At 40.8% G+C, this 144,179-nt stretch overlaps 4 protein-coding genes across 6 annotated transcripts in view; 2 read left to right on the top strand and 2 right to left on the bottom strand.

Annotated features, from left to right (window-relative positions):
• Positions 1-15,031, bottom strand: part of Fastkd2 (FAST kinase domains 2) — a 21,244-nt gene extending 6,213 nt beyond the window's left edge. The window contains exons 1-8 of one of the 3 annotated variants that reach the window (XM_021158647.3): positions 14,965-15,031; positions 13,443-14,231; positions 10,683-10,786; positions 9,941-10,049; positions 9,546-9,669; positions 8,579-8,718; positions 7,161-7,333; positions 390-553 (exon numbers count right to left, since the gene is read on the bottom strand). In XM_021158647.3, the coding sequence (XP_021014306.1) occupies positions 390-553; positions 7,161-7,333; positions 8,579-8,718; positions 9,546-9,669; positions 9,941-10,049; positions 10,683-10,786; positions 13,443-14,177 (1,549 nt within the window). In that variant the 5' untranslated portion in view covers positions 14,178-14,231; positions 14,965-15,031. Of the gene's footprint in view, positions 1-389; positions 554-7,160; positions 7,334-8,578; positions 8,719-9,545; positions 9,670-9,940; positions 10,050-10,682; positions 10,787-13,442; positions 14,269-14,964 lie in introns of all 3 variants that reach the window. The other 2 variants (XM_021158632.2, XM_021158639.2) reach the window with 2 other exon arrangements.
• A 275-nt stretch (positions 15,032-15,306) lies between these two features.
• On the top strand, positions 15,307-56,923 carry Mdh1b (malate dehydrogenase 1B). The gene is made up of 11 exons (XM_021165825.2): positions 15,307-15,385; positions 19,915-20,027; positions 23,692-23,826; positions 24,004-24,146; positions 25,601-26,097; positions 26,994-27,135; positions 30,336-30,499; positions 36,340-36,479; positions 36,765-36,816; positions 55,258-55,323; positions 56,703-56,923. Exons 1-11 carry the CDS (start codon positions 15,364-15,366, stop codon positions 56,729-56,731), a joined length of 1,503 nt encoding a protein of 500 aa, XP_021021484.1. The 5' UTR covers positions 15,307-15,363; the 3' UTR covers positions 56,732-56,923.
• A 10,561-nt stretch (positions 56,924-67,484) lies between these two features.
• Positions 67,485-135,991, top strand: Dytn (dystrotelin). Its single transcript, XM_021173354.3, has 15 exons — positions 67,485-67,503; positions 74,340-74,414; positions 75,876-76,077; positions 77,385-77,470; positions 78,233-78,333; positions 88,022-88,093; positions 88,282-88,445; positions 91,534-91,645; positions 93,760-93,905; positions 105,122-105,257; positions 109,286-109,356; positions 110,308-110,467; positions 117,806-118,283; positions 128,123-128,295; positions 135,784-135,991. The coding sequence occupies exons 1-14, from the start codon at positions 67,485-67,487 to the stop codon at positions 128,257-128,259; spliced, it is 1,959 nt and encodes a 652-aa protein (XP_021029013.1). The 3' UTR covers positions 128,260-128,295; positions 135,784-135,991.
• Fam237a (family with sequence similarity 237 member A) lies at positions 130,995-135,155 on the bottom strand. Its single transcript, XM_021173361.3, has 2 exons — positions 134,744-135,155; positions 130,995-131,128 (listed from the first exon to the last, which is right to left on the bottom strand). The coding sequence occupies exons 1-2, from the start codon at positions 135,153-135,155 to the stop codon at positions 130,995-130,997; spliced, it is 546 nt and encodes a 181-aa protein (XP_021029020.1).
• Positions 135,992-144,179: the final 8,188 nt, after the last annotated feature.

The following is a 144,179-nucleotide window of genomic DNA, read 5'->3' as shown; positions in this document are numbered from 1 at the left end:
AATAGACTAAATTGGTACTCACTTGGTCATTAGATCTAACAGGCTAGCTCGTCATTATAGAGCAGGACTGACTGTTTCTAGGTGACTTGGGTTGGCTTTAATAGTATACTTAAGGAGTGCAAGCATCTCTAATCAGGAACCCTGAGCTTTGAATATGTGGAGACTGTGAAGACTGTGTATACAGTGCAGGCTAAAAGAATAGCAATGGTGCAGACTATATTCCTTCCCCTGCAGTAGGGATCCCATGAAAGGCAGCTCTGTGGGTTTGTGGCTTGAAACACTAACCTTTGACTTCACCACTGTCAGTTGTACTCAGCATACATCTGCTCTGTATGCCTGAACTAATGCTGCTGTAAAGAACCCACTCAGAGTGACAAGTGACTACCTACCTGAAGTCAGCAGTTCGTTGATGATATTCTCTTTGATAAGCTGGTTAATAGGGGCCAGGGGAAAATAATTCATCATGCAAAATGAATGCACAGCATTCAACAGGCTTTCAGAAGAAATGTGGTGAAGACAGCCAGTCAGAGCACTCGCCAGAGCTTCTAGGAACCTTGTGGGGAACAAAGGAAAGTCAGATTTCAAATCAACCTATAAGACAAGGTCACAGAAGAGCTGACTCCATGCTACAGACCCAAGATCTTCAAGGAATTCAAAGAAATGAGATGAAACAATCAGATTTGCAAATAAGTAGCCATACCTAGTGCAAGATGTGGCTAGACCCCATAGTAAGTGTACATATCCAATAAATGACTCCTGTAGATGTACTGCATAAAAATGTTTTATAGGCTTTCAGTCATTCCACTCCTATTAAAACTCGATGGGGTAGCAGTATTATTATTCTCATAAATAAAGATGAGTGAACAGGCTCAGAAGTTGAGTAACTCATCCATGAACTAATTACAGTAGATGGGCAGGACATAGAGATGGTTTTAGAACCTAAGTGGTCAGGCACCAGAGCCTTTTACTCGTCACAGTTTCTACAAGGCCTAGACTGGCACTGCAGTTTTATAAGCAATTAAACATTCCTAGCTATCAAAATTCTTGGTAATGACTTATGAGCCTAAACCTACCAGTCACAGCTACTGTTGTGCGGTATAACCCAGCAGCTAAGCGCAGATGGAGTGGGAGGATAACACTTTGGGAAACTGACACTGCTAATGAATGGCAGATTTCTTCTGAATCCAGGTTAAGTGTGGCTTTCAGGGCATATGTTATCACAAGCATATCACAAGAAAAAAAGAAAGAAATACACACAGGGTACTATGAAAAGGGTAGAAGGGAGAGAGGAGTTTGGGGAGAATTTGAAGGGTTGATGCAATAGGAAATGGAAGATCATTTGAAAGGACCCCTGACAGCACAGACTGTATGACAGCAAGACAGCAGGATGAAGGCACGGAGCAGGGATGAGGAAAACAAGGGCAAGTGAGCCTGTCAGGACTGATAGGACTGTGCAGGCCAATGTCTGAGATCAAACTGGTCTCAGTGGCTACCAGGGCAACAAGAAGGCCTGCAAGGCCAGGAGAACTGAAGCACCACGGGATGCGATGGAGACTGGAGAAAGCAGGAAGGCCGTGGTGTGAAACTGGGAACTGACTGTGCCAGACTCACCCAGCAGACAGAGCAGTGTGTGAATCACTGTTAGTTCCAGTACAAAAGATAAAAGAAAACTGTACTAGTTATTTAGAAGTTAATAGCTATATAATCTTAAAGATATAAACTACAAAATCAATAACAAAGAGTGGGGGAGAATAAAGTTGTCCAGATATCCTAGAGTTTCGAGACTAAGCTAACTATCACAACAGACTTCCGGAACCACAAGTGAAATATCTACTGGAGATGCATAAAGGAGGGAAAGAAAGATACATCAACTTACAAAGGACAACACACAAAGAGAAAAACAGAAAAAAAATTATGACAGGAGACTAAGTAGCAATAGTCTCTCCCAATAAAAGCTTTAAATATGTCTGTACTGTGATCATTAATCTTCATTGTCAACTTGATAGAATGTACAGTCACCATGGAAACATACTTGTGAGTATGTCTATCAGGGTATTTTCAGAAAAGCTGAACTGAGAAGGGAAGACAGCCATCCCAATTTGGGCAACACTGTCCTATGACCTCAGACCCTGGACTAAATAAAAAATGAGAAAGCTACTACATGGTAGCATTCATCTCCCCTTCCTGAGTGTAGCTGACATATGACCAACCTCATGTCCCCACTACTATGACTTCCCAGTCTGGGATCAGCTGTACTCTCAAACTGGGAGTAAATTGTAAGTTATTATGTATTTTGCCACAGCAATAAGAAATGTAACTCATACATGTATTAAACTCCCCAATTAAAAGATATAAAGTAGCTCAACAGAACATAAGTAAGGTCTAATTATATACTGTATAGACGTTCACAATCTGAAAGTGAGAAAAATAGAAGATATGACAAGCAAATAGTGACCAAAGAATAACAGGGATGGTTGCATGTGTGTGTGTGTGTGTGTGTGTGTGAGTGTGTGAGTGAGTGTGTGAGTGTATGTGAGTGTGTGTGTGTGAGTGTGTGTGTGTGAGTGAGTGTGTGTATACATATAGTCAAAAACTGTCACAAAAGACAAAGACAGTCATGCTATTAGAAGAGTCAATTCAGCATGAAAGTGGAGCAGTTTACAAATGCATGAGGAAACGTAGCAAAATGGAGATCTTACAGACAGACAGACAGTAATACAGTAATGTACTGTTCTTACTTTTCATTCAAATAATCACCAATGCAGAAATGAAGACAGGAACCCTCAACAATACTATAGTCAAGATGATAGCGCAGAAAGAGAGAGAGAGAGAGAGAGAGAGAGAGAGCACCCACTTCACATAGTCAACTCTTCCTTAAGAACATGCAGGACAAACTGCATGTGAGGTCCCAACAAAGTTAACACATTTACGAAAGTATAAATCTTGCTAATATCAGTTCAGACTACAACAGAGGAAGTTAGAAACTTCCTACTAAAAAATGGGAAACTGGAAAATTCAGAAAGGTCAAATTATTCAATATGGTCTTGAACAACTAGTGGGTAACAGAAAAAAAAAAATCAAATAGAAAATTAGAAATTTCCACAAAGCCACAGCACACCTAAAGTGACAGTATTCTGAAAAAGCAACAGCTATAGTCAAGCTTCTGGTGATAAATGCGACCCTTAAAACAGAATATTCAAATCAACGTCAATTTATACTCAAGAAACTACAAAGTGAGGCTGGAGAGACGGCTCAGCAGCTACAAGCACTGGCTGCTCTTAGAGAAGATCTGAGTTCCATCCAGTACCCACATGGTGGCTCACAACTGTCCAACTCCAGTTCCAGGATTCAACTTCTTTTTCTGGCCTCCACAAGCAACAGGCACACATATAGCACACATACATATGCACAGGCAAAACATCCATATGCATAAAATGAAAATAAATAAATCTTTAAAAGAGAGAAAACTAGAAACAGCACAAAGCAAAGCCAGAGTTGCAGAGGAAGAAAGTAATGACAATTGAAACAGAAACAAATACGAACTGGAGGGAAAGATCAACCAAAGCAAGACTTGGTGAACCAGAAACTAAAACTAATGGGAAGCCGGGCATGGTGGAGCACGCCTTTAATCCCAGCACTCAGGAGGCAGAGGCAGGTGGATTTCTGAGTTCAAGGCCAGCCTGGTCTACAAAGTGAGTTCCAGAATAGCCAGGGCTATACAGAGAAACCCTGTCTCGAAAAACCAAAAAAACAAACAAACAAACAAACAAAAAAACCAAAACTAATGGGAAAAAGCTAGTAATCTGAAGAATAGAAATGAGAGCTGAGACAACAACACTAACAGCAGAGACAAAATGGAGGGAGCTCGGCACTTACTTGGTACAATGCTTAGCATGCATGAAGCCTCAGGTTTAGTTCCTGGTCCCACACAAACTAGGTATAGGAGGGCACCTCTATAATCCCTAATCCTGGGGAGGCTGAGGCAGGAGAATCAGAACTTCAAGGCCAGCATGCGCTACCTATATAGTGAGCTCAAGTTGCACATCATCTATAAATAATCATTACTTATAGTATCTAATACAATGCAAATTCTATAAAAATAGCTGTGATCTTCTTACAGAAAAATGACAGTAAACACTGTACATGTTCAGCTTCTCTCCCCTGGCACACACAAAATAATAAAAGAAACCTAATAAATATTATGGGAAAAGATGGTTTGCTAACAAATTGGTAACCAAGAAAAAATAAATTCATACACATTGAATCAGCAATAAAAACCTCACCAAAAAAAAAAAAAAAAAATCTGGTGCGGTAGCTTAGTAATACACATACATATATACATGTGGGCAACATATTCATACACCTCTCAACAACAAAGTCTAGACAGAGTACTTCCCTGGGGACCTCCGGTGAATTCTACCAAATGTCGAGAAGAATTAAATGACTACAACCCTCTTAAACTCATCTAAACATATACAAAAGAGAGAACTTACATTTCCTTCACACCAAAAGTAGGTAAACATGCTACACACAAACAAAACACTAACTAGCAAACCAAATTTAGTATTGCATGAGAAACAATACTACATAGACCACAAACAAATGAGACTCAGCCTCAGCAAATGCCACCAATTAGTGTTAAAGCCACATTAACAGAATAACGGACTAAAAGAAAATCATGCCACTACATTATTACACAAACAAAAAAAAAGCATTTGAGAAACCTCAAAACCTTTCTGGATAAGCATTCCCAATACATTTGGTATGGAAGGTATGCGCTTCAATATAATAAAGCATATGTAAAAAAGCATATATAGTCGGGAGCATGTGAAATGATGAAAACTCATAAATTAGACAAGAATGCCTCCTCTTGCCTACTTCTATTTAATATAGTACTAGAAGTTCTAGCTTAAAGTGAAATAAATAAATAAAAATAATTGGGTACGTAAATAATTAAGTAGAAAAAGGTAAAGGGAAAGGAAATAAATAAGATTGAATGCAGAAAAGTACTATCTGCTTTATTTCTCTACACTAAAAGGCTGTCCAATTTCCTTTATAATAATACCAAGAAGAGTAAGTCACAGAAACAAACATAACCAAGGAGGTGAGAGACTTATACCCTGCAGCCTATAAAGCACTGGCTAAGAAATTCATAAAACATGGAAAGACTTCTCTCACCTATAGACTGGAAGCCAATGTTTTTAAAATGTCCATATTATCTGCAGTGACTCAGTGATCCACTGAAATCTCTATCAAAGTCCCAATAGCGCATGTTTTACATAACAAAGAAAAATGTGATTCTGAAAGGCACATGGAAACCAAGTTGCCTGAAACCCCTTCGCTATCCTGGGAAGAAAGAACAGGGCTGGAACTATAACACCTTCCTACTTCAGCACATATTATGACGCTATGGTAATTTAAGATTACGCAGTTCTGCATGAAAGCAAACAAGGGCAGAATACACAATAGAGAAAGGACAGTTTCTTCAACAGTGCTGAGAAAACTCAGTATGTGCCCACAAAGAATAAAATTAAACCTTTGCCTTATATTTTACACACACAAAAAAAAATCAACTTAAGACTGATTAAGCCCAAGAACTTAACTCCTGAATGTCCTACTAGAAAAATATATGGGAAACCTTTATTTTATGACATCGTGTACAACAATGATTTTAGACTACCATATAAAGAGTACCATTAACAAAAGCTTCTGCTATGTAAGAGTCGACAGAATCAGAGAAGAGCAGAAAATATTGATGAATTGCATACCAACAGAGGATTACCATGCACAATACAGAAGGGGTGCCTACAGTTTAACAGCATGGACACAGTACTTGTTCCTCCAGAGCAGACACTCACTTCAGGGCTGTAAGGAAGGATGCTCTACACTAACAGTCAGGAAATACAAACCCAAACGACTAAGAGATGTGCCCTTGCACCTGTCTGGATGGCCAAAAAAGCAACACAAGACACAGAGCAGTCCAAGCCAGCCCACACCACATGGTGCACAGTGTTCAGGGAACAGACCTTCCACACCAAATGGTGCACAATGCTGGGGGTACAGCCATTCCACACTGTGCGTACTACTTGGAAAAAAACCTCCTTAGTCGGTGAATAGTCCTCAAAAAGTAAAAACCCAAATATTAAAGGGAGGTGGGGGGAGAGGGGAGGTGGACAGAGCTACACATTGGGTCCCTAGACCGACACTCAGGATAGTTCTCCTTTTTGCTGTTTTTGTTTTAGATTTTTTACACAAAAGTCTCAGTCTGTAGCCAGGGCTGGCCTCTAACTCACAGCAATCCTCCTGCCAAACCTTCCAAGTGCTGAGATTACAGGCATGGCTACCACAGCAAGTATATTTTGATTTATAAGAATTAAAATCAGGACCTCTACAGGATATATGCACTCTGGTGTTCAACACGAAAGTCAACATACATTAACAACCTAAATGTCCACCAACAGATGAATAAACATTACATGGTATAAACATACAACTGGGATATTAAATTTTTAATTATTTATGTTCCTTTAGAAAAGAAAAATTCTTTCATATGGTATAATACAGATGAACTTGGAAGACACTGTGTTATGTGAATAAGTTAGTCTAATGGGCATATAACACATACTCTGAATTCAGAAACAGTAGGATAGAGGTGAGAAGGGGAAGGGAGGGAAAGAGAGCAGAGATGCTGTTCAGCAGGGATGGGTCAAGTGTGATGGGGATGCAGCTTCAGATGGCTATGCTATGCCAGCAACACTATGTCAGCAACACTGGACTGCCCACTTGAAAGTGTACTCGGAGAGCATTATTCATGTTAAAAACCCTTACCACACTAACAAATAAAGAGACAATAAATAGGAAATAAATTTAAGGAAACATTTCCCAACTTTTTGATGAAGTTAAAAAGAATTAATTTAGGAGTTAATAGTGAAAACTGGACAAGCTCAAAATAAAAACTTCTGTGATGAATGAACTACTGACTAGAGCAACAAGAAAGACAAAGAATCACAAAGGTAAGAGTCTGCTCAACTCTATAAATAAATGCTGCTATTCTTCTAGGTGGGATGGTGGCTGTGGACACGGTCATGTGTACTAATGTGTTAAGCTGAGATCTGTGATCGTTACACTGTGTGACGTCATGTAAGGGAAACCATACGTACTCTCTGTTGTGGATTTTGTGAACATGATTGAGAGAAGAATACACGTGCAGGATAGAAACGATGTTCTTCACGTTTAGAGAGCCAGGCTCCTGTACTACTTTCTCCATAAGCTTGTCCATCAAACCAGGAGGTCGAAAACCAAGGGTTTCAAATAATAAGAGGAAAAAGATAACCTTGGAAACAGAGCAAAGAGGAGGTTATCAGCAGCTAAACTATGCTACTCTACGGTGTTAAATCTCAAAGAACTTACGCAACAAAACGTTACCCCAAAAGGAACAATTATATATTTTTTCTTTAATCAGATATCAACTTAATGAGCAATCTCTTTCTAAGCTGAGAACCAAGACAATGACCTCATTTAAAATCCTTTCTTACCTGTTTTTCATACGACACATCTGAAAATTACTTTCAATTGTGCCTTTCCTGAAGTCTGAAAGAGGACCCCTATCTTGAACTGCTTCCCCTTCCAAACTGCCTACATTCTTGTAGATGGTATTAATCTTTTTTTTTTCCTTTTCTTTTTCCTTTCCTTTTTTTCCCCCATAAGCTGGCCCCGAGCTTGCAATCTTCCAGCCTCGGTCTCCTAAGAAGCTGGAATCACAGGTATATGCCATCATGCCCCATTGGATTATCTGAATCTTAACCCTAATTTTATGGTGCAATTATTTTCCTCTCTTTTTATATCTTTTAATTTTTTTAATTAGTATGCACAGTATTAGATCCCATTATGGCATTTTCAAACAAAATTTGTTTTCGTAACACAAAACATTTCTGTATCTTATACCAATTTATAGAAGCAAAGTATCATGATTAATATAAACTTCACTTCCAGTTTCCCACTGGGTAATATTTACCACAAGAATTACTGTCTCTGAAATCAATTTTCATAATAAACTCAAAATTCAGCTTACTTTCTTAACAGACTGAACCCAGTAATCCATGTATTTCATTAGAAAAAGCAGGTTTCACAAACTGCTTCATTTAGACATGAGATTGTTAAACATGATTCCTGAGAGGCTGTTACTCCAAAGAAAACAACAGACAAGATCAGGAAGTAATAACATTTTATTTTTCCAAAACCATAAGCCTGTCACACTTCTTTAGATTCATCTTCATTATTCAAAAGCTAACAAGAAAACAGGAAACACTATGCTAAACAGTCAGCCCATCTACCATATACTCCTCTGACAACCAGACAGAGGAAGAATTTTAAACAATGTGTTTTTCTTTCAGATAGAAAACTGACCAAAGACTGACTACTCTATCAGTGAGTAGCCTGCAGAGAGATAAGGAGCTGATAAGCTAGCACTGGAATACTTTGACAACCTGACTTCTACAAAGCAGGGAGAAACATTTAACACAGGTGAATGAACAAGCTTCCTGACAGTCGCTCAGGGATAGCCCTGCCTGAAACTCACTTGTTTCAACTTCCAGATGTCAAAGGTTGTAGCCACATATTCTGCTATGCTTTTGAAGAGATCTTCATTTTGGTATCGGAGGTCTCTACAGGACTGCAGTATGCTGATCAATACTTTAAAAGGACACCCATGGACATTATCTTTAAGAATGAGTTAAATAAACAAGCATTAACAATTGTTTTGAACATAAGAGTCAAGATACTCAATACCTACTTTAGGGGAAACATAATGCCATATTTTGAAGGAAAACAAAACTACAGACAAAAATAAATTTATACATAACCAATCATCAAAAAAGAGCCAAGGTTTGAAAACAATAGGTCAGATGTGGAGGTCCTACAGGAAAGGCCCCTCTTACCTATGACAACTTTGCAGATGTGGAGGTCCTATAGGAAAGCCCCCCCCTACCTATGATAACCTTACAGATGTGGGGGTCCTATAGGAAAGGCCCTCCCTTACCTATGATAACCTTACAGATGTGGGGGTCCTATAGGAAAGGCACCACTTACCTATGACAACCTTACAGATGTGGAGGTCCTATAGGAAAGCCCCCCCCTTACCTATGATAACCTTACAGATGTGGGGGTCCTATAGGAAAGGCCCTCCCCCCTTACCTATGACAACCTTATAGATGTGGAGGTCCTATAGGAAAGGCCCCCCCTTACCTATGATAACCTTACAGATGTGGGGGTCCTATAGGAAAGGCCCTCCCTTACCTATGATAACCTTACAGATGTGGAGGTCCTATAGGAAAGGCACCACTTACCTATGACAACCTTACAGATGTGGAGGTCCTATAAGAAAGGCCCCACTTACCTATGACAACCTTACAGATGTGGAGATCTTATAAGAAAGGCCCCCCCTTACCTATGACAACTTTACAGATATGGAGATCCTATAGGAAAGGCCCCCCTTACCTATGACAACCTTACAGATGTGGAGGTCCTATAGGAAAGCCCCCTCTTACCTATGACAACCTTACTGCATTCATTCAGAAGGACAACAGAGCGGAGATCCATAGCAGCTAAGACTTCAAACATGTGCTGGCTATTCAAGACGGAAAATCTGCCTAACTCCTTCAAGGCTTTCATCTACAGAAAGACAAACTTGCATTTAATTATCACTTGTGAAAAATTTAATGTTGGTGAAACAAGGATGGAGCTTAAGAAAGACACATACAGAAACTATATACAGATATGTTTACACATACCGATAGATATATATGCCTTAATTCATTTCAGCAAAGGGAAACCCAAAAACATATCCATGTCGTCCTCAAAAAAATAACTCAAAAATTTAGGAAGTGACAGGTCAAAGACAGTTTTTTCAAATTCCACCCACCAGAGAAAAGTCAGGTGTTACCTCCAATTTCTTCTTAAGTGCAGATGGTGCGTCTTTCCCAATACATTTCATCACTGTTTGTAAGGTGAAGACATGTTTTATGTTCCAAACTTGCTGATCAACTAGGATTCTGTTATTAGACACAAGAAACAGGACAATCCTAGAATCTCCATACCAGAAATCTGACAACTTCATTAGGTACAGCATCTACTTAGAATAGGCCAAGAGTATGAAAACCACAGACATGGTCTACTTGCCCAAGATGGTGTAAGCACCTAAGAAGGATCTAAATCATTCTAGTACACTTTCCGCTTACATTATTGTACTGTCTTCATTAATGAACAAATCACATTAGATTAAATGTATCCTCATAACCCTCACTAACCTGTGACATGACATCAGTTGTATCAATTTTATATCTTCTTAAAATAAGCCAGTGTAATGCAATCCCATAGTACCCAAGAAGCTCTTCTGAACTGAGTATGCACGGCAGTTCTCCCGACCTTACATCAGTGCCAGTGTCTAAGAAAGACTAATTTCAAAAACACCCACAACGTTTTATAAACTAGATCTTGGAAAAAGTATTATCCTCAGCTTTATATCATTCAGAATTAGAATTTTAAGTTTAACAAAGTATTAACTACCACCAATGTGTACCTTACTGGTGCCTCCCAAAAACAAGAATTCAACTTTCATCAGTCCTTTTAATTCCCCATATCAGGGCCACAGAGAAAACCATGTGAAGAAAGCCTAAGGTTCTTACCGCAGCCCTGCTCGAAGCGCATTCACATTCATGCATGGCTCCATTGACACTAAAGCGGTTGACAAAATTGAAAGACATCTCTCATCACACTCATTGATGCGCTCCTATTAAAATATAATTACAAATAAAGTAAGGTGATGGCATGTATATTAGTTTCCAAAGCAAAACCTCTGAACTCATACTTTCAAAGGACTGAGTACCAGAGCAGTAATTCACAAACTCCACAATAAACATCTATTCTGGGAAATAAGATATGTCATTCAGTGACTTTTCCAAATAACTGACACATAATCCATTATACACCAACACTTTCTTAAGCATCACTAGAAATCAATTTGATAATGATTATATTCTTTTGATTGTGAAATACCTTGCATTAAATATCATTTTTACCCCTTCATGGGCACTCAAACCACCATGAGGACAGCATGGTAGAATAAAAGAAAAGCTACTAAAGTATGTAGGTCAATCACTCCCCTAAACGAACCCTAGAAGACTCTGTCCTTACAATTTCCACATAGCCTTTCCTGAGCGTCATGCACAACTGACCTGTGGATTGTCTTATTCACATGACCCACTGCAGTTTACTACCACTATCTGGGTCTCAGTTGGGGCACTAGTTTATTCCAGAAAAGGCTGTGGCATTCTGGAAAGAGAAGAGTAATGATACAGCTGCTCTCCAAGATAGATAGATCTCCCATTATATTTATACATTATAATATTTATAATATACATATATACATATATATTATCTATGTGCACCCCATAACATCTGCTGTGAAAGGTCAGGCTATTTGACTCAAATCCACAGCCCATCACTTAAGAGTAAGACCATATTCGAGGAAGCCTTTTTGCTCTTGGCTAAAGTAGTACAACTTAACACTACTTATAAAGCTTTGAGTCAGAACTAAATGATATCATAATGGTTTAAGGACTGGGAGAATGGTATCATTCCGATGAGAGTTTCCTTAGAAAGAAAGAAAGATAGATAGATAGATAGATAGATAGATAGATAGATCTCCCATTATATTTATACATTATAATATTTATAATATACATATATACATATATATTATCTATGTGCACCCCATAACATCTGCTGTGAAAGGTCAGGCTATTTGACTCAAATCCACTGACAGCACACCATCCTTTCACCTCTGGCTAAATGTCTTTACAACACCCACACACATTACCAAAGCACAATCCCATGCAGATTTTCTAGCTCCTACTATGCTCCCAGTGAGGATGCTACACAGATGTGAATGCCTGTCTAACGTCTCATACAGAACTGCATCACTGTCAGTGGAAAGTTGATCCAAACAATTTCTAAACTATCACATTAGAAAACAATACTGTGCCTACCAAACAAATAGCTATTCTATGGCTTTCAAAACCACAAAATTTAAAAGTTCTTGCTTGAGGACATATGAATCAAGTTTCCATAAAGAATTAAAAAGTTATATACCTACAACTCAATTCATGAATTCTAGTGAAACAAAGTATCACAGATTATCTCCAGGAAATTAATGTATTGTAAGATACTTAATTACTCAGTTTAAGAGTCACATGGCCAATCTTAAAAAGTAAATGATTACTTCTTCACATCTGGTGCCATATAAGTGACATCAAGCACGATTCTGACACTTCTGTTTGAAACTGAAAATGCAAACTTGAGTATGCCAATCTCTGTCTTAAAATTCTCCAATGGACTATTGTGCATACTAGGCAAATACAAACTCCCCTGGGCACAAAAATTAGTTTTAATGATTTTGCTACTACCTTTTCCAGGCTCAAATCCTTGTCCCTCAGCACATATACAACTACGTTCTAAGTCAACCCAACTCTAACACTCTCCCACCAGCCCCCATGTCACCAGCTTTCTTTACTTCAGATGCACCAACCTATTTCAGCTCCCTGAGCTAGCTACCTTTTCCACTGAATGTCAGCCATGTAATGTCTGCTGCAGACACCAACCCCTTCATAATCAATCCTCACAAAATGCCAGTTGCTTCTTGGACACTGACTTTAGTGTCCTTCTCAACATCTTATCTCGACGTTTTGAAGACCAAAACTAGGTTGGAAATCCCATTACACACTCTCATAAGACCCTATATTCTACCTCATTGCACTGAGAGATCTATGTGGGTTTGGATAGCTGCACTCTTGAGTATTCAGCACAGCGCCCTCAACATAGCATGAGTCATTAATGGAATGCGGCCACCACTCCTGTAACCGCCTACAAATACATCTTCCAGTTTGGATTGTAGGGGTCATGATTATAAGAAAATATGTGTTATATCTTTTATAACAACTGGTAAATGTGGTACCTTGTACATGGCTGACATTCAATATATATTCAGTATATAAATAAAGGAATCCACTAGCTGTTAACCATGCAGCTGATATCATTAAATCTGTTTCCTAGTCTAAATTCTATTAATAAGATTAAGGTTATGTAAAAAAACAAAAACAAACAAACAAAAAATCCGCTAGTTTACCTCCCATCCATTCTCCCTTTAACTACCTAACCTTTCTCTGCATCTCTCTTCATTTCCACTTAACCCTAGAGAAGGTTGGTGGGGCAGGCTTTCACAAATTTCCAAAGCCAAAGGAATGATCTAACTTAAGATCTCCTAGCCATTAAAACATACATTCTGCTGATAATCTTTTAAGGAAGCTATACACACCTACATCCCCTGAGCTCCTTCAAACCATGTTAAACACAGTACAGCCACACTTATTAAGTCTCTTTGGACTTACCTGAATCGTCCTCAGCAAAGTCTGTACCATAAGAGTGTTCTGAGGGATTCCGAGCTTCACTACAGCATTAAGGCTGAACAAGAGGTGGTCATAGTGCATAATCTTGGCTTCTCTCATCATCTGCTCACACAGCTGGTTAAAGGCAGGGTGACTGAACATCAACTGTCTCTCAAAGCGCCTCTTGTCTTCAGATATCCTTTTGGCAATTATCCACATTGCTAAGAAATAGTTACTACCAGGAAATGTAGGTGCTTTTGAAAATGTGTCCAGCACATCACTCAGAGAGTTACACTCCTGGGCCAGCTTTTTATAATTCACAGGGGTTGGTCTTACTTTCTTGGTGAACACATCTTCACTGGAGGTATGATGAAAATTTATTTTCTTTAAATCATGATCAGATGTCCCATCAGAGGCAAAAGAATGTTTTGCGTCAAAGGACAGTGTTCTAGGACAAAGTATCCTATCAGGTTTAAAAACGGCTGAATGGCTTATGCCTTTAGTTTGAATACAACCATGTACTGATTTAGAAATAAATATATCCTGAAAGAGGTATCTAACAGATGGTTGCAATCCCTCATCAAAAACATTTAGCCGATGGTTTCTTGGGTTCCATTTTGAATGAATAACCTCTGGTCTGCAAGATCCCAATGGATCTATCCTCAAAGCTCTGCTTCTTGGAAGTAACGTACTGAATCGTCGGATGGTCCATAACAACGAACGTGCTTTGCTATTCATTCTGCTATCTACTGGCACACTTTCAAATACCCAAGATGCAACGCAAGTTGCTGTCTTTCTAAAAAAAAAAAAGCACATGCTGTGGACTGTCCTGTAGAGGATAGGTAAATAAAAGAAATAGTGGTTTAAAACTGTTGCTTACATAAGGGAAATGCATCTAACAGGGGCTTGCATGGGCACCGAAGAGCTACTAGAGCTTTATATTAAAATGGGAACATGTCCTCAGTATGCTTCCTCCACGTTTATTTCATCTTTGTAAAAGTACCCAGGTCAATCACTTTAGCAGTTGTTCATAAAATAGTTTCAGTCAATCAATAAATGTGGATAAAGTAGCATAGATAGGTAGGTAGACAGAGAGATAGAAATAGACAGCTAGAAAGATAGATAAGACAGAAATATAAGAATGTCTTGTGTAGGTGTTCAATATCGGCTAAGGAGAACTTTGTTAACACTACTTTGGGGGCCTTCACTGAAAACTGTATCATTGATGAACATTTCAGATCATCTTGCATTGGCCAAAAGCGAACTGTTAAGAAAACCTACTCGGACAGGTCGGTCTTGGTTAAGGACGGAATTAAAAGAAAAAAAGCGATGTCCTTCCTGCCTGAGAATCTACAATCAGCCAGGTTCATCATGATCCCAGAACCGGAGTCAGTGTCTCCGCAAATGAGCCGCCCAGCACTGCCCTAAACTTAAGACCCAGGCCACTTCCCAAACTTTTCTCCCCTAAGTAAAAAGACTAGTACGATCCGGCCCACGATTCCGCTTCTGCTTGCCATCCACTCACCTTCGAACAGAACCCCGTGACTACACATAGGCGCAGCCATGACAGTTCCGCCTCAAGCGGCGCGTCTGGTGACGTACTACGGATTCTTTTAAAAGTCAAAAAGCACGGGTTCTCAGCGACCGTAGAGACCATGTGCAAATGGGGAGAAAAACCTGCCAGAAAGAATAGTTTCTATTCTCTGATGAAAAGATAGAGGCGAGAGCCTTAGGAAACCACGGAGCTTATAAAGTTCATCTATTGTTGTTTATGGAAACTCAATACATTCAAGTAGTGACTTAGAACTTTTAGCCTCTGGCGGTGCAGCCTCTTTTGAGCGCGCCTGCGCCAGTTTTAGTACCCGCCGCGGTTGCCAGGAAACCGTGACGCCACGGTCCCAGTTTCTAAGTCTTGCTAGAAATCATGGCCAAATTTGTGATCGCGGGTGAGTGCTTCTCTAGTAAGCCCACAGATCTCTTCCCATGGGTGGTCAGCCTTGTTAACAGGCTTCTGTTCTCAGCCCCATCCTTTAGGCACTTGATACACCGTGGCAATGTGTCAAGGTCAGATGAGCAATAGGGACACGTTGGGGAAAATTCTCACCTCTGCCCTTGGCCAGAGGTTTTAATTCCCACGGGGGTACAAAACGTATAAGGAATTCCTTTGATCTGCTGTGACTAATGTAATGATGGACAACTGCACAGGCTTCGGCGGGGTTGGCGGAAAAAGGAGCATAAGGAATGGATGGAGAGTAGGAAATAACTAAGCTGTTAAAGAAACCAACCTCCAGATAAAGTTTGCAAAGACCTAGAAGAGCTGTAGTCTAATGGAGGACCTGGATGTAGGAATGTCGCAGGGCCTGGGTTAGAATTTACAAAATATAAACTAGACATTTAGTTTAAACAAAAAAGTTTGTACTAAATCTTGAACAAAATTAACGAATTTAGGTAAAAATAATGTCAAAGTATCAATGAGTCTACTTTTTTTTTTTTTTTTTTTTTTTTTTTTTTTTTAGTTTTTCGAGACAGAGTTTCTCTGTATAACCCTGGCTGTCCTGGAACTCACTCTGTAGACCAGGCTGGCCTCGAACTCAGAAATCTGCCTGTAATGTAGACCATCTGGACAGCAGGAAGCAACACTTACTGGGACAGGCTGTTGACTGTATCTGCTTTCTCTTCTCTCACCAAGTATCTTAAAAGAGCTCCCTGCTGTTCTATCCTTCTTTCCACTCAGTCTGGCTTCTCCTTTGGCCTTCCTATACAAACTATTTCGACCACAATCACTTCTCTGTTACACAATTGGCATTTACCATCCCTTGGGAAGTACATCTTTTGCTTCTATATACATTTAGATAATTTTTATTTTTTGCACTAGAAAACGGGATGGTGGGAATACATACAGTAGAAACTTTCAGGACACTGTATATAACAGTAACAGGGCAGTGTTCTGGAGGAAACAGTGGTTGTGATGGTTTGTATTTTCTTGAGCCAGGGAGTGGCAGCATTTGGAGGTGTGACCTGATTGGAGTAGGTGTGCTACTGTGGGTGTGGGCTTAAGATCCTCACCCTAGTTGCCTAGGAGTCAGTCTTCCACTAGCAGCCTTTGGATGAAGATGTAGACCTCTCAGCTCTGGCTGCACCATGCCTGCCTGGATACTGCCTTGTTCCCACCTTGATGATAATGGGCTGAACCTCTGAACCTGTAAGCCAGCCCCAATTAAATGATGTTTTTATAAGACTTGCCTTGATCATGGTGTCTGTTCACAGCAGTAAAACTCTAAGACAGTGGTATAGGGTCTACGTAGCCAAGGGCTTCCCAGAGGGAAAGTGATTAAGCAGATGCCTGAACAACTACAGTTACCAAGCAGAGAAGACTCGGGAAGAAGCAGAACAATTTACCGTGGATAATAGGGAGTAGAGCTGGAGTGTGCGTATAAAGGTTATATATGGTTGTGAATGGAAACGCAGAGGACTCAGGTAGTATCTTTGAACCCCTAGCTCTTCTGAAAGAGCCTGAGCTGCCCTTGATGGGGCAGTTGCTGGGGAAGCATGAAGCCACGGTCCTAGTATCTAGGTCTTGCTAAAGATCTTGGCCAAATTTGATGATAATTGAGAGTGGTTGGTAAGCATACATTTGAAATGAGTTTAATTGGGCTGGAAGAAAGGATGTAAGGGAGAGAGCATCCTAGGCTGAGGACAAATGAGATGATTCGGATTCTTCTGAGCCATACTCAATATGTGAGACTTTAGCAAAAATACCTAGAAGGTAATTTATAAAGGGACAAGGCCATTAAATCTGTATCTTCCCTGAGAGTTATGGATACAACAAGAGGCTGGTTAGAAGGCTGGAGCTATATAATGCAAAAAGAGCTGCTTTGTGGGGAGAAAAGCAAATAGACTGAGGAATGATCCGAAAGATGAAATATGTTGGAGAAGATTGTAATTCACTGAATGACTATGAGAAATAAAGGAGAAGTTACACACCTAAGCTATGGGTAACTGGGTAGACTTGGACTCATTTGAAGAACTTTTATCAGAAGAATATGTTTAATAACCTACATCTCACAGTATTCTCTCTCTATCTCTCTCTCTCTCTCTCTCTCTCTCTCTCTCTCTCTCTCTCTCTCTCTCTCTCTCTCTCAAACAAAGTCTCACTATGTCCCCTAGGTGATTGAACCTGGCTATGTAGACCAGGCTGGGCCCAAATTCATAGGATCTGTCTCTTCCTCCTGAGCGATAGAATTAAAGCTATGCACCACTACACCTGTCTAATCTCAATATTCTTAAGTGAGGAGATAAATCTAACTACTATAGGAGATGCAAGAATCTCCTACATTTTCTGGTAGAAGACATAAAATAAAAATGATACGCATGAGATAGTTATTGGCAACCACAGTGATTAAGCTGATTAAAGTTTTCAGTCTTTTTATTAATGGCTAGACCAAGAGTGGGTTCTTGCCCCTGAACATCTCTTGATGCCCAAGAGCAGGGGTTCGGTGTTTTTAAAGGCAAAAGCCATAAAGAGTGTGATTTACATCAAAATTAGATGAGAATCAGCATACCCTTGAAACATTCACTGCTGGCAGAGCCATTGTTAATTATTTCAGACATAACATGACAATTATTTTTAACTTATATCTTCTTTAGTCATTTTAGTTTAATTATTTTGGTTAAAACATCTGGACTGTGGTCAAGGCCATGGAAATCTCAAATGGGTTGCCAAGAGAGAAACAACCATTGTGGGAAAGGGGCGAATCATTTAAGCAAACCCAAAGTGGAGCCGGAACAAGACGGCAGGACCTTGGTCATTTCAGAATAGAATCCAGCTTATCCCGCTGAGTGTCCATGATACATTCAGAAAAAGATGATAGAACACAGGAAAGTATGGGCATCTGGATAAGACGTACCTGAGCTAGGAACACAGACTGCCCCTGGAAACCAAGGAGCTTGGCCAGGAAAATACACAGATAAGGTATGAGAAATTATGTGCCTTGCAGAGCAATACAGTTTAATGAATAGATAAGGGAACAAAAACGTATAAAGTACAGAAAATGCCAGCCAGAGATGTACAATGGAAGCCTTCAGAGTATCCCACCATAGAGATGCATCCAGAATTTACTGTACTGGAAATGGAAATGGGAAACCATGATAGATGCTACCAGGGATAAAGAAGAAAGGACTAAAAAAAAAAAAAAAAAGTACTCATTGTATTAAGCACCTGGTGGTCCCTAGTCACCTTCTGGAAAATTATGTGGAGTGCTAGGTTATAGTGGAATAATAAGTGAATAAATGTAAATACCATGGATGACAAGGATATACGATGTATTTAACAGAAAGGAGCATCTAGGAAGCAATAGCTGAGGAGAAGAAACATAGACTTTTTGTTTCTTAGGAAGGAGAAGCTGGAGTTTAAGTGAAGTGCGTTTAAATATGCTTGAAAGCAGACACTAGAAACAGAAATAAGAGTCTAATGGGGCAGGGAGAATTTGTTCAGCAAGGTTTCCAAGAAGACAGGCGGTGTGGGCTTCAGAGCATAACTGGAATCCTCTTCCTTTGGAAATTCCTCTGTTCTTTATATCTACTTCACCATGATCTTCTCAGTGGTGTCTGGGCAGAAGGAACCTGGATCCAGAAAAGGCAGGTAATTGAGATCATCTCGGGTGCAGAGCTTTTACAAACTATTTCCCAATAAAATGGACAGGGTCATGAAACATGAGCCATAAAGTGAGTTTGAAGTGATTAACAATGGATTTGAACTAGATAGAGAGGCTTCTCCACAGAGAGGTTTTAAGAAGGATTGGTGCTGAGGACTCTGTGAGGCTGAGGAAGAGTGTTTCCACAGCAGGCACTACACTTAACTTGTCCTCCTGAACTGGCACCCATCCCACTTCTGGGGCAGGGGGATAACTTCCTGTTTGCTCTTCACTGCAAACAAAAGAAAAAAGAAAAGTGGGGGTGGGGGGGAGAAGTGCATCTGACATTCCCTTTAACATTAATTTATTTGTTTTACATGGAGGAGTTCAGAGGTTAGAGGATACTCTAACAGGAGTGTGTGTCCTAGAGATGAAACTCAGGTCTTCAGTCTTGATGGCAAGTGCCTGTGCCTTTATCAGTCAAGCTATCTCAGTGGACCCTTGAGTGGATGCTAATGAATAGCTCACCGTTAGTATCTCATGCTTAGATAGTATGCTATAACCTCATGTGCTCCAACAGAGTACTAGAGAAAGTAAATATTGAAAACATCCTTCTGTTCCACAAAATGTTATTGTTTAAGATTCTGATCTATGAAATGTATCTTATTTTTATTACTATAACAAAAATTAGATGTTTGCATTAAATAAGTTTATTCTGCAATTTTCTTATAAAATTATAGCCACAGTGCATTCTCGAAGTGTATGGTTATAATGATAACATCCTCATACTCATGGAAATGTGTGTGTTGAAAAGAAAGCACAGCTAATTTGAACTCTTCTAGGTAAAGCAAACTGCCCATATTATGCTAAGGCAGAACTTCTGGCAGACTATTTACAAAAGAATCTTCCTGACTTTCGGATTTTTAAGATCACGCAACATCCTGACAAGTGGGAGGTAAGAACTGTTAGAGCTGTTAAATGCATTTACCCAAGATAAAGTTCTACTTTGGTGAGATACTTACGAGTATATCGTGCCAGCTTCTGAAGATGACACATATTAATAATACAGGTAAAAATGAGTCCTTCCTTGTTCATCTTAAGACATGGGTTTGTTGTTGTTTGTTTGTTTGTTTGTTTGGGTTTTTTTTGTTTTGCTAATACTTAAGAGCACAAAGGAGTGTACAGTAAGTGGAAGAAATGTGCTGATTCCACACCCAAGCCTACTGAGAAAGCAAGTAGTTTGTATGTCAATCCTTCTGAAGGTGAGCCCTTACTGGAAAGTACTCTCTGAACACCCTGAGAAGGAATGAAGGTGAAGGTAGCAGTAATAGGTTGGGGGCTGGGGGAGTTGAGCTACAATCCAGTTGCAGCAGGAGGAGTCTGGAGATCATACAGGGAAAGCATGTTGGGGAATCCTTTCCAAGGTGTTCCATGCTGAAGAAAAGAAGCTAAGCCTTTGTATTCCTGCATCAACCAGTCACCTGATGTGGCCTGCCCCAAAGAAGAGAGCTTAATCTTAGTCAAGAGGAATCCCTTTAACTGAGGTCAGTCCTAGAGAGAGAGACTCAGCAGTTAATCCATTGGCTTCTACTATCTCTGGTGACTGAGGGCACAAGTGCCTTGCTTGTAAGAGGGAAGGGACCTGGACTATTCATGAGTATCGGCTACAGTCCAGCTACTGTGCCTCTGGATCCGTGTGCTCCATTAAGTAAATTCACACCATCTGGTAAGAGCTCTTCTGGGATTCATATCAAGATCTTTCCCTGGGAAAACTCTATTAGAGGAAGGTTTGTTAATGAACCGTATTTCCCACTGCACAAAGTTTCAGAGCCAAGCTGGCACTCATCTCTCCTCACTACCATCCATTACAGGTCCCCTTCTACTGCTCTAGACCACTTGTTAATTGTGATGACCCAGTTCTGTGTACTTAAGGGATGTGCACCTCAGTCCCTTTTCAACACATGGCTACTACACTTTCCCTTGTAAGTTCAAAATTGAGCCAGAGTCTCATGGACTGTGCCCAAATGATAACCTAGATGTTAAATGTTTTTACTCTGGGTAGTAGCTGTTGTACAGTCTCCTGATGAGCACACCCAGTTACCCTTTCCCCAGACATAGCTTCTTTGGCTGCCTGCTACTCGCTCGTCTTACCATGATCAATGTCAGCTGTAGCTAAAAGGTGAGACTCCTCTTACACCTTCTAGAATTGTTCCTCTCTGGAAATTTAAAGCCTTTCAACTCACATAGGCTAGAGCAGAGAATTTGAAAAACCATAAAATGCTCTGAGAGGGCTCCTGGGAATGATGGTGAACAGGGTCTTCTGCCCCTTAATTCCTAAATGCTAAGTAATGTATCTAATAGAGTAAAACACTACATGGAAATATAACACGTTTTACAACTTGAAAGAGGCAGACCATTCCTTCCATATGTCAGTCTTCCACCAGGTATCTGCAGCTTTGCTGGCCTGCCCTGCTGCTCTATAAAGCTCAGTCTTATATATAAGGGCAATATATACTCTACTGACATGCTCAGTACTGTGCCTCTTTTCCTGTATAGCAATCTCATTGGTTCAAAGATGTGTGCAAGACCTAAATTGTCAGTTTAAACATTTTGTAAGTGTGTAGGCAAGGCTTCTGGTGAAGGCAGTACAATCAGAAAGGGCCATTTCCCACCCAGCACAGGTTGAATTCAATCTAGACAAATCACTTTCCTTTACATTGTGGAGGGAGTGCAGTGTGTTATCAATTTTCAAGAGAGGCATGTTGATGTTCTCAAAGGATGGTGGCATTATAAAGTGCTAGCGCTGGTCTTCATTGACTGATATACTGACCATTCAGCAGCAGTAAGAACTATCTCAGCTTTTAGGACTAGAGGCCCATCCTCTTGAATTGCTGCCTGTCTCTTGTGAGGCCTATTTGCCTATTTGCCTATCCTATCTGTGGGGTTGGCTAGTATTTATTACTCTAAAACAGATGTTCTCTGATGGGCAGTTACCCCATCCTTTGCACTTGAGTGTCTTAACATTCCATGTGGTTCCACACACAGTTTTTTTTTTTTCTCCCTTTAGTGTGTTTCTTATAACTTTGGTGAATAAAGTGTAGCTCAGGCTCCTTGAGAAAATGTGGTTGAGTAGCAATTTATCCAGATTCCCATAGTTCTATGCCCACTACCTTTTTAAATTAATGTGTGTGTGTGTGTGTGTGTGTGTGTGTGTGTGTGTGTATTTACTAATGTAGTTAGTTGAATTGTTGGTTGGTTGCTTGTTTTGAGGTGGGGTCTGCAAGCAAATACCTTGCATAAATCGATTCTTTGCTTCAACAACGAGGGCCCAGAAATGGAACTCAGTTTGTGAGGCTTGGTAGCAAGCACTTTAACCCACTAAGTCATCTCACCAGCCCTCCACTGCCCTTTTGACCCCTTCTTCCACTATCTTCCTTGGCATATTTGTCATTTTTACATTATCTAAGTCATCACTTTCTCCAAACTTCTGACTGTCCGTCTAGTAATACAGTACCATTGTATTCTAGGGTCCCCACCAGAGTATGCCCTCCCAAATTGCAGAAGAGCGATTCACAGTGATGAAGTCCACATGTCCATCTTTATGTTCTACTCCTGGTTCAGGACTCAGAGAATTCAGTCCTACACACATTCTCCAAACTGCTGATAGACCATTAGCCTATTCTCCTTGTTATAGTCTTTTAGGGTAGATCACGTTCTTCCTCCAGCCAAGATATGCAGTGATTAGAGGGACCATGTTGGAAATCTCAGTCTTCTTGCTTTGGGATGGAATTAAAAACATGGACTTCTTCAACACCAGCAAGAAATAGAGTTTACTTGTGAGATGGCTTTAGTATACCTCCCTCCAATGGTATGACTTTAGCATTCCTCAACTGTACCTAACTAATAACAAAGTTGTCCCTCACCAATACTCAGCTGTTATCACTGGAAATCTTGGTCTACCCAAACCAAATGGTAACATAAACTTTTTCTTCTGGTATGTATGATGAGAATATCAGGTGGGTAACTTTTAGCTCATCAATTAAGTCTGAGTCATAGAAACCAGAACCATAGATTTGAAAAGCAGTATCAAAATTTATGTGGCCATAAAACTAAAGCAACTCATATATAATAAAAATGGGTGTTTTTCTTTAAAATCAGCCAACTTAGAAGACATGGCCTCTCCCTAGGTTAAACACAAGCACTCCAGCAAAGAAGCAAGTTCTCATACTTTATTTGGCCATTGGACCTGGAGAATATTTCTTATTTATTAATTTGTTATTTATCTCATCATTATCTTCTCTCTTTCTCTCATTTTTTTCCTTTGTTATTTCATTTCTCTTATTGAAACAGGCTCGCTGTGCAGCCCGGCTGGGCTGAAATGCACAGTGATCCCCCTCCCTCTGCGTCCACAGTGCTATAATTATGTATCATGAGTAATCATAACAGTCTCGCTGCTATTTTCTAGTTTATATTTTACCATTTGATGATATATGTATCATGAATATACTTTTAAATGCAAACTTTAAAAAGCCATTACTCTGTTGTTTAAATCCTACAAGATTGAACTGAATTCTTAGGCAGATTTAATAGGTGACGCTTATTGGAGGCTTTCCCCACAGGATTGGGTGGAAGATGTTTGTGAAAGGAATATGTGGGACCACAGAACCTCCCCCATTATCTGGAGAGAGTTGCTGGATCGTGGAGGCAGGGGCTTGCTTTTGGGAGGATACAATGAGTTTCTGGAACATGCCCAGGTACGGGATTGCATTGCTTATGTGTTCAAACATACCATTCCCTTAAAAGTATTCTATATTTCAAACTCTTGCTTTCCAAGCCATTCTGCTACCTTCCTCCTAGTCTATTTTCTATTCTGGCTTTGGTCTAATCATGATCTATTCTCTGAGGTTGAGTTTTCCTTTTCTGATATCTAGCTTTACTATGGTGTCACTTCCAACATGACGACAGAGTTGATGATGGTCATCGCTAAAGAGAACATGCAGACGCATACAGAACAACAGTTGGATAAAGAAACCATGAAAGATCTCATCAGCCCTTTGCAGGTCTGGATTGCCAGGTGGGATAGTCAAACCCCAGGATTTATGAGCCTGGAGGTTTATTTTTAGAAAAGACAATGGAATTGGATTAATTTCATGGTGGAAGAATACCTATGCAGGTTCAAAAGTGTGTGTGTGTGTGTGTGTGTGTGTGTGTATTCACACACACATCTGGCTTGTACATGGTTATGAGTGCTTCTGTGTATCTAGCCTCCAGCATCTATCCCCCTGTGATTTACATGCATACATGTCTTCATACACAATCTAAAGCAATGCTCCTGGGTTTGTCCCCTCTGGTCATTGTTCTCTCCCTCTCCTCCCCTCCCAGTCCCCTCCCACCTGCTGACTTTCCTTGGTTCTTCCTCCTGCATTCTCTGAGTGCAACCCAGATCCCCTCCCTTGGTTTCCTCCCTTTCTCCTTCTCAAGGGCGCTCCTCCTCCTCCTTGTCCTCACTTGTCACCGCCTCCCCTTGCATCTCCACCCCGCTCACTCTGTGGTTCTTTCTCTGCGCTTCCATCCCTTCCCTCCATCTCCCCACACTGTCCTCCTCACTGCATGTGTGTATCCTAACACATACCTGTTTTGAGAAAGTATATATAACTATGGATACTACAAACACTGAAAAGATTCAGAAGTTGTACTACACATACCCATGAGCCTGTCCAGAACTGGGCATCACCACAGTGCCCTTCCCAAACCCAGCAAGAGTAATAAAAGTTTACAAATGAGTTTTTTAATCCCCCATAGTTGATCATCACTGAAATAGAAGATCAAGGTACATTCAGTTTCAAACAGAGCATAAAACCTTTGCTTATCCTAACCACACCTGTAAAGGTTTTTCCTTGTAAGACTGTGAGAAAAGTAATCTGTCCAAAACTAAAGACATTCATTAGTAGATAAAGGTATTAAAGACAATGGGTAGCTGAAGCAAATGTCTTTGTCTTCTCACGAGAAAGCCTGAGTTTGTAAGCAGAACAATCTGATAAGGAGCTTTTGTTTGCTTATGTTTTGTTTTGTCTTCTGCACATGGGAAAGCTCTTTTATTTGAAAAATCTAATGCACTCGTACATTTTTATTTGGTGGTATCATCAGATGCTGAGATGGAGTGGGTAGTGAGACTTCCCTGTTCTGATTTGGATTCCTAGGCACATCTGTTCAAGTGTGAGGATGCTCATGTGAAACAATGAATCATCTTTCAGAGCACATGCAAAAGCATTGGTTAAGAATAGAATGCTTCCCCTTGGTATTGCAAACTTTATATGCCCCAGTACAGGGGAACGCCAGTGCCAAGAAGCGGGAGTGGGTGGGTAGGGGAGCAGGGCAGAGGGAGGGTATAGGGAACTTTCGGGATAGCATTTGAAATATATATAAAGAAAATCTAACACAAAATAAAGAAAGAAAGAATGAAAAAAATAGAATGCTTCACTGGGAAGGGCTCTAACTGTTTTCCATCCAACTTTTGCATTTAAACAGTGCAGGTACTTATGTGTGCTGCCACTTAATTCCCCTCTTGCTAAGTGGGGAAGTGTTTGGGATGCACTCAGAGATCAGCCTGACCCTGTTTGACCAGGAGCAAAGGGAGGACTGCCTCAGAAGCATAGTGATGGAAACCCAGGACTTGGCCTCGCCAGTCCTCCGCACTGTCTCCTTCTGCACCACGGTAAAGGAGGCCTTCCTTCAGGCCCAGGTCATCATCATCCTGGATGACAGCACAGAGGAAGAAGTGTACAGCCTGGAGAGCTGCCTGCGGAGCAGGGTGCCACTGTGCCGCCTCTACGGTTACCTGATAGAGAAAAATGCTCACAAGTCTGTCAAGGTCATCGTGGGAGGGAAAAACTTTGTAAATCTGAAAACAACTTTGCTCATGCAATATGCCCCTAACATCGCGAGCAACATTATCGCAGTGGCTCTGGGGGTAGAAGGCCAAGCCAAAGCAGTACTGGCCCGAAAGATGAAAACCACTTCAGCCAGTGAGTGTCTTGCTTGTGTTTTGACACATGGGTTCAAATAATGGAGAGAGAACGCTACATCCTCCAGGACCATCCTGGATGTGTAACATAGATTAGGAGGGATGGATGAACCCAGTGTGATTGGTCCTCCCTCATTCAGGGGATGCCACTTAGACTACCCTACCCTCCTTACCCAGCTTTTTCCTGTACACACATACTGTGACCCAGTTTAATTCATAAACTCAGGGCAGCAAGAAACTAGCAATAATAAAAAGTAATAACCTAATAAACCAATCATAGCAACATACAGTAATGAAAATGATCTATAAGTTACCCACTGATTATTTTTTGAAAAATTCCCTATGATATTTTAAAGTGCAGGTCTGGGATGGTAGGTCAGTGGTAGATCTCTTGCCTAGCATGCATGAGTGCCTAGGTTCCATCTCCAATGCTGCTGCACCTGCCCTAAAATGAAAAAGTGTGCAACGGTTAATTGAGCTATGGGATGGAATGTGAAGCTGTGGATAAGGGGGGGCAGCTGTGCCCACTTCTTTTAATATATTCTTATGACTCTGTGTGTGTGTGTGTGTGTGTGTGTGTGTGTGTGTGTGTGTGTGTGTATAAGGGGAATGAAGTTAAGAGAGGCACAAATGATACAATTTTCACTAACAATATCTTTCACGGCAGTTCCCTCAGTATTCCTTGACTTTCCCATCCAGTATACTGTTCACAAGGCATTATCCCATGACTGCCAAGCCCCGATAATTAGGGAGGTGAACACCAGCGCTTGCACAGGCTAAAGAGCTTGGACATCATTGGACCAACCCTAAAACAAATATACAGACAAAGCATTGGATCTGAATACATTTTATATTGGTGAACTTTATTTTAATCATTTCTGGTTCGGTTCTGCACAGACATCAAAGATGTGATAATCTGGGGCAATATCACTGGAAATAACTACGTTGACCTGAGGAAAGCAAAAGTTTACAACTATGAGAGTGCTGTCAAGGGGCCTCCTGGACACTATCACTCTGTGTTAAGCTTGATTTTTGACAGGTATAGTATATTTTCTAAGTGAAGAATACTAACATTAGATAAATGAAATAGATGTATAACAGTTGTAACAACCTGCAGAGCCCAGCGTGACCCTGTTGAGGACAAAGTGACTTGGTCCCTGTCCCTGGGGCATGGCCCCCATGTGAACCTCCACGAGAGATGATGGCTGCTGTGGATGTAAGGCTTGTTTGTGTAATAATGTATGTAAGCTCACGTTCCTCTAAGGAACATCCTCTGTGTTACTGTTAATGACTCTGTGATAATCATACAGCATGAGTCCAGGAGGTGAAGGTGTGGCTAATGTCTTAGCAAAATGGAGAACCCTGGGACCTTCAGGACTGACCTTAAAACTGTGAAAAAGAGCTTTAAAAACATGGATTCAAAATACATATAATTTCTCAATATGCAAAATATAAGGATGTAATATGAATTATGAGTGGCCTCATGAACCTCATGGAACAAGGCAGCTATGAGTCAGCTTGTCAGAAAGATACAAAGGCAGATTCTTTCATTCTTTTTGTTTGTTTGTTTGTTTTTGGTTTTTGTTTTGTTTTTTTTTTTTTTCAAGACAGGGTTTCTCTGTGTAGCCATGGCTGTCCTGGAACTCACTCTGTAGACCAGGCTGGCCTCGAATTCAGAAATCCACCTGCCTCTGCCTCCCAAGTGCTGGGATTAAAGGCGTGCACCACCAGATTATTGAGTTCACATTTAAGCCTTCAAAGATGAAATTAAGCATCAATGAGTTACTCCAGTTGTGGTGAGACAACTAGACAAGAATCGCCTCTTTTCATTGACAGACATAATACTGTCCAAAGAAAGGACACAATTACAGGTTTTTAGGACAGCTTAATTCTGACACCACCGAGTAGGCTAGTCCTTAATCTTCCTGTTTCTCTAGGTCTGTCAGATGACACTGGCCAGTAGGCTGTAGACTGATGCTCCAACATTTTGTAGTAAAGGACTGCCCAGGTGTTCAGCAGTCTGATCAATTGGATAAGTTTTGGAAGCTGTGTTAGGCTTCCTGTATATTTTCTGTTAATATCAGTTGTTCTTGGGTTCCTGATAGGTTTGAAAAAAACTGCATAGTCTCCTAGCCAACCCAGGCTTTTTACTTTGAGAGGATGGTTTTAAGATGACATACAATCCAAAGCCAAGACATAGTCAAGAGCAAAACTATAGTCTTTTAAGTTAGGATAAAGGACAGTGTTTAATTTTATTGATAAAAATGTTGGACTGGGTGTTAGACATATCTTATACCATATAATTTACAAAATGGTAATAGTTGTGTTCTATTTATATTTTGAGAGAAATTCAGGTTTTTTTTAATTAAATAGAAAGGATGAAATGTTGCAGGATTTTCTCTGTCCAATTACATTAGGACAGTGGCAGGCCTGTGATTGCACAGGAAAAGAGGCAGAGCTAGGAGTTTTGGGGAAAGATAGAGAAGTTTCAGGAGGGAGAAAGGGAGAAGCCACACAGAGGCAGACGAACAGGAAGATGACCCTGATCCCACGTGGTTTTAAACAGCCACAAGGAGCCAAGATCAACTCAGGTATTTATTCCAGGTTTCCTTTTGCTTATTCTATGAATCAGCATCCCATGATCTATAAATAAAAAAACTGGACTTTGGGTCTGCATGAGATAAAATAGCAGGAAAAAAAAAAAAAAGACAACAATTCTTTAGAATTTTTTTCTCTAGAGAGAGCTGAGCTGTCTGGAGATCTCTGGAGAACAACACAGCTCTTCAAGAATCTTTTCTTAACAGGATCTCTGACTTGGTCAGAAGATTCAATAATTTTTTATTGCAGTTTTTCTGACGTTGGTCTGAAAAGCCATGAGCTATCCAGATAGCTTTTAGAATTTTTTACTAGTAGAGAGTGCTGTCTCAACTGGAGAGTTTTTAAAAGAACAACAAAAGGTATCTAGAGCATAGTAGAACACACACAGAGAGAGACAGAGAAACAGAGAGAGACAGAGAGAAAGAGAGAAAGAGAGACAGACACAGAGAGAGAGAAAAAACAGGCTGGAAAGCCATCTCAGCAGAACCTAGGCCGCCAGCCTGAACCCACAATTTGACTTCACGTCCTTCTTTTCACTGCTCCCAGACACCCTTTCTCTCACAGCCCCTCTCCATGCTGAGGCTGGTCCTTAGCAAGCACCATTAAAACATTTTGTAAAATTTGCATGAAAATAACATACATTGTTTATATACACCTTTTTCTGTGCTTTCTATTGAAGAATCAGAAAGAAAAAAAAAATCCATGAATAATAGCTTGTTGGTCCCCAGCCCCATCTGATTTGTTTTAAAATTATGAACTTTTCTATTTCAGGCTATCCTCAAAGTACTTTGTAGATTGTTACGGTTATCTCTAAAGCAGGTATACATAAAGCAAATGTTAATGTAAAGACGGGTTCACGACAGGGGAACGGGAGGTGAAGTGTTCGTAGGAAGAGGCGTTAGAAAAGTAGTGCATGCTGGGAGCAAGAAGCCTCCAGGTAGAAATTCTGTCACCATTGTTAATTAGTTGTGTGACTTTAGCAAAGTTACATCAAATTTGAGCCCCACCTTCTCCAATAATAGAATGAAAATGGTGGCATGACCGGTTCCATATGAAATAAAAAGGAAAACAAACTGACTTCATCCAGGTAAACACTGGCATTCCGCGGAGGAGAAAGAGGATCCAGGCAGAGCCCCTCAGAAGCACTTCTGCATCCCCATTCCAGGTCCCAGGTTGCAGCTTTTCCTTTTCCTTTGTCTTTTATTTCCTCCCCCTCTCCAGGCCATTGGAATGTTGTTATCCATGCCTAGGCACACTCTGTGCTGGGCCCATCTCCTGAAGCCCATATTCAAATGTTCTGCTCACAGGGGGTCCAGGTTGCAGGGTCGTGAGGCATTCCTTCTCATCCAGATGCGCTCGTCCTTGAATTTATACTCCAGACCATAAAACATGTAGTCCCAAATCTCAGTGTGAACCATTTACTGTTTATTGAACATATTTGATTTTAAATGAAGGATATGACTGGTCCCAAGAAAGCATCTAAATATAATTATTTGTAATGAAAGAAATTGAGACTATAACCTTTGGGTCTCATTACTGTGTAGGTGATGGATAAAATTCCCTGTGTTGAGTTCTAGGGCTCAGAGGACCTCCTTTCCATCCCTCTCTCTATTGTGAAACTGTTTGTTTCCTTTCACGCAGAGAGTGGATCACAAAAGAATTTGTGCGGACACTTAAAATCTTGAGCAGCACTGGAAAACAATTTGGAGGCATCTTGGCTGCACACAGCATAGCCACCACCCTGAAGTACTGGTACCATGGCTCACCACCTGGAGAGATTGTTTCCTTGGGTGTAATGAGTGAAGGTACGGATTCCTATCTTGTAAAGCAGTATTTAGATCATAGCTTAATCTACAAGTTGTGTACTTTTCAACTGTGCCACAATGCGTGCATGCATCCATTCATTCGGTTGTCCATTCAAAAATTCAGTAAAAAAATATTTATTGTGAATGTACTAGAAAGACAGACAAGGGATTACACCTTGGCTTCACACTTCAGAAAATGTACAGCAGAGTGAAGGAGGGCCAGATCTCTACAAGTTGCCTTACAATGTTTTCTCACTGTGTCCAGCTAAGAAAGAGAAAACCAAATGCATTCAGTGCAGGGAGCAGGAGGAGTCAGAGTAGGCTTGGTGGAGAGAAGGCATTGCAAGCAGTCTCCAGGTGTTTGGTGTTGCCCTTGAGGGCCTGCGGGGGAGAGCGCTGCACACCAAGAGCAAAGACTCAGAGACAGGATCTGAACATGCAAGGAGACCAAGGGTTCAGGAGAACAGGTAGCATGGGCAATATAGGAAGACTGCTGCCTGTCAGCAAACACTGCAGAGATATGATATAAACTTAAAGAGTATGTACAAGTCTTTCAGTATCCTTATAAGCTAGGAAAAACACTGGCTGCTGTTACATCCTCTGTAAGTTCAACCACAAGAAATTCTTTGGCTTTTGTCGGTCTTGTTCACTCCCTGATCTTCAGCCTGGGACTCTCGGGTGAGTTCTATCTTGGTTGGATGGCAACATGGCAATGTGGATGGCGTACTGTCAACCTAATGTACAGCAGCCTGAACCAATCAGATACACCTTCAGCATCTCTTATTTAATAACAGTGTCACCATCTCCTCCTTCTTCCAATTTCAGTGCACCTCAGAGATATCTTCAAATAATCCACAATGTGAGACTTAACCTCTGTCTCTCTTCTGTGTTCACACAGCATTTTGTTCCTCTCTCAGACAGAATATTCTTAACGGGCCTTTTTAGATGCCTATGTTAGAATATGTGCACTGAGGACAGGCCTTCCTGAGTGTCATCTTCTACATCTTCACGGGAGAAGTATCTTATGTGACATTTGGCAAATACTGTACAGTTGAAGTAACAATTACTATTATTACAATTATAAAATACAATTAACAAAAATGTTATACAGTAATAACAATTATTAGATAAGTTCTCAAGCTCTCACACATTCTATCCCCATAAAGCAACACTCTCTGAGGTGAGATACAGGCAGTGTGAACAGTCTGGGAAGCTTGCTGATGGACAGTCTGTTAGTATGGCTTCTTCGGTGCACTAAGGTTTTTCTGGTAATGAAACAGGCTAGATAGACACAGGGCCAAAGGACAAGCTTTGCAGTGGTTGGAAGTGAAATTGCAGAGCTGTTACCACAAAACCACCCTAGACTGCTGGGATCAACATGTACTGTGGGAGACCATAGAACTACTGTCTTTCTTCTCCTTTGGCATTTCTATATCATTATCCTTGCGAAATCACCTGTTCCCACTATGCATTTGACACCAAGGCACATCCAATAAGCTATATCTAAAGACAAAAAAGGAAGGGAAACCTAATTCTGAGAAAGTTCTGGCATGTTCCTATAATTTTTCACATTTCTCTCTGCTTGAACTCATGAATAATAGCCCTCCCTTCAAAGTTTGTCTATTGTATTAGTTAGGGTTTTACTGCTGTGAACAGACACTATGACCAAGGCAAGTCTTATAAAAAAACAACATTTAATTGGGGCTGGCTTACAGGTTCAGAGGTTCAGTCCATTATCATCAAGGTGGGAGCATAACAGTATCCAGGCAGGCATGGCGCAGGAGGAGCTGAGAGTTCTATGTCTTCATCCAAAGGCTGCTAGTGGAAGACTGACTTCTAGGCAACTAGGGTGAGGATCTTATACCCACACCCACAGTGACACACCCATTCCAACCAGGTCACACCTATTCCAACAAGGCCACACCTTCAGATGGTGCCACTCCCTGGTCCAAGGATATACAAACCATCACATTCCACTCCCTGGTCCCCATAGACTTGTTCAAAAACATGAGTCTATGGGGACCATACTTAAACATAGCATAATGCAAAATGCATTTAGTGCAACTTTCAAAGTCCTCATAGTCTATAGCAGTTGCAACAATGTTAAAAGTCCAAAGTTCAAGGTCTCTTCTGAGATTCATTCAACTTAATTAGCTGTAATCCCCAAAGCAAGGCAGGAAACCAGCCGGGCAAACTCCAAACTCTGCATCTCTATGGCTGATGTCAAAGTGGTCTTCAGATCTCCACTCCTTTTTCATCTTTTTTGACTGCAACAAACTGCTTCCTCCTGGGCTGGTTCCACTCCCTGTTAGCAGCTTTCCTCAGCATGTGTCCCATGGCTCTGGCATCTTTAACATCTTTGAGTCTCCAATACACTGGGGTGTTCCACTCCAACTAGGCTTCACCAATAGCCTCTCATAGGCTCTCTTCAGGGTGCCAAGCCTCAAATCCTTTGCATGACCCCTTCAATCCTGGGCCATCAACTACAGCTGAGGCTTCACCTTCTCCAGTGGGCTTCCCTGGCCTCTCACAGTGCTAAGCCTCAGCTTCTCTCCATGATCCCTTCATTCCTTCACAAGCAGTACCACCTGAGTGACTCTTACACATTATCAAGTCCAGCCACAGCATGAGCTACAACCTTATCTATCTCTGGAACACAGCTTCTTTGTGCTCCCAGAAAACAATTTCCAGAAGATTTCACCTCAACGATGCTGGTCTCTTCTTAATCACCGCTAATTCCTTAGCTCCAGCTAACCAGCATCAATTTTCCCAGTAGTTCCTTCCATTCTTAACTCTAGAGCCAGAGGCACAATGGCTGAAGCTGCCGAGTTCTGCTGCTTACAGGAACTAGAATATGATCCCCTTGTATTATTACATTATCACTAGCTTTATGTTTTCTAAATCCTTCATTGCCTAAGCTTGGCTATCCTGGTTCTTGCTCTGTAGATTACCCTGAATGTAGAGATCAGCATGCTTGTCTCATGGGATTAAAGGTGTGTACCACCATGCCTGGATCTAATTTAGCTGGGTAGGATCTTGCCCCAAGGTCCCACTCCCTTAATCTTTATCTCCTAGAACACAAGATTTTGCTCCATTTCACTTCCTGGTACTCCTTTAATACTCAAACCATATATTTTATATTTTTCCTTTCTAAGCTTGCTATGCTTGTTCAAACTTCTCTTCATAAGACTTAACCAGAGAACAAAGTCTCTGCTGGGCTTTTTTGAAACTTCTTTTGTCAATGCAATTAATCCAAGTCTCTTCACCTTAGCCTCAGGCAAACTTTTCAGACAAGGGCAAAAAGTAGCCACATTCTTCACCAAAATACCACAAAAACAGTCTTTATGCCACATTCTGAAATTCTTCTCCTTTGAAATCTCTTGGGCCAGGTCAACACAGTTCAAATTACTCCCAGCAACAAAATCTTCCATATTCCTACTAGGATGACCCATTAAACCCCATTTAAAGCATTCCACTGCTTTCCAAATCCAAAATCCCAAAATCCACATTCTTTCAAATAAAAGCATGGTCAGGCCTATCACAGCAATACCCCACTCCCAGTACCAACTCTGTATTAGTTAGGGTTTTACTGCTGTGAACAGACACTATGACCAAGGCAAGTCTTATAAAAAAACAACATTTAATTGGGGCTGGCTTACAGGTTCAGAGGTTCAGTCCATTATCATCAAGGTGGGAGCATAACAGTATCCAGGCAGGCATGGCGCAGGAGGAGCTGAGAGTTCTATGTCTTCATCCAAAGGCTGCTAGTGGAAGACTGACTTCTAGGCAACTAGGGTGAGGATCTTATACCCACACCCACAGTGACACACCCATTCCAACCAGGTCACACCTATTCCAACAAGGCCACACCTTCAGATGGTGCCACTCCCTGGTCCAAGGATATACAAACCATCACATTTATAAAATGACTATACAAGATGGCAGCAGTGTGATTCTCTTGAAGAGCTTACATCCACCCTTAAAGTGTTACAGAAGCCCTCTACTTAATAAACCCTGCTTTAGAAAACTCCAGGTTTGCTCTATGCTGACTTGTCTTGAGGTTGTTTTCTTCAAGGTGATTCAGTATCTTTGTCTGTCTTATGGTGGGGTCTCTGAAAAGAACTCAGGCTGCATATGGGTCAGTGCTGAGCTGTGACTCCCATGGCTGCTGAAAGCCATGCTTCTGCTATGCAGAACAGCAGTATTTTGCAATTTACTAATTGAAAGCCATTCATAGGATGTAAATACAATAGGAAGATATTACAAATAGTTTTTCAAGTGCACAATAGAGAACTGGAAGTTCTAAGAAAATAACCAGGTCTCCTGTTCATTTGCTGTCCAGTCCTAGTCCAGCATACCTAGCCAACATGGCTGCTAAAGTATGCTGGCTAGTTTCAGATCAACTTGACACTAGCTAGAGTCACTGGCAGGCAGGGAGCCTCAATTGACAAATACCTCCATAAGATCAGGCTGTAGGCAATCAACATTTTCTTAACTAGTGATTGATGCAGGGGGCTCAGGAGGTGGGGCCTCTGCTGGGCTGGTGGTCCTAGGTGCTATAAGAAAGTGGGCTGAGTAAGCCAAATAGAGCAAGCCAGTATTACTCCTCCATCGCCTCTGCATCAGCTCCTGCCTCTAGGTTCCTCCTGTTTGAGTTCCTTTCCTGAATTCCTTCAATGGCAATGGTGATTGTTAGAGACAAAGAAGACTTCAGTTCCAAAACTCAAAAAGGCCGTTCAAATGGGCTCAACCCATTGAGAAATGGGCTTAACCTGGACGATAGGAGAATTCTGGTGGCTAGATAAAAGCCAGCATTCCTCAAGAATTCATGAAGCTGGTTCCTCTCTACCAAAGGAAGTCATTTTCTTACCTCTGGCAGAAGGGACTTATGGTGCCTAATTAGCATGCCACAGTGCATGCTGGCCTCCAGGCCCCTTCAGCATCACAAGCACCTGTTACACATTTCAAAATCTTTGCTGACATCCCAGCCCTCCTAACCTCCTCCCTCTTCCCTCAAGCTTAAAAGCTTCCTTCCCTCAGCTACTCATTCTCCTTGTAATCCCGGTATTTTGCTCTCTGTGTTTCCCCCACTCCCTTTCTCTCTCTTTATTTCTCTGTTCTGCTTCTATCATGGCCAGGTTCATTCTGCTGGTCAAGTTCAGATTCTCTCTCTCTCTCTCTCTCTCTCTCTCTCTCTCTCTCTCTCTCTCTCATCTTTCAGATGCCTCTAGCTGTCCTTTCTCTCATAATCTACAATAAAAATCATCCTTACTCAATCATACCACGGATGGATCATATTGTCAGTTTATACAATGATGACACATAAGCCAAATAAATCCTTTCCTCCCCGACTTGCTTTGGTCATGGTGTTTTATCACAGCAATGATAACCCTAACTAAAACAAATAGTAAGCTAAAATAGAAGGCCAGAAACATCAAGTGGTCCAGGCTCATGTGTTACATGCAGATTCATGGGACAGCTACGGAAACCAGGCACACATTACACATAAGGCTTGGGGAAAAGAGGCCGCATTAACTCCTGGATAGGGAGGCACGGAGGACAGTTAGAACTCAGACATATGTGTGCTCATTTCTTAATGTGTGCCCCAGTCCCAGTCAAATAGCAGTTCAGAAACTTAGCTCCACCACTATCCGAATCATGTGCTGGCTAACACCCTCTACTGGCCTCCGAATGTGTGCAAGGGTGCATGCACACACACACACACACACACACCCCACAAATAAACTCTTTAAATCATGTATTATGTGTGTCCTTTTCAGTTATTTTCCCGAATTCTCCTTTATTTTATTTGTGTTTTGCCTCGTGTGTGCTCCCTGCAGGCCAGTTTGACATTCCTGAAGGGATCGTCTTTTCTATGCCCGTGAAATTTGAGAATGGAACGTGGGAGGTTCTTACTGATCTTGAAGACATTTCGCTTAGCGAGAAGACACTAAGCAGACTCACAGGCGATCTGATTCAGGTAATGGCAGAAGGTCTGCAGAGGAACTGGCTTCCATAATGATCCTGAAATGATTCTGTAGACTAAGGTACTCGTGATTTTCTGAGCTTAATTTGCTTCGTACCCCTGAAAACCATACAGCAGCAAAGGTTTGGAGAATGTAGCAAAAGCACATTATGCATATAGTTGTATGATTTTCAGTATGCTAAAAGTATTTATTTTAAAACAAGACTTAAAGAAATTTCTATTAAAGAATGACTTAGTGGTTGCTGCCATTTAATTCTCTGATTGTAAATTTTTCCACAGGAGAAACTTGTTGCATGTGGAGATGTATTAACTTTTCAGCCGATTGAAGAAGGTAATCTCATAAATGTACTGTCCTGTTGGGTGATGTTAAAAGGTACCACATGGGGCTGGAAAGGTGGCCCAGTGGTTATGAGCACTGGCTCACCTGGTGTCTCATAGCCATTCACAACTCCAGTTTCAGGGTATCCAGTGTCCTTTTCTGACCCCCTGTGTCACCAAACATGTATATGCCATACAGACATATGCATAGGCAAAACTCTCTACCCATAAAATAAAAATTAATATCTGTTATTTTTTTAAAGGTACTATAGGGCTGGAAAGGTGACTCTGTGGGTAAGAGCACTGACTGCTCACATATGAAACTTGAATCCTTGCCCCTAATACATAAAGTAAGTGTGGCCATGCACACATGCCTATAAGGCAGGACTCTAGGCATGGAAGAGATGGAAAGGTCTCTGAGGCTTGCTGGCTGCCTACCCCCAAGCTCTACTGCAATGAGAAAGCCTGTCTTAGGAGAACAAAATAGTGGAGACTGACATGAAGAGATATGACCTCCTCTCTGTGCACACATGGGTGGCCCATGCACCTGCAGTCACATTCACACACACACACACACCACACACACACACACGTATAAAATATATCTTATAACTGAATTACCATTAATACTAACATAGATAACTAAAATATATGTTTTTAAACTAAATTATTAGTAAGAGCAAGATGCTAAGTTTAGCGTGTCTTTAGAAAAAAACATTAACATGCTAAAGAAATCTCCTTTTAGAATACAATGACCATATAGATTTTGTATATTCCACATTTACTAGTTTTCTAGAGCTAATCTAACAAATCACTGTACAGTAGGTTGTTTGAGACTAAGGTGTCAGTAGAGCCGTGTTCTTTTCAAGGTCTGGAGAAGAACCCTTCTTTTTGTGGTCTAACTTCTAGTAGAGATGCTTGACATTGTGGACTTGTAACCACACCGCACCATTCTCTGCCATCCTGTCTAATGTTTGTGTTTCCAAATGGCTCTCCAGTCACAAGGACATGTCCTAATAGAATATGACTTTATTTACCTTTGTCTTTGTATTTATTTATTATATGGATGTGCATGTGTAGATGAATTTATGCCTGAGGGAGTGTTGGGTCCTCTGGAATTGGCAGTGCTGGAAATCAAACTCTGGTCCTCCACATGAGTGGCAAGTGCTCTTAACTGCTGAGCTCTCTCTAACCCCCACAGGACTCCATTTTAAATGGATTATTTTTGCTAAGTCTCTGTTTACAAACAAGTACAGGTGCCAGTAGTTAGAACTGCAGTGTATCTTTTGGGAACCACAATCTAACCTGTTATTCCATATTTATTTTCAAATAACTTTATTTAAAATTCATTAAATATCAATAAATCCATTTTCTCATTGACATTTTCTCTAGTTATAAACTGGTGAGGAAGTACTGCCATCTCTCTCTCTTTTTTTCTTCTCTTTGTCATAAAAAAAACCAACCAACCAACCAACAAAACACCTTAATTAGACATGATGGTGTACACCTTTAATCTTAGTGCATTAATTCTAGGCAAAGGTAGGCAGATCTCTATGAGTTTGAGGCCTACCTGGTCTACATAGTGAGTTCCAGGACAGTCAGGACTCTGAAGAGAGAGACTCTGTCTTGAAAAACAGCACAAACAACAACAACAAATTCTCAATTTATATCTGGAAGAAGAGAAGAAGACACATAATACTTGTTTATGCAAAGATCATTAACCAAATATCTTTCAAACCTAAGATTCTTTCTTTCCAGTAATATCTGTGGAGGGACAATAGTGATCCAGCAGTAGAAACTGGAAATATAAGGTAGATAAGGTAAATGGTAGCCCTGCCCTACACGAAGAAAGTCTTTCTCAGAAATGAGAAGCAGGGGATTCTGAGAGATCTTATGCCTGGGGATATAAGACATGAACCTAGTCCAGGAACAGATAGGCTTGTTTGGAGAAACTACAGAAAATCTTGGGTAACCAAAGCCCCAGGAGAAATATCTGAGAAACAAAGGCATGAAGAATAGCTCTGTTAGGTAATGGAAGGCTTCTGTGTGTAGTATGCCAGGGCAACAAACCCGTGGCAGAGAGGCAACAAGAGAGGGACAGAAAAAACAGACACACAGGATGAGTCATGAGGTCAGGACGGTTGTGTAAATGGTTCAGAGGGCAAGACACAGAAGACAATGGGTATCCAGAGGGCAGCACATTAACATAAAGGAAGGGTGAATTTTCAAGACTTAATGATGGACTGACTCTGGAAAGAACTAGAGGACTCGGGTTCTTTCTGGTTAGATAACTGGGTAGATTGACTGACGGGGGGGAGGGATGGCAAAAAGATCATCATCATTCAGAGAAGGTGATATAGCCTATGAGGTATGTTAGTGAGTGGGTGTGAGAGGGACATGAGGAGTTGTAACATGAGCATAACCAAATAGTGAATTCAGGGTTTTACATCCTGACTGTGCAATAACCTGTGCAATGTCTAAAATGGAAATATCAGATAGAGAATGCCATACTTCTCAGAGTTCAAGACTGGGCTACAGTTGTCAAATTTGGAGCCATTGCTTCATAGATAGCAATGGATACATAGATACATGATTAGAGTGGATCTATCTAGAGAACAAGAGGATAAAGGGGGACCCAGCCTGTAATGGTTAAATAGCACAGAAGAGGTTGGCAAAGGTGCCCAAGGGAGGGATGGGATGAGCTGATCCTATGTCATGGGAGGAAGACTAAGTTGTATGATGGGAAGTAGGAAGAGGGCCAGTCACACAAAGCAAGGCCCCACAGCTACCCAGTGGATAGATGGCAGAGAAGCCACTAACAGCTGTGGTAAGAATAATCTTATGGAATGAAAAGGGAAGAAATAAGATCAGAAGGGAAAGGGGGACCTTAGGTTGTGAGGCTACAGAAAATAGGGCTGGACGAGAGGAGTATCATGAGGCAGGGATAGCAACTAGGAGCATTTTTAAACCAATGAGTGATCTGGGACAGGAGAGAGACAGATGTAAATTTTAATCATTTAAAATGATTGCTGTCCGTACTGTCTGAAATGGGAGAGTGATTCAAAAGAAAAATCAAGAAGGCCAGCTCTGTAGCAGGAGAAGAGATGCTAAGTGCCCAACAAAGCAGTGGCTGTGGTGGTATAGAGCTGCAGCTAGAACTGTAAAAGTTGGGCAATTTGAGAGGACAAAGGAAAGCCAAGGGAGTCTAGAATGTGCCAAGGGTTGAGGCTGGGGAAATGATTCAGTAGGTAAAGGGCTTGCTAGCAAGTATGAAGACTGGGAGGCAGACAGGAGTGTCGTTGGTGCTTGCTAGATAGACTAGCCAAATCAGTGAATTCTAAACTCAGTGAGACCATGCCTCAAATAGTAAGGTTGAGAGCAACTGAGGAGGACTGCTGACATTAACCTCTGGCCTACACATATACACATGTATGTATACACACACACACACACACACACACACACACACACACACACATACACATACACACACACACACACACACACACACACACACACACACACACACACTGCCCAGGGGTTTTGGCCTTAAGACATATTCCCTGGAATAGAACTCCTCTGCTAGTGGGACCCAAATGGGTTAGGAATGTGGAGCTATTTATGTCTGTCCTAAGAACAGCTTGGATAAGTTAGAGTCCCCATGATGAATGCCTCTACTGCCTTTGTCATTTACTATGTGTGCTAACTCTTAAGAATGACTGGCAGGGCTGGAGAAATGCCTTAGCAGTTAAAAGCACTGACTGCCCCTCCAGAGGTCCCCAGTTCAATTCCTAGCAACCACATAGTAGCTCACAACCATCTATAACAGGATCTGATACCCTCTTCTGGTGTGTCTGAAGACAGCTAAAGTGTACTCATATAAATAATAAATAAATGAATGACCAGCAAAGCATTTCTGAAGAATAGAAATGAAGATGAAGAAGGTTTTGAGGAATCCTGTAAGTGAGCATGTCTACTGAGCAATGAACACGTGTCTTTGAGCATAAGACAGATTGGGCAGAATATGAGGATATGCACTGATCACTAATCATTACTTCTTATTAGAAAATGGTAACTCTGGTGACCTTTAGGAAGAGGTCACAAGTGACTAGAGAAAGGACACTTCACCTGTAGTCTCTCATGCATTCAACTTGGTTTCAATAGACATTGCTTATATATTCAAACATAGAAAGAAATGCATGACTGTCTGGATAGGTGGGTGTCAATGTTGACCCACCACTGGAGAGGAAAGGGGTGCAGCTACAGGAGAGTAGGTAGATGAGTCCTCAGGACATAATACAGGGCCAGTCCTAAACTAGGAACATGTCTAGTGTTAAGTCTGGAGGAAGAGACAATGGTTGCAGATAGAGGTACCTGTGCAAGCAAAGACAGCGCAGAACAAAGCAGGAGACAAGGCCAGATCCCGAGACTCAGAGACCACAATGAAGAAGGGCAGAGTTTGAAATAGCTACTTTTTAAAAAGATAACCATTCAGAAAAGGTACGGGGAGTTCCTTGGAAGTCAGAGATCAAAACTTGTAGGGAGTCCAGTGTGTGGTTGTGGGATTCCCTAAAAACAATGCCCAGCTGCCTGGATGCAGAGGTTGAAGGTGCCCCCAAATATTAGCCTGGGCATCCATCCCAAATATTAGTGTGTACTTCCATCCCATTCTGTGAGAATGACAACATTCAATGCTGTGCTCCAAAACTTATTCTGAGGTTTCTCATGCTGACTTTATTTGGAGTAACGCATTGTCTCTGAAAAGTTTTGTTCTTTTTCTCGATATTCTACTCCTTTGCTTACTTAGGCTTTAAATAGTTGCTGAGGTGATTTTTCCCGTCAGCACTGAATGTGGGATGGAGAATGAACTCAGTCTTGTTGTTCACTTGGCATTTGAGGAGGAAGAGGGCTAAGGCAAGGAGGTGAAGATAACTGGGAGAAACATTGACTCTGGCGGGTTTATAGCGCATAAGGAAGAAAAGGCTAACTAGGAATCAAAGTCCAACCAGAGGTGATTTTTAAAAGATCTAAGACCCGATTGCTGCCGTTTCTAACCATCTAAGACAGTTGCTGTCTTTCAGAATGAACTAATAAAAAGAAACTGGCAGAAGGCTCTTGGTTCAGACCAAGGAGGATTTAGTGGAGGTGTGGGCAGAGTGTGAGGCTGGGGAATTCAGAGCTTGGCTGATGACCAAGTCCCTAGGATGGAGCCAAAACAAACACAGCCCAGGGGCAGAGTGGAGGCAGGGTGGGGGGAGGTTGGGCTCTACAAGTCCAAGGGGCATCTGGTTTTAACTGGAGTTCTTTTATTTTTAAAATTTACAGCTCCTCTGGGTGGCTACCTTCTTTTGGCAGACTAGAGCTATAATTTTCTTTCTTTAGAAAGGGTTACAAAACTGTATATGACTCACTAACTGGTAGCTGGTCCTAAATTTTCCAACTATTCTTGATTATAGAGTGTCTTGTGAAAGAATGTGGTGTAGTATAGACTGAATTTTTATTAACAAAAATCTAGATTACTTTGCTACCTTTGGACCTTGTATAGCTTCCAAAAAAACTAAATCCACTGCCCCAGATATTCCAAAACTCAGAAACTTAAAAATAATGAGAGACTGAATCTCTGAGCTTGGAGATCTCTGTTTTTTTTTTTTAATTAGGTATTTTCCTCATTTACATTTCCAATGCTATCCCAAAAGTCCCCCATACCCTCCCCCCCACCCACCTACCCACCCACTCCCACTTTTTGGCCCTAGCATTCCCCTGTACTGGGGCATATAAAGTTTGCAAGTCCAATGGGCCTCTCTTTCCAGTGATGGCCGACTAGGCCATCTTTTGATACATATGCAGCTAGAGTCAAGAGCTCAGGGGTACTGGTTAGTTCATAATGTTGTTCCACCTATAGGGTTGCAGATCTCTTTAGCTCCTTGGGAGATCTCTGTTTTTAACTCACTGTTGAGAAGATACATGTAGGAGGGTATGACATTTCATCAATTAACTTAATACTGTTCTAGAATTTAGACAATATACTAAGTTTTAAAATGTCAAAAGGCCTCTGGTCCCTCCATAGATCACAACCAGGAAGAGCCCAAGGCCATGAATGGTTGTAGACTGAGGTGGGAGGAAAAAAATGTTCCTTTTAATCTAAGAATGTACACCAAGTTTCAAAGAAAGAATTTTTTTATTTTATTTATTTACATGTCAAATGTTGCCCCTTCCCAGTCTCCCCTCTGCAACCCCCTATCCCACCCCCATCCCCTTTGCCTCTAAGAGGGTGGTCCCCCCACTCACCCACTCCCACCTCACTCCTCTAACATCCCCCCTTCACTACTGCAACGAGCCTCCACAGGACTAAGCGCCTCCCCTCCCATTGATGCCAGATAAGGCAGTCCTCTGTCACATATGTATTGGGAGCCATGGACCTAGCCATGTATACTTTTTGGTTGGTGGTTTAGTCCCTGGAAGCTCTGAGGGATCCGATTAGTTGGTGATATTGTTCTTCCTATGGAATTGCATCCCCTTCAGCTCCTTCAGTCTTTCCCTAACTCTTCCTTTTGGTTCCCCAGGCTCAGTCAAATGGTTGGCTGTGAGTGTCTGCATCTGTCTTAGTCGGGTTCTGGCAAAACCTCTCAGAGTACAGCCATACTAGGCTTGACTCAAGACTAGCCAGCACAGAGGTTCTAGTCACACACACTGTGCCAGAAAAGGACCTAAGAGCCTATGATACATCAAAACTCACAATTAATTAAGCAGTTTAAGAAATGGGTTTTGTAGGTCAAAATGAAGGAAACATGATTGGCAGTCTAAATACTCAGAGGGAGAGGAAAGATCAGTTAACATGAAAGAGAAAAGCCTCAACATGTCTTGAAAGTTGCTTGGGAACTGAGATAGCTGAAGAGCAATAAACAGACATGTTCAGTGCTGTGTTCAGGAACAGCACTGTACTGGTCATGTAGCATGAAGGGTTCTAGAGATCTGCCACCAAACAGAATGCATGTGTCTTAGTCAGGGTTGTACTGCTGTGAACAGACACCATGACCAAGACAACTCTTATAAGGACAACATTTAATTGGGGCTGGCTTACAGGTTCAAAGGTTCAGTCCATTATCAACAAGGTGAGAACATAGCAGCATCCAGGTAGGCATGGTGCAGGAGGAGCTGAGAGTTCCACATCTTCATCTGAAGGCTGCCAGAGAATACTGGCTTCCAGGAAGCTAGGAGGAGGGTCTTATAACCCACACCCACAGTGACACACCTACTCCCACAGTGCCATACCTTCTAATAGTGCCACTCCCTAGGCCAAGTAAATACAAACCATCACAGCATAGTTAATAATGTTGTATTGTGTATTTTTTTTTTTTTTGTCGAGGTAGTTTTCATGTCATATGTATTTTATGTCACATATGGATGGGAGGAGGGAGGGAGAAAGGAAGGAGCTCTGCTAGGTGCTGGTGCCTTAAAAACACATCAAACATACATATGCCTGTGGTGGATTGAATAGGTTTGGCCCCCAAAGACTCATGTAGTTGCATGCTTGGCACATGGGGAGTGGCACTATTAGGAGGTGTGGTCTTATTGGAGTAGGTGTGGCCTTATTGAAGAAGTATATCATGGTGAGGGTTGAGTTCTCTATGCTTGCCCAGTGTGAAATTCCAGTCCCTTCCTGGCTGCCTCCAGAAGACAGTCTCTTTACTACCTTTAGATCTAGATATAGAACTCTTGGCTTCTCCAGCACCAAGTCTACCTGCACACTGCCATCCTTCCTACCATGATGAAAATGGACTGAACCTCTGAAACCATAAGCCAACCCCAACTAAATGTTTGCCTTTAAAAGAGCTGCCTTGGTCATGGTGTCTCTTCACAGCAATAAAACCCAAACTAAGACACCTACCTTCAAAGTTAGCTTCTTTTTAACATGTGAAATATCAGTGCAAAGAGGAGAATTTCAGTTCCGAGAGATGACTGTGTTTATTCTAAACATTATTCTAAAAAACAACTGGAAGTTACTTTTACGGGTCAAGGGACATGTTGAGATGAAGATACTGGTGAGAGCCACACACTTATTTATCTGTCTTCACATGAAGAACAAGCACAAATGAATTCCCATGAGCCTGTTTTGGGAGAATCCATGAGGGGTCTATTCTCCTTTAACCACCTCCCGAAGTCTTTCAATATTATAAGAAGGTTTAGACTACAATATATGAGGGGTTGATATGGGTGCAGGACTCAAGCTGTTGGTTCCTATCACAGAGGCTCAGGATAGAATGGAAGCAACTGGGGCTACCCTGTGGTAACTGGGATCATCAAGAAAGACTTCCAAGAATAGATGACATGGAATCTGGGCTATAGAATGATGGCTCCTTCTTTCATGTGATTTAGGGGGTGGGGGTGGGAGAGAAAGGTGTGTAAGTGAAGGGGAGATAAGAAAGAGGATTGTGTAAAGCATCTACCAGGAGGAAAAGAACATGGCAAAGAGGCCTTGGAGGGAACCAAGGCAAGGCCAAAAGCACATAGCTCCCCCAAACAGTAAGGGATCTGGGTTAGGTCAACTGATACAAAATAGACTAACAGACTTAGGAAGATAGTTAGGACTCATGGGCTGTTTGGCTATAAGGTTATGTAATAGTTGGAGACCAGGCCTTTTGAACTAGCTCAGTCATATCAATGGCCCTATGGAGGTCTTTTCCAGCCCACATCACTATCCCAAGAACTCAATGCCAGGCTCAGCAGAGCTTAAGAAGTCTAAATCACATGCATACACAGTCAGGATTCCTCCAGGAAGGCCAACCAGTGTCAATCAATACTTAATGAGACGCTGGAGTACACTGAGGCTCTGAGAGAGCTGAGAAAAATCCATAAAATCTGTCATGAGGAAGGTAACTGTCCTCTTTCCAGGATGAGAAGGGGAGAAACCAAGTTGCAGAGAACACATCCTCTAGAATAACTCCAATTTAAGTTGCCAGTTAGAACTTGAGGTGCTTAGCACTTCTGGCAAGTGAGATTTTTATGCAGAACTCAAGTCACCTGAATTCCCTGACAGAGTAGAGAAAGTGGCACTGATTTCAGTCTTAGAGGGTGGTGTGTTGAATGAGCATTAAAATCAACCATACTGTATCATTCTTTGTGAGTCACAAAAAAAACACTGTCTATAGCCTTATGCTGGCTGCAAAAAATTAATTAATGATTAAGAAAACCAATTTAATCACTAGGGCTTTTCCATTAAAATATTATAAAATTGATAATAGATGAGTTAAGAACAGATTTTTTTCCCCACTGAACATTGAAAGGATAGAACAGGACAGGACAGGATAGAACAGAACAGGATACAAGGAAGGAAGAGATGGTGAAAGGAAATAAAATGAACAAGACAATAGATAAGTAAATCCTATACATGTAATAGTATATACAAAATGTTAAAAACATATCATCTGTATGTTAAGGTTATGTATTACTTACATATGCTAATTAATATTATATCCACACATATATGATGTGAGGCATGGCAATGCCTGTGATCCTGGCATGTAAGCAGTTCACTAATTCTATTCAGAGTTAGAAACCAGCATGAGATACACAGTGGAACCCTTTCTCAAAAAATTCTTTTGAAAGAATGGTAGTAAACGGTCTTTCGCCTACGCAGTCAATGCTCTCCCAATAAACGTGTTGCAGAAGGATCCTGCTGTGGCGTCTTTCTTGCTGGCAAGTCAAGTGTCCCACAAATGGCACCGAAACCCGTGAAGTAACATCTTCAGGCACGAGCGAAGACCCCCTGTTATAGGAAGGATTCAGAACTGCATCATGGGGATTGAGCGGTTAATGAAGTGTTCCCATAAAGCAGTCTGTTGAGAAGGATTCAACTGCTTGGATTCAGAACTCTTCAGCTGGGGAACAGGGGTACTGGGTGAAGATAATCCACTTAGGGTTCCAACGCGACTGACAAGAACCGTGAAAGATCAAGGTGAATCCCAAGATGATCCTGTTATTCTTACTCCTGATGATTGAGACAGGGATAAGTATACCTTTGTGGGCCATAGTGAGATCATGGCCAGTACCTTTACCAGTACATTCCAATTCTTCTACCTTGCCTTTGTTTTTTGCAACTCAATGTTTTTTGGATGCGCCTTGTGCACGACAAACTCCTCAAGAGCCACGGGTGTTTAGAGTTTTCATTTAAACTATACACTATGCTTTGTGCATAATGTGGATAAACCTTTTACACCCTGTATATTTTTAAAGAAAAAGATTATCTCTAATTGGGCAGATCCCATTTACCAAAATAAAGTGAGCTCTGAAGTGTTATTTAATGCTTTAACGCAAGTTGTTCAAGGAGCACAATCAGGCTCAAGTGATGTTGGAAATAATGTAAATTCACCTATAAACATCACCACTATTATGATAAAGGGAAATGTGACTATTCCCAAAAGATCACAATGGCCTGTTGGCAATGCTACTGCTATACGCAGCGTGCCCTGGTGTCATCCAGACCTTGCATTTCCTATAGTTTTTTCACCTTGTCAATCAAAAGTTTTTCCTCAGAAAGAAATAGCAAAGGGTTTTGTTTTGTCACCACCATTGGATTTTGCTGTAATGAATGATAAAGCAGATGTTACAGGAAAAGAAAATATTTGGCCATATTACCAATGGATTTTAAGTAATGAGGCAGGTGCTAGTACCAGTTTGTCAGCCTTTGCACTGCTGACTGGAAACTTTCACGAGATAGTGAATGTTTCTGCCACACTTTCCAATACCTCTGCTCATTTAGATAATGTGACATCTAATAGAGTTATCAGAAATATGACGGAGTAGGGACACAAGCCTCTTCCAGTCGGACCAGCAACGGGGTAGCTAGGGTGCAGGGTCGGCTGACACCCGCCAGCTACCCACGACACCCGCCATAGGATTTGGAGACTTCTGGTGAGTGGAACACAGAGTCTGCTCCAATCTTTAAACAGTGACAACGATAACAACTAACCCCAGAGATTACCAGATGGCGAAAGGTAAACGTAATAATCTTACTAATAGAAACCAAGACCACTCACCATCATCAGAACCCAGCACTCCCACTTCACCCAGTCCAGGGCACCCCAACACACCGGAGAAGCTAGACCCGGATCTAAAAGCATATCTCATGATGATGGTAGAGGACATCAAGAAGGACTTTAATAACACACTTAAAGAAATACAGGAGAACACTGCTAAACAGGTAGAAGACATTAAAGAGGAAGCACAAAAATTCATTAAAGAATTGCATGAAAACCAGACCAAACAGGTGATGGAATTGAATAAAACCATACAAGACCTAAAAAGGGAAGTAGAGACAATGAAGAAAACCCAAATTGAGGCAACGCTGGAGATAGAAACCCTAGGAAAGAAATCTGGAACCATAGATGCGAGCATCAGCAACAGAATACAAGAGATGGAAGAGAGAATCTCAGGTGCAGAAGACTCCATAAGGAACATCAGCACGACAATCAAAGAAAATACAAAATCCAAAAAGATCCTAACTCAAAACATCCAGGAAATCCAGGACAAAATGAGAAGACCAAACCTACGGATAATAGGAGTAGATGAGAATGAAGATTTTCAACTCAAAGGACCAGCAAATATCTTCAACAAAATTATAGAAGAAAACTTCCCAAACCTAAAGAAAGAGATGCCCATGAACATACAAGAAGCTTACAAAACTCCAAATAGACTGGACCAGAAAAGAAATTCCTTCCGACACATAATAATCAGAACAACAAATGCACTAAATAAAGATAGAATATTAAAAGCAGTAAGGGAAAACGGTCAAGTAACATATAAAGGCAAGCCTATCAGAATTACACCGGATTTTTCACCATAGACTATGAAAGCCAGAAGGGCCTGGAGAGATGTTATACAGAAACTAAGAGAACACAATTTCCAGCCCAGGCTACTATACCCAGCCAAACTCTCAATTACCATAGATGGAGAAACCAAAGTATTCCAAGACAAAACCAAATTCATACATTATCTTTCCACGAATCCAGCACTTCAAAGGATAATAACAGAAAAAAACCGATACAAGGACGGAAACCACATCCTAGAAAAAGCAAGAAGGTAATCCCTCAAAAACCTAAAAGAAGACAGCCACAAGAACAGAACACCAACTCTAACAACAAAAATAAAAGGAAACAACAATTACTTCTCCCTAATATCTCTTAATATCAATGGACTCAACTCCTCAATAAAAAGACATAGACTAACAGGCTGGCTACAGAAACAGGACCCAACATTTTGCTGCTTACAGGAAACTCATCTCAAAGAAAAAGATAGACACTACCTCAGAATGAAAGGCTGGAAAACAATTTTCCAAGCAAATGGTAGGAAGAAACAAGCTGGAGTAGCCATTATAATATCTGATAAGATTGACTTCCAACCCAAAGTCATCAAAAAAGACAAGGAAGGGCACTTCATTCTCATCAAAGGTAAAATCCTCCAAGAGGAACTATCAATTCTGAATATCTATGCTCCAAATACAAGGGCAGCCTCATTCATTAAAGATACTTTAGTAAAGCTCAAAGCACACATTGCAACTCACACAATAATAGTGGGAGACTTCAACACACCACTTTCACCAATGGACAGATCATGGAAACAGAAACTAAACAGGGACACAGTGAAACTAACAGAGGTTATGAAACAAATGGATCTGACAGATATCTACATAACATTTTATCCTAAAACAAAAGGATATACCTTCTTCTCAGCACCTCACGGTACCTTCTCCAAAATTGACCACATAATTGGTCACAAAACAAGCCTCAACATATACAAGAATATTGAAATTGTCCCATGCACCCTATCAGATCACCATGGACTAAGACTGATCTTCAATAACAAAATAAATAATAGAAAGCCAACACACACGTGGAAACTAAACAACAATCTTCTCAATGATACCTTGGTCAAGGAAGGAATAAAGAAAGAAATTAAGGACTTTCTGGAGTTTAATGAAAATGAAGCCACAACATACCCAAACTTATGGGACACATTGAAAGCATTTCTAAGAGGAAAAGTCATAGCTCTGAGTGCCTCCAAAAAGAAACTAGAGAGAGCACACATTAGCAGCTTGACAACACACCTAAAAGCTCTAGAACGAAAGGAAGCAAATTCACTCAAGAGGAGTAGACGGCAAGAAATAATCAAACTCAGGGGTGAAATCAACCAAGTGGAAACAAGAAGAACAATTCAAAGAATCAACCAATCGAGGAGCTGGTTCTTTGAGAAAAACAACAAGATAGATAAACCCTTAGCCAGACTCACTAGAGGGCATAGGGAAAGTATTCTAATCAACAAAATCAGAAAAGAAAAGGGAGACATAACAACAGACCCTGAAGAAATCCAAAACACCATCAGATCCTTCTACAAAAGGCTATACTCAACAAAACTGGAGAACCTGGATGAAATGGACAAGTTTCTAGACAGATACCAGGTACCAAAGTTAAATCAAGATCAGGTTAATTATCTAAACAGTCCCATATCCCCTAAAGAAATAGAAGCAGTCATTAATAGTCTCCCAACCAAGAAAATCCCAGGACCAGATGGGTTTAGTGCAGAGTTCTATCAAACATTCAAAGAAGATCTAATCCCAGTTCTTCACAAACTATTCCACAAAATAGAATCAGAAGGTACTCTACCCAACTCATTCTATGAAGCCACAATTACTCTGATACCTAAACCACATAAAGACCCAACAAAAATAGAGAACTTCAGACCAATTTCCCTTATGAATATTGATGCAAAAATCCTCAATAAATTTCTCGCTAACGGAATTCAAGAACACATCAAAACAATCATCCATCCTGACCAAGTAGGTTTCATCCTAGGGATGCAAGGATGGTTCAATATACGAAAATCCATCAATGTAATCCATTATATAAACAAACTCAAAGACAAAAACCACATGATCATCTCGTTAGATGCTGAAAAAGCATTTGACAAAATCCAACACCCATTCATGATAAAAGTCTTGGAAAGATCAGGAATTCAAGGCCCATACCTAACCATGATAAAAGCAATATACAGCAAACCAGTAGCCAACATCAAAGTAAATGGTGAGAAGCTGGAAGCAATCCCACTAAAATCAGGGACTAGACAAGGCTGCCCACTCTCTCCCTACCTATTCCACATTGTACTTGAAGTCCTAGCCAGAGCAATTAGACAACAAAAGGAGATCAAGGGGATACAAATTGGAAAAGATGAAGTCAAAATATCACTTTTTGCAGATGATATGATAGTATATATAAGTGACCCTAAAAATTCCACCAGAGAACTCCTAAGCCTGATAAACAGCTTCGGTGAAGTAGCTGGATATAAAATTAACTCAAACAAGTCAATGGCCTTTCTGTCCACAAAGGATAAACAGGCAGAGAAGGAAATAAGGGAAACAACACCCTTCTCAATAGTCACAAACAATATAAAATACCTTGTCGTGACTCTAACTAAGGAAGTGAAAGATCTGTATGACAAGAACTTCAAGTCCCTGAAGAAAGAAATTAAAGAAGATCTCAGAAGATGGAAAAACCTCCCATGCTCATGGATTGGCAGGATCAACATTGTAAAAATGGCTATCTTACCAAAAGCAATCTACAGATTCAAGGCAATCCCCATCAAAATTCCAACTCAATTCTTCAACGAATTAGAAAGGGCAATCTGCAAATTCATCTGGAACAACAAAAAACCTAGGATAGCAAAAACTCTTCTCAAGGATAAAAGAACCTCTGGTGGAATCACCATGCCTGACCTAAAGCTGTACTACAGAGCAATTGTGATAAAAACTGCATGGTACTGGTATAACGACAGACAAGTAGACCAATGGAACAGAATTGAAGACCCTGAGATCAACCCACATACCTATGGTCACTTGATCTTTGACAAGGGAGCAAAAACCAACCAGTGGAAAAAAGACAGCATTTTCAACAAATGGTGCTGGCACAACTGGCGGTTATCATGTAGAAGAATGCGAATTGATCCATTCCTATCTCCTTATACCAAGGTCAAATCTAAGTGGATTAAGGAACTCCACCAGAGACACTGAAACTTATAGAGGAGAAAGTAGGGAAAAGCCTCGAAGATATGGGTACAGGGGAAAAATTCCTGAATAGAACAGCAAAGGCTTGTGCTTTAAGATCTAGAATCGATAAATGGAACCTCATAAAGTTGCAAAGCTTCTGCAAGGCAAAAGACACCGTCAATAAGACAAAAAGACCACCAACAGATTGGGAAAGGATCTTTACCTATCCTAAATCAGATAGGGGACTAATATCCAATATATAGAGAGAACTCAAGAAGGTGGACTCCAGAAAATCAAATAACCCCGTTAAAAAATGGGGCTCAGAACTGAACAAAGAATTCTCACCTGAGGAATACCGAATGGCAGAGAAGCATCTGAAAAAATGTTCAACATCCTTAATCATCAGGGAAATGCAAATCAAAACAACCCTGAGATTCCACCTCACACCAGTCAGAATGGCTAAGATCAAAAATTCAGGTGACAGCAGATGCTGGCGAGGATGTGGAGAAAGAGGAACACTCCTTCATTGTTGGTGGGATTGCAAGCTGGTACAACCACTCTGGAAATCAGTTTGGCAGTTCCTTAGAAAATTGGACATAATACTACCAGAGGATCCAGTAATACCTCTCCTGGGCATATATCCAGAAGATGTTCCAACCGGTAAGAAGGACACATGCTCCACTATGTTCATAGCAGCCTTATTTATAATAGCCAGAAGCTGGAAAGAACCCAGATGCCCCTCAACAGAGGAATGGATACAGAAAATGTGGTACATTTACACAATGGAGTACTACTCAGCTATTAAAAGGAATGAATTCATGAAATTCCTAGGCAAATGGATGGATCTGGAGGGCATCATCCTGAGTGAGGTAACATATTCACAAAGGAACTCACACAATATATACTCACTGATAAGTGGATATTAGCCCAAAAACTTAGGATACCCAAGATATACAATTTGTTAAACGCATGAAACTCAAGAAGAACGAAGGCCAAAGTGTGGACACTGTGCCCCTTCTTGGAGTTGGGAACAAAACACCCATGGAAAGAGTTACAGAGATAAAGTTTGGAGCTGAGAAGTAAGGATGGACCATCTAAAGACTGCCATATCCAGGGACCCATCCCATAATCAGCTTCCAAACGCTGACACCATTGCATACACTAGCAAGATTTTGCTAAAAGGACCCAGATATAGCTGTCTCTTGTGAGACAATGCCGGGGCCTAGCAAACACAGAAGTGGATGCTCACAGTCAGCTATTGGATGGATCACAGGGCCCCCAATGGAGGAGCTAGAGAAAGTACCCAAGGAGCTAAAGGGAACTGCAACCCCATAGGTGGAACATTATTATGAACTAACCAGTACCCCAGAGCTCTTGACTCTAGCTGCATTTGTATCAAAAGATGGCCTAGTCGGCCATCACTGGAAAGAGAAGCCCATTGGACTTGCCAACTTTATACGCCCCAGTACAGGGGAATGCCAGGGCCAAGGGGTGGTGGTGGGTGGGTGGGGGACTGGGTGGGGGCGAGTGTATTGGGGACTTTTTGGATAGCATTGGAAATGTAATTGAGGAAAATACCTAATAAAAAGGAAAAAAAAAGAAATATGACTACTTCTCCAGTAGAAGTCTGTGTCAATCCTCAATTTTTCTTTATATTGGCTGAATTTCAAAATAATACAGAATGGTTAGATTGTACAAATATCACTTGTTTTTTGACGCAATGCTGGAATGGAACTAATTTCTTAGCCTTAGTGGTACATTTACCAACCTTTGTCCCTGTGCCTGTTGAGGCAGATCCAGAGACGTTCCCAATCATGAGTCTTGTTCGGCAGAAGAGAGATTTTGGAATCACAGCTGCCATTGTTACTGCCATTGCAGTGTCTGCAGCATTCGCAGTTACCGCAGGAATTGCTATGGCCAATCAAGTCAATACAGCTGACACCTTAAGTCAGATAACAGAAAAAATGTCTGAGGCATTGCTTACCCTGCAAAGGGCGGATTCGCATATTGCCTCAGGATTAACGTTAGTGAATCAAAGAGTAGATATTTTACAATATAACATTGAACAGATGATGGATGTCATACAAATGAGTTGTGTGGCATCAACTCCGCATGTGTGCATTACTCCCATTAGGTATATTAACAATTCTTTCATTAAAAGTACAGATTTATCAAATTATCTGAAGGGGAACTGGTCGCAGGAGCTGGAAAGGTTGCAGACGAAGCTGCAGATACAGATCCTGAACCTTAATGGAACCAGAGTGGAACCAGTGACCCTTGGAGACTTCACCTCTTGGCTTACCTCTGCATTTCTTACTTTAAGGAATGGGTGGGAGTGATTTTGTTTTGTGCTGCCATATGCTGTGGACTGGTGTTCATGCTTTGGTTGGTTTGCAAAGTCAGAACCCAACAAAAACGTGACAAGGTGATTATAACTCAGGCACTTTTAGCCATTGAAAATGGCGCCTCCCCTGAAGTTTGGTTATCTATGCTCAAGAATTAGTCAGCATCTGAGTCCTCTGCTCTTGAACCCCACGGATTTATGGATCCATTGCACTGGGATGAGAGAGACTCGATGATCATTGATCAGCCCTTGCACATTGCTGAGGTTTCCTCATTGCACGCGATAGGGTGATCATGATTTCTCTGCTAATTCGTTCCTTAAAAAACTTGGCTGGCCTCTTTTGTAGAGTTTGCCCTAGGTCATTTAGCAATTATTGTCACACAGAATTGCGGTATCCAAAGATGGGCAAATTTCCTCATGCAAAGACCAACCTAAGACACGGGGCCTGGTGGCAATAGGGTTACCCTATGACGGGTAAGGCTGTGACACAGAGGAACGACCTAAAACAGGAGCTGTGGTGGATGGACATAATTGCACAGGCCTAGCCCAGCATCATTTTATTAAAATAAAAAGGGGGAGATGTGGGAAGCTGCAAACGCCATTGTAAGATGGTGCTGGCTACCACTGGCCAACACCCATGATTATGGGTAAACAACCAATGTGCGCATGTGAAGTAGAGTTTTTTGCCGAGTCACTGCCTGGCCCGAGGCATATTAATGAGGTACTGGTAGCATAACCAATCAGGTATGGACACGTCACTCCTAGGCCTATATAAGCAGCGCCATTTCTGGGGCTCGGGGTCTTTCACCTACACAGTCAATGCTCTCTCAATAAACGTGTTGCAGAAGGAAAAAAAAAAGAATGGTAGTAAACAAAAGGGAATTAGAAAAGGGCATTGTAGAAAGGAATTTTTGGTTAATCTGCATGTATACAAACACATAACCTGAACTATGATATGAAACATGCATATATTTTTATCATGGCTCTTGGCACAAAGTTTGAAAAGTACTAACTCAGAACATCTCACAGGCTGCTGATTATATTTGACAACTAATTTTTTACATTTTTGGTTTCAGATCCCAAAGATAACGAACCATCTAATATAGGCATAAATGAAGAAAAGGAACAGCCTGGGTCTGATGGTGAGTCGGTGGGGCTTGGTAACACCTTAGCTTCTTCTCTTATACCCCAGAAACACTTTGAGGCAGGGGGATGAAAGCACCAGCAATTGCTTTCATACTGAAGCCGCTCGCGCATTGCCTCATACATGAAACTCCCTGACTCCATCTGTATGACTCTTTTTTATTTTCTCTATTTAATTCTCCTTTACAAAGCCCAAAACAGCCAAGAGGAAAAGAGACTCTTGTTTAGAAGGTCAGAAAGAGGGAAGCCTGAGAGACCCAAGGAAGAAATCCCCTGGCTTCTGAGAACTTCGTTCTCAGTAGTTGAATTGGGGGGGAGGATCCTGATACAGAAGCAAGGATGTTTTCTAAGTCTGCACAGAACAGCAACTATCTAGCGCACTTCCATTGTTACCATCTCTTTACCTGAATCTCTCTGTGTAGAGGGAAGTTGGCTTCACTGAGCAGCTTCCCAGAGACTTAGACTGGGAAGCCAGAATTTGTGGGATGTTAACAGAGACTTGCAACATAGTTATCTGTCTGGACAGTTTTTATTTTTTTTTCCTCCTTTGTCCTCGGGACCAGGAAAAAGCTATTGTTTTAGACTGAGACTCCATACAGATGTGACCTCACATCTTGCAGCTCCTAATAGAGCCAGGCCACCATGGAAGTGCCCCGTGGGGGGGGGGGATACAGTAGGAGAAACAAGAATGGCCTCCGCACCAGTGACACTCTATATTTATATATTACTTCTCTGGGTACTCTACTTGCTGCAGAGGGTTATTTCAGATCTGAGTTATCAGCTCAGCTCTGAAAAGTCTTCTGTTCAGGAGACCACAGATGATAGGTGCTAGAAAAGGCATTGACAAGTGCTTCTTTTTCCGACAAACAGAATGGGTTAGCAGAAGATCAGGGCTCCCTGCAGTGTGACACTTTCCCTACAGATGCCACCCAACCCCACATTACTGAGATGCAGGCTGCCTTTCTTGTTTTCCACACCTCAACTTGACTGGAGACCAGACTGTCTGTGTATAGCCCAATGCCTCACAATGGAGGGCTAGAGTTGATATACTGAGGAAAGGCCCAGAGATGAAAGGAGCTGAGACTAGATGCACACACAGCTCAGAACATAGAGCAAGCGCAGAGAGACTCACACAGAGAAATAGCTAAGTCAGGAAGAAAACCAGAATTTATACTACCATGTGGACACCATCAATGAGAATCTGGTGGCTTTCTCTCACCACCGAATCTGTCTCACACAGGCCCCTTTCAGTCACCGAACCAAATGCAGGAAGCCAGTGGCTGGAGGAAAAGTGGAACAAAGGTAAAATCTAACAGAAACAGGAGCTGCTGGTTCATTTTAAAGAGTTACATCTTTCCATGTTTTCCTCCCTTTACAGACTCTGATGGAAAAAATGAGGACCAATAATAGCTTCAACCAGAACAAATATGAAGGAAAGACAGAAAGACCTGCAGGTGTTTGCACTTAGGGAAGAACAGTGAAATAAAACAGACCCCAAATCTAGCAGAGTCACATGCTGCCACATCCAATCCCGCTTTTGTCAATTGCTGTATGTCCTCAAAAATAAATGAATGTAAACCGCTGTTTTAAAGACCTTAATGTAGTGCTGTCAATCATTGTGTCTTTGCCTGGACATCACCTATCTCCATTCTTACATTCTTACATTCTTGTAAGAAGAAGAAAACTTTTTGAGACAGGGTTTCACAGTGTAGCTTTGAAACTCACTATGTAGATAAGCTGGCCTCAAACTCACAGAGATCCACATGCCCATGCTCCCAAGCACTGACTTCTACCTGCCACTCTGTCTTACATCCAACAGCAATTTCCCCTCCCCCTTCTCTTCCCATTGCCCCCTCTCCTCTTTCATCCCCAATCCACTCCTCCTCCTGTATCCCCATTACTAGAAGTCTTAGGCCACCCTTGTAGATTCCTGGGAGTTTCCATCACACTAGGTTTCCACCTCACTCACCCACCCCCCAAAATCCTCCCACAATTCCAGGGAAAAGGGAAGGGCTCCCAGGGATATCAACCAGACATGGCATATTAAGTCTTAGTAAGACTAGACACCTCCTTTCTATTATGACAAAGCAACCCAGTAGGGGGAAAGGATTCCAAAAGTAGGTTAAAAAGTCAGAGACAGCCCCAGCTCCTACTATTAGGAATCCCACAAGAAGATCAGCCTACACAACTGTAACATATATGCAGAGGGCCTAGTTCAAGCCCATGTAGGCTCCCTAGAAGGCAGTTCAGTCTCTGTGAGCTCCTATGAGTCCAAGTTAGTTGATTTTGTGGATTTTCTTGGGGTATCCTTGATCCTTTTGCCTCCTTTCCCTCTTCTGCAGGATTCTCTGAGTTCTGGCTAATGTTTGGCTGTGGATCTCTGCATCTATTTCTGTCAGCTGCTGGATGAAGCCTCTCTGATGGCAATTGGACTAGGCACCCATCTATGAATACAGCAGAATATTATTAGGAGATATTTCATTGGGGACTGTTAAGTCCTTACAATAAATAGGGAAAAGTCTGTATTTGGATCCTTCTTAAAAAGCTATCCTCCCAAGATGCAATGCCTACATTATTGACAGCTATTTGTAGACACAAGAAGAAACACCACTAGAGTAATAAGGTGATAATTATTAGCAATGCAAGGTGTAGGGAAATCTTGGCCATGAGGAGCTCAAAAAACATCACTCAACCAACACAAGACCAGTTATAAACTTTGGTGAAATACTGAACTCTGTGGTTTAACCTGTTGGTTAGGTAGGGATTTCCATTACTTATAGATGATTTCTGTTGAGAGTTATATACATATCTATATAACCTGATAAAGAGATAGCTTTCAACTTTGTTTTAGGGAATTAAAATGTATTTAGGTAATTTAAATAAATAGCTTTTCCCATTCAATCAGGTTTAAAACCTGAATTGTCTTAGTATTTAATATTTTCCCCAATTCCAGACAGTAAACACCATAAAGATTTATCAATCTATACCAGGAGCTTTTGTTTATTCTTTGTTTGCTCTTTTGTTTTGTTTTTTGTTTTTTACATTAGCACCAACTGAACTCACCAGTTGAAACAGACTGCTAGCTGGACATGCTGGCCCACAACTGTAATTCCAACAATTAGGAGATAGAGGCAGCAAGATCAGGAGTTTAGGGCCAAACTCATCTACTTACTGAGTTCAAGGTCAGCCTGGCTACTCAAGACCTTGTCTCAACCAAAAACAGAATAAAAAAAGATCACAGAATATTCAGTAACCAGTGATTTCATGTGGAGCCTGAGAACTGGCATTTTCAATATATTTCCAAGTGCTGCAGCTATTGTTCTGCGGACCACAGTTTGATGGCCACTAGCCCAGGCTAGCTGGAAAGTTGTCAGTGAGCCTTGAATTCATTTCTTACACACCAGTACCACAGATACTTTAGTCTAGATTTCACATTCTGGCTTCAGGATTCTTATCTCATAAATTGCTTTAGGATTTTTTTTAAGGCTATCATCATCCAAACCAATTTTTACCCCCAATGGAGCCCCAGGTTCTTGCTGCTTCTAGTATAACATCTTTGTCTCGTGGGGTCCTACAGACCCATGTTACTAAGGTCTTTTTAGATTTGAAACAGTCTTTTGGCTTAACAAGTCTCTTTTTGTCTAATGGAGATGAGACTTGTGAGACTCCAAGAGATACAAGTGAAGTAAGGTCTTATATAACCATCAGTTTGCTCATTTTCTGGCCTTGGACTGAACATCTTTAACTCTGAGATGGTCCTGGCCGGGAGCTGCATGCTTTCTCGGGCTGCAGAGGACATGGAAAGGTTACCCAAGCTTGCAGCTGAGCTTCTGGCAGCAAACTAGTACCCTCCCGGTGTGAGCATCTGCTCTGCCCCTCTCAGTAACTTTTTTCTGGGCAGAAATTAGGAGCCTAGAGAGAGATCTAATCACAAGTCTCTTGCTTTGCTGATACAGAGACACATGGTTTTTAGTGAAGATGCCACAAGCCAGGGTTTTGAGGAGTATACTCTGTTTCCCCTCTTCCTGGAAGTGTGCTACCTACAGTCTGGGAGGAAAAAGCCACAAATTCTATAGTTCTCAAGAACACATACATTAGTCACATTCAAACAATGCTACCAAATCAACTTTAGTACACACCCAAAAATCTTGTAATGAATTCTCAGTATGTGCTGTGTCCTGCTTTCACTTGTATTGCTGTGATGAGACACTATAACCAAGGCCACTTACAAAAGAAAGCATTTCTTTAGGGTGTGACCATAATAGTAGAGAGTATGACAATAGGCAGTCCAGGGTATGAGGCATGCATCTTGATGTCATAAGCAAGAGGCAAAGACAGAAATCTAACTGGGAATAGCATGGAGTTTTGAAATCTCAAAGCCAGTGACATATCCCTGCCAACAAAGCCATGCCTTCAATCCTTCCCAAACAGTTCCACCACCTGGGGCCCCAGCCTTCAAACATATGAGCCTATGGGGGCCGTTCTCATTCAAACAACTATACTGTGGATTGTATGTGGTTTGCCCCCCAAAGATTTGGTATTTTGGTTTCAGGGTTTGTTTGTTTGGTTGGTTGGTTAGTTGGTTGGTTGTTTTTGTTTTTTCCTGTGTGGTAGTGTTGATAACTGGTGAGAGTTTCAAGTGGCGGATACCTAGAGTGAGGTCTATATAAAGCCCTGCCCTCAGATACAACTAAAGTACTCCTGAGAGGCTCTGAACTAATTATAAAAGAACCAGACTTATACATAATGTTGCTTCCTGTATGATCAGATAATTCCTCCTTCCTGAATGTTCCTCACTTCATATTGCCATCTGCTATGATATGATACAGACATGCAGACCCTCACCAAAACTGTCTCTGTCTTATTGAACTTTTAGCCTCAAAAATTCATAGTTTTGGTGACTGAAAATCATGTACCTGCACACACATGAACACACACACGCACATACACACACACGAATATGGGACCCAGGATTAAAATCACACAGTTACAGATACCTGATTTTTGGCAAAGATCAAAAGCATTCACCAGAGAAAAGGCATTTTTTTTCTTCAAGAAATTGTTTCAGAAAAACTGATATCCATGCATAGAAGAATAAAACTATACCCCTTATCTTTCCTCCTATACAAAAAGTAATTCAAAATAAGTCGGAGACCTTTATGTCAGATATGAACACTGAGATGGCTAGAGGGAAAAAACTGCAAAACGCAAACGTGGGCAAGGACCTCTGACAGCTCAAGGCAAAATCTAGAATTGACAAATGATGCTGCATACAATTCCAAAGCTTCTAAACAATGAAGAAGCAATTACTTAGTAAGGAAAGAGCTCACAGAACAGGGGGGAAGTCTCCATTAACTGAAAAAAGATTAATATCTAGAATATATAAAGAACTCAACAAAACCTAAATATCAATAAAGCTAAGAAACTCAATCAATGAATGGGCTCATGAAATGAATAGCTCTTAAATATGAAGTGTAAATGGCCTACAAACATTTTTTAAATGTCCATTAGCCATGAAAGAGATGCAGATTAAAACTACACTGAGATTCCCCCTCACCTCAGTCAGAATGGCAATCATTAAAACAACAAATGCTGCTGAGACAGTAGGGAACGAGGAGCCTTATACACTGCTGGTAGAAATGCAAAGCAGTCCATCCACTATAGACGTCAGTCCATCCAGTACAGACGTCAGTGTGGAAATTCCTGGAAAGAAAAAACTAAGCATAGAACTACTGTACAACTCTGTTGTATCACTCCTGGGTATCTACCCAAAGGACTCCAGTCAACATACCTCAGAGATACTTGCAATATTTATGTTTGTTGCAGCACTGTTCACAATAGTCAAAATAAGGAATTGATTCAGGGATCTGTGAATGGCTAAAGACAATTTAGTTGTGTGTACAATGGGATTTATTCAACCTCAGAGGAAAATAAAATCCTGACATTTGCAGGAAAATTGGTGGAAGTGGACACCATTATGTGAAGCAAAATAAGCCAGGATTGGGAAGACAAAAATGTCATGCTTCCCTCACACATGGAATGTAAATTTGAATGCTCTGTGTAGTTTATTAAGTTAGAAAGGGGACCATGAGAGGGGAGGGAGATGTCCTTCAGGAGGGGGAGAGAAGAAAAGTGCTGATAGAATAACAAGAAAGCAGAGAAGGCTACTTAACAAGAGAGAGAGAACCAATAAGTAGGGTCAGAGTGAATGGGAGAGGGTAACAGAGGAAAAGGATTAAGAAGAATAACAAAACATTGTAATACAGATGTATCAAAATGTCTTAATGGAGTTTGCTACTTTGTATGCTAACTTAAAAACTAATTTATAATATGTATAAAATAAAATGTAAGTGAGCACATGAATAACTTGGGTGTAACACTACACTCAATCCTAGTAATGAAACCCACACCTTCACAATTCACAACACCCTAGCAAGGCTGCCACACATTCATGAAGCTCACAATTGGCTGGACATCATGATCTCCTTCTCATTGGTCTTTCTCTATGGGCTTGCACCTGTTGAGATGGTCATTAACCAAAACATAAGAGATAAAAAGCCTCTGTGAAGATGTGAAGAAAAGAAACTGCCTTATGACATTGATATATATGTGTGTGTGTATAATATATATGTATAATATATATGTATATACATATATATATATATATATGAATACAGCCATAATGATAACCAGAACTTGTTCAAGAAAAATAGAAATAAAGGCTGGGGATATGGCTCAGTGGTAGAATCGCTTGCTACTCAAGCACTAGGACTGTCAGAGTGTGGATCACAAGAAGCTCTCATAAATGCTGGATAGGCCTGATGGCAAGGGATTCCTAGAGCACGCCAGCTAGCAAGACTACCCATAGCAGTGAGTTCTGGATTTGAATGAGAGAGCCTGCCTTGATGATTAAGGTGGAAGAGTGATGGAGGATGATTTCCAACATCAACCCAGGACCTCCACATGCATGTAGACACATGAGCCTACACACACACTCATGCATCCACACATGCAGACATGCACCCCCCTACACACACACACACTCATGCATGCACATGAGCACAATAATGGGAAAAAAAGACTCTAAATTTAAAATGAAGTGACTATGTGAATCAGTGTTGTCACCAATGAGCACACATCTAAAGGAAAAGGAATGAACACATAGAAGAGATGTCTGCATTCCTGGGCCAAGGATCAACGGGTAGCAATTCAATATTGTAAGGCTTTTTAAAAAAGGAAATCTTGTCATTTCAACAATATTGGTGAACCTACAGAACATTGTTATGTAACAGGAAGCCAGACACACAGACCCAGATAGTGTGTGATCTCATTTATATGTAGATTTCCAGTGAACTGAAGCCAACAGTAGGATGGAAGTCTCTAGGGGAGATGTTGGTTGGTCCAGGGGTGTGCAATTCCAGCTAAGCAGGAAAAGCCTAAGAAACCTATTGGACAACAGGCCATAACCATCTGGTAGTTATAATAATGTATTTTAAAATACCATTAAGGGTAGATTTTTTTGTTATTACAAAAGAGTGTGTGAGGAGGAAACCTATTAGCTCGATCTATCTGTTCCTCAGTGTGTGTCTTAAAACACTATGTTGTACATCAACTTATAGAATTGTGTCATTTAAACAACTAATTTATAAGCATAATATTTATACCAAATACATGTTTAATATCTACTAAATTACCAGACTTCTCTTTTTGGACTCACTAATATTTTATGGCATCAGTTTCAAAATGTCAGTCACCCTTGCTTATGTATCCATAGAGTTAGAGCCACTCGGGTACAGTAGTCCTTTAATGCATGGTTCATCGTCTCCTTAGGATTTCCTCTTAAAGCCTTGTAAATAATATTGGCCCATAAACTTTTTGCAAGCATATGCTTGAGTGAATGGAAAGAGACAGAGAGAAAGAAGGAGAGAGAGTCATAAATCCTTTGTTTCATCATTCACCTTTTTGCTGGGCTCATAAAATGAATTTTATACGCTCGTATGTCTTCTAATTATATTCACATGTGAATCTTTTGAGTTTTGAAAACAGTGAAGACTTGAGACCCACAGCTTATGTGAACTCGGAACATTATATTTTTACGTCATTTGTTGTGCCTTCCTTGGTAATGGCTTCTATTTTTTTTTCTTGCATAAGTATTAACAAGTTAACCCCTTTCTGAAATGATTCAACATAAACATTTTCATAAAGTATTCTTGATTTACAAATGGGACTGGCTACATAGATTTAATTATAATCTATCAAGACTCCTCCCTCTCCCCTTCCCTCTCCCCCTCCCTCTCCAACTCAAGGCAGGTTGTGACGGGACAGGAAGCCTGACCCTCTTTCTCCCTGCTTGCTTGGCGAGAGCGGTTTCAGATGCAGACTGGATTACCAATCAGCATTTTCAGAAACTGCCATGTTAGCAAAGATCTCGTCTTGACAATCACTTATGATATAAAATGACAGCAGCTGGATTTGATTCACAACCTAAAACACACACACATGCAAAACAAAAGAGAGAGAGAAGAGAAAAGACAGGTGGAGTGAAAAGGGACTAGGAGGAGGGAGAAGACCCTGATGTGACTTTGGGCTTGAGCCACGGTTTGCAATAGTAGCTTCAAAGTTCCACTAATCAGAAGTAACTGAAACCAGAAGTCCAGCCAAGTTTAAGACTACCAATGATCAGTTTGCCAAAATTACTTTATTTCAGTATACTTTTATTCATTCTCGGTGTTTAAAAGTAATCTAATTTATCTTAGTTTGATTAGGACTTTAGACAACTCTTTTTATGGGTACAGAATATTAATTGACAAAATCAGTCCATGGTAGCTATCTGTCCAAATCTGAGCATGTCGTCGCTTAGAAAAACATTCAGAAATTGTTTCCATTGCCAATACCAGGAGCTATGTTGGCTTGGGGCAGATATAATACACAGAACTAAATAGGGTTTCAACTCCTATCTTCTGCACTCAGCCAGGTAGAGATTTAATGCAAAATAGATGTGCTTTCTTCCTGAATGTTTGTCTTAACCTATTCACAGGAAAACAATATGGCTTACATAGTCACAGACAATGATAATGTGTTTTCCCTCCTTACTTGACTCCATCCTTGTCCCGTCATTTACCAGTGTTCATGTTTTAATAGAGCTCATTCCCTCTTTGGAGAGACTAACAGTGAAGTAGTAATGATGCTTTTCAAAAAGCTGCCCGTGGCTTCACACCCATTCCAAACTGATTTTCATTATGGAACATTCTAGAAAGGTTGTATGCACTCTTGTCACGGCTGAGAGTGGGATTTCAGGTATCCTAGCTCCTCAGCTACTGCATGCCTGCGCATGAAGGAACGGTCCTGTGCTTTGGTTCAAGTGTTTTGTTCATTTAATTTTGAAATTGCATTTTATTTAGTTCTTCTCTCTCTCTCTCTCTCTCTCTCTCTCTCTCTCTCTCTGTGTGTGTGTGTGTGTGTGTGTGTGTGTGTGTGTCTGTGTATCTCTGTGTCTCTCTGTGTCTCTCTCTGTCTCTCTCTGTCTCTGTCTCTTTCTCTCTGTGTGTGTGTCTCTCTCTCTGTGTCTCTCTGTGTCTCTCTGTCTCTCTCTCTGTCTCTCTCTCTCTTTCTCTGTGTGTGTCTGTCTCTGTCTCTGTCTCTGTCTCTCTCTTCTCGGGTGGGGAGTGGCGTAAGACAGAGGACAATTTGAAGGAGTTGGTTCTCTCCTCTCACAATGTGAGTTCTAGGATGAACCACAGATCCCCAGGCTTGGTGAACAGTAAGTACCTTTCCCCACTGTCCCATCCGGGCAGCCTCAGATGTTTTTGGAATAAGTTTCAATTGATTCCACTGCTGCTTGACATCCTTAATGGTAAAGTTTTAATACATTTGGTTTGTGTGCTAGCACTGTTTAAAAATCCTAACAAGACTAAAACAGCTAAATTTTAAACCTGGACTTCTTTAGAAATAAGACATTAAATTATATTCATAACTTAGAAGGAATTGTGAATTCATCAAAAATTATTTTTCATACCTCTGGTAATTGGTATTATATTTAGTATCTTTAAAAATATACAGCCACACCTCTGCATTTGCCAAAGAATTAATAAAATGAGTTTGATTCTCTTCCTGTGTAACTCTTTTCTGGATCGGTTTGCTAGGTGCTATCACTTGGGATTCGGGGTTCTAGTTACTGTTCCCTAAACTCTATGGTGGCTCTTGCTCCCAGCAGAACTGGGGGATGCTTTCTTTCCCTCCTCATTACATGAAACTAATACGGAAATGGCCCTTTGAAACAGAGAGGTATGAGTGACCGTAAATTATTCATCGTATTATTACTAATGGATGTGCTTCTTGGAGCTCTTATAAGTGGTGCAGCTCCAATTGACTCTGTTGTACCTGCATCTGCTGGGCAGTCAGGAGGAGACATCAGTCCTACATGAGAATGTCATACCTGGGCATCTGCTATTCCTTACCCTTCCCTGCATCCAGAACAGTGGAGTCACAGCTAGCGAGTATTTGACTAGAGTGTTGCTCCAGGAAAGCTAAGAAAGGTAAGGGGCTGTGGGTGGTGCATCTCCAGCTGTCCAGACTGGATGAGGCCATCTTTCTACACCACATGGGAGTTTTGGGGGGCATGTGTGGGAGCACCCCTATACTGAGGAGAGTCCTGAACTGATTTTTCTTGCTGCATGTTTCAAAACCGACTCTACTTGAAAGACTTGGAAACTTCCTGAGTCTTGGCAAGTCTCAGGTTGTCACTATTGCCATTATTTTGTTTCATTTCTTTTTTTTTTTTTAACAACCCAAGGTGGAAGTTCATGTAGACTAGGCTTGCTGTGTTGCCAAAGATGACCTTGAGCTTCTCATCCCCCTGAACCCAGCTCCCAGCTTTGGCCACACATCTTTACACTCATTTTCTATGGACTGGGATCAAATCCAGGGGGCTTCATGCAGGAACACAAGCACTCCACCAACCGAGCCGCATCCCCAGCTATCATATTTTAAAGAAGAAAAAAAGAAGAATCAATTTCTGATGTACTTTTATTTAAAATGATATGATTTTTTACAATTTTAAATGATTTTTATTTATCTTATGTATGAGGATAATACACAGTTGCTGTCCTCAGACACACCAGAAGAGGGCATCAAATCCCATTACAGATGGTGTGAGCCACCATGTGGTTCCTGAGACTTGAACTTGGGACCTTTGGAGAAGCAGTCAGTGCTCTTAACCACTGAGCCATCTCGCCAGCCCCCATGACTTTTTACTTTAACTCATTCATTTACTGGAGGAGGTGAAAATATTTAAATTGAATTATCGTATAACTTTTTGAACATCTTCAACTGCTGTTGTTAATGAATGTCTAAGAACCGTATAAATCTTTCTTATATCGTAATATTATTTTTAAAAATTCTTTTAGATTAGTTCATTTTATTTTATGTATGTGAGTGTTTTGCCCGCATGTATGTATGTGCATCACGTGCATGCACAGATGTCAGAAGAGGGTGTTGGGTCTCCTAGAATTGGAGTTCCAGATAGCTGTGAGCCACCATGTGGGTGCTGGGAACCAAACCCACCTGCTCCACAAGAACAAGTGCTCTTAACTACAAAGCCATCTCTCTAGCCCACACATAATATCCTTTCTGTTGAAAGAGTATAGTTCATAGTTTATAGTTATTAACCAGGGAGCTAATTCACTGTCTTTTCTAAACTAACGGCCAAATTCCATGTAGACACATACACATGTGTAATATGTGCATAGTATCTGCTAAAAATCTTATGTATAGAATAACTTGGCATAGTTTTCTTATAAATTTGAAAAATTGAGGTCTTCATGTTTGAACCTTAACATTCAGGTAAACGATATTTTCTTCAAATGAGAATTCAGTCCACTTTTAAAAATGCAATTGCCTCCTATTTTTAAGTATTAGCTTAACTGAACTATTCCTAGTTTCTGAGAAAGCAATCTCTATCCCAGTGTTTCTTGTTTTCATCCCCCAAGGGATGCAATGGTCTTCCCTTAACACCTGTGTTTGCTGCCCCACAGGTGAATGATTCGTTGGCTGCCCCTCATCCATCATCCCTCCTCTGTGAAACCTTCTGCAGAAAATGGTTCGTTTCTAGTTACAAGGACCCTCTTGCCATCTGTCTCATCATCCCAGGATATTCTGAGAGATGGACCCAAGTAAACAAGGTGAGTATTTATTGTTAGGCTTTTTGACATAAATTGCAGACAAAAATTTAAATACAGATGTGGTTTTAGACCTCTGAGTCACAGAGTAGAGACGGGGCAAATTTGTGGATGAAAAGTAATTTATTGGGTGACTAAAATGATCTTCTCTCTTCTAAAAATAAATCAACAACATGCAGAAGAATATTTGATCTATTATCTGTAAAATCCTGATAATAATTTAACAAAAATCTTAGCATCAACATAATTATATTGTAAATTACTATTCTTATCACAAAAAAATGTATCTTATTGTTAAAATGTCATCCCTATGTATGCTTTATCAAGTTAAGATCATAGTCCAACATGGAACCAAAGCTGAGAGAAAGATCCCCAGCTGTCACTAAACAGGTATTTGGTAAATGCACTTGGGGAAACTAATTCCTCTGTTTCCAGCATATTTAAATGCCACGGTAAGCCCCGGAGGAGCCAGTGACGTTTTCAGTTTTGAATTTACTTGCAACTTTGTTTCCTTAGCAAATCTAGACTGTTAGCCTCAGTTGTTTGGCTTAAGATTCTATGATCTCACACTATTTATTGAAAACAGCAATATACATGTTTCAAGTTATCTTTAGCCTTTTCAAATTTGAGCCATCCTACCAATAAGCTATACACAGAGCAGTGGGTAACCCGTTTATGGTTCTATTTTCTGTCCCTAATGCAGTGTTTCTCAATTCAGTGTACATCCATGGGGCATGAAAAATATTGGGTTCTGCCTTCAAAGTTTGTGGTTTAGTGCTTCTGAGTGGTCTAGAAGTGCTCAGTTGGCAAGTTCCCAGACAATATCAACAGGGCTTTCTCAGGCCATGTTTGGTGGATCACTCACCTACTGCGAGAATTTCTATATTGTAATGGTGGTAAATTGAAAGAGACATTATCATATTCAACTTGATATCTGTGGAAAATAAGCATGATGATGTAGCTAAACAAAAATAAGGATGGGTGAAGACCAAAAATCTCTTCTCTAACTGCTTCTATGAACAAGGAAACACACAGCTTGTGTTGCTATATCTTTAACCACCTAAAACGGCTTGCTCATTCATGGCTTGAGGCCTGAGACATACAGCATTTTCTCCTTTTCTTGAGTTTTCTCCTATTATTAGAAAAAAAAATAGCCGAGCCTCAAGGAGATGAGGCTGGCAGCAGGTCACCCGGGATACTCACTCATTCTCCACGGCACATTGTATCACAGCTTGCCATGTTATGCTGCATAGCTTCATCAGATGATGCCGCAAAGCATCACTTGACAGGAATGATGGGCCAGATGGCTGTGCAGCTCCATGCTTCTCCTTCAACAGGAGCTGCATCTGGGGGCCTGCAAGGCCCTGGGTTTGCTGAGTCTCTGTCTCTGCTTGATGCAATGGAGAGAAATCAGGGCATAGGAACCTGCTGATTTCCAGAGAAACAAAATGCACCAGATATTACACTTTCATAAATTATTTCTGCTCTACTCTACCCTAAGTGTGTTCTCCTCCAGAGGCTAAGATGTTTCTGACTTCTCCCATTCTCTAATGTTGTCTGAAATGTAAGCATGTTTACAGCACAAGGAAACACTGAATTCAAATGGGTTAAATCAAAGTATGGAGTCTGTAATATGCTTGTATAGTGCTTACTAAAAACACAGACACAAAGAGGTTTCAGGCACTGTCTCTTTCTTGGCTTTCTTGGATGAAAATCTTTAGGCAGAGCCCACATCTACTCACATGGGGTCTTTGACTTATGATCATGTATTGCTTATTGAATTAATATATACTTAGAATGTTCTCTGGTATTTACGAAGAATTGATTCTATGTCCCCAGAGACCCAAATCTGCAAATGTTTGAACTCCTTACTAAAATGTCCTTGGTACTTGCACATACCTGTGCATGTCTAACCATACTGAAAAGTCATCCTTAGATTATTTGTAATATCCAATATAGTGTAAAGACCATGGAATACATGGAAATACATCTTATTATGCATTTGTGAATTAATTTAAAGAAAAGTCTGTGTTTGATATAGATGCAATTTTATGACTATTGTTGATCCTTTACATGACCCAATCTACAGATGTGGAAACTTCTAATACAGATAGTCAGATGTTAAATTCAGAGTGTGGCTTGTGGTCTACTCAAACTGCAAAGGTGTCTCTGGCTTAGTTCAGCTGCCTTGTTCAACACCCCCAGCCATTGGGATTTTCATCTGGACTCACAGTAGCAATTATGGATTGCCTCCTCAAAGCAGGTATAATATACTATCAGAAAACAATCGGCTAGCTCCATAGCTACTAGTCTGCCACTATTGTACTAGTGGATTAATGCTTCCTGGCCAGGAACTATTGTGTACAGGGTTTGCAGCTGAATAAGACTATTGATGACAATTCTTTCCCAGCAGCCTACACAGGACCTCTGGCATCATGAACTGAAATTTTATAATGAAAGTTGAGCATCCCTAGAGGCGGTCCTGACTGCCATCTTCATTACACAGATGAGCTTGTCCACAACTTGGACACATCTGCATCTTTAACCTTTCAAGAACATGCTCTATGTCTGGGGATAAGATTGCCCAAAAATGTACCTGGCATCTATCCTTCTGGACCTGTGAGTTTAAACCAAATATGTCAGTAAGGTGGCTTTTAACATATTCAAAATGTGGCTGTCCCTCAACTGCATAGATATTAATGTTAGATATAGATGAGATTCATATAAATAAAAAGATAGATGATAGATAAATTGATAGATAGATAGATAGATAGATAGATAGATAGATAGATAGATAGATAGATAGATAGATAGCAGTAGGGGTTCGGGTAGAGATAGAAATTGAGAAATAGAAAGATAGAGATAGATAATATTCTGCCCTTCACAAATAAAATTCCATGCTTTTTTTATTCAAGGAGAACATTATTTGAAAATAATTCTCATGGTCTTTTTACATGCTGTCAGCAATAAAACTTTATCTATTCTTTTATTTCTTGGTGGTGTTAACTTTGGCTTTGCACTCAACAAGAATCTAAAGTCATTCAATTCTGTTGCACTAAAGGCTCACGGACTGCTCCTTAAATTCAAAGACACTTTAGTTCCCCACTAAAGAACTGGAAAAGTGTGAACTTTGAACACATACAAGCATGATTAAGCATGCTACCTCTGGCCCTTTGAGTTCTCCCATTGCTGCCTGGAGGACAAACAAACAAGTGTTATCATAACTCTCTTGCCACATGAGCCTGAGTCAATGAACCCCACTGAACTGCCTTATTTTGCTCCGGTTGGGGCCACTTAGCAAAGGCTGAAGGACTGGCTGTGTTTCTAATCAAGAATTTTTCCCTGCACAGTAACCCACTTATTCCTGATGTCCTGCAGCTTAGAAATCAGCTGCTGTTAAATTTGAGATTAGTTGTATTTTGAAGTCTTCTTCTCCTTAGCATAATTAATATGTCAGTCTTGAGCTCAGAGCTTAGCTGTGCACAAAACATTTGTTTCAGAAGAAACATTATGGTTATAAACTATTTAGCTGGAGTCTGTCACCACAGAAAATATCTGACGTACAAACCACTCAAAATACAGAATACAAAATACAAGGACGGCTCTTTCCAAATTTTACAATTTGTTTCCTCTCTCACTCAAGAGCTCTACCTAATCCAAATTTCATTATTCCTGAAGTTTTAGACCCCCTTTCTTAGCTTGCTCCCTATTGCTGTAGTAAACACCATGACTGAAAGCAACTTGGGAAAGGAAAGGGTTTATCTCACATTACAGCTCAAAGTCAATCATGATGGACCTGCAGGGTGAGATCTGTAGCAGAAGCCGTGGAGGAAAACTGCTTACTGGCTTCCTGAGCACCCCATTTGCTCAGCTTGCCTTTTTGTACAACCCAGAAACACCTTCCTGGGATGGCACCACCCATGGTCTGAGTCCTCACCCAGCAATCATTAATCAAGACAATGCCCACAGACTTGGCTACAGGCCAGTTGAATAGAGGCATTTTCTCAATTGAGGTTCCCTTTTTCCAGGTGAATCTTGCTTGTTCCACATTGACAGAAAAACAGTACACCCTACCACCTATTGAGTGAGTGAACTTGCCCCCATTCATAAAGAAAACAATAGCTCTCAGATATGACAGACACCATCACCAATCATATGTTTTTATTTAGTCTTCCTTTCAGGGAATGAGGGATGATGGGATTCTCAGAAAAAACAAATTCCTTCAGTTATGCATTCTCTCTCAGTAAGACCCAAAGAGGCGTTGCTTGGTATCTCTCCATGGAGAGACTTGTTTTATAAAGAGATGGCAATATGATAGTACTCACATTGCATTCTTAAAAATTGCTTGGAGACTAGATCTTAACTGTTCTCACCATCCAAAACAGTATAACCATGTGAGGGAAAGCATATGTTGGTTAGACCTGTACAACTGATTCACAATATGCACATCTTTTTAAAACTCATACTACACACAGTAGGACTTGAGGTATAGCCCAGTGGTAGAGTAGCTTGCTCAGCACATACAATGACCCATGTTTGTTCTCATGTTTTTCTGAGAAAAGTTATACATTAGAAATGTATATGATTGTGTCTATTAATTAAAACTAATGTGATAAAGTGAAAGAAAAGAATAAGCCTGTGCTATGTTCAGAAGCTGTCACCAGGAGGTGGTACACTCAAACACATCCAGGATACTTTCCTTGTTTCCTTCTCAAGGCAAACACCCTGATAGGAGGGTGATTGCTGCTCCAATCCACATTACCAAGTTGAAATCCAGCAGGAAAAACTCAGTCTGTTGGCCCGACACCTGAAACATGGAGTCCTTGGACCAAGATTCAGGGATTAAATCATGCACCCACATTGATGCTTACCCTCCTTGCTATGTGTAGACTTTGCCTTCATTTCCAGCAGACAGAAGACAGCCAGCATTAATAGGGTTTCAAGAACTCAGATTATGGGAAAGTGGTTCAATAGAAGAAAAGTGAAGGACACGTGCTCCCCTAAAGGGACTTGGCTGTGACAATTACTACCTGAACCCCTCACTTCTTGAGTCCATCACCAGTTCCTCTTCTGGCTCCTCTCCCCTGACCCACATATATATTCTAGAATCTCTCCTGCCTTTTCAATGCAGTCTTCATTTTATATGCCGTTTATTCTGACTTTCTCATCTTCCCTTCAGATTAAAGTTCTTGAAACTGTAATCTGCTTTGGGGTTTACTCTTGGCCTTCCATTCCCCACTGAGCCCTGTGCATTAAGAGGGGTGCTTTCATGGGTTTCCTGAACCCAGTCTTGCAAAGATTTCAAGGATCAAGTTGACACTCATAAACAGATAGTACAATAGTTCATAGCTATTGCTAATGTGGCCTATAGGTACCAAACCAATAACTTCTTGCCTCTGCTTTCTAAAGTTTGCCTTCCTTGACCTTCAGCCATTGCTTTCTCCCACTATCATCAGTGTTCTTTCTTATATTTCCTCTTGGACTTCTCTTTCTCTTCAGTTAATTAACAGATGATGTTTCCCACATTTGTTACTTAGTCCTATTTTCTATCTACTAACTCCTCAATCTACTTAAGCAACCTAAGTGATGGACATGATACTGTCTGCATCTAGCACTGACGACACCTGGATCTCTAGCTCAGCTCAAATATCGGCCCTGACTCGAGATGCATAGCAAAAAAATGGGGACCTGATTAGCACTCCATGAAGCTTCTCTCTCAAGCTGAACTGTCAATACACAGTCTTTAACCACATGTGGCTTTTGAAAACTTGAAATATAGCTACCATGAACTGAGATGTGCCACAAACATAAATATTTTCAATGACTAAATATGATTAAAAATACATCATGGATAATTTAATTACACATTAAACAATAGCTTGACATACTTTCTAAAAGTAGAAGAGAATTCCAACAATACCCTATATCCCTGCTATAATGTACCACCATTATGAATCTAATATGTAAAATACCAGACATTAGAATTATTACTTGACTTTCTACACTAAAGCACACAAGGTAGGGTTTCCTCGTTGACAGATATTGTCAAGAGAACCTTCAACTAAATCAGCATCCACTGACTAGATATGGCACAGAATAATAGATAGAAATTTGTTTTGTTTCTATTTGTGAAACATAATCTGCACATATATTCAACTATGTGAAAAGAAGACCTTGTTGGCTGGTACCAAGATCTGTAATTCCCAAAAGTCATTTCAAGTTCCTAGACAATTGTTCTAGAATCAATAATTTTTTAATACAGAAAGCTTTCAAAACTTTAGCTTGCATACATCTACTTCAAGTCCTTGTTCAAGGCCCATTGCCTATGCCTGCCCCTGAAGTGTGTTGACAGCATGCTATAGCCATGTTAGAATGCGAATTTGTAACAAGCCCCAGGTGATGCAGATGCTGCTGAGCCAGAAGCCACACTCTGAGGACCACTGCTTTGCACCATCAATAACCAGCTTTAGCAGACAAATTTGGCTGCTTACAATAGACTGAACATTGCATGTGTAAGACCTTCTAAGGCTTCATTGAACTGCATTTACCAACATGAACACATACATGGGATGATCTAGTCTGTGGTCTTACGTTTCGATAGCTGTGAAGACTGATCACCAGTCTCATCAGACAAGCAATCTGTCCTGAGACAACAAAAAGCTGTACTGTGAAACTTCTACACGTCTTTCATTGACATTTGCAGATAAAATAGCATAGTGTCTCTCTTAATTGTCTCACTTACAAGATGAGGCTCTAGGAGCCCTTCGATTCTCTCTAGGGGTGTGGGATTTGCTCAATGACATAAACATTATCCACTCTACTTCATGTTTTCTTTGCAGGTACTCTTAATAGAGTTGAGAATTCTGTCTATAGAACAGCCTTCAAATTACGATCTGTGCAAACTCTTTGCCAATGTAAGTACAAGTTCTTTGTAACACTCGAGACAATCTGTCCCTAATGTGTGATGTTCAGTTCATAAAGAGAAGCAAAACCTGCCCCACACAGGTAACTTCCTGGATCAGGAAAGCGGGACCTGTGCATTGAACCCATTGGTAACATACAGGAGATGGGGGTGGGGAAGAGACCATTGTGAGCAGCCCACCCATATGTTGCTTCACTGATAGCAATAGGAAATGTAGGCAAGGATTTTTGAAAGCAAAAAGCCCCAAACTCCAAGATAAAGTATCCCAGGAGCTCCAGGTAGCAAGATCCAGAGACTATCATTATTCGGAATCTTGTGAGATTAATGGACCACGCCTTTATCTGCATGACTGTAATTTAGAACTCTCACAAGACAAGAACCCCCTGCATTCCAGATGCCAGGCTCAGACAATAGAAGCTTGTGATCAATGACAAAAACAAAAAAAGTTTACAGCTGCTGCCACCTGTGGCCAGGTTTTACTGAAGGGGCATTCATGAAACCTGCTCCCCTGTGCCATAGACTCTCCCTTCAAAGCAATATCAGAAAACAAATAAAAAATTTTATTATGCTGGGTGGATTCCTTATCTGTGAGGGTGATTTATGAAGTAGTGAGATGCTCTGGGTTTTATCATTTCACAGGCTGAAGCATTTTAAATGCCAGCAGCTCTCTGGACTCTTGACATCCCCACCTCTTCGGTGGTAGTGGGAGTGTTTATTAAGCTTGTCTGTCACCCTCTGTTGGCAAGATCTATAGAGCTAGCTAGATTTCATTCTTCTCTCTATTCCTTGCCTTGTAAACTTTTTACATGATGGCTATACATGTGTGTGCCTGTGAGAAACCAGTCAGTGTTTTTGTAAACAGCCCTGGTTTTATGAAGTACCATCTCAAGATAATAATATTGATGGAACCAAGATTTTTAAAAAGTGATATTGCTGAAGAAGAGTGAGACCCACATGGTCTGGCAATTCAGCCACAGATTTTAGGATGCCATTTAAGATTTATTTTTTACTATGAGAACTGCAAACACACCATTTCAATACACCGTGTTCCTTCTGAAGCTAAGCTGTAGTCAGGAAAGCTGTATTCAGATAGAAAAGGCCAGTGTTTAGTCCTCCCAGGGCACAGTGCAAAAAGATCCTCTGCCATTTCATCACTACAGTGTTTCAACTTCTTAGAAGGTTTATCCTTAAGGTGTCCATCTCTTTTTAACTTCAGTCTGTAAGATCCACGCTCCACCCCTAGCAATTGTCCTACTAATAGTGTTTTCATGCCTTAATGACATATGGTTTCAAAAAATTCTAGGTGGGCATATTTAACTCCCTTTAAGAAAAATCCACTGTAAAACAAACAAACAACAACAATCTCACTTAAGCACTGGAAGATATTTGCTGCATTTGAAGCCACTTTCTCTCATCAGAAAGTAGGTCTCCATCCTTTGTTTGTTCCCTGCAGTGGACTTGATGGACAGCTTCCTGATTCAGCAGGTTCTATGGCGTGGACGTTCTGGTGAGAGCACAGAGACCTCCATTTCTGTGCAGCAGCTTTTTCAGGAGCTCCGGGAGCTGTTTCAGCGCACTGGGATGGGAAATGCAGCCCAAGTGCACCCAAGAGCACCAGAGCTCACCCTGAGTCTTCTCATGGCCATGTTTGACAGGTGAAGATGTGGGGATAACCCTGTGGCCTCAACAGCAAGATCTCCGGCCACTGGCTATTCAGTTCTGTCTAATGTTCACTTGAGATCTGCTGTGTAACACGTTCTCCCTACTTGTCGGCTTGATTATTTGTCAGTAACCGACTCATTACCCACTCAATAAGGAAATAAAGCAGTGTTCCTACGTGTTAATCGTACAAAGGATGCATAGAAAGATAGAAGCAGGGAATCTCTCCCCCGCCCCCATACAAACTCATTCCCATTTGAGCAGAATCCCCCCACCTTTTAGAAGGGTAAGGTGTCTTTATACTACACTTTGCTCTTCATTATCTGGTAGTATATTTGTGTTCATTTCTTTCTTATCAAGTTTTGGCTTACTTGGCTGTTTAGCTGGAGTGGAATTGAATATCTAGCACCTAGACAACTAACAGCTGATATTTCAGAGGTCATGCTCTGGAGACAGTGGCTTTGTGAGTCTGTGTGTACAGTGTGTGTTTTCCTAAGCTGGGATTTTTTTTTCTGCTGGTTCTGCTGGTTCTCAGTTGGTTTGACGAGAAGGAAGAGGAGGAAGAGGAAATGATGATGGTGGTGGTGATGGTTTTGTTGTTGTTGTTGTTGATGATGATGACTTAAGCTTACCTCCCAGAGGCAAGCACAATATAAATCATCGCCAAATTCCTTATGTTTGTTTTCCCTCCTGATTTGCCACTTACTCCTAACTTCACAAATAGTAGATAAGTATATTATTGAGTAATTTTGTCATGATTTCAGTCCCTTTAAACATTAGACCTTGGAGTATCTTTTCAGATACTTGGTGTGCTTATCTCTAATACCCCTCATACCTTTGATAAATTGTCTGTCCAGGGTAGAAAGTTACACAACTTGTGGGCAGGGTGCAGTCAGGCTGAAGGCTAGAGCCCACAGGTAGTTCTGGAAGGGCACATGCTTTTTTCTTTTGACCTCATCTTTGCTGTGTGGAATGCAGGTAGGTGACTCCTAAGGGATTAAGACTGTCTACTCCACCAGGATAGGCCACATCTGCACACCCAGACCTGACTCAGTGCTTATCACAAAGAAGCACACAATAAATAGTTACTGAATTATGAATGGATAAATGAATGAATGAGACAATCACTTTCCTTTGGTGCCCTGTTCTGCCAAGTTCTAAATATATGAAGACTATAAGAAGCTAGCAACATTAGCATCATACAGGAAATACCCATTTATATTTACAGTTCTTATAAACCATTTATATAAATAACCCTGCCCTTTCTGCCCTTGTCTGTGATTTGTGATTCATGGCCCCACAGAACAGGATCAGGTATTCTTAAACTTCAACCTGTGGCTGCTGCGCTGGTTGCCCTCTCAGGGGACAGCCCTCTTACAAAGTACAGAGGTAACATGTGTAGACCTTAAGTGTGTTCTGAAGCATGGTGACTCCCCAGCCCCCAGTATGTCATCCTGTCTGCTAGCGTCTGAATCCCTGTCATAATGAACTGCTCTGTAGCATGCCTCAGCATGACCAGTTTGTTTTGTTTGTTTGTTTGTTTGTTTTGACAATTTATTTTTATTTTATGAGTGTTTTGCCTGTGTGCATGTCTGTGTACCACATGAGTGCAGTGCCTGCAGTAGCTAGAGAATGGAAGTCAGATGCCCTCGGACTGCAGTTACAGTTGGTTATCAGCCTTCTTGTGGGTAGTGGAAACCAAACCCAAGTCCTCTGGAAAAGCAGCTAGTGCTCTTAACTGTTGGGCCAATTTTCCAGTCCTTGTTTTGTTTATATTTTCTTTTTAAAAAAATGTTTGCAGGATTCTCTCTAAAAATCTACGCTTTCTAGTTTTGCATTACTTAGCTACTATTGACATTTATGATTTTAGAGATTGTCAAGAAAGCATTAATTACTATTTTTTTAAAAATAGAAATCCTCAGTTTGCTATTCCCCATTCTTTACCCCAGAGGTCTGGAATTACCAGAGGGTAAGATGCAAATGGGTCATTAGTTATTGGTGGCCAGCACTAGACAGCCTTCACAGCAACAAGCAAACAATGAGAATATAAGTCCACTGTTCTTTATACTCACAGAGAAGCTGTCTCAAAGCATGTACTCTTCAAGGACACAAGGACTCAATGAAAGATTTCTTCTCTCTTTATGTGCCTAGCTTTTTTCCAGCTCTATGCGGAAAAGAACAGGAGAGGCGATGATTCCCAAGCCCGCATGACCCGAAGAGTTTTGAGAGCCTTACTAACAGATCTACAGCAGGTAAATCGACGTACTTAGGAAATCTCAGTGGGTGTCAGTCATACCAACCTATTATTATTGCTGTTGCTGCTGTTGCTGTTCTTGCAGTGTTGACTCATCTTTTGGGAGCCCAATGCCAACCCTGTCTACTTCTTTCTCTGAACTGAGCCAATGACCTCTCCAAAATGTGTGAGCTACCTTTCTGGTACAGGAGACCTGAGCCAGTCAAATTGAGAAGCAGAGATTTTTTTTAAGTTATTTACATAATATATTTCCTTATGGCTTTTTATTAGATATTTTCTTTATATACATTTCAAATTTCAAATGCTATCCCGAAAGTTCCCTATACCCCCCCCCCGCCCTGCTCTCCTACCCACCAACTCCCACTTCTTGGCCCTGGCGTTACCCTGTACTGGGGCATATAAAATTTGCAAGACCTAGGGGCCTCTCTTCCCAATGATGGCCGACTAGGCCATCTTCTGCTACATATACAGCCAGAGACATAAGCTCTGGGGGTACTGGTTAGTTCATATTGTTATTCCACCTATAGGGTTTCAGACCCCTTCAGCTTCTTGGGTACTTTCTCTAGCTCCTCCATTGGGGACCCTGTGTTCAATCCAATAGCTGACTGTGAGCATCCACTTCTGTGTTTGCCAGGCACCGGCATAGCCTCACAAGAGACAGCTATATCAGGGTCCTTTCAGCAAAATCTTGCTGGCATATGCAATAGTGTCTGGGTTTGGTGGCTGATTATGGGATGGATCCCCAGGTGGGGTAGACTCTAGATGGCCCATCCTTTCGTCTTAGCTCCAAACTTTGTCTCTGTAACTCCCTCCATGGATATTTTATTTTCTATTCTAGGGAGGAATGAAGTATCTACACTTTGGTCTTCCTTCTTCTTGATTTTCTTGTGTTTTGCAAATTGTATCTTGGATATTCTAAGTTTCTGGGCTAATATCCACTTATCAGTGAGTGCATATCAAGTGACTTCTTTTGTGATTGGGTTACCTCACACAAGATGATATCCTCCAGATACATCCATTTGCCCAAGAATTTCATAAATTCATCATTTTTAATAGCTGAGTAGTACTCCATTGTGTAAATGTACCACATTTTCTGTATCCATTCCTCTGTTGAGGGACATCTGGCTTCTTTCCAGCTTCTGGCTATTATAAATAGGGCTGCTATGAACATAGTGGAGCATGTGTCCTTTTTACCGGTTGGAATATCTTCTGGATATATGCCCAGGAGAGGTATTGCTGGATCCTCCGGTAGTACTATGTCCAATTTTCTGAGGAACCGCCAGACTGATTTCCAGAGTGGTTGTACAAGCTTGCAATCCCACCAACAATAGAGGAGTGTTCCTCTTTCTCCACATCCTCACCAGCATCTGCTGTCACCTGAATTTTTTATCTTAGCCATTCTTACTGGTGTGAGGTGAAATCTCGAGGTTGTTTTGATTTGCATTTCCCTAATGATTAAGGATGTTGAACATTTTTTCAGGTGGAGAAGCAGATATTTTATCTTGGGTCACTGCTTTGGAAATTTCAGCCTGTGGCCAGTTGTCCCAGTTGTTTTTGGACTGGGGCAGGTTGAAAGCATCATAGTGAGAGCGTATGGTAAAGGAAGCTGCTCATCCCATGGTGGCCAAGAGAAAGCAAAAGACTAGAGTCTAATAGTGTCCTTCAAGGGCTTATCCCTAGGGAAGCCCCACTCTTAACACTTCATCTATTTGCTGATGCCACCAAGCTGCAGCCAGGCCTTTATTACATGCCTTTGGGGATACTTAAGATCCAACCATAACACACTCCCATTTCCAAAGTTCCTCATTGTCCATTCCCATCTACAGCAGAGGCCAATATTCCTTAGCCTCACAAGCAAAGCTAAGTAGTTTGGCCTAATCTTTCTCGCTAAAAACAACAAATTTCTGACTCTCATACAAAATGTTTGCTATTCGTTAATTAGAAAAAGTTAATTTTAAGATGTCATAACTAACCGTTAGCCTACTTAATTGTGACCACTATGTAGTGTTGTATGAATAAAGCATCTTTCATTTATTAAAGGCAAAAATGTAGGTGCTGGAGATCTGAACTCAACTCCTCATGCTTGCCTGTCAACGACTTGGCCGGCTGAGCCGTCTCCTTGGCCATTTTTCTGTTTATGGGCTCCCCATGTCTTTCTCTCCCATTTTAAGTGAGAGCTACATCTTTGTTCTCCTGATGCTGTCCCATAATCCCAGCATCCTTTTCTCTTTCTTCTCAATGGAGCAGTATGCTTTCTCATCCTTGTCTTGAGTCCACGCTTCCATCTCTCTTCTTCTGTTGTTGCTGCTCTGGACTGTGGCTTTTCTTTTGCTCCTTGAACTTTTCTGGTCTGATATATACGTTAATTTTTTAATTTCTCTTGGCTTCTCTGGGGAGTTTCTGAATTGCTTATATCCATTCCCCTGCTGTTTGGGGATCTTCTTCTTGATCCTTATGATCCTGTGTTGATGTCTGTACATTGAAGAAGTGGGTAGCTGTCTTAGTTATGTTCTTTATTGCTCTGACGAAACACCATGACCAAGGCAACTTATAAAGAAAGCATTTAAAGTTGAGGGCTCATGGTCCCAGAGAGTTAGAGTTCACAGCCATCATGGCAGGTATTGTGGCAACAGAAGTGCTGGGGCAGTACCTTGAGGACTACTAACACAAGAGTAGTTTGAGGAGAATACCAGCTTTGGGTGTTGACAGTGAAGGACCTTCTTCCTTGTTGTCCTAATAAAATTAGTTATTCACTTGTAGTTTACAAGACTAAAGTATTTAGTCTGCTGGGACTTTGAGTCTATTTAAACATTTTTATTTTCAAAAGGCCAGAAATAGGTATTAAAATTAGGAAAACAGAGAAAGAAATAATGGAGTGTAATTGGCCAGTAATAATGAATGGGGGTTCTGTGGGTTGCCTACCAGTTCATGTGAGGATGAATAGATCAGCAACCAGGATTCAGTATAGGGACTGGGTGAGTGGATGGGATGTAAGACTGCGTTGTTTTGAGATGGGGAGGAAATGGAAGGAAAGGCAAGGTGAGAATTGAGAGGAACAAGCTACCACACCTTCTAGTTTGTTGGGGAGAGATGGAAGATAGTGTAGGCAATAGGAAATATTACTCAGGTTTAATGTGGGTGGGGTTGAATAGGCTGCCTGGAGTGTAACGGTCAGGGTCTCCTAAGCAATCAGGGGGAAATAAGATTAAGATTATGGGGATAAAGGAATAAAAATAAGAGGCCTATGATACCTTTGATAGTGTAGTAGGGGTGAAATGGAATTTTTTATTTGCATCAGAATCTAATCCATATTACATCTGATCCATAAACATGACTTAGAGACAGAGAGAGCTAACTGAGAATGGTATGGGCTTTTGAAACCTCAAATCCCACCCACCTCCTATTGACACGCCTCTTCCAGCAAGGACACACCTTCTAATTCTTCCTAAACAGTTCCACCAACTGAAAACTAAGTATTCAAACATGAGTTTATAGGGGTCATTCTCATTCAAACCACCAGTGGCTGTTCCAATCTTGGAAGTCTAGCTTTGTCTGGGAATATCCACTAACAGTAAACCTGTGTAGAATATCTAGGCAGACTTGTTGTTATGGTCCTTAAGTCTATGAATTCCATAGCCATTGTGTTGCTGGGAGGTGTCTTAAGCCTAGGACCATTACAGCCAGCACAAATGTAAATTGAAATTCCAGCCTTACCTTCTAAGGACTGCCTATGACTGAGAGTTAGTTACTCAAACCCTAAGGTTACTATCTCCAGCCAGAAATAATACAGACTGGAATGGGAGTCCATCTCACAGGGCCTAGAGCCTCTCAACTATAGCAGATTTTGTCCATAGGCACTCTCTTAGTGTCGGGGCCTCTGAGGCTGCCTAGTGCTGGGTCTTACTGTGACCAGTTCAGTCCTGTAGACCAATAGAAATGTCTACATCTACCTCCTTCTCTTACCCCAACCAAATGCTAGCTAGATACTGCTCTACCACAGATTAGTGGAAGAGTAACACTGGCTGTATAAAGCTGCCACCCTGCCTTCTTTAGTGGGTGAGGGGAGTGGTATATGCACATGTATATGTGCCATTGAGTGTGTACATAGAGAAGACTGGGGAGGACATCAAGTGAGAGTTTGATTATAAGAGTTTGGGTACCTTACCAATAGCTACGCCACACACACACACACACACACACACACACACACACACACACAAAGTCTCTTTCTCTTCCATCAATCATTAATTGCATTTACACCCTCCAAGAGGAGCAGAGCCCCATGACAGGGTACTGACAGACTCGATTTTGTCTAGCCTTTGTGCAGGAGACCAGAGCTGCTCTGAGTTTGAAGACAACAGCCACATAATGTCCAGAAATCAGTATTCTGTCTTTCTCCCCATTCCCTCCAGCTCTTATGTTCTTTCTGATGCTCCCTGAGCCTTGAGGAGGAGGTAATAAAGATGTCCCCTTTATGGCCAGGCACTCAACAGCCATTTGTTTTCTGCACTTTGACCAGCTATGGGTCTCTGCAGTGACTGCCAACCATTGCAAACAGAAGCTTGTCTGCCTGGAGTTGACAGCAGGTTTTAAATTTTTTAGTAAGGTTAAAATGTTGCTGGCAGTGAGTGTTGGGGGCAGGGGTCTCAGGAGCAATAGAGAGGCATAAATGTTCTCACCCCCGAGACAAGATTCAGCTCTGAGACAAAGGAATTAGAAAATAGTTTTAATTGGGAAACAATAGCACAGACTTCAGGGGCAAGATGTGGACAGAGTCATGTCTTATGGAAAAGCTCAATAAGACAGAAATAATTCATCAACTACAGTGGATAAGGGGAAGAATTTCCAGGATTAGTCTGTGTGTTCCCAACATAGAGTCTACTCCTTTTCTGTTCCTGTGTGGAGTGTTCAAATGTGCCATAACATCAGATACATAGTGGGAAATGGCAATTATGAAAACCTAATTGTACAGAAATGTTAAAACGAGCAAAGAACACTTAGCATACATCTTGACATTGGTCCTAACTGGTTTTACAAACATCCTGGCTTTTTTGTTTGTTTGTTTTCTTTTTTCTCTTGCTACTGGACTCTAAAGTTCATATTGCTTACTATTTTAAAAGAGAGAGACAGAGAAACCGGGAAAGAGATAGAGGTAGAGAGACAAGGAAAGACAGAGAGATTGTTATAAAAAAAAAAAACAGATTCAAAGCCAGCTTTGAGGAAAGCTGAGGAGATTCTCTGACTCAAATCTGCCTCATTGGTTTAGTGTGGTTTTATGGAGGACAGAGAGAATATCCAGAGAGGCAGTAGGCAGAGGTCCATGCTCTGGGCAGGGTCTTCATCATTCAGATATATGCCTGCTTCCCTTGTCTCTGCTGGGAATCACACAATGAATTTGGCTATCTTGCAGCTAGTGAATGAGAACCTCTAAAGTCTTCTTTTCAGAAGAAAGAAAAAAAGAAAGAAAGAAAGAAAGAAAGAAAGAAAGAAAGAAAGAAAGAAGGGAGGGAGGGAGGGAGGGAGGGAGGGAGGGAGGGAGGGAGGGAGGGAGGGAAGGAAGGAAGGAAGGAAGGAAGGAAGGAAGGAAGGAAGGAAGGAAGGAAGGAAGGAAGGAAGGAAGGAAGGAAGAAGGAAGGAAGATAGAGTGTGCTGGTGAGCTCTTTATCAACATGACACAACTGGGTTCGTTAGAGAGAACATTGAGGAAATGTCTCCATCTGGTGGTGCATCTGTAGGGCTTCTTCTTAATTAACGATTAATATGAAAGGGCCCTGCCCACTGTAGATGCCACCACACATGGGCACATGGTTCTGGATTGTATAAGAAAGCAGGCAGATCAAGCCATGGGAAACAATCTAGTAAGCAGTGGTCCTTTATGGTTCCCACCTCTGTTTCTGTCTGAGCTCCTGCCCTGACTTCCCTCAACAGAAGACGGTGAACAGGGACCTGTAAGCCAAATAAACCTGCCCTTCACAAGATGTCTTTGAGTGTGGTGCTTCTCACAGCAGAAGGAAAGCAAACTACTATTATACGGGGCAGTTTTCATGACGTCCTGATTTAATGCAGTTCTGCCTAATCATCAGCTTCTAGCTGCTATGCGATTTGCTTTGCTCTCTGCTAGACAACATGACTCAAAATACACCAGGTGAAGGTATTAATACTTTAATGCCCTTCCTGTGCTTGCAACAGCACATAGATCCTACTGCAGCTTTTCTGCTATCTGAGGCATGTCTCAGGCAACCACCATTGCAGACGTTCATCCTTAACAACGTCATGTCTCAGAAGGCAAGCAAGTAGAAAGCCAGAAGAGGCTTAATCTGCTCATCCACTTGTTCCACCAGACTGATAACAGTAGCCAGTTTCAAAGTGGATTTGATAAAAGGAACTGGGTAGCGGGGCATTTTCTCTCTCCTCTAGAAGTCTTTGTGACTTTCCGACTGCCACTCATGGCTTCAAGTTAGCTCTAGTCTCAAAGGATTTTAAAAATCCACTGGTTTCAAATTCAATCAAGGTCGATGAGCTGCTGAGCTGCTGGCTCCCACTGCCCTCCCTCCTCTGACCATGCAGTGCCCGGCTTCTGAGAGGGCCAGTGGGAAGCAGCTTTGTGATTTGCATAGCAAATTATCATCCCATTGGCTTCCATTATGGGATCCAAGACAGATTCCAATAGAAAATTCCAGTCCTTGCAATGTGATTCAAATCATCCCTTAGGAATGCTAATTATCGTTCAGAATGCCATCGTGCCTGTGCCAGTGTGCCACCTAGTTACATTTAATTCTTCTCCATAGAACACCTGCAAGAAATTAGCCAAATAGGTAATTCATCCACAGAAAAAGATCTTTATGTAGATATTTAAAGGGGAAACATCAGGTTAAATTCCACTACAGTAGGAATCCCAACTACAGTGTCAGGGTCACAAGCTGATAATCTCAGTCTTTGAGCACTCATGTTTTACATATGAATTGAGACTCTCTGTTTCATTAGGGGTAAGGACACCAGAGTAAGAAGAATGTTGGGTCAGCAATGCTCTTAATGAGTGGCCCAGTTCGTTCATCAGAACTCAGAGGGCAAAAGATGGGAAATGAGTCCACTGCTGCTGCTGCTGCTGCTGCTGCTGTTGTGATTTTTGACTAAATAACATTGGGAGTAGTTGCTTATGCTCTACTGCTGACAGGGTTATTAACAATTTAAAATACAAGCCATCTTGTTAGTAGTAGGCAAATGTTTGTTGACTTTTGTCTGGCTAATTGTCAGCAAAGTGGTTCTAAGTGCCACTTTCCTGATTAGAAGGATGTTTATCTGAGTTGATGGACTCCACAGGGGGTCTCTGCAATTACTTCTGAGATTGCAGGCAGTGTGTCTGGCAGCCTGTGCTGGGCAAGACGTCAGATGTGAAACTGGGACTCCTGTCCAAATGGGAATAAATGAAGGTGACGGGTGCACACAGATGTGTGCACAGAAACCAGAGCCAAATGCATCGCCATCTTGGAAATCACAAGAGGTTCCTAGTCCCTTAGTTAATACCCCTGTGGTGACTGTGGTTGACCAGAAGAAAGAGCACGGACAATCGAGCTACTGGATTATCTACAAAATCATGAAAAATCAATAAATAGAATCTAACAAATTTTGTCCCCTTCACGAAGAGGGAGAATGTCTAGAGAGATACCCCAATTTCACAATAAACTTGCTTTTTTTTTTAATCTTGAGAAAAATGCTATCTCTCAGTGATTCCTTGACCTATTTAGTTTATTAAAAAAACATTTAATTAACAAAAATTATATGTATGAAAGATATTAAGTGCAGTTTTGTGTGCATGTGCCTATGGTTCCGGGGACTCTCGAGATGGGGAGGTAGGACGATTATTTGAGCTCAGGAATTTGAGGCCAGACTGCATGATACTATTTCAAAAGAAGAAATACAGGAAGGAAAGAAAAACAAAGGAAAGGAAAGGAAAGGAAAGGAAAGGAAAGGAAAGGAAAGGAAAGGAGGGAGGGAGCAAGGGAACAAGAGAGGAAAGTCTGTTACAGCATTGTGTATCACAGGCATACCCAAGACTGTGTGATGCTCACCACCATCCAGTCACTTACACACCCATCACACCCACAGTCACTGTCTGTTGTTAGGGTCCAAGAATCACTGAAGGAAGACCCCAGACTCAAATAGCATTCAAAGGCAAAGTGCATTTATTCTGTAGAAATTGCCAGCATTTGTCAAAATGGTGACCCCCAGACAAAGGTGTGCAAAGTAGAAATAGAAAAGTAGGGAAATTTTAGCTAGGGTTGGGTAACCTAAACCTTCATTGGTAGGTGGTGGGGAAGTTACATATGTCTGTTTCTGGTTGGCTGCTATGTTAGTTTTACTATATTTGGTGAGACTTTGAGGAAATTTCAGAGTCCAACTCCGCTCCTAGCTGATAGCCATCAATGATTAGCAACCAGCCTTCAGTCGTTCCTGCTGAGGAGTCCAGTCTGCTTCCCTGGGAACCCAAAAGTTCTCCATTCCCAAGGATTGTATGTTTTAGGGCGCCTGTCGGTGTCCGAGCACAATTGGAAGATGAGGAGACCCAAAACCTGGCCTCATGTCAAATATCAAAAAGGCGCAAGATGACATCACTAACATATTACTGTGCTGTGTGTTAGATCCTCAGAACCCATCCATCATAAATTTTAAGTTATACTATTTGGGCAACATCTCCCTAATTTTCCCACTCCAGTCCCATCTCAAAGAAGTCACATTCCACTCTCTGTTTCTATAAATTTAGCTGTTTTATATTTCTCTATGTACGCGAATTTATGCAGTATTTCTGTGTATGACTAATTTTAATTTTACTTAGCATATATTTCCCAGGTTCATCCATGCTATAGCAAATGACTCGACTTCCTATTTTAAAGGCTGAATAGCATTCACTAATGTCAACGAACACCTAGGTATCGTATCTTGGCTGCCATAAATAATGCGTGAACATGTAGATATCTCTTTTTGACATAGTGAGTCATTTCCTATCTCTCCTTCCTTTCAACGATGATGATTACCACCCCACTTCAAAGACTAGAGTTATGGTTTGCATATGAAGTGTGACCCAAGAGACTCCTGAATCAAAAGCTCCCAACCAGTAGATCCTATCATTGATCTGTAACTGGATCATGAAGACTCTGATCTAACCGATATCTTAATCCATGGAAGGAGACAGACCACAAACTAACCTCAAACTCTCCTCTTATGAAGTTCTTGATGTCAGATATTTTAACATAGGAACAAAACAAGTCATGGAATTGACATGTAGTCAAATGAGATGATATGAAAACAGTTGACTCGGTTTTTTCTTAAAGCCATTGTAAACTTGAAGGCAGTGTCATTATGACCTCCATCGGGTGAGGGTGGGGTGGGAAAGAAAGATTAAAATAACCTGCCTGGGATTCTAAGAAGTCAGACAATAGACCTCTTCCCTTTGCTACCTCAATGCCTTCCTCCTGTGACTCCCCCGCCCCCCTTTCCTTTTTCATCGGTCCAACTCAAAGGTTCCATTTCACAAAATTTAAACTTACTTTTTTCTTTTGAATGTGCTGGTTCTTCTGTTCTTGGATGCCCAATAATTGTTGCTTGCCTGACCTCCGTTTTTGTGAGCATCATTACTCAGGGAGCTCTAAGTCCATTTTTTCAGGGCTAACACGAGGTTGCCTTTGCAGATCCCGACTGTCGTGGGAGAGAGCTACACGTTGCGTCCCGTGGAAAGTGCTATTCACAGCTGCTTCCGAGGGGTAGGTAGCTTGGGCAGACATTTGAAGACTTTGCTTAAATTACGCATCACGCTGATTCCAGGACGACCTGAGTTTAGAGGCAGCCTTGCCACTAGCTTTCAGATGTCTTTAGACAGACACGGAAACAGAGGGAAGAAAGGGGGCCGATTCCCCCTGAATGTGTGTTTCAGCCTCCTCTTGCTTCCCAGGTGTTGAGCTCTGGAATCAAGGAAGAGAAATTTCTGTCCTGGGCACAGTCTGAGCCTCTGGTCCTCTTGTGGCTCCCAACCTGCTACCGCCTGTCAGCCGCGGAAACAGTCACTCACCCTGTGCGGTGCAGTGTCTGCAGGGCCTTCCCGATCATAGGACTGAGGTACCGTCAATATCATATTTCCCAAATGGTCACTTGGCAAATGGGCCCAGTGGTGGAGTTGCATAGCCCCAGACTCTCTCTGGGATCTTTTCTATACATCTGGAATGTGCTTGCCTTTAGAAAATTAATTCCCAGTCTGAGGCGGCATGGTTGAAGATAAATGTATTTCCGATAATTGGTGAAATATTAAGTTTTTCTCTGGTTCACACTCAGCTTTTCTTCTATAGCAGTGGTTCTTCACTTTTAGGTTGAGATCCCTTTGGGGTCGAACAACCCTTTCACAGAGGTCAAATATCAGATATCCTGCATATAAGATATTTACATTATGATTCATAACAGCAAAATTACAGTTATAAAGTAGCAACAAAAAAACATTTATCTTTGGTGGGGGGCCCGGGGAGGCGTCACAACAACATGAGGAGCTGTATTAAAGGGTTGCAGCATTAGGAAGGTTGAGAACCAAGGTGTAAAACAGGTGTCTTCTGCTCCAAATAAACCTTTTAAACTTTGGAGCTACCATAAGAATGGTTTGTTAAGTATGAAAGACACATTCGGCTAAGCAGCTCACAGGGATCATGTTTCTTAAAATGTGGTACAAGCTGTACAAAAGGCTACACCATTATCTCCAACTTCCTGAAACACTCAATTCCATGGTTAGCAGGTAGTAGAGACTGGTGGTCTAAATCCAGATTCCCTGCCTTAGCATCACAAGAACAAGGTGTGGGATTCAAAGGAGCCATCAATTTGGAACAGATCTGCTGAGACATGGACACATGTGAAAGCTAGGTTTACGGATGAGAACTTCCGACCCCTCCTTGACTTTTAACCGTCACAGTTAAAACCCCTTCCTCGGGGTGTGATGGTATACACCTTCAATCCCAGCACATGGGAGGCAGAAGGAAACTCTGGAAGCCAGCCTGGTCCACATAGTGAGTTTCAAGAAAAGCAGGGTTACACAGACTCTGTCTCAAACAAACAAGCAAGTAAATGAGGTATCATGGCTGGGCGGTAGTGGTTCATATCTCTATTCTAAGGACTAGAGAGACAGGGGCAGACCAACCTGGTCTACAGAGTGAGTTCTAAGACAGCCTGGGATACACAGAGAAACAGTGTCTGGGAAAATGGGGAAAAAAAGAAAGAAATGAGAGGGAGAGAGAGAGGGAGAGAGAGGGAGAGAGGGAGAGGAGAGAGGTTGGGATATATAGGTTTTGAAGAGAAGGAAAGAAAGAAATGAGAATCCTAGGCCAAAGATGAGCCTGAGTTGTGATTTGTGGTCAGGGGATGCAACTATGCAAGAGGTGAAACCAGACTAGCTAACAAGTCACAAGGGGCCCGGAAGGGAAGGAGGTCAGAACCCCAGGGCCTCTCATTGGCCCATTTGGTCCCTTTCTCTTCTTGTATTTCCTGATTTTCACCAGTTTAGATGTGAAACACATTTCTCATGGGCTGAAACAGGTCTTCTGAGTCCACTAGAAATCTACAAATCAAGTTTGAAGTTTGCTAGGAAGCTAGACTGAATTCACAAAGGATTTGGAGAAGGCAACGAAGTTTGACTCATAAAACCCTCTTTGCATATAATAGTTTGAAACAATGAACCAAATCAATGGGGAAACAAGCATGCAGGACTAAAAAAATCTTTATATTATAGTGAAAAATAATCTTTTTTATGATGGACGGTGTCGAAATATGGATGTAATTTATCACAGTGCATGCATTACAATAATTTAACCATTAAACTACAGAAAGTGTTCTTTATATAACCATTGTGCGTCTCAGCCAGATAGAGAATTAATTCGAAATTACATAAAGTACAATTTTTTACACTGAAATAAGTTTTTCCCCTCATAATCATTATTTTATAAGATTGAATATCATGGGATTTTTTTAATGTGACTTTTAAGCGACTTACTCAGGCCACCAAGAAAATAGCAACACGTATAATGAAATGTGTCAGAATTCTGTGTAACATGCCTTTGTCTGCTGAAAAAAAAATGAAGTTAAACTTAGAAAGATTGTCGGTGAGTTAAGGATGGCTGACTCCAGGAATGTCAGTAGCTTCTTTGAGAGAAGTCTCATAACACTTGTTTATATATATATATATATATATATATATATATATATATATATATATATATATATTACAGCCTTAGCCTTAAACTTGTGGCTTTGGCTCTCAAAACTCAAGCAACTGCTTTAGTTCCAAGGAGATTGATGAAGAAGCAACCACAGAGCAGAAGTCACCATGGTGCTCAGAAGGCACAGGAAGAATGAAAGGTCCACTCACTCCCCTACGGGAAGAAAGGGGGTCTGGGACATGGCTCAGTGGATAAAGCAAGTGTGGGGACTAAGTCCTCTTCCTCAGAAACTATGGGAAAAAACAAGTAGAAACAGAGTCAGGAGAACCCCTGGGTGTTGGTGGCAAGTCTAGACAAATGGATCAGCTCCAGATTCCGTGAGAGACCTCATCTCAGAAAATATCATGGAAGAGTTATTGGAGAAGGCATCCAACATCAGCCTATAGCCTCCGTGGTGTGGCAGGACTCAGGAGGGAGAGAGAGAAGGAGGGAGGGATGGATGGGGAAGACAAGGTATAAGGATCAAAGGTTGTCCCTACTACAAGAATTAAGTTCTAGATAGATGGGTTCTCATTTATGTTCTATAAAAAATAAGTCATAGAAGACTGAGATGAGATGGTAGAAAAAGCTTTGTTAAAATTATCAACAAACCAGTTGTATGATCCACTCAGCTGTCTTTCTTGTGACTCTGAAGGTGATTTCAGAACATGAAGGAGCACACTTCAGGGTAATTAGCATACTGTCCAGACAATTCCCTGTAACTGTCTACAGTGCTGCATAGTTCATCCAATAATCCTTATTAAAAACCCTTGCCTTTTCCATCATGTACATTGTGTAACAAAGGGGAGTGCCTTCCCACTTAAAGTGTGCTAATTTTCAAAGCTACACAAAAATTTTGCAAGGCCAAGAAGGCACCCCTTGTATGTTTGTGGGGTCTCATTCTCTACTTGAATATCACCTGTTTGCTCTCCTACCGAAAGTGGCATAAGCTGTTCTTCCATTTCAATTGGCAGATACCGTTGTCTAAAGTGCCTGGACTTTGACATCTGCGAGCTGTGTTTCTTATCTGGTCTCCACAAAATTTCCCACGAGAAGTCACACACTGTGATGGAGGAATGTGTCCAGGTAACATCTAAGGCAGGGTGGAAAAAATTCCCCTGCCCCCTTACTGTCCTTACAAGACATTTCGTTTAAAAAACGGTTCCTTCTGAGCCGAAGGAGATTGCAACCCCATAGAAAGAACAACAATATAAACTAACTGGATCCCTTGGAGCTCCCAGGGATGAAACCACCAACCAAAGAGTATACATGGATAAGTCCATGACTCTGGCTACATATGTCGGACATCAATGGGAGGAGAGGCCCTTGGTCCTGTGAAGGCTTGATGTCCCAGTGTAGAGGGATACTAGAGGAATGAGGCAGGAGTGGGTGGGTGGGTGAGCATCCTCTTAGAATCAAAGGAGAGAGAGGTGGGATGGGGGTTTGCAAAAGGGAGTCCGGGAAGGGGGACAACATTTGAAATATACATAAATAAGATAACTAATTAAAAAAAAAAACTTTTCTTCTTTCAGTTGACACTGAAGACACTGGAAAGGGCCGGCTTAACCGTCAACTTTTCTCAGTGTAACAGGGCTCTCCTGTGACAGAATAGTAATATGCTCTGTAGAAAAAAGTCATAATGACATTTGTTGTTTTTTTTTATGATTGATACATGCCATGAGATTAAACATAAATGTGCTTTGTTTACATCTCAGGTTTTTATAAATGCTTTTGGGAACAAGAAAAGGCTTAATGGGCTACAGTCTGACCATTGATCTCATGCTATCTACTAGGAAACATCTGTCAAAGTTACAAGGAGCAGGCATTAGCACCTGGAATGGATGAAGAAGAATAAGGGTGTTGATTTGCTGGAGATGACACAGCAAACCTTCTGGTTGTGGTCATTCTTTGGAAAGGCTTTAATACGACTTTCCCCGAGACCTAGATTTCAAGTATCTTTTTTCTTTCCCTTTGGAATAAAAAGAAAAAAAGAACTTAACTAGGTTTTTGCTGAAAAAGTAAAACTTCATAACTCTCGATTCTTTTAAAGAAAATCATTAGTAACCAGCAAGTGCATTTAATTCTAAGAAAAAGGAAAAATACAATGCAAAAGCATTTTGCTATTCTTAGGGGGGTGGCAGTTGGGGTGCCTGAGGAGTGAGAAAACATTATCTTTTTTAACCACTCATTTCGGGTGAATCTCTACAACGAAGTTCCTCTCAGCATCATTGTCGTGAAGGCTGCAGTTGGATTGCCTGCACCAAAGGCAGCTTCCCAGTTCTTTCCGATTCTCTCTTCAAGATCAAAGTCCATCCAGGAAAAGCAGGCGCCTGAATTTTTCCAAATACTTTTCCCCTGGAGCATACACAGCCTTGCTAAACTGCTCCAGCTTTGCCTTCCTTCATTGCCTCTGAACACCTTTCCGGCCCTGGAAGCCTGCGACTTGACGGTGTTATAGTGACACCGTGTGGTCATCTTGTTAATAGGCTTTTATTCTTAAGAACTGGAGTCCTCAAATTGAATACGGTTGTTTCCTTTCCCTGGAGCTGCTTAGGTGGGCAGGATGGGTGGATTTGGGGTCATCCACTACCTACTGAAATTGTATACAGTAGCAAACTGGGGAGGGTGTGCCTAGAGATGAATCCACAAGTCATCACCTTATTCTTAAAGGAACCCACGTCTCCAAATGTTAGCAGCCGTCGACTCAGTCTGATGTTGTCCCTTCTTACAGTTTTTAGAATCCCCATTCTCTTTAAGAAGCAGTTGTTTATTGAAGCAGTTGGGGAATTCAGCCTGGAGACTTGTGCTACATGCAGCTTTATACATGAAGGGTATGAAGAAATTCTAGGAGCAAGGAAGATTATTTTTCCCAATCATCAACAATAGAAGAAATAGTTACCAAAGCTTTGATAGTGCACCAGGTCATTACCAATGGATAAGGAAAAGTCAGGCTTGAACTGATCTGATGCTCTTTAATTTTTTTTTTTTTTTACTGGCTTGATTTTATGACCTTTATTAGTTTGTGTGCAGGTGTGCATGTGTGCCAACAGCCAACATGTGGAAGTCAGAGGACAATTTGTGGATGTCAGTTTTCTCTTTCCACCGTATAGATAGAGGGTTAAACTCAGGTGGTCAGGTTACCCAGTGAGCCATCTTGTCTACCCCTCAAGGGCACCTTTCAATATTGTTCATTTCCACAGATGTCAGCAACAGAGAATACAAAACTCCTCTTCAGGAGCCTCAGAAACAACCTGCCTCAGAAACACCAGAGAGTAGGAGCTGTGGGGAGACAGTGGCTGCTGGACCAGCTGGCTTCAAGGGACTCAGCTAGCCACGGGCCAGCCAGGTGCGTGGTGTGGGTGCTGCTGACACAGCCAGCATAGATTACAGCCACAGGTTTTCTCTCTCTTAAGTTTATTTTCATTACCGTATGTTAATTATATATCGTGGGTTTATTATAGTATTTTCATACATTTATATATTTTATCATTGCTTGCCATCTTACCTTCTCTTGTCTCCTATTCGTCCTGCTACCTTCTCCTTTTCCAGAGTTCTCTTTCTACTTTCATATCTTCCTCCTTTCATGTCTCATGTTTCTTTCTTTCTCACCCCACCACCAACCTTTAACTGAATATATAAATCTCTGGGAGGCGTGGGGTCTCCAGAACCTCTCTTCCCCTGGTCACAAAATGCTGGTGGGGCCAATCTTGAGCAGGTCTCCTGTGCAGATCGTCACCGGTGGCAAGCCTGGAAGATGGTGGTCCACCCCTCCATCCCGTTCTCTTTCTTTTAGATCCTTTCTGCTTCCACTTCTGTGATATTCCCTGAACCTTGGAGGAGGAGATACACAGGCTGAGAACTCAACAGCTACTAATTCTCAGTGTTTGGATCATTTGTGAGCCCCAGCAGCAGATGTTATGCTAAGGCCTCTATGGAGGGCAAGGATGGGAATAGGGTAAAGATGCAATTACTTTTTACAGCCTTTAGGTTTATAGAGAACTGAGAGGCAACAGTGCCATGTAGTGGCCACTGAAAGTAATTGCTCTTGCAAGGCATCAGGGGCTTAGAAGATTCTGTTTGAGTAACTGCTCTGTGAGTGCTATTTGCACTTCAGCACGGGTGAAACCAGACTTATGCCATAGATGAAATTTCTCATTCTTCTGTTCGACTGCCCTACATGGTAAAGTGTCCCCTGTCATTAACCTCCAAATAATCATTACATTGTGTTCTGTTGTCTTGTCTTGCTTTGCTTTTTTTTGGTATGTATCCCAAGCTGGCCTTGAATTCACTGTGTGACGCAGGCTAGCCTCTTAACTAACCATCCATTTTATTTCACCTACACAGTGCTGAAATTACAGATGTATTCCCACCACTCCTGATGTAAACTATAATTATGTATATATAATTATGTATATGAGTTTACATATATATATATATGTAAACTCATAATATGTGTACAGATGCCCATGTGTTTTGGGGCACAACCACATGTCAATATGGAGGGCAGAGGAAAACTTCAAAGTGTTATTCTCTAGACACTGTCCAAATTTTTCCTAAAAAATGTATTTATTTATTTGCATGTGTATGGGGTTTTGTCTGCATATATGTTTATGCGCCATATGCATGCCCGGTGTTCATGTAGTCCAGAAGGGGACATTGGATCCCGTGGAACTGGTGTTGCAATGTTTGTGAGCTGCCAGGGTGCTGAGAATCGATCCCCTGTCCTCTGGAAGAACCCAGTGCTCTTAACCATGTAGCCATTTCTCCAGTGCCCCCTCCCCTTGTTTGTGATAGTTCTCTCTCAACTGGCCTGAAACTTGCCAAGTAAAGTTGCTGCCTATCCAGCCAATGAGCCCAAGAGCCTCTGTCTCTTTCCCAGTGCTGGGGTGAAGGTACATGCCCTCACACTGGGCTGTTTAAATGGGGGATTGAAATTCAGACGGAGAGCCTCTTGTTTGTAAGGCAAGCACTCTACCTACTGAGCTTTCTTCCAACCCCACAAGTCATCATTTTGATAGCTTGCTCGCATCCTTCTCAGGAGCATCATTGTGCATTAGCAAGTGTGCATTCTTAGAATCAGGGTGAAGGAAAATACAAACTGCTGGAGTTTGCCAGGAGCGGGAACAGACAGAGAAGCCTCGGCCTCATCCAGCAGCATGGGGGGCCTTTTTACTGTGACTTACTTTCTTCACCTCATTGCACAAAAGCCTGTCTTTCATCCTCTCAACATAATATTTGTGGGGACAAGATCCACAGAGGGGATTGCAAGGGCTGTACAACACTAAAGTTCATTTAAACTCTTTGTATTATATCTGATCTACTCCAGGTATAATAAATATGGCTAGACCCCCAGTAGCATTATGTAGTTTTCAGCTTGGTCCGGGTATTCAAGAACTCAGAAACTCTGACTGGTCACCAGTCTGGGAAAGGAATGTGCATGTTATAATTTCACAAATATGATCACAGGCAAAGAGTCCCCCTTGCTCCCTATTAAGTGGCAAATCAGGGATACTCATCTTCTAAGGTAATGCTTACTGCCACGTGACAGCACTGGATTGGTTTAATAATTCAGCAAGCAATCTGCATGAGAAGATGCCTCCTTCCTTTTGCTATAGATTTGCTTTACACATGACTGTGCACATCAACAATAACTTTTATTTATAAGAGCGCAATTGAAAGTGAGATGTCAGACATTACCCTTATTAAATATTTGGGGGAAGTTCTTGCAAATGTAATAAAAAACAAAATTAAAATGCCGAGGAAGAGAAGATGAAATCACTTGCCTCTGCAGCTGATAGAACCCCCTAGGAAACCAGAGGAACTTAGCAGAAAACACTAAAATTAAGGCTTTGATTGATAGTAGAACATGAAAGAAATTTGCATAAAATTGACAGCTCTTCACTCTCCTAGCAATAACCAGCTAGAAATTTCATGAAACTCTCATTTACAATCTAGCTTACTTTATAGAGAAATTATGGGCAAGCTTAACAAGAGAGTGAGAGAGAGAGAGAATAAAAATTATGCTATGTCAGTAAGTATGGAAAACAAGATCTAAACAAACAGAAAGTGGGCCAGAAAGCTGAACGGGATAACATTAACATAGACTAGAATGGCATGAGCAGGGAGTGGGTCATGGGCCTAGTTAAGAATGGTACCAGAGGTCATAGATTGGCTCGGGAATGTATTGGCCTTGTTCATGGGCAGTCCTGGGCATGAGCTAGTCTACAATGGAAAGCTTGGGTGGGGCTGAGGCTCCCACAGCTGTCCTGCATCCTTGCAAGCCTTGGCGGGGTGTATCATCACATGATCGCTGTCCTTCTACCCAAGACTCCGTGAGATTAGCTTTGTTTTCATAGAGGCCAGGCTGGCTTCTCCCCAGTTATGACAGTGAGGTTACATACTTTTTTTTAAAAACAGGTTTATTTAGCACCATATTCTCTCGTGTGAACTACCTGTCTGTGGCGCTCAAGCTACGTACTGCTTATTCTACTTTATACAAAACAGTAGCTTCTAGGCTGCTTCCTGCCCTGAGCAATTCATTTTATAATGCACGGATTTATACAGTGAAACTGAGCCACCATTCCTAATCATACACAGGTTCAGGGCTTACACATTCACCTACTTGCAAACTCTTATATGTAATCCAAAATCAATACTCAAGGTGCCACTGTAGCACTTACAGATATGTAGAGATGGAGATAAAGGTTGTCCACACATGCCTCCTCAAGTTGCTGTTGGACTGGAGGTGGGTTTTTCTGTCTTGTTCCAGCTTCGCACTGTAAACAAATATCTTTCACACAGTCTATTCTGGGCTGGCTTTTTTTTCCACACTTTTGTGCCTTTCTAAGTGGTTCCACAATTGCAAACAGCCCTCTAGAATAGTGCTGAAGTATTTTCAGGGTTTCCAGAAAACTGTTATGTCCCCTGATGAGACAATATGTGTGGGGGGAACTTCATGAATAAAACATTCAAAGTGGTAAGGAAGTAACTCCTATATGCCCCTGATCTCAGACTCCTTTTTTATTATTATTAATTGATTATTTTATTTATTTATATTTCAAATGTTGTCCCCCTTCCCAATCTTCCCTCCGCATTTCCCCCATCCCATTCCCCTCCCCTTTGCCTCTAAGAGGGTGCTCTCCCACCCAGCCACCCACCTACTCTCCCCTTAACCCTCTAGCATCCACCTTCGCTGGAGCAACAAACCTCCACAGGTCCAAGGGCCCCCCTCCCCCCATTAATGCCAGATAAGGCCATCCTCTGCTACATGTGTAGCAGGAGCCACGAACTGGACCATGTATGCTCTTTGGTTGGTGCTTTAGTCCCTGGGAGCTCTGAGGGGTCCAGTTAGTTGATATTGTTCTTCCTGTGGGGTTGCCATCCCCTTCAACTCCTCAGTCCTTCCCCTAACTCTCCCATTGGGGTCCTTGGGCTCAGTCCCATGGTTGGCTGTGAGTATCTGCATCTGTCTTAGTCAGATGCTGGTGAAGACTCTCAGAGGACAGAGGGATCCTGTCTGCAAGCATGCCTTGGCATCAGCAATAGTGTTGGGGTTTAGTATCTGCAGATGGAATGGATCCCAAGTTGGGGCGGTCTCTGGATGGCTTTTGTTTCACTCTCTGCTCCATAATTTTTTGTCCCTGCATTTCCTTTAGACAGGAAAAATTCTGGTTTAAATTTTTGAGATGAGTGGGTGGCCCCATCCCTCAACTGGGGACCATGCTTATCTATTGGAGGTGGTCTCTCAAGTTCTATCTCCCCTCTGGTGGGGGTATTTGGCTAATGCTATTCCCATTGGGTCCTGGGAACCTCTCACTTTCCTGGCATCTAGGATTTTCTAGTGGTTACCACATTCCCCACGCCTCCATTGCTACAAATTTCTATTCATTCTCCTGACCCTCTGGACCTCTCTCCTGTCTCTTTCCATACCTGATCCTGCCCTGCCTTTTTTCTCTATCACCCTCCTCTCTCCCTCCCAATTCCCCCACTCTCTCTACCTTCCATGATTATTTTGTTCCCCCTTCTAAGTAGGGTTTAAGCACATTTTGGCCTTCCTTAACATAAAGCTTCATATGGCCTGTGACTTGTATTGTGGGTATTCTGGGCTTTTAGGCTAATATCCCCTTATCAGTGATTACATACCATGTGTGTTCATTTGGGTCTGGGTTACCTCACTCAGGAATATATTTTCTAGATCCACCCATTCACCTGCAAAATTCATGAAGTCATTGTTTTTAATAGCTGAGTAGTATTCCCTTGTGTAAATGTACCACATTTTCTGTATCTATTCCTCTGTTGAGGGACATCTGGGTTGTTTCTAGTGTCTGCCTGTTATAAATAATGCTGCTATGAACATAGTGGAGTACATGTCCTTATTATATATTGGAACATCTTTACGGTATGCTTAATATATATATATGTATACATATATATATGCTTATAAATTTATAAGCATATGCTTATAGATTTTATTTATTTATAGCTGGATCTTCAGGTAGAACTATTTCCAGTTTTCTGAGGAACCAACAGATTGTTTTCCAAAGTGATTGTACCTCTCTCCAGCAATGGAGGACTGATCTTTCTCCACATCCTCACCAGCATCTGCTGTTACCTGAGGTTTTTATCTTAGCCATTCTGACTGTGTGAGGTGGAATCTCAGGGTCATTTCGATTTGCATTTCCCTGATGACTAAGGATGTTGAACATTTCTTTAGATGCTTCTTGGCCATTTGAGATTCCACAGTTGAGAATTCTCTGTTTAGTTCATACCCCATTTTTAAATAGGGTTATTTGGTTCTCTGGAGTCTAACTTATTGAGTTCTTTGTATATTTTAGATACTAGTCCTCTATTGGATGTACGGTTGGTAAAGATCCTTTCCTAATCTGTAGGTTGCCATTTTGGTCTATTGACAGTGTCCTTTGCCTTACAGAAGCTTTGCAATTTCATGAGGTCCCATTTGTCAATTGTTGATCTTAGAGCCTGAGCCATTGGTGATCTATTCAGAAAAATTTCCCCTGTGCCAATGTGTTCAAGGATTTCCCACTTTCACTTCTATTAGAGTCAGTGTATCTGAATTTATGTGGAGGTCCTTGATCCACTTGTACTTGAGCTTTGTACAAGGAGATAAAAATGGATCAATTTGCATTCTTCTATATGCTGCCTACCAGTTGAACCAACACCATTTGTTAAAAATGCTGTCTTTTTGCCACTGGACGGTTTTGGCTTCTTTCTCAAAGATCAGATGAACATAGGTGTGTGGGTTTATTTCTGGGTCTTCAATTCTATTCCATTGATCTACCTGTCTGTCTCTGTACCAATACCATGCTGTCTTTAATCATTATTGCTCTGTAGTAGAGCTTGAGGTCAGGGATGGTGATTCCCCCAGAAGTTCTTTTATTGTTGAGAATTATTTTTGCTATCCTGGGGTGTTGTTGTTGTTGTTGTTCCAGATAAATTTGAGAATTGCTCTTTCTATCTCTGTGAAGAATTGAGTTGGAATTTTGATGGGGATTGCATTGAGTATGTACATTGCTTTTGGTAAGATGGCCATTTTTCCTGTGTTAATCCTGCCAATCCATGAGCATGGGAGATCTTACCATCTTCTGAGATCTTCTTTCATTTCTTTTTTCAGAAACTTAAAGTTCTTGTCATAAAGATCTTTCACTTGCTTGGTTAGAGTCACACCAAGGTATTTTATATTATTTGTTACTATTGTGAAGGGCATTGTTTCCATAATTTCTTTCTCAGCCTGTTTATCCTTTGTGTAGAGGAAAGCTACTGATTTGTTTGAGTTAATTTTGTATCCAGCCACTTTACTGAAGTTGTTTATCAGCTGTAGGAGTTCTCTGGTAGAACTTTTTGGGTCACTTATCATATCATCCACAAATAGTTATATCTTGACTTCTTCCTTTCCAATTTGATCTCCTTTTGTTGTCTAATTGCTCTGGCTAGAACTTCAAGTACTATATTGAATAAATAGGGAGAGATTAGGCAGCCTTGTCTTGTCCCTGATTTTAATGGGATTGCTTCAAGTTTCTCTTCATTTAATTTGAAACTTGCTATTGGTTTGCTATACACTGCCTTTATTATGTTTAGTTACATGCCTTGAGTAGCTGATCTTTCCAAGATTTTTAACATGTTGTGTTTTATCTAATGAGATGATCATGTGGTTTTTTTTTAGTTTGTTTATATAGTGGATTATGTTGATGGATTTCCCTATATTGAACCATCCCTACATTACTGGGATGAAGCCTACTTGATCATGGTGAATGATTGTTTTGATGTGTTCTTGGATTCAGCTTGTGAGAATTTTGTTGAGTACTTTTGCATTGATATTCATAAGGGAACGTGGTCTGAAGTTCTCATTTTTGTTGGGTCTTTGTATGATTTAGGTATCAGCGTATCTTGGGCTTCATAGAATGAATGAAGTAGTGTTCCTTGTGTTTCTATTTTGTGGAATAGTTTGAGAAGTATTGGTTTTGGGTCTTCAAAGATTTGATAGAATTCTGCACTAAAACCATCTGGTCCTGGGCTTTTTTTTTTTTTTTTTTTGGTTGGGAGACTTTTAATAACTGCTTCTATTTCTTTAGATTTTGTGGGACTGGTTAGATGGTTTATCTGATCCTGATTTAACTTTGGTAGAATCTGATAATTTTTTTAAATTTTGTCCATTTCTGTTGTCATGTCTCCCTTTTCACTTCTGGTTTTGTTAATTTGGATACTGTCTCTGCCCTTTAGTTAGTCTGGTTAAGGGTTTATCTTTCTTGTTGATTTTTCTCAAAGAACCAGCTCTTTATTTTGTGATTCTTTGAATAGTTCTTTTTGTTTCTATTTGATTGATTCCAGCCCTGAGTTTGATTATTTCCTGCCATCTACTCCTCTTGGCTGTATTTGATTCTGTTTGTTCTAGAGCTTTCAGATGTGCTCTCAAGTTGCTAGTGTGGGATATCTCCCATTTCTTTTTGGAGGCATTCAGAGCGATGAGTTCTTCTCTTAGCACTGCTTTCATTGTGTACCATATGTTTGGCTATGCTGTGCTTCATTCTCATTAAATTCTAGAACATCTTTAATTTCTTTATTTATTTCTTCTCTAACCAAGTTATCATTGAGTAGAGAGTTATTCATCTTCCATGAGTATGTGGGCTTTCTGCTGTTTTTGTTGTTATTGAAGACCAGCCTTAGTCCATGGTGATCTGATAGAATGCATGGGATTAATTCAATCTTCTATCCGTTGAGGCTTGTTTTGTGTCCAATTATATGGTCAGTTTTGGAGAAGGTACCATGAGCTGCCAAGAAGAAAGTATATTCTTTTGTTTTAGGCTGAAATGTTCTGTAGTTATCTGTTAAATCCATTTGGTTCAAAACTTCTGTTAGTTTTACTGTGTCTCTTAGTTTCTGTTTACATGATCTGTCCATTGGTTTGAGTGGGGTGTTGACATCTCCCACTATTATTGTGTTAGGTTCAATATGTACTTTATGCTTTAGTAACATTTCTTTTACAAATGTGGTTGCCCTTGCATTTGGGTCATGGATGTTCAGAATTGAGTGGATTTTTTCCTTTAATGAGTATGAAGTGTCCTTCTCCATCTCTTTTGATAACTTCTGGTTCTATTTTTGATATTTTGATAACTTCAAGGTCTATTTTATTGGATATTAGAATGGCTACTCCAGGTTGTTTCTTGGGATCATTTGCTTGGAAATTTTTTTCTAACCTTTTACTCTGAGTTAGTGTCTCTGACACCAAGTATGTAGCAAAATGCTGGGTCCTGTTTATGTGTCTAGTCTGCTAGCCTATGTCTTTTTATTGGGGAATTGACTCCTTTGATGTTGACAGACATTAAAAACCAATGATTGTTGCTTCCTGTTATTTTTGTTGTTAGAGATAAAATTATGTTTGTGTGGTTCTCTTGTGTTTGTTGTGAGAAGATTAATTTCTTGTTTTTTCTTGGGTGTAGTTTCCCCCCTTGTGTTGGAGTTTTCCTTCTATTATCCTCTGTAGGGCTGGTTTAGTGGAAAGATATTGTTTAAATTTGGTTTTGTCATGAAATATCATGGTTTCTATATCTATGGGAATTGAGAGTTTTGCTGGGTATAGTAGCCTGGGCTGGCATTTGTATTCTCTTAGTATCTGTGTGACATCTGCCCAGGATCTTCTAGATTTTAGAATCTGTTGAGAAGTCTGCTGTAACTCTGATAGGTCTGCCTTTATATGATACTTGACTGTTTTCCCTAACCACTTTTAATATTCTTTTAATATTCTATTATTCTGTGCATTTGGTGTTTTGATTATTATGTGACAGGAGGAACATCTTTCCTGGTCCAATCTATTTGGCATTCTGTAGGCTTCTTGTACATTTACGGGCATCTCTCTCTTTTTTTTTTTTTTTTTTTTTTAGGTTAGGGAAGTTTTTTCTATGATTTTGTTGAAGATCTTTACTGGCCCTTTGAATTGGGGATCTTTGCTCTTTTCTATAACTATTATTCTTAGGTTTTGTCTTTTCATTGTGTCCTGAAGTTCCTGGACATTTTGGGTTAAGAGATTTTTGCACTTTGTATTTTCTTTGACTTTTGTATCAATGTCTTCTATGAAATATTTTAGGCTTGAGATTCTATCTTCTATCTTTTGTATTTTATTGGTGATACTTGTATTTGTAACTCCTGATCTCTTTCCTGGGTTTTCTATCTCCAGGATTGTCTCCATTTGTGATTTCTTTATTGTTTCTATTTCCTTTTTTAGATCTTGGATGGTTTTGTTCAATTCTTTCACCTGTTTGATTGTTTTCCTGTATTTCTTCATGGGACTTATGTGTTTCCTCTTTAAGGGTTTCTACCTGTTTACTTGTATTCTCCTGTATTTCTTTAAGGAAGTTATTTATATCCTCTTTAAGGTCCTCTACCATCTTCATGAGATGGGATTTTAGATCAGAATCTTGCTTCTTAGGTGTGTTAGGGTATCTAGGGTTTGCTGTGGTGGGAGAACTGGGTTCTGATGTTGCCAAGTAGCCTTAGTTTCTATTGCTTATATTCTTGTGCTTGCCTCTCACCATCTGATTATCTCTGGTGTTAACTGACCTTGCTGTCACTAACTGGAGCCTGTCCTTCCTGTGAGCCTTGTTATTTTGGGCCTTCTTATGTCAGACTGTTTCTGAGTGTGTGTGTGTGTGTATGTGTGTGTGTGTGTGTGTGTGTGTGTGTGTGTGTTGGGGAGGGTATGGGGTCTGGATTACCTGATCTGTAAGCCTGGCTTTGGCAAGACCTTCAGGGAGACAAGATGACTCTGGGTGTGGACAGGGTGGGGAGTGTTGGAGCACAGGATCTGCTCCTGGGCACAGTTGGGAATTTGAAGGAAGGTATGTCTCTGGCAGGGTGTGAGGTTCTATGTCCTCTGAACCAGGGGGTGGGGGTACCAGTTAGGGCAGGTATTGGGGTAGGGGAGGGAGATTCACTTTTGAGCATGGTGGTGTCAGAACTCCTGGGGGTCAAGCTATCTCTGGGTATGGGTGGAGTGTGGAGGGAACTAGAACCTGATCCCAGACTTCTAGCATCTAGACATGTAAAAGAAAATGATTTCTGCTATTTAATGCTCACTGTATATGGTATTTTGTGATAGATGTCATAGCTGAGACAATAGAATAATCCCAAAGTGTTAAAATTATCTGATAAGACAAGGATAGAATGTGCCACTCCAAAAACACGTTGCGACATACCCACCTCCTTGACAGAAATGTCTAGCTACATTTCTTATTGTGTCTTATAGTCATTATCACTGTCTACCAAAAGCAACAGAATTAATCTCTTTCTTAAATGTGAAGTCTTTGTGAGCAGGCAATTCCCTGCTCTTTTGATCTTTTCTTCTTTTGCTCAACTGTAGTAACCCAAGATGGTAAAATGCTTCCAAAATAATTTTGAATAAAACTAAATGGAACTCTGTACAATCAAATATTCCTGACCTTACAGTCATCTGTGCTCTTCAGATATGACATAGCAAAGCATATACCCATGCTTTGAATCCCTGGTCTCTGACCTGGACAAGATGACCTAGGAGTCATTATCATTGACTTACTTTGTATTTTTATATCTAGGATGGCATTGAGAAGGGAACATGAAATTTCCATTCATGTTTTCAGCTGTCTAATTCTACAAACTGGTCAGACTGTCTGGAAAAGAACACAGGGAGCAGTGGGAAATGGGACCACATTATTGCTATTTGATGAGGAGGTACTGACCTTAACATCTGACTTCATTAACATTTTCAGTCAGAAAGAAGGTGGGACAGGAGAGATAGCTTGGTAGTTAGGAGTGCTTATTGCTTCCAGAAGACCCAAGTTCGGTTCCCAGTACTCTCATTGGATGGTTCACAAGTACCTGTAATTTGAGCCTCGGGCATCTGACATCCTCTTCTGGGCTCTTTGGGTATACAAAATGCCATACATGGACACACACACACACACACACACACACACACAAATCTTTTAAAATTACATTTTCAGAAAAAAATTCTTGATATCATGCTTAATCATTAAAAATTGCCCCACCATCTTATAAAAGTCGGCTCTCTAACAGGCTTTGCCTTCAGTATAAATGTCCTAAAGCCCCAGGGTATGCAAGCTCAAGAAGAGCAGTGGAAACAGCAGCCACCGGAGTCCTGTGTCAAAGGCCATCACCTGCCCTGCAAGCAAATCACACCCCGCATCGCCAGGTGAGTCCAAAACAGAGAGGAGCCAGAGAGAAGCACCAAGGCTTGTGAAACTAATTAATCCCAGACTAAGGCAATTGCGGGGCGTGGTGGTGCACACCTTTAATCCCAGCACTTGGGAGGCAGAGGCAGGTGAATTTCTGAGTTGGAGGCCAGCCTGGTCTACAAAGTGAGTTCCAGGATAGCCAGGGCTATACAGAGAAACCCTGTCTCGAAAAACAAAAACAAAAAACAAAGAAAACTATTGAGCTGCGTTTTCAATCATGAAATATTACATGTTTTAGTTTGTCTTTTGAGACATGGTCTCTCTTTGTAGCCCAGACTGGACTAGAATTGAATCAGTCCTTGAGCTTCTGTCTCCAGAGTACCAGGATTATAGGTGTGAGCTACCCTGCCCACCCCCTCCCTGCACTATACAGTTATTACATAAAATTTGGAAAAATAAGTAAAAAACTGAAAATAATCTATGTGTACGCATCATTAACATTTCAATAAGCTTCGCTCCCTTTGAATATTTTCATTTAGATAGTACTTTGAGATGTACTGATTAAACTGTCAAAGTGTCAATGTAAATTATATTGTGAACATTTTTCCATTGTCAGGATTCCTCAAAAAACATCTGCATGGTTATTTAAATAGACAGAATGCTATTCATTTAACTCAATTTTTTTGACATTTAGGTTGCTTCCAATTTTTACTGTAATTTAAAATTTACTTTTAAAACTTCCTTTCATTATTCTTTGTGTACAGTTTACACCATTGTCTCCCTACAATACATTTCTTTCTAAAGTAGGATTACCAAAAAAGGTCATTGAAAATATGTTTAAGGTTTGTCATGCTTATTACAAAATTGCCTTTCAGAAAGTTATACCAGATCACACACCCAGCAAACCGAACTCCTAGCTCACTGGAACCTGGCTAAAACTAAGATTAACTATTGCCACATTTTCATTCTGCCAATTTACAAGAAAGTAAAATATAATTTCACTTACCTTTATTTTTCTCAACTTGAATAAAACAAAATTCTGCTCCCTCCCCCCATACTTTAGAAGGTATTATATTTTGCCCCTCCCCTTCCCCACCCCTCTCCTGGAGTCTCACTTTGATATGTTAAACTTTGCCTCTTTCAGTTTAGCAGAAGCAAACTTTGCTCCCTTCAGTCTTTTGAATAGAGTAATTTGCTTTATGGATTTTTTTTCTTTGTAGTTTCTTGTAGTTTTAGCTCTCTGGCAGAGAAATCAAAGGATTCCTTAAGAGCATTTTATTTTTAACATTCTTTATCTTGATAATGAACGTTTAAATCTATCAGGATTTTATTTTGATTAATGATAAATGACAACAATTTCCTACTCTTGTTTTTTTGTTTAAATGCCCCCTCCCTTGTTCATCTCTGTATCATTGTTGACACAAACTAGAATTTCCGTGATTTTTAGGATGTGCTGTCCTGTTTCCTGCTCAATTCAGTTGCTTCTTATCGTGTGTTTTCATGAGATATCACTTGCTATGCCGGCTTTATGATACTTATCTGAGTACTATATAGCAAGAGTCTCTCTTTTATTTTCCAGCTACTCTATTGAAGTAATGATTGACATATTAAAAGTGGCACATATTTAATTTGTACCACCGTGGAGTGGAGTGTAGGGACAGGTATATATGCCCATGAAACCAAGACCACCATCTTGGCCATGAAATGTTCAACATCTGCCCATCATCTCCTAAAACTTCCTTTCAGCCCTATTATTGTTATTGTTCTTGGATTTATTGTTATTACAAACGCGGGAGGTAAAAATGTGTCAGATGTCCGGAACTTACTTACTTTACATAAATACAACTCTATTCCATATATTACCACCTGCCTATTTCTTCCAATTTCTTTTGTTATTTTTTTATGCTGCTGTGAAATAATTATTCTTCTAAAAGAATAACAAAATGTTCATCATTGATGCAGTCTAACCTTCAGGGGGCCACCAGGGGGTGATCATTTATAACACTTTTTAATAAGTTTACTAATCAAGGGAGATTAGTTTCCCCAAGACAGCTGTGCTAAATAGAACCATGCCTGGAGAGTGAGCGGTATATCCACCAGGGCAGAGAGGCTTGGACCCAGGTGTTCTGAGGAACCATCAAGGAATCAGGCAGCCACACCTCATGGTGGCACCCCAGCTAGCTCCCCTGTGGACACATAGAAAGCTGGTTGTGCATGTGTGAGAACTAGGAAACAGCTACTCTGTTCCCTGCTTCTACCCTGTTCCCTGCTTCTACCCTGTTCCCTGCTTCTACCCTGTTCCCTGCTCCGGGTGAGCTTCCGGAGAAACTGCACTGGCTTCTATACAGGCTCACTTCACGCTTTAACAGTGTCTTATTTTTTCCCTGATGGGGATTAAAAGAGGCCTGCATGTCTTCCTCCCTTCTTAGCTTGTTCTCATTTGTACTTTCTCTATCTGATCTTATGCTTGTAGTGCATTTCTGGTACTAATGTTTTTATTAGTACAAGCAAGATGGGATTCTGACATTTAAAATACTATACCTAAAACTTAGCTCTTTTCAGCCACAGGAACTTTGTCCTTAGCTCCCCATGGTAACCTGTTTGGGGTAGATCTTTGTAGTCCTTTTTCCTCTATACTTGTGTGTGAGCAGGTGTGTATATATGTAAAAGTGGGTCTAACTATCTCAAATTGACAACCCCAAAACCTTTCACACCTGTACAAGAGAGGCACACAGTTTTATTTACTGCATCTAATTTTAAACAGTTAAAAACAATCTTAGGAGCCTGGAAAAGGACTTAGTGGATCAAGGTACTTGTCATATAAGCTAGACAGCTTGAGTTCCATCCCAGGAGCCTGCCTTCTGACCTCCACACATGCCTCATCCTCTGTGATAAATACAAAATTAATTAATAATAAAAGTTTTTAAAATCAAAAAAATATTTTATGTTCTTTAATGGTATCTAGCCTGTGAACATCATTGTATATTTACATACAGAAACCTAAAATGTTTGTCAATTACAGAAAAATGTACCATATGGTAATATGGATGCAAAAATGTGCACAGTTTTTTACATTGATAAAACTTTTACTTAAAAGTTGTGCTTGAATATTTAAATGAAAATAACAGGGCCTGTCATTCAGAAGCAACAGAGAGTCTACACCAACAAGAAAGGTGATTGCACATGCGTACCTAGCTCATTCTCCTCTTTCCATGGTTCCTGCCCCCAGCCCCACCTTTGGTCATCTGAACAGTGGTCCTCTGGGCCCAGGCCCTCTCTAGGTCATTTGCCAAGAGGAGAGGAGGCTTCAGAGTAAAGCCTTAGTTGCCTGGAAATGTAAAACTGGAGAAATCCATGTCTTACCCAGGTGGGTGGGAACCATGGGAGGGGTCTCTGTACTGGACCCCAGAGCTTGGCCCAAGCTGAGTTGAGTCAACAGAAATCCATATGTGGCAGCTCAGGAAGCAGAAGGTGACATGATAAAGTACGGTGAGGAAATTCTAAAGAACAGTAGAACCACCATCATTCATTCAAAAGACAAAAAGATGGCGACTTCTAAGGGAAGTAATGGCTGTCTGTAGATGCCCAGGTAGGAGACAGTGGGGAAAGATGAAGTAGAGCATTGAAGGAAAAAGTAAGGCGCTTAGATCAAAGACAAAAAGGGACCCAACTATGTTCTGTGGATGACTCTGGAAGCAGCCACTCAGAGAAGCAGCTAATGGGGACAGAAAGCTGTTATAATTTACTCTTTACACTTTAATATTATATATTAATACATATGAACATACATATTATAACATACTAATATTAATATATATTTAACATTGTGAATTAGGCTGAATGCCTATACTTTTTATAAATTAATATTTGCATCATTGATTTTGGACATAAATCCAGACATCAGCTAGTTTGTAAGATACTGCATTGTATTTTGAAAAAAAAAGTACATCATTGTCGTACATCATCATCGTGCTCATAGGACAATTTTTTAAATGTGCTTAAGTTCAAACTAAAAAATCATTTTCCCACTTTCTTGCTTCTCTAGACCATAGTCAACATTAAGAATGAGCTGTGGAGGACTCGTGACTCTCTCAACACTCTGCTCAGGGAAAGAAGGTACAAGCCACATGTAGACATCCCAGAAGACAGGAGCCTCATGCGGATATGTGACCACAGCTGAGATATGCCAGGAGCTCTGCCCTGAGCTTTTATAGAGACATGTCTATAGAAAAAGATGAAACTCCCATCAATGTGAAGTTAAAAATCCAAAACAAAACAAAACAAAAAAACCAACAACAACATAGGGCTGAGTGAGTAGTTAGGCAGGAGCATCATCTAGCTGGGTACAGTGCAGTTTTACCTTTGATCACCTGAGGTCATTCCTTGAAAGAAGGGGTAAGAGGGGCTGTGTAGATGTCTCAGTTGACAACATTCTTGCCACACTTGCATGCTGACCTGACTTTGATCCCTAGGACCCACATGTTGGAAGGAGAGAGCTGACTCCTGCAAGTTGTTCTCTGACTTTCACATGCTCACCATGTCATATGTGCACACACAGGGCACACACACACACACACTAATGTAATATAAAATAAAAATTCTTACCAGGCATGGTGTTGCAGCACTCGAAACAGAGACAGGTGGATCTCTGTGAGTTTGAGGCCAGTCTGGTCTACAGAGTGAATTCTAGGACAGCCAGAGAAACCCTGTCTTGAAAAACACTTAGGAATTTTAAAGCTCTGATATGGAAGAATGGCACCTTAAATGTTGTTAAAATGCCAACAGTACTGGTCAAAAACAAGGCCATCTTAACTGTACACTGACTATGTGACAGCGTCAGGGAAATTGGTGATAAAATGGAGTTTCTAGAATTGGAAAATAAGGTTCCGAGAAGTAAATTAATAATATATAAACAAAACTGGAAGTATATGTGTATGCAAGCTCAGAAATTAAGGCTGGAGACTAGATCTTACCTCACTGAATTTGATAGCAATTGGACATAGAGAAAAAATCTATACCGAAAAATCAACACTCCAAGGTTCTTACCCAAACCTGCTTCCTTTTCAGGCTCCTTAGGAAACAGTTACATAGATACAAGCAGAAATTGCAAGGCACATATACCTTACAGGAAGAACAGAACTGCAGATTTGAAACAAAGATTCGGGAGCTCACAACCAACCAAGATAACCTATGGGCCAAGCTACAGCAGATGAGACGAGACCTACAGGTACAAATGTGAGAGCTACTGTCTACCTGGACTACCTGGAAGTCTAACCTCAAGTATCCCTTGCCCTGGCCAAAGAAGGGCTGCTTCCCAAGTCTCACACATCACTTGGGCCAGCCTCTTCCCCTCCATTCACCTCCATCTCCCCAAATCTGCTCCCACTTCTACCCACCATGCTGTACACTCTTCCCGACAGCAGTCTTGCTACACAGAGGGAACAGTAGAACAAAGTGCTCCCGTATAGCATTTAGCCTCAGATCCCTTAGCTGGTGTTGAGGACTTCCCTAGGATGCTTTACCTCTGTCGGTTATATCTGTTGCTATTTTATCCTGCCAATAACAACAAAGACTGAGAAGTATTTCAAAAACATACTCATTAACTGAGATATGAAATTGATAAACACACACATATATAATACATGCATATATATACATATTGTACCTGTATATGTATGTGTGTGTATATATATATATACATATATATGTATATATATTATTATTTTCAAGCAATAATTGGACGGTTATAGAGCCTGGAAGAGTGTCAATGACTTGTGTACTTTGTTAAACCTCTATAATGTGGGACTTAATGAAAGTTGAACTTTCCTTGCTGTAAGGAATCTATTAGGATAGGTTTAAGTTGTGTGAAGAAATCCAGTCTTGCATAAAGGTGCAGCTTAAAAAAAAAAAAGAATAAGAAGAAAGAAAGAAAGAAATCTTTCTGTAGCCTTTCACATAACTATGGTCTTAGCCACTGATACAACATCAAACATAAAAAGCAATTGTTTTTGAAAGGGTAGGTGCGTTATGAAATCTAAGACCGTGTTTGTCTCATACTCGACTTTATTAAAACCCCAGTGTTCTAGCTGCTCTCTGAGTAGGACTATCCATGTTTCATTTTGTAATATATATTGGCCACGTGGTGAATATTGACTCACTGAGCTATGCTGAGGCTTCTGGAGCTTGCCAATTTCATTATACAATAGTTTTATGTTTTTTTAGAGAAAGAAAGATAAGAAGAAAAAAAATCTCACATTCAGTTTCACCAGTTGTTGTCAGAAAAAAAAAAAAACCCACACATTTAAGAATTGAAAAGCTATCCTGCTCAACTCTGGAAGATACAAGCTTTCTAAAATTTTAATTATCGCTTGAAACCTTGACTGTTATAAATGACCACAAAGTTAATAATTTTCTCTGCAGTGTCAAGTTCATTTTCTTTCTTTTCCCCCAGAAAATTATTGCCTAATGTTCCAGTCTAACATAATCTGTCAGTCTTTCCTTGGCAGGAGAGGCAGTGCCTGTGTTTCAGGATGCATCTGAAATACTATTTGGGTGCTTCCCATTTATTAAGAAAATTTGGGGGTTGGTGAGATGGCTCAGCGGTTAAGAGTACCGACTGCTCTTCCAAAGGTCCTGAGTTCAAATCCCAGCAACCACATGGTGGCTCACAACCATCCGTAACAAAAATCTGATGCCCTCTTCTGGAGTGTCTGAAGACAGCTACAGTGTACACAATATAGTAAATAAATAAATAAACAAATAAATAAATAAATAAATAAATATCCTTTTAAAAATTAAAAAAAAGAAAATTTGGAACTTTTGCTATGCCGGCAGATATTGAGTTAAGCTGTCTGCTATTTTATTATTTATTTATTTATTTACTTACTTACTTACATTACAAATGCTCCCCTGCAGCTGGGCGGTGGTGGCGTATGCCTTTAATCCCAGCACTTGGGAGGCAGAGGCAGGTGGATTTCTGAGTTCGAGGCCAACCTGGTCTACAAAAGTGAGTTCCAGGACAGCCAGGGCTACACAGAGAAACCCTGTCTCAAAAAACAAAAAACAAAAGCAAACAGCTAAAAAAAAAAATGCTCCCCTGCTTCTGGTGCCCCCTCATAGAGTTCCTCCCTCACCGCCTTTGCCTCTGAGAGGGGGAGCCCTCCTTAGCTATCCCCCCACCATGGTGCATCAAGTCTCTGCAGGATTAGGCACATCCTACCACTGAGCCCAGACAAGGCAGCCCTCTGCTACATATACACTAGGGCCTCAGATCAGTCCCTGTATGCTCTTTGGTTGCTTTCTCAGTCTCTGGGAGCTCCCAGGCATCCAGGTTAGTTAACACTGTTGGTCTTCCTATGGCCTTCAGTCCTTCCCCTAACTCCTCCATAGGGGTCCCTGACCTCTGCCCAATGTTTGTCTGTGGGAATCTGCATCTGTCTCAGTCAGTTGCTGTGGAGAGCCTCTCAGAAGGCTGCTATGCTAGGCAGCCCTCTGCAAACACAACATAGCATCACTAGTAGTTTGAGGGTTTGGTGCTTGCCCGTAGGATAGGTCTCCAAATCGATTATCACTGGTTGGCCATTCCTTCACTCCCTGCTCCATCTTTGCCCCTGAATTTCTTTTAGATGGGACCAATTTTGGTTCAAAGTTTTGTAGGTGAGTTAGTGTCCCCATCCCTCCACTGGAGGTCCTGTATGGCTACTAGAGGTGGTCTCTTCAGGTTCCATATCCCTACTGTTGGGCACTTTGATTAAGGTCACCCCTATTGACTCCTGAGAGTCTCCATCACCCTGGATCTCTGGGACTTCATAGAGATACACTCCCTACCACCCACCTTCAGCAGCTGCTTATTTCCATTCATTCTCCTGGCCCTCTAGGCTTCTCTCCTATCTCTCTCCGTACCTGATCCTGCCCCCATTCCCCTCACCCTCCCCTCGACCTCCCCTCTCCCATCCAGGTCCCTCCTTCCCTCTGCCTCCCATGACTATTCTGTTCCCCCTTCTTAAGTGGGAATCAAGCATATATGTAGTTTGGGTCTGGGTTATCTCACTCCCAATGATATTTTCTGGTTCCATCTATTTCCCTGTGAAATTCATGATGTCCTTTTTTAAATAGCTCAATAGTATTCCATTGTGGAAATATAACACGTTTTCTGTATGCATTCTTTGGTTGATAGACATCTGGGTTGCTTCCCAGATAATGAATAAAGCTGCTTCGATTGTTGTTTTTTCTTTGAATTTGTTTATATGGTGGATTACGTTGATGGATTTTTGTATATTGAGCCATCCCTGCATTGGTGAGATGAAGCCTACTTGATCACAACGGATGACATTTTTCATGTGTTCTTGGATTCAGTTTGTAAGTATTTTATTGGGTATTTCTACATCAATCTTCCTAAGGGAAATCGGTCTGAAATTGTTTCTTTGTTGAATCTTTGTGTGGTTTAGGTGTCAGGGTGACTATGGTCTCATAGAATGAGTTTGTCAGTGTTCCTTCTGTTTCTATTTGTGGAATAGTTTGAGTAGTATTTATATTAGCTTTCTTTTGAAAGTCTGATAGAATTCTGCACTAAAACCATCTGGTCCAGGGCTTTGGGGTTTTGTTTGTTTATTTATTTGTTTGTTTGGGGATTTTTAATGGCTGATTCTATTTCCTTAGGGGTTATTGGACTATTCAGATGGTTTACTTGATCTTGATTTAGCTTTAGTAATTGGTATTTGTCTAGAAAAATCATCCTTTCATTGAGATTTTCCAATTTTGTAGAGTATAGCCTTTTGAAGTAAGACCTAATGATTCTTGGAATTTCCCCAGTGTCGGTTCTTATGTCTCACTTTTCATTCTTGATTTTGTTAATTTGGGTGCTGACTCTGTCTTTTAGTTAGTATGGCAAAGAATTTATCTTGTTGATCTTTCTCAAAGAACCAGATCTTGGTTTTGTTAATTCTTTGTATTGTTCTGTTTGTTTTTAATTGATTGACTTCAGCCCTGAGTTTGATTATTTTCTGCCATCTACTACTCCTGGATATGTTTAATTCTTTTTTCCCCTAGAGCCTTAAGATATACTTTCAATTTGTTAGCATGAGAAATTTCCAATTTGCTTATGAGGGCACTTAGTGCTATGAACTTTCCTCTTAGCACTGCTTTCATAGTGTCCCAGAAGTTTGATGTCCTTTTGGACATGAGTTTGGGTATGCTGTACCCTCATTTTCATTGAATTCTAGGAAGTCTTTAATATCTTTATGGCTTCCCTGATGCAGTGATTTGATTGAGTAGAGATTTGTTCAGTTTCCATGAATATGTAGGCTTTCTGTTATTGTTGAAGTCCAGCTTTAATCCATGGTGATCTGATAAGATGCATAGGGTTATTTCTATCATCTTGTATCTGTTGAGGTTTGCTTTGTGGTCAATTGTATTGTCAGTTTTGGAGAAGATTCAGTGAAGTGTTGAGAAGGTATGTTCTTTTGGTTTTGGGTGAAATGTTCTATAGATATCTGTTAGGTCCATTTGAATCATAACCTCTGTTAGTTTCATTATTTTTCTGTTTAGTTTCTGTCTTGATGATCTCACCATTGGTGAGAGTAGGGTGTTGAGATCTGCCACTATTAAAATGTGGAGTTCAGTATATGATTTAAGCTTTAGTCATGCTTCTTTTACAAATGTAGATGCCCTTCCATTTGGGGTATAGATGTTCAGAATCGAAAAGTTCCCCTGGTGGGTTTTTCCTTTGATGAATATGAAGTGTCCTTCCCTGTCTCTTTTGATTACTTTCAGCTGGAAGTCTATTTTATTAAAATGGCCCCAAAATAAAATAAATAAAACCGGGAAGTTGTGGTGCATGCCTTTAATGCCAGCACTTGGGAGGCAGAGACAGGCGGATTTCTGAGTTCGAGGCCAGCCTGGTCTACAGAGTGAGTTCCAGGACAGCCAGGGCTATACAGAGAAACCCTGTCTCGAAAAACCAAAACCAAATAAAAAATAAAATGGCTACTCTAGCTTGTTTCTTGGGTCCATTTGCTTAGAAAACCTTTTGCCAGCCCTTTAAACTGAGGTAATGACTATTGTTCTTGCTGAGATGTGTTTCTTGTATGCAGCAGAATGATAGATTCTGTTTACCCATCCATTCTGTTAACCTGTGTCTTTTTACTGGGGAATTGAGTCCATTGATGTTAAGAGATATTAATAGCTAATGACTGTTACTTCCTGTTATTTTGATGTTGGTGGCGGTTGAGAGTGTGTGTTTCTCTTCTATTGGTTTTAATAGTGTAAAATTATTTATTTATTTTGTTTTCTTGAGTATAGTTAGCCTCATTGGGTCAGAGTTATCCACTATAGGTCTTGGTTAATGCATAGCTATTGTTTGAATTTGGTTTTGTCCTGGAATAACTTGGTTTCTCATTTATGGTGACTGAAGTTTTGTGGGAATAGTAGTCTGGATCTCTTAACATCTGCAAGACCTCTGCCCAGGCTCTTCTAGCTTTATAGCTTTAATCTCAGATGAGAAATTGGGTGTGATTCTGATAGGTTGGCCTTTATATGTTACTTGGCCTTTTTCTCTTGCTGCTTTTAAAATTCTGGCTTTGTTCTGTATAATTGGTATTTTGATTAATATGTCACAGGAATATTTTCTTTCCTGGCCCAATCTGGTATTCTGTAGGTTTCTTGTACCTTTATAGGCATATCTTTCCTTAGGTTAGGGAAATTTTCTTCTATGATTTTGTTGAAGATGTTTTGGGGGCCTTTGAACAGGGACTCCTTCTTCTTCTTTCTTCTTCTTCTTCTTCTTCTTCTTCTTCTTCTTCTTCTTCTTCTTCTTCTTCTTCTTCTTCTTCCCCTTCCCCTTCTCCTCCTCCTCCTTTTCTCTTCCCTTCCTTCTCCCCTCCCTCTCCCTTCCTCCTCCTCCCCTTTCCTTTCTCCCTCTCTTCTTCCTCCTTCTTGTTCTTTTTCTTTTCCTCCTCTTCCTCCTCATTTTCCTCCTCCTCCTATTATTCTTAGGTTTGGTCTTTTCATAGTGTCCCAGATTTCCTGGATCTTTGTGATATGACTAGATTTTTACATTTTCTTTGACTAATGCGTTCATTGATTTTTCTTTCTATTGCATCTTCCACACCTGAGATTCTCTTCCATCACCTTTATTCTGTTAGTGATGCTTACATTTGTGATTCCTGTTGTCTTTCTTAGGTTTTTCCATCTCCAGGATTGCCTTAGTTTGTGTTTTGTTTATTTCTCCCATTTTCCTTTTCAGATTTTGGACAGTTTTGTTTATATCATTCACCTGTTTGGTTGTAATTTCTTAATATTTATTTGCTTCCTGTTTTAATGCCTCTTCCTGTTTGAATATATTTTCCAATATTTCCATAAGGAATTTATTCATGCCCTCTTTAAATGCCTCTATCATCTTTATATGATTGGATTTAAGATCGTCTTCTTGAATTAGGATATCCAGGTCTTGTAGCAGGATAGCTGGACTCTGGTGGTGCCATATTACTGGTCTTTTTGCTTGTGTTTTTACACTGTCCTTTAGGCATCTGGTTTTCCTTGGTTTTGGCTGGATGATCCCGATGGCTGCAGGACTTCTCAGCAAGGTGGTGGGAGGCATGGGCCAGACAGTGGAGGTCAGGGTACCAGGCTCCGCTGGCTATGCCTCAGGCAGACCCCACTCTGTGTCCCAGGTGTTCTGTTCTCTGCAGGTTGTGTCCCATTCAGACACAGCTGGGGTGACTAGCAGATCCAACTAGGATGGGTGGTCAGGCATAGTTCCAAGCTGGTTAGTTTTGGTGCCCCTGAAGGTTTCCACAAGGATTTTCCTGGGGTCTCTCAAGGTTCCTCCAAACCCAGGAGCAAGGCTAAAAAGCTAGACAGTCAGGCTCTGGGGATCATATGCACCCCTCAACTATGTCAGCTGGTCTAGGTGGACCAGCAGAAAGGGTCTATTTTTTAACTGGTAGCATATGATAGGCTCCTATCTGGGTTCCACGTGAGGCAGCATTGTCTACACTTACTGTTGCTGGCTATGAACCATCCATGTACATGTCAGTATAATAGACATATAATTCAAAGAATGAGTAGGAAGTATGACTCCTACAAGAATCTCTAGGTTCCTGAGGACCCTGGGCCCAAACTTGAAAACAGTGGAACACATCCCTAGAATCTTGTGCCTCCAGCTTCTCATGAAGTCCCTCTTAACATACCTCTGAGGCCAACCATTAGGAGCATGTTTTACTGTAATAATTTGGGCCTGTTAATCAACATGAGTGTATGTTTTTAGAAAGTCCTATGACACCTTTAGAGTTAGACATACTCAGAATTAGACATCTTTCCAAATTTCTTGGAGTTATTCCTAAAACATTTTACAATCTGAGCAAGTCCCAGTCTTATACACTTTTAAATTTATACTGAAGTAACAGCATAAAATAAAATTATTGAAATATCAAGAGTGGAAAGCAAACAACAACAAAACCAAACAAAAACAAAACATGAAACCAGTGTAGTTGGGGTGTTGAACTGTAATACATTTGTGGGAAAAGTAAGTAATTTCTTTCTAAAAAAAAGGGTTTTCTTTACCCAGGCAATGTTGCAGCCACTCCATCCTTCTTCTCCTCAAACCACAGCATCCAAGATTTTCCATTCTTTACCAGATGATGGCTTATGGAGAGGAGGTGACTCTTCCCACATCAAGAGGGTCACTAGGGATGGTCCAGAATGGGAACCGCTTCCTAACTCTGCCAAGGTGGACAGAAAGCACAAATGTCAAGCAAGTTCAGGGAAAGCTCTACCAGACTCTGAACCACAAGAGATCATTTTGCAAAGCACTAGGAAACAAAATCACCCGCAAAAGATGCTGAGGAAAGTCCATAGTTCCCCATCTGCTCACCAGGAAGACAAACTCCAGATTCCTCCTACTGAAGTAAACATCCCTGCTCAAACACTTTCAGCAGGGAAAGAGATGGAGAGCTGCAGTGAAAAGAGGAACAACCTGGAAGATGAGGAGCTACAAGCACTGTTGCCCAGACTCCTGGATGCCTTTGACCTAGACTCGCCAACAGGTAAGGGGCACTTTGGATTTTGTTGTTTAAGTTGGTTCATTGTGTTTGTTTGTTTGTTGAGACAGGGTCTCAGAATGTAGCCCTGGTTGGCCTGGAACTGCCTATATAGACCAAGATAGCCTTGAATTCACAGATGTCTACTTATCCTTAAGAAGTCCTTGTCAGGTAAGACTTTCAGAGCCAAGAGAGGGTGATGACCAGGAACTCAGGCTGCTTGTTAAAATGCTGACCTTCATAATATTACTCAGTGTTCAGATTCAATCCCTGGCATTGGCTAATTAATAAGATCACCATGAGCACTAAAGGTTATCATCAGTCATTTGAGACATTACAATAGCACCCTGCACATGGTAACTTTTTACTGTTTTGAAAGTGCAATTGTTGTTAGTAATCTTAAATCATGCATACCTGAGTGGCCCAACCCCACCATTTTAAAATGAGGACAATAATGCTTCTGTCTTAGTGTGATAGAGTATGGTTTCTCTGTTCTAAGTTGTACATCATCAGCCATAACTCATTGCTAAGTTATTAAGGTTTTTGGTACTCTACTATGACTCTGATTTGTAGTCACACCATCTTCTTTCATATATATACATATATATATATATATATACACACACACACACATATATACATATATTGTGATTAACAGTCTCTCAATAGAAAATCTGTAAGATCTGGAGACTTGTAGGAGAAGGACAATGGTATCAGTGTGTGTTTCTGCACTGGAAGAAGTCTTCTCAACCCAGTTACGTTATCTATATATGCTACACAGCAAGAGTAGGGAATGCAAACAAAAAGGAAAAAAATAAGTAAAGAAGAATTTTTAAAAAGAAAAGGAAAAAGATAAAGAAGAAAATAAAGGAAAGAGGGAGGGGAGGGGCATAAAGGGGAGCAGTACAGGGGGAAAGTGGGCAAAGGATGATTTTCCTCTGTCCTGGAGGCCACAAGCCAGAACTCAAGGTGTCTGAGCACTGGCTTCTTCTGAGATCTCTTCCTTTCATTCACTGATTGTCATCTTCTACCCATGTCTACGTGGTTTACATTCAGCAGTCATATTTGAATAAGGCTACCCAGTGACATTATTTTAACTTAAATGTCTTACACACACACACACACACACACACATACCCCACTGAGTCCATCATTTACTATTATAAATAATCTCTTTAAATACCCTGTCTCTAAATATAGTCATATTCTGAGGTTCTGGGATTAAAACTTTAAAAACTTGAGGCTTTGAGGGTCACAATTCAGCCCATGACAGTTGGAGAGCTATAATCTAGGCACATGATAATGTCAACTTTATACAGAACTTGGTAGAGTCTAGTCAATGGAAACCAACACAAAAACCTCACGCTCTGGTTCTGCCTAAGCATCCTTGGGATTGTGATGAGGATTCAAAATAAAGTCACATCCCCTTCACCTTTTCAGGAAAATGTCACTGGCCAATTGGGCTTTGTTGAAAAGACTTTAGTGTGTGACATCTTTACCTTGCTTTTTGTTTTCCAAGTAAGCTGATGAAAGCTGTGGAATTCTAAACCTTTTTATTGGGTCAGCCCTCACAAATGCAGTCACTACAGTGTCTACTTTAGATTCCTCATAGAGTAGGTCTGTATCGTAATATCTTAACATGTGTCCAGTTTCTTACCTAAGGGTAAAAGGTTAATGCATATTTAAGTGACTTTATCAGTGTTTGTGTATATAACTATGTTTATATGTAGTTATTATTATTATACCATTAAAAGAATATTATAAAATTTAAAAGAAAATCATAGAAGAATAAGTGCATTACTAAGTTTACACAATATGATAATGTGTAATGTGTAATTAGAAATTGCCTAAGCTTTTAGAAAGTACTTTTAATTCTCAAAAAGTCACCTGTTTCCACTCACGGTAGAACCATGGAAATGGTTTTACAGGAAATGTGCATTATTATATAAATATTTTTATGATTCAAAAATACTAATTTCCTTATGCATGTGAAATATACGCATGTAGCTTGTTGGTGGTGTGTGTGCCTGCAGACACTTGTGGAGGCCAGAGAAGACATTTGCACCCTACTCCATCACTATTTACCTATTCCCTCCAGGCAGGGTTTCTCACTGAGCCTCGAGGAAGGCTGGTGTCCAACAAGTGCTAATTAGGCCTATCCTGCCACTTTGCTAGGCTTAGGCCTCTGCAGCCAGGCCCAGATTTTGATGTGGGTGCTAGGGATCTAAGCTAAGGTCTTCCTGCTTGTGCAGTACATACCTTTACACGCTGACCAACCACCTCAAACCTCCCCCCCAACATTAATACTTTAGAGATTTAAATTTATTATCTTTTTTTCTATATTAGTCATCTTTGTGTTGCTTAAGCATGAGGCATGAGGATGTGTGCACACCAGGAATGAGGATGTGTGCACATGAGGCATGAGGATGTGTGCACATGGGGCATGAGGATGTGTGCACATGAGACATGAGGATGTGTGCATATGAGGCATGAGGATGTGTGCATATGAGGCATGAGGATGTGTGCACATGAGGCATGAGGATGTGTGCAAATGAGACATGAGGATGTATGCACATGGGGCATGAGGATGTGTGCACATGAGACATGAGGATGTGTGCACATGAGGCATGAGGATGTGTGCATATGAGGCATGAGGATGTGTGCATATGAGGCATGAGGATGTGTGCACATGGGGCATGAGGATGTGTGCACATGAGGCATGAGGATGTGTGCACATGAGGCATGAGGATGTGTGCATATGAGGCATGAGGATGTGTGCACATGAGGCATGAGGATGTGTGCACATGAGGCATGAGGATGTGTGCACATGGGGCATGAGGATGTGTGCACATGAGGCATGAGGATGTGTGCACATGAGGCATGAGGATGTGTGCACATGAGGCATGAGGATGTGTGCATATGAGGCATGAGGATGTGTGCACATGGGGCATGAGGATGTGTGCACATGAGACATGAGGATGTGTGCACATGAGGCATGAGGATGTGTGCACATGAGGCATGAGGATGTGTGCACATGGGGCATGAGGATGTGTGCATATGAGACATGAGGATGTGTGCATATGAGGCATGAGGATGTGTGCATATGAGGCATGAGGATGTGTGCACATGGGGCATGAGGATGTGTGCACATGAGGCATGAGGATGTGTGCATATGAGGCATGAGGATGTGTGCACATGGGGCATGAGGATGTGTGCACATGGGGCATGAGGATGTGTGCACATGAGGCATGAGGATGTGTGCACATGAGGCATGAGGATGTGTGCATATGAGGCATGAGGATGTGTGCATATGAGGCATGAGGATGTGTGCACATGAGGCATGAGGATGTGTGCATATGGGGCATGAGGATGTGTGCACATGGGGCATGAGGATGTATGCAAATGAGACATTACCAAAATTACACTAAAGTCAAACAGCAAGATGTATGATAACCACACCCATGAACATCTGAGAAATGCAGCTAAATTAAACTGAGCTAAATTAAGTTATTGGCAAAAAGATTCTCATCACTTTACTGTTCTTTTAAAAACAGAATTGTTATCAAAAGTTAGCAATACCTACTATTGGAATGTAGTAATATAAAATTTGCCTAGACAGAGGGTCACTAAATTCATCTAGTATGGCAATAGCCCGGGAGTTGACCGCCTTTGTAGATGACAGTTTTGTTAAGAAACTACCACATTTTGTAAATGAAGATGACCTTTATATTACTTTGAAGCTTAAGGTCATTGAAACAGAAAATGTGGTGAGCATTTTGAGTCCACTATTTATATTAGCTGAATAGAATCATTCAGTATCAATATCTAAGATAATGAGATTTCCAGAGATCATGGGAGTTTAATTGAAAGAGAGGGGAGGAGGGAGGGAGGAAGAAAGGGAGGGAGAGAAAGAGACACATAGACAGAGGAGGGAAGGAGAGAGAGAGAGAGAGAGAGAGAGAGAGAGAGAGAGAGAGAGAGAGAGAGAGAGAGAGAGAGAGTTATGTAGAGGGAGGTCCCCAACCTGTTTAAATTCTGAATGTTGAAAGTTAGTAGCAAATGAATTAGGTTAAAACTTTCAAAAAGTGAATTAAATTTGAAGAAGTGTTTAATATTCTCTTCTTATGATGAAAGGAAAAACCATCTAACCTCTGGTTTTATGATCTCATTTGTTATTTCTTTCCGCTTGAGAGTAGAGTTCCCCACACACATCTGGTAAATCCTTTCCTCTGGCTCATTGCTTTGCCCTCCACTTGCCACTGTCTGTCTCAGCTGTGAGCAGGGAAGACAGACGCTGTGCAGATGGAACAGAGGATTGTGGCTGGAAAGCAAAGATGCAGCAGGCCAACATGACAGCACTTGCCAAGGCTGCTCCTTCCTCACAGGCAGTAGGAAACATGAGGCTGAGTACAACACCAATCCCACATTCCTGCTCTGAAGGAAAACAGTTTGGCTAGGTAACAATGTAACTAGGTACAGTTCAACACTGTAACTCTTCTAAGATCTGGTTGAATAGGTAACTGTCACTATGCACAGTTCAATACTAACTCTTCTAAGATCTGGTTGAATAGGTAACTATCACTATGTACAGTTCAATACTAACTCTTCTAAGATCTGGTTGAACAAGTAACAGTAAAGGATTGGTGCATATTTAAAAGATATTATCAAGATCTCTCATACAAATTTATTCATATGTGTTTATACAAGCATTGTTGTATCATTGGAAGGGAAATCATAAAAGTCGAGAGTATTTCTAAATTCAAATGACATAATACATAATATGCAATTAGAATTATTTATTTTTTAAACAATTTGAAGTACCAAAGGATCATCTATTTCCAATTATAGTCTCATTAGTACAACTTCTAAGATGCTTTCAATAGAAGGATGAGTACTACTTTTATTGTTGTTAGTAGTTGAAGGACTTAAAAAAAAAATCTGTCATGCAAGATTGAAGGGAATTATCTTTACATTTTACATATCCAGGGTTTTTTTTTATCATCAAAGGAATTCTTTATTGTTTGAATCAGGATGGTCAGAAATACAATTAACATAAATGAAACTTTGTGAAAGTATTAAGAAGGTGTCTAAACCAATATTAGTAAAATGTCTGCTTTGGTCTTAATTGATGTCCAAAGCTTAGTAAAGTAGTTGAAGCCAGCTTTCTGGAGAAGACATGGATGGAACACCACCTTGAAAGATATAGTTTTATGGATATGGAGAGATAGCTCAGCAGTTAAGAGCACTGGCTGCTCTCTCTGAGGTTCTGGTTTGATTCTTTTTTTTTTTTTTTTGCTACATTTAAAAAAAGTTATTTTCTTCATTTACATTTCAAATGCTATCCCAAAAGTCCCCCATATCCTCCCCCCACCACTCCCCTACCCACCCACTCCCCCTTCTTGGCCCTGGTGTTCCCCTGTACTGAGGCATATAAAGTTTGCAAGACCAAGGGGCCTCTCTTCCCAATGATGGCCGACTAGGCCATCTTCTGCTACATATGCAGCTAGAGACATGAGCTCTGGGGGTACTGGTTAGTTCATATTGTTGTTCCACCTATAGGGTTGCAGACCCCTTTAGCTCCTTGGGTACTTTCTCTAGCTCCTCCATTGGGTGCCCTGTGTTCCATCCAATAGCTGACTGTGAGCATCCACTTCTGTGTTTGCCAGGCACCGGCATAGCCTCAAAAGAGACAGCTATATCAGGGTCCTTTCAGCAAAATCTTGCTGGCGTATGCAATGGTGTCTGTGTTTGGAGGCTGATTATGGGATGGATCCCTGGATATGGCAGTCTCTAGATGGTCCATCCTTTCATCTCAGCTCCAAACTTTGTCTCTGTAACTCCTTCCATGGGTGTTTTGTTCCCAATTCTAAGAAGCGGCAAAGTGTCCACACTTTGGTCTTCATTCTTCTTGAGTTTCATGTGTTTTGCAACTTGTATCTTATATCCAAGGTTTTTAACAACAAAAACAGAAGCTTGGACTAATAGGAAAATTTGAGAAATTCCTAACGCATATTATGAATTTGTTACTGGGGCTTTCTATGAGATTACAGGAAGAACTTGTATAAAACTGAATGAAGAGTAGGAGAAGTTGTGGGGTTTTTGTTTGTTTGTTTGTTTGTTTTGATTTGATTTGTTTGTTTTTGTTTTGTTTTGTTTCCTTTTTGGCTGCGTGGTTACTAGCATGGAGAGGTAGAAGATGAGAAACCTGGTCCTGTCAAAGTAACAAGTCAGAGCTCCAGAAGTGAACCCTCAAAAAGAAGAAATATTATCAGTTAGCTGGCAGAGGAATCAAAATGATCACCAGACAATAGAACACACGTGAGAAGGAGGGGAGGACTCTCTAAGAAGGAGGGGAGGACTCTCTAAGAAGGAGGGGAGAACTCTCTAAGAAGGAGGGGAGGACTCTCTAAGAAGGAGGGGAGGACTCTCTAAGAAGGAGGGGAGGACTCTCTAAGAAGGAGGGGAGGACTGTCTAAGAAGGAGGGGAGGACTATTTGAGGCAAGAAAGGGGAACACGGAGTGGGCAGGGGCATGGTGGAGAGTGGCAGAGGAAGGGAAGCAGAGAAGGAAATGAATAGCAACAAAGTTTAATGCCATGTATATAAAGATTTCTAATGAAACCCACCACTTCGTATTATAACCTAAAGCAACTTAAAATGTTTGTAAATTGCCAGTCAGATGGTCGATGAAATCAGGCAATTGATGAATCAAATTTTAACAAAAAGCAAAGTGTATTGGATTAAACAGATAATTTGAAATTCGAAAGAGAAAAGAAAAAAATCAGTGGAAGCATTCAATGGAAAACAAAATCAAGCTGAACAGAGCTTCAGCAAGGTCAAAGACAGAGCACCTGAAGTTAGTTGGATGAGGAAAGTGAAGAGCAAAGAAACCCCAAGAGCAGTGTGGGATGCTGTGGAGCAGACATGACCACTTATGCCACAGAACAGACCACTGATGCTGTAGAACAGACCACTGATGCTGCAGAACAGACCATGGTATCTGTTACATACATTCTAGGTGCAGAATAGAGGACCAGAAAGCATATCCAAAGAAACAATGGCTCCAGACATAAAGTATTGGAAAGACAACAGAATGCCACAATGAGGCCCTGAAGACCCCAAATTAGAAGAACTCATAGGAGCCCATGACAAGACAAGACACATTATAATCAAACCATCAGAAGTCAAATACAAAACAAAACTATGAACCTGGCAAAAATGACACTTGTGACACCATAAACACATTTCTCAAGCTAGAGATAAACCCTCTGGTGCATTCAAAATGTTCAAAGAAAAATAACACTACTGGCCAAAACTATTATAGCCCAAAAGTCACTTGGTGAAAATAAATATGTTAAAGAGGAATATAGAATACCCAACATACTGAAATGGAGCGTTTATCCGCTTGGTTGTCTTGAATGCCATCAGAAGAACAGGGACTCAGTATCTCAGAATTTACTCCAGAAGAATAATCATAGATCAGATGATTCAATAGTTTCGAGTCTCTACATCTACCATTCTGATAGTCTTCTGGCACATTCCTGATTTAAATTATGTTTAACTAAATAGTTTTGGTATTGTGATTTCCTCTGGACGATCAGTTTCTAATCTATACACTATATTACTTCAACACTCACACACACATTTTTACCTAAATACATAACCAATTACTTGGTCTGTGTGTGTGTGTGTGTGTGTGTGTGTGTGTGTGTGTGTGTGTGCATGGTTATGTGTACATAGATGTACACACATTGTATGTGTGTGAACATGTACATATGTATGTGCATGTGTAGGCATGCATGCACACATGTGTATGACCGTGTGGAATGTGTGTGTGTGTGTGTGTGTTATAAGTACAGAGCAAGGAGAAGGGAGAGGACTGGATTCTTGAGTCATATCTTTAGCTATTTTTGAAACAGATTTTTGAAGGAGCTTACAAGAACAAGAAAAACAACCTCTTGAGTATGAAGTGGATACTGCTGTCCCATTTCTGAATCACTCTATGAAAGTTTTCATTGGGGATGGGGGAAGATGGTTAATGAGGTCAACAAGCCTGCCACCTAGACTTATGGTCTGAATCCCATCCCTGGAACCTGGTGGAAGGAAAGGACTGAATCCTACAGGTTGTCCACTGTCCTACATGTGTGCTGAGATGCATACTCACACATGCATGCACAGACTCACATGTGTGTGCATACACATGTGTGCACAAATACATGCATACACACACATATCCACAAACAATTCAATAGATATGATTTTAAGTTACTCTTTTTAACCATGCTGGTTAATGTTGGTTGTCTACTGGAAAAAGGATTTTAGTCAGGCAATTGGAATGCTTTGTTCCAAGTTCTTGTATGTCTGGAGCAGTGGAAGACGATTCATAGAATAATGAGTTTGTACTCATCTTGTATCCCACAGAAAATAGTGCCGATATGGCTGCAATTGAGCCTTGACACTAGCAGAAGGATTTTCTGAGTCTTCATTCTATGAACTTGTCATGTCCTGTGTTGACTGTAAATTAAAATGCCAAAATAACAGGACTTTTCTAAAAGTGAGTTAATTAGCATGGCCATCACTCACGCTGTCTCTTACAGATAATCATTCTTAACAGTTTAGGATAGTTTGTTTTGAAAAATTATCTACACGTATGTGTCTTTACTTCTTCAACATGTTAGGGGATGTTTAAATGTAAATAAGAACAGATTTCTTAAAAATAAAAGCTTTTGTTTTAAAGATTATACACATCAAAGTTTTAAACAACAGCTGCCAAGTTCTGTTAGTTTTACAACACAACAGATCGTGGGGAAACACACTAAAACCTTTTTAAAATTAAATTTGTCTCATCTCTCTGATCCCTTCCATAACCACTTCCAGCCCCTTCCCCACCCCTCAGATTCATGGCCTCTTTTTCTTATTATTAATGTTACTATATATTACATGGACAAATGTATAAGCACATCTCACTAACTCCATAGTGTTCCTTTATGTGTATGGTTTTGTATGTATGGGATTGACCAGTTGATATTTGATAACGTTAGGGGGGCTCATTCCTGGGGAAGACTGAGTCTCCCTTGCTCAGTCAGTAGTCATTAATTGCTTGAAGCTCTTCATCTAGAGGTGGGGCCCTATGAGATTTCCCCCATGCACATTGGCATTTTAGCTGGTGCTGCTATTGCTCAGGTCTTAAACAAGGCGGCCATATTGTTGCGATTCCATGGATGCACTTCTCTGTCATATATAGAAGACACTATTATACAACAAATGTTCTGATCCTCTGTCTCTCACAATTTTCCTTTTCCTTGATGTTCTTTGAGCCTTAGGTATAGATAGGGGTTGTACTATATCATGTATCCATTAGGTTGGGCTCCTCACAACTGCATTCTCTGCATTTTGACTAGTTGTGGCTTTCTGACGGAGTCTCTACTACTAGCTGCAGGGAGGTGGTCTCAGAATATAGCCATATTCTCTCTAGTCAGCTGCTCCAGAGTCACCTGGATATTCAGAAGCAGATTCATAGGCTGGACCCACTCTTGTGTTGGGGAGTGGTGAGCAAGGTGGTTCAACAGTCTTTAGGGCATTATGATACAATGGCATTTCTATGACAACCCTCTGGAGTAGGCTTCTGATTTCACAGGTTTATTCCAGCAGCTGGGATGGAACTGTAGTTCCATCATAGTAAGTTAAGTACTGGTTATCTTCTCTGTTGAGGGAAAGAGCAGCATCTTCAGGAATGAATGGAAGATGGAATCTGATTCTTCTCTGTGAGCCAGAGCTGTAGCCACATAGATCTTCAGAATCCAAGATAGTATTTTCCTAAATGTCTTCTCTCTGTGTTGGTTTCAGGTCTGCAGCCTTTGATGGACATGGAGCTGTATGGTAGAGCCGAGCAGGTGTGCAGGGCCTTCTCTGCCCTTGTGGATCAAATCACCTTGCCCACTTGGAGTGAAAAAGAATCCAGACTCAAAGGCCCCTTGGTGTGATGGCAAAACCTTTTTCAGAATCTAAATTTTAAAGAAGTAAGCCTTCATCGTATCTCTAAAGGGTTTAAGTGGAGGGTACAAACTTATGTTTTGGTTATTTACTTAACTTCCCTACTCAGCTATCTTAGTTCTTCTATATTGAATAAAACTTTGAGGGTGAAGAAAGGCAGAGGGGTTAAAAGAGACCAGCAGGTCCTGGTGGTTGAGTTTCTATCAGGCAGCCACTCTCTCCATATTGGTGGTATTACTCAATTGTGTGATCTATATAGATGTAAACAACAGCCTTCAAACGACATTTGTAATACTGAATTGATGACCCAGTTCTCTATCTGATGCTTCTGTTAAACAATATATTTAGAAAATCCACCACACACACACACACGTGAAAGCTGTTTAAAATGCCAGTGTTCATTTTTTAATTGGGATGTTGTATAGTTATGAAAGATATTTCTACTGAGGGAAATTGGACAACCTGTATTGTACATTAATGTCTCTGTACCATTCCTTACAATCATATCTAAATCAACAAGTAGCTCAAACATTTTTTTGAAAATGTGTCTTTCTAAAAACCCTGTGTTGGATGAGTTTTACCAAACACTTATATGGGTTCTTTCCCCTTGGGTTGAATTGTTATCATTGATGTTTATATTGATAATCAGGATAGTATCTAACATCTTTTTGTCATTAGCACACTTTATTTCTAAGCATCTTTTGTTTATTTATATATTTAATTCTCATAACAAACCTAAGGAGTCTTTAGCTTCTACAGGCACAAAGAGGGCAGATGACTTCCACAGTCCTTCAGCTAGCCCTCCCTTCATGCTGACTTCGAACCCTGTGCCTGAATCTATACTTCAGACACTAATCATGCATTTCTCTCAATACACAGTGTCATGACTCCAACACTTTGGTATTTAAGCTATGTTACAGAAAGACAGCTCAGGCATTCCTAGGACTGCCTGCAAAGTGAAGCAGGTCTGGACATGTCTAGGACTACACTGTTTCTCTTCAATCTAATCCCAATGCTTACATTTTTTCCTTTTCAGTGGCACTTAATATAATCACTTTCCTTCTCGAATCATTCCAGAGCCTTTACTTACAATCTTGATAAGTAACACTACAGAGTAGGTCAGCTCATTATAGCAACCCACTGCCTGTTTTGAACTGGCTATGAGATAAAAATGGATATTTTTTAAATGGCTGCAAAGGATGAAAGAAAAAAAAAATCTGTGATGCCTAAAAGTTGTATGGATTTAAATGTCCATGCCCACACTTCATTGGACTGCAGCCCTACTGTGCTGAATACACTTCACTGGACTGCAGCCCTACTATGCTGAATACCCTTTAGCTTCTAAAGGCACAAAGAGCCCCTCATGCCGCATTTGAACCCTGTGCTCAAATCTTGCTTGGTTCACTCGTGTTCTACCTAGACAAGGCAGCCCCCAGCACCAGTAACATTCATGTCCCAAACGTTTATGGAAAGAAATGAAAACCTTGAGCTCCTGTATGGAATACAGCGTAGGGGGAGAAGAGAAGAAGAGTTGCGGTCCTTGGTTTGTTAGAAGTAAGAATCTATTCTAACTGATTCAAAGAATTGGATGAAACCCCTTAGACTAGAAAACAGGATGTGTTGTAAATCCCAAATTACTGATACTAGAGAGTTGTGTACAGACAGTTTGCCTCTGCGTTCCCCGCTAATCCCCCAATGAAAGTTCATCTTCTGATACTCTCTAGACAACTTTTCCAGTTAGAAGATGGCCCCAAATCAGCAAACTTTTCTTGAGGCTAATTGCTAGTATATCTAAACTTCACAATTTGTCAAGCTTTAAGAGAAGGGTTATAAATGTGAGACTAATTTAAGGTAAAAAATAGTGTCATGACTAGCTCTCACATGCATTGATTGCCTGGGCTCTGCTTGGGCAAATCTCATGTAGGCTGATCTTTTTTTTTTTTTTTTCAGTAAAAAAAAAGTATTGACAGGTTTTTCTTGTATCTTGTTCACTTTCGTTTTATTTTGCTTTTCAGCGCAAAGTATAACCACTTATAGAGCTTTAATATTTAATCAAACAGCAAATACATAATTGAAAGATAATTATGCTACCTTATTAGAGTTTGGACACGGTTCATGCTAATATTAAAGATTCAAATAAAGAGAATCCAATAACATCAGTTGGGAGCCAAAGCTTTTATTAATTTTGTTTTCATTAGATGAATGTTTTATTCCCCTGTGGTGTTTTTCTTCATTCCATATTCAAAACTATTCTCTCAGACGAGGCTGAGAATTGCAGACCATCAGCAATCTCATTCATGCGTACATTCCTTTCACACCGGTTTCATAAGCCATGCAGCAGTTAATGGCTTGTGATTTGTGTGGCTTATGCTAGCTAAATGTGTGGCCCTCTAGTTCATCCATGCTGCCAGGCAAAGTATCAAACTCTAAAGAGACAAGGCCCACATCCCCAGTCATCTTTGGAAGTTCTTTAGCTCCTGTTGACAGTGGGGTGGTCAATCAGTTATTACCATGAGAAGAGTCCAGCTAATGATCAAGATGCTGAAAATAGGATTCTTAGAGAATTTGACATGGTATTCATCTCTGGACATTTACACCACTTAAAATACATAAATGGTTGATAGGAAAATATTCTCTCTCTCTCTCTCTCTCTCTCTCTCTCTCTCTCTCTCTCTCTCTCTCTCTCTCTCTCAGTTGCAAGATCAAGTTAGCTCTGAAAGTAGCTTTATTTTCTCTTTACTTCCAGCTTCTTTTTTCCTGTGAACCTTGAGCCCCGCCTTTGCGTTTGCATGCTTGTCAACTCTTCAATCAATTCTTTTTTCTTTAAGAAAAGGGTTCTAAGGAGCTGAGAATATGCACCTGAAAATAGAGAAAAGGAACTTCATAAGGTCTCTTCATCACAGTTTGGTTTGTTGTTCTGCTTACATGAAAGGATTGACATTTTTGCTACGCTACTCTCACAATTCTACATATAGTTAGAACATACATGTAACATTGTATTTACAGTACTTTCTGTCTTGTGAATTTAACTTATATAACCTATATAACACAAATTATTGTTATTTATAATATGTGTAAATTATGGATTTTTAGGCATGTGATTTTTAAGTTTTAGAGAGTCATTGTATCATGTTTACTACAGGAACCTAAAGCAAACACTTTAAACCACCAAGAATTTAACCTTCCAGAGGCAATGCTGGCCTCACTCCGTGCTTACTCCATAACTTGTTTCACTCTTACCCTATTGTGCTCATATGGATTATTTCCACATTCTTTATAAATAATATTGTTTAACTACTACTCCATTGAGGACATACGGATTATCTCTATATTTTTGGTAAAGGATACTGGAATGAAGAGTCTGGTACAACAGCAACGGCTGCACTTCATGACACTTCCTGACAATCAACTTACAGATGGGTGTTTACAGAATATATGGCTTAGAAAACTTCTTCAGCGAAGAGGAAAGCCAAAAGCATTGAAAGATCTGTTTGTGTAGTGGAAGCAATGTTTTCAGTCTAAAAAAAATAAGAACTATAAAAAGTTGTTAGACACTTATCACAAATGTCATCAGATTGTAAACCTAAATTTTAACTTTTTTCACCACAAAAACACTCTAAACTCATAATGTTTCTAGAACATTTAAACTGTCAGCCCCAAAAATGCAGATTCTACCATGCCCCCATTTCTTGGCAAAGCAAAACCTCCCGTAGGGAGAGGGTATTACTTTTACACAGATGATATTGTGCCATAAAATCTTTTTATTTTCAGAAGTCTTTATTTTAGAAGTCTTTAGTGCTTTCTGAGTGAACTCTGCTATTTCCTGCTTGTGGGTTAACTTTATACTGCCCTAAGTCAACCAACCAACCAACCAACCAACCAAACACCAAACAACCAACAAACCAACCAACCAATTAATCTCTCTCTCTCTCTCTCTCTCTCTCTCTCTCTCTCTCTCTCTCTCTCTCTCTCTCTCTCCCCCACTCCCATCTTTCATCTCTCCTCCTCTCTTCATCTTCCCATCTATCTCTTCTCAAACTCTTATCATATTTAGAGCTTCCTAAAAAGGCACCAGGATTTGGCTACTAGTCAGTATGTTTTTCTAGATCAAAAGTAATCTTTAGAATATTTCCTCATGATGTCATCTGCAGCTCTTAGAATTTTTAGAGCTCTCATGTGTGACTTCTGTCCCTGCTTATTACTGTTATAAACAGCAGTGGTGTCATGGTCATCACTCAGCTCAGTCACCTATTTTGGGGGTAAAGCTTTTTCCCAATTGTCTCCAGAGTTAGGGCCTTTCACAGAATCTCAGAACATTCAAACAAATGAAGAACAAGAAGAGACATTGTGATCCACCAATTTCTCTCCATAGCCTCCCTTTCCTGATGAAAGGAATAAGAACCTACACTAATTGACTTTCCTAGGGTTCCATATTGACTTGATGTCTCTTGTTTTTATATTTGTTGATGTAATATTAATAAATGTGATATACTATTTACAGCATCTCATGGGTCACATATTTTAGCTAAGCATGATTCATAGGAAGATTTCATAAGTGACTTTAAAGTAATTTATTTTAAAGTCATAGGAACAAGAGCTCTTTGTGTATTACGTATACAGTAATTTTAGCTATGTCTTTTTGCCCTATGCTATGATTTCCCTGAGAACTATGGGGACAAACACCTCTTCAACCTCACCTTCATTCCAACTTTATAGCACTCCATCCCCTGGAACAAAAGCAAAACTAACCAGAGGATCCACCCTGGTACATCCAGAGCCTGCCTGAAGCACTCGAGACTGAATGAGGCTTCCTGAGAGGAAGCCACAGTGTTCCTGTAACTATTTAACTTCCCAACATGTATCTCCTTGACCCAAAACTCCATCTTACTGTGGTTAGACCAACCAAATGGAAAATCTCATTTCCTGATCTTCAAACAATTGCTTGTGCAAAACATTAAAATAACTTTAATAAAAGGAAACATTGGCTTCTGCTACTGAGCTATTTGCAAATCAACTTTTTCTAAAGTTTGCAGAGCAGCTGAGGCCATCTCAACTCTCCAGGAAAGAGCCGAGAGTGACTTTCAGAAGTTTTGGAGGCATAATTCTTTTCATGTTTCATTCATTTATTCTGGAGACATTTCTTATACTTGTGGAAAATGAACACAGGATTTAAAAACACAGAACACGGTGGTATCTTAAGTTAAACAGCCTCCTCTGATGGGACTGAATGAAGCCTTACAAACCAACATCAGCAGGCTTCAGAAGAAGAAAATATATGGTTCTTATTAGTCAATGCTGATATAATGTTATTCCTATGTATATAAATAGTAGTAGAGAATTATCCAGTTTCTTGGCTCAGCAAATCATGAGGGATTTTTTAGGTACTGAGGTTAAGACAAACTATGTATTTTAGAAGTGCTCCAAAAAAATCTTCACTGTGGAACAGTTATTGACAAATATTTTTTCCCAATTGAACCATTTTGGAGACATATAACAATGCTCACGATTAAATATTCACTAGTAAAAATTAGTTATGCCTTGATTTTCCACCAGTGCATAAATAATTCTAACTACACCTAGATGACCCTTGCTACTACATTTGGAAATTTATTGATGGAAAGAACACCCAAGAAGGAAGAAAAACTGTATGGTTATGGCACAGGTATCTCTCATAACTTACTCCCTCACACTCTAATTTTATAAATGGGACATTCCTGCTAGACCTCTAGAGAGGACTAGGTTTGAACTACTATATAGTATTTACGGCAGTGAAAAAAAAGCCATTACACAACTTATTAAAAATTAATAACTTAATATGAATTAATTGCTTATTTATGATTCATTCAAACGGCAACAAAGTATAAATATAGGTTAGGTGGTATTCTTGCTCCTGACATCATCCATTAACTATTTCTCAAGATATCTCTTCATTTGCATGAGAGCAGTGTTTTGTTTTTACTTTAAAGGGTGTGAGAATTGCCGTGCTGCAAACATTTCCCCCCTCTCAGCTCCTATTTATGTCTTATTAGTCCCACACCAAGGAAACACCAAGTTATATTTGAGTTAACAATACAAATTGTCTTCATTTTAGAGCAAGCTTTACACCTATACATTGCAATTTTTACATTCAGTCTCTTGCTTTCTTTCTCGCTTTCTTTCTCGCTTTCTTTCTCTCTCTCTTTCTTTCTTTCCTTCTTTCTTTCTTTCCTTCTTTCTTTCTTTCCTTCTCTCTTTCTTTTCTACTCTCTTTCTTTCCTTCTTTCTATTCCTAACAACCTTTCATTTTCACATGAAGTTCTAGAGTGAATCAAGCATGTTGACATGAGCGGCTATTCTGTTATTTGAGCCCTCTTTACATCCACCCCTTTAAAGATCCAAGTGAGATATTGGCTCTCCCTAGAGCCCTTTCCCTCTACCTCACACATTAGCACATTCACCCTTGAGAGATAGATTCAACAGGACAGGACTATGCACCTTGTTTAATCCCTGAATGTCTCGTCAGCACTTTCGAGACTTTCTCTTCTTCTCCAGTCAATTCTCTCCTTCCTAAGCCATGGTTCCTGGAGAGGACACAGTCTACATAGATGTCCCAGAAGAGTTGGGCCAGATCCCAAAACAGTGCCCCGTGCTTCAAGTTCTCAGATGACTTCAGGTAGATCATAAAATCCCAAAAGCCAGAGACAGTGTTAGAAACACGAGGCTTCCGCATCTCCAGGAGGAGGATGGAGGAGGACTCCCAGCACTGCGGATCGGCTTGGTTAAGAGTCAGCAGGTCTGTCTGACTGTGGCAGAAAACAGGAGACACATAGCATATTCCCACAATGAGCAGGGAGCAGGTGAGACTCATGGAGCAGTGGATCCTGCTTCTGGGCCCAGGATCAGCCATGGTCCTGCAACTGTACACATGGGAACACATCAGTCCAGGCTTGTTTTTCACTCAGTAAGGGAAATGAGTGTGCCCCTGAGAATATTACTCCCAGGAAAAGAAACACACCACATTACTAATTAGGAAAAGACAGATCCTTCTTCCCCTGCTACAAGCCTTGTTCTTTCTGGATAACCCATCCCCAATCCAGATTGGGCACAACCAAGATAGCAAAGCTAAGAAGACTTCCCAAGGTGTATTCCTTGTGAGATGATAAGTGGACTGTTTACCCTGGGTTGTAACTTAAAAGAATACTGTGTGAAAATTAAAGTTCTGCCATCTTAACACAAAACCACACTATAGTTAGGGACTTGATGTTTTTATGTTTGCTTGTATGCTTTCCTGTTTGTAGTAACTTTTAATTTTTAAAGGATGTTAGGCTTATAAAAACATTTTAACAAAAATAAACACACAGTTGGTGCTTAACTTGTGGATAAATTTATTTCAAGACTGGAGGGCAAAGTAAAACTAATAGGTTGTAAGTCTAAATGCTATGTAATCCTGATATGGCTTTAATATAGATAATGCTTTCTAATTTCTCTGTGCTTGCAATGAATCTCAAGGTTTGTCTCTCCTTTGACTTTTCCAGCTCACAATGTCTATTATAGTAAAATCACCTGAACAGCTATCTGTCACCTCTAACTAGTCCTTATGCTCTCTTCAAACAAGTGCAATTGGAAATTACATCCTTGTCATTAAGAAAACTTTTGTCCCCCAACCCCATTAAAAGTTCATCCAGTTACTCTCCGAGTATCGAAAGAAATTCAGCACAAAGAAAGAAAACTGGAAGGACAATGGCACTGCTCACTTCCTCATCAAAATTTGTAATTTTGACACCAGAAGACAGGCTCTTTCTCTTCTGATCAGAAGGGGGACAAATGGAGACACTGCTAAAAGAAGTGTTTCAGAACCTAGTCTTTAAAGGGTCATGCTTGAAATAGCAGATCACTCAAAAAATTGTTTAGTTTTGCATTATTTTCTCATTCACTTTACCTGAAACGGTTGTATTAAGATGGAATATCAAAATCACACCCAAAGGTTATCTTTGTTCAAGAATTGCAGCTTTGATATCCAAGTGAAGTTTTTAGAAGACAACGTGAGGGGTGCTGTCCGAGGTGCTGAAGTTGGCGTGTCCTGGTATCTCGTAGTTTGTGGCTAATCTAGCTGAGGAATGCTCTTCAGAAAGGCTCTCCGTTTCAGAGCTGTTTCAGAGAGGTGGGCTCCCTAACGCAGGAGTTCCCTTGTGCGCCTCGTTGAGAGTCCGGTGCTGGCCGAATTTGGACCGGGCACCTGCTCTCGCCGCTGCTTTGTCCTCCCAGGAAAGAGCTTCAGGGTCAGGGTGCCACTCACCTCTGTTCCACGCCTCTGCTGTGGGTTAGTAGGGCGCCGCTCTGCACTTACCTGCCCTGCCCGCGATCCCTCGACTGCGCTGAGAAGACCCACTCGGGCTGCTCCCAAGGCAGGTGACTGTCCCCAGCTTCCGCGTCCTGGATGCCAGCGTGCCTCTTCTTAAGCAGTGGGAGTGTTCGGCTACGTCAAAGGACCTGCAAACTGCTGCTGCCTCTCGCCCCCAAGTCCCCGTCCCAGTCTCCAGTACTCTCTTTGCCCTCCCCCGCAGAGGTTTGGAGTTAGGAAAATAGGACGCTGGCTGCAGACCACCCTCCCCCCTCCCCACCCCCCCACCCCCCGCCCGCCCTCCCGCTCCCTGACCCAGGCCCAGTTTGCAGTCTTTTTGTAGTCTGGCTCCCAGGACCCACCCACCTAGAGAGTTAAAGTGCTGCAAAGTTGGGGCTCAGCTTGACGCCTGTTTGGGGGAGATAGTAGAGGGAAGCCAACCTGGCTTCCCACCAATGCTTCATCTGAGTTTCAAAGGGTGAGAGGGGAGGAGCAGGTGAGATCTTAGGGTCTGGAGAAGGGGAAGGGAAAGTGCAAATTCCGACTGTAGCCAGAGTGTGAATTTCTCCTACACCACTGAGGCCCTGATGTAGATGGGATGGGAGAGAAAGTATGGTAGACTAGATGATACTTGTTGCTCTTGATCTGAGATAGGTTGTCCTTGCTGTTTATAACCTGGGCTGCTGGAGCCATCCTTATTTTTTTCCACTGATTTCCCCCCAGAATCCCTGCCCTCCAAAAAGGGGGAGCAGCTTGGATGGATTTTTTTCTGCTTTGCCTTTCATCCAGTCAAGACCTTAGTCCCATTACTTCTCAATGCCTTTGCTGGGCATTGGCATCCACTCAGAAACATTCCCTGCTTGGGTGAAGGACCTTCATTCTCACTCTTTCCTAAAAGGCCCCCAGCATCCTAAAAAATCCCTTGTACTCTCCATTAACTGGAGGCTTTTGTGCCAGCTTGACAGTATCCATGGTTACCTGGGGGGCTTACAGTGAGGTTTATTGAAGGCTCAGAAAACCAGCCTCCTCCAGAGATAATGTTAGGATGTGCTCTGAAGGATTCCAGAGTGGCTCTGAGTTTTTCCTTCTTCTCTCAACTAGACTGGGTGTGCTTTGGTTTCCATCTTTAAATTTAGCAAAGAAATTGCCTGCTTCCCTTTGCCCCCAGTGGGTGTGGGAATGGTCTTGCTTCCTGGACTTGAAGGAACCTACATCCTCTTAGGCATCTTTACCAGAAAAGTGGGCATTTTAGTGAAGCCAGTGAACACAGACATAGAGAGATCTGGTGGAATCTAGCAAAGGGATCAGACTCCTGCTATTTTTATTGGACTAGGAGCAAGATGAGAAAGATTTTCACCAAGTAGGAAGAAGCCAACAGAATCACACAGATTAAGTAAAGGGTGCCAATAAAATGAAGGGAAATAAGTTTCTAGTGAATCTAAGAAGATAGGTCACTGGTGAGAATGTTAAGAGTGATCTCACATCAGTGTCTGTGGAATTGTGGTGGGTAAAGACAGGAATGGAAAGTCAGGAAATGATGGCAGTACCCTAAACTTTCCCTATAAAAACTTGGGTACAAAGAGGGAGAATGAGTGGAGTAGAGGCTAGAAATTGAATGTTGGTCATGTAGCTGGGGTAGGGAACCCAATAGAAGAGGTTGAGCATCAGGAAAGGGTGACGGAAATTGTCAGAAGTGAGAAGCAGATGGGTCAGAAAAAAGAAAAAGGAGCCAACACCTACGAGAAGGGCAGACAGCTTGCCTTCTCAAACAGAAAATAAGAAAGATGCTGTGAGCACTGAGCACAGGGAAGAAGCAGCTGAGAGAGATGATAACTGACAAGCACAGCTTCCTTACTGAAGGTCAAAAGGAAAGGAGCCACGTGAGGAGAGGTGATAAAAGCTTTGGAGTATCCATTGCAGGCAAAAAGGGAGAGAAGAAGTGAGAGAGAGAGAGAGAGAGAGAGAGAGAGAGAGAGAGAGATTTAAAAGCATCAGTAAGGACTCAGAAAAGGTATAAAACCATAATTAATCGTGTACTACGTTGTATGCCTGAATAGTTTTTATGAGGCAGAATAACATAATTATGGCAATTATTCTCTGAATCCCAATTGTCTGGGTTTGATCTGTGTGTCTTTCCCTTGTCATAGTTCATGGATTCTCAGAAAAAACTTTTTGTACCCTTACCATGCCTGAGATCAGGATGTCTCTGTCAACTGACAGTACTCTTGCAGTTAGATTTGCAGCATTGTCTTTTTCTTTTTAAAACATCAAGATGTCGATCACTGATGGTGTCTTTGAATTGATAAAATGCCTTAAGAAATGTGATTAACCACAATGAGACCATCCTCTTACTTATAAAATGGACCAAAAGGGTCCTTCACGATTCCAGGGATAGAATGAAATCGTACACAGAAAACTGTTGGGAAGATAGTATGCTTGGCAAAATGTGACAAATATTAGGGATTTTCTTGTTCTCTTGCAGCATTCAGCTGACGGAAATGAAAAAAGAAGAATGGTCATTATGACACAGACTTGGTCTTAAAATTTGGGGTAAGAAGTTGATGAATAATGAAGCTATCAGGGGCTCAAGGGCATAAGCAGATTAGACAGAAAGAGGCAAGGTAAAGAGAAAAAGATTTCGAGGAAATGAAGAAATCTGGAGTTCTCATTGACATGAGGCAAGAGGGTGTCAAAAAAGCAGAGAGCTTGTTTGCAATCAGCAGGTCTGTGGTCAGGGATAGAGAGATAAAGACTCCAATTGAATTGAAGTTCTGAGGAGGAGGGAGGGCTGCCACTCTTGAGTTTCACCTGCATGTGAGGATCAAGATAAGGAATCAGATGGCCATCCCTGCTTCACAGACACTGAGGGTGTGAGACAAGACGTACCTGTCAACTGACACCCTGAAGTATCCATTTTTTGTTTTGTTGTTTTATTTTTTTTTAGAGTAACAAGATGTCTATAATTGATGGTGTCTGATGATAATATTTTTAAAGAATTATTTATTTATTTTATGTACAGTGTAGCTGTCTTCAGACATACCAGAAAAGGGCATTATAGATGTTTGTGAGCCACCGTGTGGTTGCTGGGAATTGAACTCAGGACCTCTGGAAGAGCAGTTGGTGCTCTTAGACACTGAGCCATCTCTCCAGCCCATGATAACATTTCTTAATGCCTTGAGGAATGTTATATGCAGGCTGCTACTGTTGAACTCTGCCTGCTCGTCAGTAGGAAGATAATGAAGTGAATGGCCATCCCTGCTTCTCAGACACCGAGAATATGAAACTGACTCCCAACCAGAGCTCCAAGAAACTTTTGACAGTGGAAGTAAAGACCTCTTAAAAGTACAAATTTTAAGACATGATAGCAACTACTCAAGTACTTCTTTTTCTTTTTAGTGTTATTACTTGACAGTGGAATTATGGAGTTTCAGTAACACTTTTATATGTCTGCTTTAAAATAGAACCTCCAATTAAACATTTCCCATAAATATTAACAGTTTGTACTTTAAAACAAAACAAGCAATCACTGTTTGAACACTTTTATTTAGACAAAGATCCTATCCACCACCTACTCTAGTATAATAAATATTTTATATTTTCCAATATGTCAGGAAAAGTTGAAAAGATTCCTGGGAAGGGAAAATATATGACTCTCTAGTCCCAAACTTGACTGTCATCACCATAATTACAACTTGAAAATGACATCCCAACTCATGCTGTTAGATTAGGAAAATCAATCATCAAACCATGTGATTAAAACCTTTATCTTCCCCAGCACTCGGGAGGCAGAGGCAGGCGGATTTCTTTCTGAGTTCGAGGCCAGTCTGGTCTACAAAGTGAGTGCCAGGACAGCCAGGGCTACACAGAGAAACCCTGTCTCGAAAAAACCAAAAAAAAAAAAAAAAAACCTTTAATCCCAGCACTTGGGAGGCAGAGGCAGGCGGATTTCTGAGTTTGAGGTCAGCCTGATCCACAGAGTGAGTTCCAGGACAGCCAGGGCTACACAGAGAAACCCTGTCTCAGAAAAAAAAAAAGAAAAAAAAAAAAAAGCTTTATCTTCTGCTGAACATGTAGACATGTAGGCCGTCTTTTTCATGATGTCTTGTCCTGATCACTTCCTTCTTACATGCTAGAATCTCTCTAGCATGCTTACAAAAATCTCATTTTCTCCCTGGGGCCCCATGTAATCCTAAGGAAAACATCGTTTGATCTTTCTTCTTTCCTGTTTTATGATGTGAAGATTTCTTTCGAGTTATTTAACTGGTAACTGTTAGGATATGGCTTTGTTTCTACACCTAAATTTTACTCATTGTGTTTTGTGTGTCCTAAGTGGTGTGCCCATACAGACACATACCCCATCACTCTGTCCTCTTCTTGCTGTCTTTATCCTCATTTCCCTGTCTGTTCCACAATATCAACTGGGCGAGAACAGAAAGTCACTCAGTACTCAGAGATGCACACATCTGAGTTCGGTTCACACCACCATTCTGTATTGTTAGGAACTATTGAAGAGGGCCCAGAGAGATGACTCTTCACCTCAAAGCACGGCTGCTTTTCCAGAGGACTTAAGTTCCATTCTCAGCACCCACAAGGAGACTCTGTAATTCCAGTTTCAAGGGCTCAGGTGCCCTCTTCTGGCTTCCATGGGTATCACATACGCAAGTGGTGTACACGCAGGCAAAATACTGAAGAAATGAAGGATCACTGAAACCCCCTTGCACTTAGGTGAATGACTGGTTTGTCTGGCATTTGGTCATCCAGGGTTGTTTGGGTTTTGTGAAGTTGCAGCAAACAGCTGAAGAATGACTCGTTGAGAAGTAAATTGCAATTAGCTGAATGTGCCCCATGGGTAGATTTTCTGATTTTTGCCACTTGAAGCAATTTTCTAAGACATTAAAAGGGACTTCCGATTAATTTTAATGAAATTCAAGAGCAGTTATGTGGACAGTTTGCATCTTCAGCACTGCGTTAAATTTGCAGATGCCAGGGCAGCCTCTAAGAATGGGATGCTTCTTTAACACTAGGGAGCAGAGAGTAAAAATAATCATTTCTCTCTCATTATTTTGTGCTTCTCCATCATTTGGAAATGGCAATAAACAGGAACAATTTCCTGGAATGCCCATTGGGTTAAGTGGATGAGTCACTCCTTAAGAGGCATCCAATTCACAAGGACAAGTGCAGTAGTCAGATGATACTGGACATCAACTCCAAAAGGTGTGAAAGAGAAAAGTTACTCAGGGCCCAGGACTCATTCATTCATAGCTTCTTGATTCACCAGGTAAGGATGCCACCGTGGTTAAGGAGAGCTGAGATGCCACAACCATAGCAATTAGTGTGTTGTGGTTTCTTTTTTGTGTATTTCTAAGAGAACTTGGTCTTTTTGTCCATTTTCCCAGAAGCTCACAAAGCCCATAGAGACTCCGGTGGCTTTGTCCAGCCTTGATTTTACCTATTAAGACGAGTTCAGCAACTCTAAGGTAATTACTACAGGTACTGACTTTTGATTTGGTCTTATCTTTTGGCCTACTCATTTCCTAAGGAGACCACAACTTAGGTGAGTTTTTTGTTTAGGCAGGGTTTCACTGTGTTGGTCTGGATTCCCTGGAACTCCACATGTAGATAATGCTGAGAGCCCCACCTGTCTCTGTCTCCTGACTACTGTGGTTAAAGGTGCAACCTCCTCCATTTTTTAAGTGGTGTTTTGAATTTGGGTTTATGTAACGAGGCAGCATAACAAGGGGCTAAGGTTTGGTCAACAATAAGATTCTTTTCCCCAGGAGCAATTTAATAAAACTTAATATAAAATTTCAATCTGAATGCCATGTAGGATTCACAGCCTCAGAAGTCAGGGGCTGCGAATAAGCATAGACTGTTGGGCAGAAGAGCAGTGGATGGATGAATGAGGACACGGATCTACGTGGTGAGACAGGAGGCTTATAGCCTGAGCAGGGCTTCCAGGCTCAGGACTCTTCCTCGACACCCGCATGTCTCAGGAACTTAATTCCGCTCTGTTCAGGATCCCAGGATGTTTTGTCCCTACTTCTAGCTACACATGTATATCTGATTCCCATCACCTTTCCATTTCTTCCAACCAGAATATGAATGCTTTTGCGTGGGACTCATGTAATAATTGCATATGTGCTTGAGCATGCATGAGCATACCACACGTTCTCATGAGTATACAAGTGCTTCTGTCTCTGCATTTGGAGCCAGCGTGGGTGTGAGGGGGCATCGCTGAATGCGAGCATGTGTGTGAGTGTGTGTGTGTGTGCACGAGTGTGTGTGTGCAAGTGTGTGTGTGTGTATAAGGTATAAGTTTGTGTGTGCATGTGTGTGTACATACATATATGGAGGCCAGAAGTCCATGTCTAACATTCTCTCAATCATTTTCCACCTTTTTGAGACAGAATATCTCACTGATTACAGCACTCACTGATTCAGCTAAACTGGCTTTCCAGCAAGCTTGAGAGATCCACCTGTCTTTCCCTCTCCAGCACTGAGATTATACAGATGTGTATCTCTGTGCTCAGCTTTTTGAAATTACTTTATTTATTTTTATCTTATGTGCATTGGTGTTTTGTCTGTATGTCTGTGTTAGGGTGTCAGATCTTGGAGTTACAGGACATGTGAGCTGTCATGTGGTTGTTGGGAATTGAACTCAGGTCCTCTGGAAGAGCAGACGGTGCTCTTAACCGCTAAGCCATCTCTCCAGCCCCTAGCCCAGTTTTTTATGTAGATTCTGAGATTGATTTCAGGTCCTCATGTTTGCATGGTAAGGACTTTGCCAACTGAGCCTCCCTCCCAGAACAGATAATACTTTTTTTTTTAAGCAATGCTGATTTAATTCAGTTATGCAAATAGCAGCATTTGAAAACCAAGCCTGGAACAGTGAGAGTAGATGGTTAACTTTGATGAGTTTTCTTTCATTTGTCTTGACAAAGGAATAAAAGTATCAGTCACTTCAGTTTTTTCTTCCTTCAGTACTCAAACTTTCCTTTCCTTTAGTGTGCTTATCGACACATTTTCTGAAATGGAGTTTTGGATTGAAAAGCTATGATGCTAAAAGTAGACGGAAGATATGAACACACAAACATATAGCGCTATGATCAATTCATAGCCAATAGCACAATTTTAAAGTTAAGTCATCGAAACATAAGAAACACTCTACTTCTATTTTTGAGCTAATTTTTGTAACGTCCTGTGTAAGTCAGGAAATTCTTAAGTCCCTGTAAGTCAGGAAGCCATGTTTAACAGAGTTTGCTTTTCTTAAGAAGGCTGCAAGCATGTGGCTGCTGGCAGTGTCATGTTCTGCATCTCTTTGATTCTCTTGGCTTTTCGATTTTATTTAAAGTGAGAAAAATAAAAGCAGTTTCATAACTCCATTAATGAACTTAGGCTTCCAACCCGTGTGCTACAGCTGTGTCACATGATCATTTATAAACATAAGCATGCCTAGGAGGGAAAGCACCACAGTGGAAGGCAGTCCATCTGTTCATGGACTTGGGAATGATTGTTTTCTGTCCACAGGGTTAACCTCATAAGCCAATACGGCCTAACGGGAAACTCTGTCTGAGTTAGGACAATTCTTTT

The sequence above is a fragment of the Mus caroli genome, unplaced genomic scaffold, assembly GCF_978045245.1.
Source record: "Mus caroli unplaced genomic scaffold, Mus_caroli_1 scaffold_1, whole genome shotgun sequence".
Lineage (NCBI taxonomy): Eukaryota > Metazoa > Chordata > Mammalia > Rodentia > Muridae > Mus > Mus caroli.
This window is presented reverse-complemented; position numbering and strand designations above follow the sequence as displayed.

Bases quoted from the DNA above. Each gene is read 5' to 3' on its own strand.
- Mdh1b (XM_021165825.2), top strand. From the start codon at position 15,364: ATGGCCAAATTTGTGATCGCGG. The intron at 24,147-25,600 runs GTGGGATAGTCA...GCATTTAAACAG, and splicing joins TTGCAGGTCTGGATTGCCAG to TGCAGGTACTTATGTGTGCT. The intron at 26,098-26,993 runs GTGAGTGTCTTG...GGTTCTGCACAG, and splicing joins GATGAAAACCACTTCAGCCA to ACATCAAAGATGTGATAATC.
- Dytn (XM_021173354.3), top strand. The intron at 78,334-88,021 runs GTAAATCGACGT...TTGCCTTTGCAG, and splicing joins TACTAACAGATCTACAGCAG to ATCCCGACTGTCGTGGGAGA. The intron at 118,284-128,122 runs GTAAGGGGCACT...TGTTGGTTTCAG, and splicing joins TGACCTAGACTCGCCAACAG to GTCTGCAGCCTTTGATGGAC.
- Fam237a (XM_021173361.3), bottom strand. From the start codon at position 135,155: ATGGCTGATCCTGGGCCCAGAAGCAGGATCCACTGCTCCATGAGTCTC. The intron at 131,129-134,743 runs GTGCATAGTCCT...CTCTATTTTCAG, and splicing joins ACATTCAGGGATTAAACAAG to GTGCATATTCTCAGCTCCTT.